General features: G+C 40.3%; 8 protein-coding genes across 16 annotated transcripts; 4 read left to right on the plus strand and 4 right to left on the minus strand.

Moving 5' to 3' along the window:
• Positions 1-2,996: 2,996 nt before the first annotated feature.
• Positions 2,997-69,517, plus strand: LOC134680087 (solute carrier family 52, riboflavin transporter, member 3). Of its 4 annotated transcripts, none has more exons than XM_063539154.1 (4): positions 2,998-3,596; positions 4,424-4,527; positions 15,334-16,411; positions 16,725-19,325. In XM_063539154.1, the coding sequence occupies exons 3-4, from the start codon at positions 15,389-15,391 to the stop codon at positions 16,929-16,931; spliced, it is 1,230 nt and encodes a 409-aa protein (XP_063395224.1). In that variant the 5' UTR covers positions 2,998-3,596; positions 4,424-4,527; positions 15,334-15,388; the 3' UTR covers positions 16,932-19,325. The 4 variants fall into 4 exon arrangements, with proteins under 4 accessions (XP_063395216.1, XP_063395224.1, XP_063395208.1 ...); XM_063539138.1 differs by lacking the exons at positions 2,998-3,596; positions 4,424-4,527 and adding exons at positions 6,805-6,919; positions 69,505-69,517 and having other exon boundaries at positions 16,725-16,944; XM_063539146.1 differs by lacking the exon at positions 4,424-4,527 and having other exon boundaries at positions 2,997-3,596.
• LOC134680113 (reticulon-3-B) lies at positions 20,926-48,564 on the minus strand. 6 transcript variants are annotated; one of them, XM_063539165.1, is made up of 7 exons: positions 47,633-48,564; positions 38,844-38,879; positions 27,940-28,147; positions 24,192-24,293; positions 22,771-22,877; positions 22,163-22,268; positions 20,926-21,181 (listed from the first exon to the last, which is right to left on the minus strand). In XM_063539165.1, exons 1-7 carry the CDS (start codon positions 48,282-48,284, stop codon positions 21,127-21,129), a joined length of 1,266 nt encoding a protein of 421 aa, XP_063395235.1. In that variant the 5' UTR covers positions 48,285-48,564; the 3' UTR covers positions 20,926-21,126. The 6 variants fall into 6 exon arrangements, with proteins under 6 accessions (XP_063395235.1, XP_063395264.1, XP_063395248.1 ...); XM_063539194.1 differs by lacking the exon at positions 47,633-48,564 and adding an exon at positions 45,981-46,130; XM_063539178.1 differs by lacking the exon at positions 47,633-48,564 and adding an exon at positions 38,956-39,109.
• On the plus strand, positions 49,407-66,103 carry LOC134680195 (serine palmitoyltransferase 2). The gene is made up of 9 exons (XM_063539280.1): positions 49,407-49,651; positions 54,578-54,760; positions 59,866-60,020; positions 60,576-60,768; positions 61,141-61,368; positions 62,615-62,846; positions 63,522-63,696; positions 64,329-64,499; positions 65,824-66,103. The coding sequence occupies exons 1-9, from the start codon at positions 49,496-49,498 to the stop codon at positions 65,939-65,941; spliced, it is 1,611 nt and encodes a 536-aa protein (XP_063395350.1). The 5' UTR covers positions 49,407-49,495; the 3' UTR covers positions 65,942-66,103.
• A 12,278-nt stretch (positions 69,518-81,795) lies between the features above and the next one.
• On the minus strand, positions 81,796-98,527 carry LOC134680074 (WD repeat-containing protein 26). The gene is made up of 13 exons (XM_063539102.1): positions 97,854-98,527; positions 95,435-95,603; positions 94,636-94,817; positions 93,468-93,594; positions 92,606-92,719; positions 91,775-91,908; positions 90,851-90,968; positions 90,482-90,610; positions 90,006-90,142; positions 88,766-88,866; positions 88,159-88,274; positions 87,392-87,548; positions 81,796-86,713 (listed from the first exon to the last, which is right to left on the minus strand). Exons 1-12 carry the CDS (start codon positions 98,003-98,005, stop codon positions 87,393-87,395), a joined length of 1,635 nt encoding a protein of 544 aa, XP_063395172.1. The 5' UTR covers positions 98,006-98,527; the 3' UTR covers positions 81,796-86,713; position 87,392.
• A 595-nt stretch (positions 98,528-99,122) lies between these two features.
• On the plus strand, positions 99,123-105,164 carry LOC134679952 (out at first protein). The gene is made up of 7 exons (XM_063538907.1): positions 99,123-99,262; positions 99,501-99,614; positions 100,104-100,238; positions 102,908-103,088; positions 103,335-103,465; positions 104,287-104,409; positions 104,972-105,164. The coding sequence occupies exons 1-7, from the start codon at positions 99,179-99,181 to the stop codon at positions 104,999-105,001; spliced, it is 798 nt and encodes a 265-aa protein (XP_063394977.1). The 5' UTR covers positions 99,123-99,178; the 3' UTR covers positions 105,002-105,164.
• Positions 105,165-105,294: 130 nt separating this feature from the next.
• LOC134679962 (small ribosomal subunit protein bS21m) lies at positions 105,295-105,967 on the minus strand. The gene is made up of 2 exons (XM_063538918.1): positions 105,721-105,967; positions 105,295-105,554 (listed from the first exon to the last, which is right to left on the minus strand). Exons 1-2 carry the CDS (start codon positions 105,892-105,894, stop codon positions 105,438-105,440), a joined length of 291 nt encoding a protein of 96 aa, XP_063394988.1. The 5' UTR covers positions 105,895-105,967; the 3' UTR covers positions 105,295-105,437.
• A 1,591-nt stretch (positions 105,968-107,558) lies between these two features.
• On the plus strand, positions 107,559-122,914 carry LOC134679972 (WD repeat-containing protein on Y chromosome-like). The gene is made up of 18 exons (XM_063538931.1): positions 107,559-107,958; positions 108,841-109,032; positions 109,515-109,626; positions 111,098-111,255; positions 111,473-111,649; positions 112,962-113,138; positions 113,459-113,692; positions 116,378-116,630; positions 116,917-117,053; positions 117,488-117,576; positions 117,652-117,846; positions 118,407-118,532; positions 119,389-119,549; positions 119,842-120,053; positions 120,692-120,873; positions 121,620-121,761; positions 122,154-122,351; positions 122,702-122,914. The coding sequence occupies exons 1-18, from the start codon at positions 107,707-107,709 to the stop codon at positions 122,885-122,887; spliced, it is 3,183 nt and encodes a 1,060-aa protein (XP_063395001.1). The 5' UTR covers positions 107,559-107,706; the 3' UTR covers positions 122,888-122,914.
• Positions 122,915-136,853: 13,939 nt separating this feature from the next.
• Positions 136,854-142,252, minus strand: LOC134680159 (ELAV-like protein 1). Its single transcript, XM_063539229.1, has one exon. The coding sequence runs from the start codon at positions 141,850-141,852 to the stop codon at positions 140,770-140,772; it is 1,083 nt and encodes a 360-aa protein (XP_063395299.1). The 5' UTR covers positions 141,853-142,252; the 3' UTR covers positions 136,854-140,769.
• Positions 142,253-144,179: the final 1,927 nt, after the last annotated feature.

Consider the following 144,179-nt stretch of genomic DNA (forward strand, 5'->3'; position numbering starts at 1 on the left):
AATTGACATTATGGTTTTTACTAATTTACTTAACTTTTATTATTTTGCATACTCTTAAGTTGCTTCCCGGTGTTTTTGCTTTATAAGTGGCAGTATGTACGATCTAGCTATCGTACAGCGTAGGTATAGCGTACACTGTAGCAATGCCTTTAGGCAAATATGCGCACACGCGCGACCTAGATTATTTATTCAATCTACTGTATTAGTATTAAGCACCAAAATCAGTGCATTAAAGACTATGGTTAACAACAAACGTGTGTGGGTTATTTACGCATTCCTGGAATTCTGACAGTACCGTCATCTGGCGTGTACAGCAAAGACAGTAGGTAATAAAAAAATAATATTAAGTAACAATATGATTTATTAGTTTTGGTTTCACAGGCAGCTTTTATCTTATCTAATGCATAACATCTATGTATTCAATGTCCGCTTGACTTTTGTTAATTTCGAAAATGTTTGAAGTCTATGAAGTAAATGATTTCACTGAGGTTACACTGATTCGGGCAAACCTGTCCACAATTTCACTTCACGGTTTGAATCATTACTAACGCTTAAAGTATTGTCTCTTCTGGTCAAGTAAGCCCTCGGAGTAAATATCTATGGAGTAGAGACGCGCACTAATTTCTATCTGAAAAATTCTGTCGTTTTTGGCGCGGGGGACGAGGTAACGCACACAAATAATGTTAACAGTAATGCATTTTTAGCATACGTCGCTACACACGCACACGACAAAATTATCAAACACTAGCAAAAACTATATTCACACAAGTACAAGAACAAACACAGACAACCCTGTCCGTGAACGAGATGACGTCAGTTCTAAGTAAACCTAGGTAGTGCGAGGGACGCGTCGATAATATTGTCGATAAAATTGACAATGAATTTTAATTTCTGCTTTTATCAATTATAATAATAATACAATATCAAGTCTTTGTACCAGCATTTTACTAACTTTAAATTTTTGTATTGTTTAGATGTTATTTCTAATAGTTTGTCAATTTGTTTAGGGCCAATCTTGCAAGCTGATATAGAATGATTTTTTATTATCAGTTCATTAGTTAATATTTTACATGTTGGTTTACTTCTGAAAGCAATGCAATATACTATCGAGCATGCAGATCTGCATGATGACAGAGATGGAACGCGGCCATAGGATGTAATTTAAGGGATATTGAGTAGGGGATAATTAGTATATATATCGGCGGTAGATCGTAAAATCGGGCATATCGAGATATTCCTAGGCATATCATGAAACGCCGCCATTTAATAATCTGCCTTTTGCATTTTTTGCCACTGCTAGTGCTGCATTCTATGTGACATTTGGAGCAGAATGCGTAGATACTAGGTAGGTACTAAAATCATACGCTACCCAAACACGTACTATAAGGAGGATGTCAAGCCATTTCAATGGTTATCATTTGCTAAAATTTAGGACATCCTACTTATTCGATATGCCTAAATGTTGAGGTTTGAACGGTATGGCTGGTGGTCACTAGTCAGATCATGACATGCCGGCGTTTCATGATCTGCTTAGGAATATCACACCTTGAAGTTAGCACGATATGGCTGGTGGTCACTAAGCAGATCATCATCTGCCTAGGAATGTCACACCTTGAGGTTTGTACCATCTGTATATTATTCATTATGTTTATATCGATTTTACCGATATTGGTTTTTATGGTGTCCCATCACTAATATTGGTACGGTGATACCAGAGTAATAAATTAAAAGTGCCTATTTATGGAAAGTGACAGCCGTAAATACCTTAAATTAATAATATATTTGACATGTTAAATAAAAATATATAGCTGGTCAAGCAAATCTTGTCAGTAAAAAAGGCGCGAAATTCTAATTTTCTATAGGACGATATCCCTTCCCGCCTACATTTTTCAAATTTGCCGCCTTTTTATACTGACAAGTTCTGCTTGACCAGCTATTAGCAAATAGGGCATATTACTGCAATGTTCTGCCGCCAGAGTGTAGCACTAAGCTAGCTAGTAAATTTTCTCTTTTCACTTTATCGCTCAAATATGCAATAGTGATAGAGAGGTTAGACAACGAAATTTAAATTTTCTTGTTCCGCGGCGGACCACCAGATTGTGATGGATTGTGGTAGTCGCGCCCCCTACGCAGAGTTTCGCATAATATTTCCTATTAGAAATTCTACTCGTACCTAATTAATATTTAGAAAGTCTTCTTTAGAATTACCCTAAATTAGATCTAATATCATATCACTGGTATCACTGTCAGATTGACAATGTTTTTTAGTTATTTGCAAAATTAATGCACTATTTGATAATATTTAGATGTAATAGTACTTAAATATGATAAGAAACGTGTTCTTTTTGTAGACTAGACGTTTCCGATCTCATTTTGCATGAGAAAACGCTGCAATTCGGCATTTTCGGCTCCTATCATTCCGCTTAGACTGACGTTTGCTGAATGGCGTATGACGTGTGGCAACTAGTTTTATATAACCTCCTTGACCGGCGGCCGCGATCTTTTTGCAGAGGGGAACGCCTGTTAATGGCCGCTCCATAGATATTTACTCCGAGTTATAAACATTATCGACCAGTCGCTCGCGATCGTAGAGATCGAATCGACACGGAGCGAATGTAATTTGGCTACGGGCCCTGTATTGCCACTTTTTAATTTCTACTCTTTTTTGCCAAGCTATATAATCGCCTTTATTGCCTTTGTTTGGTGAAAAAACTGGATTTTCGTCCCTTTCCATGTCTCGCCCAGTAACCAAAGAGAATACAACACTACTCGTACGTTCAGAGGTCCACATGGGCCCCATACATTTCACGACTCTTCTCTTTCCGAACAGACTTGTAACGCTTGTAACAAAATTGAATTTGCCGTACTGTAATTTCCATAGCTTTTCAACCAATATTAATTAATTAGATCATAATTCATAAATCATAATTCTTTTGATCTAGTAGAACTTAAGCCTGTAATGTCAATGTCAATACTTGACAGTTGACAGTTGAGTAGACATTGACAATCAGCTGATCCTTTTCCTTGACCCAAGTTTCGCGTTCGATGTAGCATATTCTCGAAATCGCTGTCCTTTTTTTATTTGTGCAACTTATATCTTTGTATCCTTTTTATCGACATCGCACTAGGAATATTACGTCAAATCATGATCGTCAGTCGCCACGTCTATCGCCTATCAGTAGTATCAGTTCATTCATACGTTCAGTTTGATACCTCACGTACAGAGTTGGACGGCTACGATAAGTTAAAATAATCTGGCGGTGTTAATGTTGGAATCCCAGCCATGACAAATATACAGACAAAGTTTACTTTGCGATATATTTTTTTGCAATTTACATAATTGCAAACTTATAAAACGCATGATGATGCAATAAAAGTTAGACTACAGAAATCAAGTTCAAAGTGCTAAAACAATTGGCGTCGAATCGATTTCTACAGCGAAGAGATTTAGGTTAATTGGGCAGAACATATTTGATTGTCGGGAAAATATTGTAATGTATTGTAAACTTGTGAAGTGATTTAAAACAACTGCTGGACAGTGCAGGATCAGCGAGCCTGTTGAAGCGGCCTACCATGACTGATACCAGTTCCGTCAGGTGAGGACCATATGTTACTAACCAAGAAATAAAATTATGTAAATGGGTTATAATTTTAGCACAAAGGAATTTAAAATACATATAGTTTGCCATACTATTAGCTTAGCACCTTTGTATACAAATATCTATGCAGCCTTACCTTTAAGCTGCAGCTTTTGAAATTCTTTACTGTGTTTGAGGTCAGCGGGAGAATAATCTGTCAATCTATATAATCCGCTTACATAGTTTTACTTCATCAGTACCAAAACCAAACCCAATCCAAATGACAGTTACCACAATATTATTACTAACCGAGTTGTGTCTGCATATGTCAAAAATGTTCATACCCTGTCATATGGGCATATTGTGGAGGCAGAATCATCGGACCAATGGGTAGTATTTTTCTAACCTCTTTCATTTTGGATCTGCCTCGTTTAAACTATCCAAACTTACATGAGCCATCAGATCTGGATTTACCATGATTTTCCATATTTTAAAATCTGTCTATAATCTGTAAATACTTACCTAGAAATAATCTCATTTTTTCCAATAAGAATTTTCATAAGAAGCTTGGGGAAAAATGATTTTTTAACATCTGTTTTTGAAATGTCTTGTATCTGCAAAGTGAATGAGTGCCCTACCCCATCCTCTAGAATTCCACATGATTTTGGCTCCACAATAATTTCTTTTTTGTAATATTTTCTTTCTATACTTTAATTCCATAACCAATATGTTACACATAAATATAACATATGGAATTCAATACAATTATAACAATTCAAATTTGATATATTACATGAACAAACACATTCCAGTCCCATTAGTTTTGATGTGTGTGTATATTGCAGGTACCTTCTCACTAAGTAGCTATCCTCTGCACTCTTCTGATGTTTGCTGTACCCCGCACCGTCTCACTGTTCTGACACACTAGCACCCTTCATTTGACTCCCTTGTAAGTTGCTGCTTCATAATTTATTTCTATAACACAGTTATCTGCTAATATAGCATAGTTTTCTTATGTTCTCATTTTGATAATTTCTCTTACAAGAAACAGATTCAATCTTAAATCATCACAATTGAAATTTTTACCACTCTTCCTAGTTATAGTAAAAGCTATTTAAAATCCACTTCAGTGCTCATCTGCCAATTAATGGCATTGTTGTCTTCTGTTAAACCTGACCGCTAATTAATTAAACTACCTTAGTTTTAGCAAGCGTGTCTGACTCCGCGATTTCGTTGCTTTGCTACAGGTAGCTAAAAGTGCATCCGTTCGACCCCAATTTTGGGGTTTGCCATAAGCCGCGCGTGGCGCTGTCGCCACCTAGCGGCCATATCTGTGCTGATCGTAGCAGACGCGTTTTGTTAGAGAGTGAGTCTTCTGTACCTAGTACTATTATTTATTCTGTGGTTTTAGTTGCAATTTTTCACCTGAATTAACTATCACCCTATAAATTGGTGGTACCTATCCCTTTAGTTCAACTAAACTGTCATATCATGAAAATATAATTATATTGGATTGATATAATTATATAGGGTAGACAATAAATCTATTGATGGATTGCGTCTGTTTCACATACATTTTCTATGCTTTTTAAACATACCTACCTACCATTGGCGGCGCGTCCATAAAAGCCGAATTCCACCGGCTTGCCTGTTTTTGGACGTTTGAGCAGAGTTGTAAAGGAAATATGTAAGCCAAATTAGCCCCGGCTTGCCTATGGACATATTTGACGCACCACCACTGCTACCTACATCATTTTCACAATCAACCTTCCACTACATCTTTACAAATAAATTTAGAAGCAAAAGAGGTCCACATGTAATGTGAATGTTTAACTAACTTTACTAAGTCTAACCAGATGTTTACATAGTTTGGCAACACTGCGTCGGCTTAAGTCGCAAATCTCGTAAGTCCATTTCAAGGAAATTAGTAATTGCTACCTTGGACAACAATACTTAAAGTCGTAAACCTCGTAACTGCCCCGAAGGAGTTACGAGGTTTGCGACTTAAACCGACGACTGATTACTTTGTCCCAGGGCATGCATTCAGTGAGACTAATTTGCTTATCAGATAACAAGCCGTGACAATACTAATCCTTAGACAAATGGTAAAAATGTCACTGACTGCCACTTGCTATTTCATAACAAGATGTGAAAAGTTTCTAAAAACCTGGTAGAGTTCTAGGAAATTTCAGGAAGACCTACACAGGAAACAAGAAAAAATTTCTTCATAAAATTAAATAAATTCGAGTCGAGCTTGCGAAATTTTCGAAACTTTCCGACGACGGCACATCAGTAATCCAGGTGGTGGTTTATACTATACAAAACCGGCACCTTGACCGGAAATTCCCAGTTCTAGTCATACAAATTCAGCATTGGGAACTTGGGAGCACTTGATGATAATTAACTCATATTCGTTAAGTAAGATTATGGAACATGGTACCTATTTAACTAAATATGTACCTACATATAAGATTACTAGTTATTTATTAAGTATCTTGATCAGGGGAAGTTACTTTACTAAGTAGAATATAAAAATAGACTAATTTCATTCATCATCATTAGGATAAGAGTGGACTTAATTAAATAATAACAATTTTAATACGTTTAAGACAGCTTAGAAAGTTAAATCTAAAGTGTAACATATAGGTAGAGAGAAAGTCAAAGCGTTTCTGACCCTTCCCTACATTTCAATGGGAAGAGCCGAGAGGTGAGTCTCACAAACCAGCGTCAAAAAACAAAAAGAAAGTGCTATTTATAGGGAATAGGGCATAGGTACTCATATATGTGGAAACCTGGAAACGGCGCATGCCGTACCGCATCTCCAACTTTAATTCATATGACCTAAATTAATTGCCCAACATCTTAGTGTGCTTAATGATAGTTAGATATGGTTTTTAACCGTCATACCTACGTCAGAACGTTACAGCGGCTCATTTGTACAGTTCGTTAATTAAAGTATTTGTCGTAATTAGTTACGCGTGAAAAGTTTTTTGTTCTCTACTCAACAGAAGGTCGATTGATCAAGTCTCGTTCAACCGCTCATTTTTTTTTTAAATAAGTTTTTAATGCGTCAATTAAGAGCTATTACTTGGAACTGACCGGTTCATTTGATAACACGCACATTTACATAATTCGTAAAGATTAAAAATTCCTGAACTGAATTTCTCATATAAATCAGTAATTTCAAACCAAGTTTTATTGTTTTTTGTATAAGTAGTGTGTGTAATGTTGTGTGTTATGGTGAGGGAAGGCCCCGAAGACGAGCGCGCAGGCGCGGACATCGAAGCGGCGCCGGCGTCGGTCGTAGAGCTGGGAGAAGCCCTTACGCATGCAGTAGATAGGTACGGTAACTTCCGATAGGCCTTTATAGAAGTTAGTCTAGAAATTGAAGTTATAAACCCATAGATTACATTGGTTCCAACTGGAACTTTTAGTAAAATTCTGTTACCCATGATATGTTGCGCTTGATTTTGTTGGTTAATTATTATTAGCAAAAATCACAACGTAATAAAAGACAGACATATTTTGAGGGATTTCTATTGCTTTGAGCCACGAGTTTATTAATTCCGTAACTAGAAATTGGTATATTTTTTGTAGAATCGAATGTTGGAATTGGAACAATTGCAGCGTCATCTGAGCTTAGCGTTGCGCATTTATCTTCACTTTCAATTTCCATTTCTATCGAATTAACTTGAGAAAATTAAAGAAATTATAGCTACACAAATGAGCCTGAAGTATTTGCAGACATGTGGCATTGTTAACCGCAAGGAGTACGTATCGCAGTTGAGTTGAGTAAACAATGTAATGTTTAAGGAACCAACATTCTCTTGTATAATAGTCATGTGGCATTATAGAAGCAACGTGGAAGCAACCTCTAACTAAACATCGGAACTATTCGGAACACAATAAAAGTGTTACCGATTGCTGCCGATATCTGATAGGTATTTGCGAATCGTTAAGCTGAGCTCTCAGCAGGTAGGTACTTTTGTTGTTATAGAAACTTAAATATTTTATTGCGTTAGAACCACTTGCACCATCCAGGGTTAGCCACTAACTTGGAGTTAACCGTTATATCATGGTTAAATTGTACTGGTAACTCCGGGTTTAACCGGTTAACCCCGAGTTAGTGGCTAACCCTGGATGGCGCATGTGGCCCTTAGTAGTGCTTCTTCTTTTAGTCTTTTCATTAGGTAACTGATGTGTGATTTATTTAACAATACCTACAATGTTGAATACAATAACGATTGTAATATTAGGTAGGTAAAACGTGCAACGATGCTTTTTAGAGAAAATTTCGAACATCAAGGACCCATCTTAGCTGGGGTTCTAAGGTCCACCACCTTGCATTTTGGAGACAAAGCAAATCGCTTGGAACAGGTGTTCCTGGGGATGATCTGAGCCGATTAAGCCCGGTTGCCAAGAGGTTCCACCCAGCAGGTGGGCAGGGGAGGGGGGGCAAAAGTGGCTCCGGCGCGCCTCACTCTAAGCTATATATCTGCATACATCTAGCAAGTATATCAAGTTTGGTGTCTTTTTCGTGTAATTCGAGGATGAACAATTCATTTCTGTGACTAAATTTTCACTCTTCCATACAAAAAAATCGAGAAATTAAAAATTCCAAAAAAATCTTTTCTCTTTTTTTTTTGAAAATCCTCTACAAAATTAAAACAATGAGGATTTGCTCTAGAAAAAAAATACCTGTGAATAGCCCAGTTATCCTACTATATAGAATAGTAAACTTGTTAAACATTTTTTTTTCATAATTCTGATAAAAAAAAATGTTTTGTGTCGCGCGGCGTACCTGCATTGTAAGAGCGGTATGCAGCGTTTAGGATTTTTAAGTATGTTTCGATGGTTTCTGATAAGTTGTTATTCTTCTGGTTGTAGAAAATTACTTCTGGATGTGATATATATACAAATATAAATTAAATGTATAAATATAGATGTTGGGAAAACTTTCGCCTTTCGCTTTAAATATAGATGTTGGGAAAAGAGTTATTATAAATGTGATAAAATTAACAAAGCAGATGTTTGATTAAAATGCGGGTTAAAATACGAGTAAGATATATAATGTTCGCAATTGCCACTATATGCCCATGGGTCCGTGCATTTTAGTTTTTTCTTAACGCAGTTGCACCTCCCTGCGCATTTTGTTTTGCAGCGGCAACGAATAAGCTCTAAACAAGCAGCAGCCGCCGCAGGTAGGCTTGTACATATGGGCTCCCAATAACCATTTTGTTTGGACCAGCTCCAGTCAGCAGGACATGGAAGCTGTTGCTGAGGGGCTATAATCTGTCCCCAAACATAGCCTCCTTGGTAAACTGCACGGAGAATATGTTTACGTAGGTAGCGCATCTTCCATTGGAGGCAGATTCTCTAACTGAAGATTATTTTTTGTAAAAAGTACTTTTCGGCACTCTTTTACACTTGTACTTGTACCTGATCCGAACACTGTAACACAATGCATAGTATCAAAATAATGTCTAAGGACCAATTCACATCTCGTAATTCAAATCTGTTCAGATTTAATATTGTAAGACTCTTACTTGTCATACAAGACAATAACATTTTTTTCCAAAATTGGCTGCTCAATGTTGTTTTGTTTACCGTATTTAAATCCCTCCGGAACATTACAAGGACCACTAAAACCAGGATTGTCAGATCCCTCATATTTCCCACTTTTCTGTATGCTGTATGTCTCACATGGACACTAAGGGCATCCGAAAAACAGAAAGTGAATGCACTAGAGATGTGGTGCTGGAGACGAATGCTGGGCATATCATGGACTGAGCATCAATTATTGAGGAGCTTGGCATTAAAGAGCGGTTGCTTTCTACGGGCAAAACTCGGTACTCAACTTCTTTCGACACGTGTCTCGTCGAGACGGAACATCTACAGAACGTCTAGTTGTGCAAGAAAGAATAGGAGGTGACAAGGCTAGGGGAAGATCTCTAATGAGATGTACTGACCAAACCAAATCAGTGTGTCGGTCACAGTAAGCGAATGCTTACGGAAAGCAGCTCTACGGGAGGAATGGCGACGTGTCGTTAAATGAGTCGCTCAAAAGTTTTCATAATGGCCACGACCACTCTATCAAGAGTGTAACGAAGAAGAAGGCCCTCCGTTACAGCAGGATATGCGCTTTAAGCTTGAAATACGCTTTTTTTCCCTTTCCACACACAAAAGAAACTGTGTTGTAACCTGAAAAGGCGTGGAAGAATGGCAAGACTACTATCCTTTCTGGTCCTGTAAAATAAATCATATATCTATGAGTTACAAATAAAATGATATATTTAAAGAAAGTTTGCAGCACGTGACCATTAGCCCAGTTGACCTGTCTCTTATTGCGGTGACATATTTATTTATTTTATTTACAATTAATGGAAGAACTACAAACGTTAGCTTAAGAAAATGCAATAGCATGGCACGAGAGGAACAGGTGATTCTTTCCTGTGCCAATCCTCCATTAATTGTAAATAAAATAAATATGTCCCCGCAGTATACGAGACAGCTCACCAGGGCAATTGGTCAAGTGCTGCAAACTTTCTTTAAATATATGATTTTATTTGTAACGCATAGATATATAATTTATTTTACAGGACCAGAAAGTTCAGAAGTCTTGTCATTCTTCCACACCTTTTCAGGTTGCGACACTGTTGCTTTTTTGTATGGACAGGGAAAAAAGCGTATTTCAAGCTTGGAGCGCATATCCTGCCGTAACGGAGGGGTTTAAATACGGCAAACAAGGCAATATTGAGCAGGCATTGCCAATATTGATAAAAATTGTTATTGTCTTGTATGGCAAGTAAGAGTCTTACAATAGTAAGTATGGACAGATTTGAATTACGAGGTGTGAATTGGCCCCCAGACGTTATTTTAACAAAATGCATAGTATTTTGTTACTGATTTTACGAGTACATCAGGTACAAGTACGAGTGCAAAAGAGTGCCGAAAAGTACTTTTTACAAAAAAAAATCTTCAGTTAGAGAATCTGCATCCAATGGATGATGCCCTACCCACGTAAACATATTTCTCCGTGCAGTTTACCAAGGAGGCTATGTTTGGGGACAGATTATAGCCCCTCAGCAACAGCTTCCATGTCCTGCTGACTGGAGCTGGTCCAAACAAAATGGTTATTGGGAGCCCATATGTACAAGCCTACCTGCGGCGGCTGCTGCTTGTTTAGAGCTTATTCGTTGCCGCTGCAAAACAAAATGCGCAGGGAGGTGCAACTGCGTTAAGAAAAAACTAAAATGCACGGACCCATGGGCATGTAGTGGCAATTGCGAACAATATATATCTTACTCGTATTTTAACCCGCATTTTAATCAAAGATCTGCTTTGTTAATTTCATCACATTTATAATAACTCTATTGGCGAAAGTTTTCCCAACATCTATATTTATACGTTTAATTTATATTTGTATATATATCACGTCCAGAAGTAATTTTCTACAACCAGAAGAATAACAACTTATCAGAAACCATCGAAACATACTTAAAAATCCTAAACGCTGCATACCGCTCTTACAATGCAGGTACGCCGCGCGACACAAAACATTTTTTTTATCAGAATTATGAAAAAAAAAATGTTTAACAAGTTTACTATTCTATATAGTAGGATAACTGGGCTATTCACAGGTATTTTTTTTCTAGAGCAAATCCTCATAGTTTTAATTTTGTAGAAGATTTTCGAAAAAAGAAGTGAAAAGATTTTTTTGGAATTTTTAATTTCTCGATTTTTTTGTATGGAAGAGTGAAAATTTAGTCACAGAAATGAATTCTTCATCCTCGAATTACACGAAAAAGACACCAAACTTGATATAGTTGCTAGATGTATGCAGATATATAGCTTAGAGTGAGGCGCGCCGGAGCCACTTTTGCCCCCCCTCCCCTGCCCACCTGCTGGGTGGAACCTCTTGGCAACCGGGCTTAATCGGCTCAGATCACCCCCAGAAACACCTGTTCCAAGCGGTTTGCTTTGTCTCCAAAATGCAAGGTCCCCTTAGAAAACAGGACCTTAGACCTTCTGCTATCTAGAAAAAGGCAGCAGACGCACATGTAAATAACTTTTATAAACATGGTGAAGTAGTCATTGTTCTGGCTACATTTTGCGGAAACTCTGAATGAAATGTTTGCATAACAGTAACATGATATTTTTCACCACACCAGCGGAGCTAGTAGGCTCTCTTGATTGTTCAAAAACTGCTAAGAAAGTTGCATTTTATCCACATACGAGGCAAAGTAATCAGATGCAAATTTCGAGTTGTTTCGAAACAAAACACCCTAAACATAGAAAAAAATAACAGACAGACAAAACGCAACACAAAAAGTGAACGCATAATATGATATACCCAATAATAGTTATCTACTTATTTGATTAATATTACGTTTGTTTATAACTCTGATCTCACTTCACTCTCGATGGATAAATAATGTCTCTACAGAGCACTTAAACATTGCGTTTGCTTCAGACTCTCATTTCCTTAGACAGAGCCTCTGGATGCGGACCGTGTTCTAATTAATACAATTTAATTTAATGTGCTTTCCTGTTCTTTAAATCATTTATTAGATTTATTACAACTTAGCATTTGTGCTGCATTTTACCTCGTGTTAATTGTTTGTTAATCACCAGTATGAGTGACGGGTATGTTCCATTTGCATATTATTTCATTGTTAGGTATTTCATTTCGCTTACGTTTACCTATTACGTGTAGTGTATTCCATAATTAACGACTTCAGACATTATCGAGCGCCGATATCGATTGGTAAAACCTTAAAAATCGACTAACTACATAATTGTTAGTCCAATCATCGTTAACTTCATTTTAAGTGGCCAAGGTCGAAAACACATTTAATTAAATGTATGAAGCTTCAAATGTAGGATTTTCTCATTTATGATTTTTATTATTTACATAACTAAACTTTTGGAAGTAGGTTGTCGAGCTTCGATTCGATCTGAAACTGACTAACATTCTCGCAAAATAAGTACAAACCTAAACCTATGATAATTTGTTTTTCACCATACCAGTTCGTAAAATACCTAAAGGCTCTCTTGATGCCTCAAAAAGACCTAAGAAAAGTTGCATTTTATCCACAAGAGCAAGTAGTAGCAAAGTAATAGGATGCAAATTTTGAGTCGTTTCTTCGTGTTGGCTGGCAAAATTGAGTTATACGTGATAATTTTGAACCATTTAAGTATTTGATTTAATTTGTACCTCATGTTTTACATAAAATTTTGTGTTTCACTTGGTAGCAAAGTTTGGCTAAGGTACCTCTTGATACAACTTTGCCCCGTAGTATCGCATGGCCATCTCGGTGCCCTTAGCGCTGAGCCATCGTGTATTAGAGGAGCCATAAAACAAATAACTATTCCACCACATCAGCTCGTAATGGCTCTCCTTATTCATCAAAAACGGATGGGAAAAATGCATTTTATCCACAACCACTGGCTCCGACTAGACCGACTTCATTGCTTCAAAAATAACTATTAGGTACCACTTGCCTAGCAGTAGGACACGACAGGCTCCAAATAATAATACTTAATATTGCTATCGCGTATATAAAAGGGATTATAATATTATTTATTGTATCATTTAATCATTTGTATCCTTTTTGTAGTCGGTTTTTTTTTATCAAAGGAGTTATCCGTCTTATTAAATTGATACTATTTTACGTAACATTTGCGTGCGCTTGATCCGTTCTCCCTACATCTATAGAGTTTTAAATCGATTTCAAAATAGAGGAGGATTTTCTATAGGGAAACCGTAGAGGAACTAATATAAAAGTAACTTTTTAGGGTTCCGTACCTCAAAAGGAAAAAACGGAACCCTTATAGGATTACTCGTGCGTCTGTCTGTCTGTCTGTCCGTCTGTCACAGCCGATTTTCTCCGGAACTACTGGACCAATTTGAAATTTGGTACACTTATGTAAGTTTGTGACCCAAATACGGACATGTAACGTAAACAAATGAATTTTAAACATGAGGGCCACTTTTGGGGGGTAAATGAAAAAATTAAAAAATAAAGTTTTTCAAACTATATCATGTTACATATCAAATGAAAGAGCTTATTGTAAGGATCTCAAATATATTTTATTTATAATTTTCGAATAAACAGTTTAGAAGTCATTCAAGAGAATAGGCAAAAATGACCATCCCCCCCCCCCTTTATCTCCGAAACTACTGGGCCTAAAATTTTGAAAAAAATACATCAAAAACCTATTAGAAATGTACAGTCAAGAGTGAATCGGACTTAATTACTTAGTTTTTTATCCGACCCCTACGGATTTTTTAAAGAGATTTCACTCACGTTTCACATAAAAAAATACATTTTTAAAAATTGTGTAATGAACCCTTGGAACGCGAGTCCTAATCGCACTTGGCCGGTTTTTTTTACTTGTTAAATTCACTTTTTCGTGAATAGATAAAGTGTGCGTGGCATATTTTGGTCTCTAGTTGATAATAAGCACCTACTTCGTAATACTTCGTATCGTAAGTCGGTTCGGTAGGTAGGTACGGTACCTACACTTATATCTATTATCTTCATATTAGTTGCTAGGACGCAAAGCGTATTTGATATCTAGGATTGCAAAGCGTCCTATTGATTGATGCTGCTGATATAACCAACCACGTTATAATATACCTACCAACGACGTATTCGTATTTAGTTTGTTTTTTTTAGCATTAGAAAGAATTTGAAAGAAGGTAAGCGATCTTGACATGTCTTTTAATTGAAAAACGCTTTTTAAAAATCTGTAACTATTATTTAAGAAAGCAGAAATATATAAATGACCGTATTAGATTCATAATTAATTGTTACATATTTGCCGTAACTTATTTTTAAAATGTGTCTTGTTTGTAACTTATTTTTAAAAGACACATCAAGATTGTATACCTTATTTCTAAAGCTAAAAAATCGAACATAGGTACTATGTCGTTTGTTAACGCTTTTTACAGTCAGCGTTAAAGAAATAGTGACGAATTTGGCCACTTTGGCCGTCTTGATGCTGACAACAACGACAAATTGACCGTAGTTATGCAGAAAATGACCAACTCAATTTTTTTATCAATACAGAAAGCGACCAAAGCCACTGAGTTAGGGTGTAAGTCACTTTGACAAAAATAAAAAGTTGGTCGCTTTCTACAGAACTACGGTCAATTTATATTTACACCCACCACATGATTGCCCTTGATCGTAATTGCTGGCTGTTTAATGATTTGAAAATTCGTTTGCCAGACAGTCAACGATCGATTGATCTTATCTATATAGGTACCTATAAGAACGTTGTCGATAGATCCTTTGCTTACCTATAGACTAAAAACTCGTTCGCTTTGAAGTCTGAACCAGTTGGAACACAAAATTTGTGTTGATAAAAATATGATGCAAATATGAATTAATCCGACTTATATACTGTACAGGCAGTAGTTACCTACTGTTAAAATTATCAGGTAATAAGTATTTACATCACAATCGTTATCTTAATCAATGACTATTAAATGGACAACCGTTTTACTACACCTGCCGCAACATTCGCACAGTCTGAGATCAACCGCGGTCGCTTGACTTGGTGTTCTCCGCTGTGGCTTCCTCGCTTTAAGACATTTTGATATCCACACTCTTAATCGCCGGTAGTTCCAAGTGATTAATTGATTATAAAATGAGAAAACGTACAAAAGTTTAAGCTTTAATTTAAGCCTTTTCAAGTAATTCTGCATCTGTTTAACAAGTCTCATTCTGAAACTCTGTGTTTACAGGTTGAACGAGGACCGAGAGCGCATTCCGTGCCTGAGCTCAGACTGCGACCGCACGATGTGGGGAGCACAGCGCCGCGTCCTCCTGGACGTCCTGCTGGCCTGCTGGGGCGTCGGCACGTGGCTGGGCGTCAACGGGCTCTACGTCCAGCTGCCGCTGCTCGTGGAGCGGCTGCCCGAAGGCTGGGCGCTGCCTTCGTCCATGGTCTTAGCTGTACAACTTGCCAACTTGGGATTAGTGGCTTACGCGCTGTTGCGCCGACTCCGACCGCGAGCTTCCGACTCTCCCTACATCTACGGCTTGCTAGTTGTAGGAACCCTCGCACTTGCACTGAATGCCTTCCTCTACGAGGAGACAATCGCAAACCGCTCCATCGCTTTCCTATTCCTAACTTTCTTCGCGGCGCTCGTAGGATGTACAAGTTCTGTTTTGTTCTATCCGTACTTGAGGCACTTCCGCGACGTGTATCTCGCGACGTATTTAGTCGGCGAAGGGTTGAGCGGATTCATCCCGGCTATTTTAGCTTTGATTCAGGGTATCGGCGGCGAGCCCGCGTGCATACTCAACGATGAAGGTACAGGGCTGGTACCGGTCTATCCGCCGCCGCGATTCGACACAACTGTGTTCCTAGTGCTGTTGTCAGGCTTGTCAGCGATGAGTTTGGTCAGCTTCGTAATAGTAGATCGATACAGCGGGTTCGCATCGGAGCGTGTGGAACCCGCCGCCGCCGCTAAGGATGATGAAGCGACATCGGAGCCGGTAGCGCTTCATCGCGGGCGATGGCTCTTCGTGTTGGTTCTCATGGGAGTCCTTAACGCGCTTTCAAACGGTGTTCTTCCGTCCGTGCAGTCGTACTCGTGCATGCCGTACGGGAACCTGGCGTACCACCTGGCGGTGACGCTGGGCGCGATGGCGAACCCGGCGGCGTGCCTGGCGGGCGTGTGGCTGGCGCCGCTGCCGGGCCGCGTGCTGGCGGCGCTGCTGGCAGCCGCGGCGGTGCCGCTCGCCTACATTCTGGCCACGGCGCTGCTCAGCCCCGAGCCGCCGCTCTACCACCACGCTGGCGGAGCTGTTTTAGTGGTGAGTTTACATTATCTAGATATTCGAAGAAAAGAGATCAATGAAAGCATAATGACATTGCAGTCAATTAGAGCCCCCAATCCTTTTAAAGTTTCAATGTCTCAACATTAACCGCACATGTGCAAGGGAGACTGACCGTAATCCTTCTCTTTTACCGTTTTCGGATCGATAAAAGCGGTCTTGATAAATTAAAGCATGTCAGTCTCATTCTAGTGGCTTCCCACCAACTATACCTACCTAGATGTACATGGTACCTATTTGAACTTCCGTCATGAACTTGAACCGTCAGCAGTTCACTTTTTCCTAATTGCAGGTGGTGTCGTGGACGCTGGTGAGCGGGGTGGTGTCGTACGCGCGCATGTGGGTGTACGGCTGGGCGCGGCGCGGCGGCGCGCGCGGCATGCGCGCCACGGGCGTGGCCACGCAGGCGGGCTCCTCGGTGGGCTCGGCGCTGCTCTACCTGCTTGTCAATCACACCGGTATCTTCACGCAGCCGCCCGCCTGCCCGCCGCTCAGCTAGTATCTCGACTAACGTTGACGACCACAAATCCGTACACGGCGAGAAGAAGTTGATAACTCTCGGGAAAAAACAGAAGAAATTTGAACCTTATGCAGTTTTATTTTAAGTTCAAATTTCTTCAACAAAATTTCTCGAGATACCAACTTCTTCCCGCCGTGTACCGAAATTATGTGTGTTTGGGTGCTTGATTTAAACTTGTAGTTAGAGAAAGCTTACGACGCTGGATGTCAATGAAGGCTACTGAATTATGTGTGTTCTTAGATTTACTATAAGTATTTTTAACAGTGATATCAAAAATGACTGGTCTGTGACGGTTGGAAAACTAGTTTGATTCAAGAGGCTAGGTTTAGTTTCAATTTGTGTAGGGTAATTTTCATATGACCTAAATAGTTCGCATCTATGTATAACAAAACTGACAGGTACATATATGTGATTTACTGATTTAATATAAATTAATTAAAATGATACAAGTACTTACCAGCTGAAATACTTACCGGCTGATGGCTGACCGTAGAAGTGAGTTTTATAGGTGATCTAAGTAGCTATGTAGGTATAATAGAATAATTATGTTTGACAATTTGCAGGAAAAGTACCTGCTCCACATTTGTTCCTTTGATTCTTGCTAAATGAGTTTCATACATATGATACATACTTGTTCGTAGTATCGGGTCTATGAAACTATTGTTTCGTGAAAGTAAAGATTTTAAATGTAGTTTTAATTGACAGCTTATTAGGTATATTGGCTTCACTTAACCCTTAAATGCATGTTTTTTTCTTTTTGCCAATTATAGGAAAAAAAGTAAAAAAATATATAACTTCGATTTTCACTGCGAAATCAGTGTTAGTAGTTGAATTGGCTAAATCATATTTATGTAAATATGTAATTTTCAGTATTATATAAATGATTTTTTTTACTACCATTAGAAAGGTACACTATTTGTGATATACCTATGATAAAGTTTTTAAATATAAAATAATTACATACCCTGAAAAAACCGTTCAAAATCACATACTAGAAATTATCAACTTGTGGATTTTTCCAAGTTTGCCGACTTTTCGTCTTAAAACGAATGTAATTTTTATAAATTAAAAATATTGCGTAAATTTACCCTTAAATCATCACCCTATTACTTGACGTTTGGTATAAAGGTGCGTTCAAGAACGTAAGCCTTTTTATTTTAAAACTGTGAGCTGTCTGATGGTTTGTAGACATTTGGTAACACTATGCATTTAAGGGTTACCAGGGCTTAGTATAAGTAATGCACTTTATTAAAGCCAAGTATTTAAGTAAGTATATGAAATAATAGACAATATGTAGCTAGGTAATGTAAATACATATGTATTTATAAAATTAAAAAACGAGAAAAATGTTTCAATCGCCTCGCTGCGTTGGATACAGTATTGGCTAAATGGCATTTCGAATCATGTGAGCGCAGTCTGATGAGTTGCGCTTTTGGTGTTGGCTGTAACCAGGCGTGGCTCACTCCGCGATTTCGTCGCTTTGCTACAGGTAGCTAAACCGTTCGACCCCAATTTTGGGGTTTGCCATAAGCCGCGCGTGGCACTGTCGCCACCTAGCGGCCATATCTGTGCTGATCATGACAAACGCGTTTTGTTAGAGAGTGAGTCTTCTGTACCTAGTACTATTATTTATTCTGTGCTGTAACAGGCAAATGTACGGAGCTACGGGGAATCGTATATTGTGGACTTTTCATGGGTCATTCCGTAGTGAATCTCGTCAGACATTGATAGACACTATACTTAACAGACTGTGTATGTGTGTGTGTAGCTAGAACGGCATCTTATCATTGATCCAGTGCAATGAACCCGCTGTTATCTACTACACAATATAAGTTGACATTTAGCTGCAAGTGTACTGTGTCCAGAGTTAAAAGAGTAAACTACCGTTTATAAGGTTCTCTTGTGAACTTTTATTTACGTGAGTCCGTGCATTTTAAATAAAAAAAGAATCATAAATCTTGTTACTAACAGCTGTTTTTACTTTAATTTATTTCAAAATAAGTTCCAGTACACTTATGCTGAATTAATTATATAGTATATATGTACTTATTGCTACCTTATTACTTTTTATTATTATCCTACCAACCAAATTATATTTATTTTAATAGTTGCACTAAAATGTTATACGTACTTAAATAAAAATTTTGTTTAGGTTTTTTTTAATTTGGGTTGTTTCGTAGTACTTAGGTATAGTTACTAAAGTTTTATAGATGGTTTATAATTATGGTCAATAATACGTACTTACCTAATTTTTATTTATTTGCAGAGTTACCTAAATTATGATATTATACCTTGTTATGGACATTTTCGTTAATAGATTGTTCTATCACGTTATAATTACCCTATGATCCGTTGTACTGATGAAGTTTTAAATATCAACAATTATACAATGATGACAATAATGTTGTTGTTTAATTTCTAACATTCTCATACATATTTTCTACGAACAATACCCTCGTGACGCCCACCATACAATAGTATAGTCAAGGAACTTAGAATCTTGTCGTATTTTCAAGTAGGTCGAATTTCATTTGATCGAAAATTTTACGAGATAGGGGCTGTCCATAAATTACGTCATCGATTTTTGACCCCCCCCCTAAAATCATGCTTCGAATGACCCCGTTTCCTCCTACGTCATGCTACCATCATCCGACGTCCAGTCCAGAGCCCCCCCCCCCCCCCAATTTGAAATGACGTAATTTATGAATGGGGCTATTATTAATTATTATTTATAAACGAAATGTTACCTACTTCGTTTTTAATTAAGGTAGATATTCCATCGAAACTTTGTACATCCTAATGTACATTGGGCGGCACGAGGATAAACCATACGCGAACTCTTTTTTTTATTTTAGTCCAAGTTGTCTATATATAGTGCCTCCACACTACAGGATGCTACAGGTAAGCAAAATAAACACACTTTCCACACTTGCATTGAAATGTACTATTCTAAAACCATTGTTGATTGAAATTTGACTGCCACTTTTTCTTGTATGGTGGGCCGTTAGACATTTAGAGAATAGTACATTATTGCAGAGGCCGGGAAAGGGCAATTCGTGGATGAGTTTCGATTTTGTCGGACGACGCGAAGCGGAGTCCGACAAAGAAGACGAATCCACGAATTGCTATTCCTGCCGAGGCATATATAGTGCTTTTCTCCAAACATGCGAGGAAATAAGCTAAAGTAATTATTATTTAAGCATCAAGCATCACTCAAATCAAACCTTCACATCCAAAATGTCAAAAACAATTTCCCTCTTTAATTAATTTTTAAAAGTTAAAAGCACAAACTTATTCTGCCATTCAGTACCATTCAATATTCGTTCATTCAATATAATTGCGCAATATAGTTTGTCAAACCAACTTTGCAGTCAGTAAGAACCAGGAAAACTACACCCATCCTTTTCTTTTGGGTGCTAGTACTAGTGTAAGACAAAGATAGTATGATTCTCTTTGTCTATGTTTGAAATGAGAAAGTCCTTTGACAAACTATGTAAGCTTTATGAACACGGATGAGATTTAAAAAAAATATAAAAATAATCTTTGATTTTATTAAGCAGTATTCGCACGATCATACACGTGAAATGATAGCTGATCGGGTCGTGTAGAAGCGGCTCGCGGCAATAATAATTGGCTTTTTGCGTTTATTATTATTAAAAAGTAAAAAACACTACAGTAATAAGTTATTACTGTAGTGTTTTTTTACTTCCCGTCCGCTAGAACAGGACAGCGATAGTTTGATGTTTTTTAGTTAGAGTTTGACATTAACGAAGAACTTCCCGTACTATTTTTGCTACAGTAAGGTGAACATTTCCGAGCATATTGGAGAAAAGGTTATTGGTCTTGATATGTTTTCAGACTCCGAGAAAAGACTAGGAAATAACAATTTGTACTTAAACCTTCCGGATCCGCCATCTTTTGTCAGCGCTTTTGCAAATAGTACTATAATAACTAACAAATAAAAACACCCGACTGGTTCGACAGTTATTTTAATTTAAAATTTCAAAAAGCAAATACAATCTCCGCATGACTCGTCATAAAGCTTTACACGTAAAGTATTATCTTTAATAGTACAATAAATATAACAAAGAGTGAAGTACTCCGGCGCTAATAAAAGATCTGCCTGCGCGCGCTCTCGCTCGCTCCCGCGTCGCCCCCAATCTTCCGTCCCGCTTTACTTGTCCTTCTCGCTCTCGGACTTCCTGCCGAGTGGGACTGCTGCTCGCACTCTGGAAATACGAAAACGTAGAATTAGCATTGCTTGTGACAACCCTATATTATAATGTAATTGCATGCGATTTTTTTTTTAATTTTCCTTTTTTGCATGTTCTTCAAAATCCTAATCCTAATTATCAACCTATACTGTGACGTCACTTTTCCGTTGAGAAAATCTTGAAAATAATGTGCAAGGACGCGAAAGCATCACTACACTGAGAGAAAAGGACAACAAAAATACACTTAGGCCCACTTGCACCATTCTATTAACCTGGGGTTAACCGGTTAAACCTGGAGTTACCATGGTTAACAGTACAATTTGACACTTGGTTGACGGTTAAACCGCTTAACCCCGGATTAGTGTGATGGTGCAAGTGGCGCTTAGAATTACAAAAATAAACTTAATCCGGGGACAAGGAGAGTTAACTAATAGGAACAAATTGACTTTTGCAATTTCTATTATCTGTTTGTTGAAATTATATTTGTTATTACTGAGCTGTTTGTAGAAATAAATAAACTTTACAGAAATAGTGAAACGTCCATAATTATTACTAAAACTTCATTTTTTCCCCCAGTACAGAACTGTTTTTTTTCCTTTGAATTCCTGGTGATGATTTTTCTCTCAGTATATTGCCGTGTCGCAAACTATAATGATGAGTGTGATGATAGATGACGTAGTCTATCAAGCCATTTCCGTCAGTAGAAAAAAGCGGAAAATTTTAAAAATATAGAAGCGTAGGATTATCCCATAGAAAATTTGAATTTCGCGCCTTTATCTACTGACAAAGTTGTTTGACAGACTATATCTTATTATTAGATGAGGTGTATCCCTATTTGTCCCCGTCGGACACAGATGGAAGTAGGTACAGGTTAATACACCTCCCATATAAATTATAAATCTATCCCATTTGTCCCCCCCTTGTCTTATGGCCTGTATGGCGGCAGTCACATGGGACGGGGACAAATCGGAATACATCATATAAGATGATACTTACTTGGCGGAGATCTCGTTAATCTTGGCGCGCGCCAGCTCGAGGTTGGCGTCGACCTGCGCCTTGTTCATCTCGTAAGCCTTTGGCAGCGTGAACAGCGCTATCCAGCCTGCAATACAACACATACATTCATGTTAAACATTGTTTTCCTTCTGTTTTTAAGGCAAGGACGTTTAGTGAAAAGGATCCATCCCCAAAAATTTGGCATTGAAACGAAAATGAACTATGTATGTTTTTGATAGAAAGTTAAAACTATGTTTTTGACAGAAAGTCGTGTTTTGGGGGCCTAGCCAAGATGACACCAATCGAAACTTAAATAGCCGGGTCCACACAGAGCGAACGCGAGCAAGTTCCTCGCGCACAAAACGGCCAAGGTCGCGCGCGCGAGGCACGTCTACACGTGAGGACCCGGCTAATTATGTACGGAAATAATCACGTGACATTTCGTAGCATCTGCCATCCCGATACATTTTTTTTCTGATCTGATGAGCGTCATGCCGTTAAAGCAGGCGCCCACGTACGTGAGGCACCACAGCAGCACGCCGAACTTCAGCGAGTCCACCAGGTCCTCCACCAGGAACAGTCTGGAACGTTACAAAGGTAATACTGACCCAGGATGATGAGCGTCATGCCGTTAAAGCAGGCGCCCACGTACGTGAGGCACCACAGCAGCACGCCGAACTTCAGCGAGTCCACCAGGTCCTCCACCAGGAACAGTCTGGAACGTTATAAAGAGCACTTAAAAAACACATCCAAATGTACTTAATGTCCAGGGAACAAACTATTGACGTAGTGCGTGGTGGAAGAAATACAAGCGACAATAACGCACGGCAACAATTTAAACTTTCATAGGAAAACATTAAGACATCATCATACCTACTGTTTAAAACAATGTCAATAAACGCTAGTATACCGTCATGCACAGTGCAAATCCAACGGTGATCCTATCGTGTTCCCATGGAAAGAAGGGAAACAGCGGGAGAAGTGCCCCCTGGTCGATAATTTTGATGCAAGTAGGGGGCTATTCATAAATGGGATGATTTATATTCGAAGCATGATTTTAGAGGGGGGGGGGGGTCAAAATTCGTCAAAAATCGATGAAGAAATTTATGGCCAGCCTCTAGCGTATAATTTCAAAAAAGGTAAGCGGAAAGTTTCGGCAAAATTTCATAGGAAATTAAGGAAACGGAAAATTTCGAGTCGCATACAAATTTCGCCATTTAGCAAATTCCGATGGCACATCTGACCGGCGACGTTAAAACGAGACGCTCTTTCTTGGTGAGTGTTTAGTCTAAAAAAACATTTTCACCGGCATTCACCATAATTCGTTGGGTGACAAGCAAAAGTCACTAAGTACCACCACCACCACCACAAATTCATAGCCATAGTGAAGTGGGTGTTATCTATGTATATAAGTATGTATTTATCTATATAAGTATGTATATCGTCGCCTAGCACCCATAGTACAAGCTTTGCTTAGTTTTGGGGCTAGGTTGATCTGTGTAAGATGTCCTCAATATTTATTTATTTTATTTATTTATTTATAACCATATTAGTACTTTAGTAGTTATTTAGAAGATCGATTAAGAGCCCTTCACCGTGCACACTAGCGCCACAGCTAAATAATCGTGATTAATTTTAAATTTAAATAATAACGATTATTTAGCTGTGGCGCTAGCTAGTGTGCACGTTGAAGGGCTCTTAACGTTTAATTTTTTTTTGTAATTAGTGACTTTTGCTTGTCACCCGATGTATGTGACCAGTCACCGATCAACGAATATCATCTCTTTTGTCTAATAGGATCTACATCTACCGCAAAACATTATTCGTCTGCTACTCCATTTCTGGCCGCCTGTCAGACGGCTACCTTAGCCATAGCTGTGTCAGTGATTTAAAACAGAATAGGTATATACGAGTAACGCAAAAACGGGACATTTAAAAGTGTTTGCTGCCAGAATCTTTTGGTATCCACGACGGCAGTGATAGCTAGCTAAAGTAAACAGTATTATTTGAATAGGAACCAAGTGTTTACCTGCGAAGTTCGCTGACTGCAGCATTGAGGTGCGCCGTGGCGGAGGCGGCCAGCGACTGCACGCGCTCAGCTGGCACGCTGATATCTTTCTCCAAAAGGAATCTGGAACGGAAAAGATTAACTTTGAGAGAACTTCACGTATTTGGAGCATTCCACAAGCCAGCTTACAAACTAATGTTTTTATAATTTTATATCTATGATTATTGTTATGACCATTTTTTGAGTACTCTGCCACAGAAAAATAGTGGAATGCTATATAGACGTGCACAAGAAGCGTCGCTAAGCGTATATATAAAAGAAACCTCGATAAGGCGAAATCCTCGTTTACAAACTACCAGTGTACTGATGAGAACGTTAAACATGTCGTATACTCTAGCAACGAGACATAAATCTAGAAAATACGTATTCCATCTATCGGCTACAACATTTTCCTACATCTCGTCGAAAAACCGTTTAGTAACCTGACCTTTCGGCTCGGCTTTCCCGGTCGGCGACAATTTTAGACCCTCGACCGGGGTTATTTATACCTTTTTCCGATAGAGTAGCTTTCTATCTTTGGATTTCCCAAATGCCAGGTCATCTAAACGAGGCAATACAAGAATACTTTTTTAATAGAATTTAGAAATAAAAATAACATTAAACACAAAAGAACTACCTTCGGTCAGAATCTGACTAAATGATCATGATCAACAAACTATTCATATCCGTTCAAATATATATATTTCTACTTTCACTACTTCTAGATTTCTAATTTCTGTAGCTACAAGCATCTTATATTATACAACTTTCTATTTCGAAAAATTGCAACAGAAGGTGAGCACTTCGTGTACTTAGTTTTGAAAGCTTAGCTGTCTAGAAATTTGAATACTTCTAAGAAACAGAATACTTCTCCAGTCTGGAGAAGTATTCAACTTTATAGTCCGTTTTTTTAGCATTAGAAAGAACTTCGCAGAAGTAAACTTGTGGTTCCAAATCCGGCACTTTTAGCGTTATTAATTTGAAGTAAATTATATGTATTGACCATGCTACATTAGATAATTCAATAATTATTAACAAATAACGAGCCTGATAAAAACTGCACGCTTGCTTCTGTGGAGTTCTTTCTAATGCTAAAAAAAACGAACTATAAATATTGACAATATCACGACCATGTCACAAGATTAGCGATGCTATTTTCTGTCGAAACGAAGTCTAGTTGGTGACAACGACAACGATTATGACGTACCCTGGCGCTTATCGCGCGCGATATCCTCGCTACTGCCAAGGCCTTTAGTCAAAGCTCCGTAACTCTCCATTCTTAGAAACTTCGTTAACAAATTTGAAACCACTCTTGTATGTTTAGTCTAACATCGCCCACGAACGAGTGTCTAGTTGGTGACAACGATGACGATTATGACGTACCTACCCTGGCGTTTATCGCGCGACGGTCAAAGTCAAGGTCCCCAGAACTCCACAGTCTTAGAAACTTAACAAATTCGAAACTACTTTTGTATGTTTAGTCTAACCTCGCCCATGAACGAGTGTTTAGTTAATGACAACGATGACGATTATGACGCACCCTGGCGCTTATCGCGCGACGGTCAAGGCCTAAGGCCTGGAACTCTCCACAGTCTCAATTTAAAAAAATGTTGAGTCTAATATCGCCCACGAACGACTGTCTAGTCTAGTTGATGACAACGATGGCGATTATGATGACGTAATGGCTCTTATCGCGCGCAATAGCCTCGCCACGGCCAAGACCAAGGTCCGAAACTCTCCACAAATTCATAAACTACCTTTATATATTTCTCCTTGTCTGTATTTCCGCTTTAGTTAGTCTAATTATTAGGTGTTTTGTATAAGAAATTTAATGATTTCTTTACCCTATGAAAGGCACTCAACTGGTTGCTACGTGACTATTATCTTGCTCTTTATTACTATTAATATGCAAGTATGGTAACAGGAGTAAAGTGAGTTTATCGTTATGATTTATGATACCTAGTATTTCCTTATTTAAGCAGTAACTGTATAGTAATTTTATGAATTTAATAACTATACAGTCTATTAATCTATTTCAGAAAGATGAAATTCATTAGGTGCTTAGGTACAAATGGTACAATTATTTATGGAAAAGCTCAAAAAAGTAAGTGTGCGCGATAAATTAACACAAAAATTCGGTGAACAAAGACCGCGTGAAGGCTGTTCAAATACAAGTGTTCGTCACTGTTCAAGTGTTCAATCTAAGACTAAGGTACTGTTAATTTAATGAATAATGTAGGAAGAATGGATAGCAAGCTCGATTGTTTAAATGTATGTATTAACCGGCTTAACCAACTGACAAAAGTTTTAAATTAGGCAAAAGTTAAAAAACTATGACATCTAATAGTCTTCTATTTACAACGTGATTTGGACCATCCCTGTCATAATACAGACCACAGGAAATATTTTTTTATATGAACTCGAGGTAATTACTATTACTATCAGGTGATGATGGCACAGAATCACGGTGATTTCCTAGTAAAAGGTACCTGGCTAGTTAGGAGCAAAATCTACTTACTTACTTAGTTACTAACTTATCAACTTTTACTGAGCATTGCACACGTCCAAACCAAACCTTAAATCAACCGTAGTCAACAACCTTGTGTTAAGAAGGTATTCAGACCTATATTTATAACCTCGTAAGACCCAGCATACAAAGTTATCATATTTTTAATTTGAACCTTATTCTATAAGTAAATTGCAAAGAATTTCGTTTGTTTTAAAAAGCAATGAAACAAAAGATGCTACTTTATTTGGTTCATAAAAGGTTCAAATTAGATTGCACGATTATGTACATTGCAATATACATTTAGGCCCACTTGCACCATCCCATTAACCCGGAGTTAAGCGGTTAAACCGTTTACTTAGTGTCAAATTGTACTGGTAACCATGGCAACTCCAGCTAACCGGTTAATCCCGGGTTAGTGGGATGGTGCAAGTGGCCCTTAGTCTCAGGAGGATAAAGCCGGTTTTTTCCTTGTTTCTCAAAGAAAGAGATGATATAAATATTTTGCAAGTTCCCGCGGCGGTCACCGTCACAGATAAAAGAGATGTTTGACTGAAAATGTATTACATGACATACATAATATATATGAATGTGTCGAGAGGTCCCCCCCTATCGAGTTTCTTTTTCACGCTTGCGCGGCTGACGCGAATGGATGCGCAACTCGGCTCTATCACTGTTGCATATAGGTCCCTGTATTTACATACCTACATTGTATCATTTGTTTGTTACAATAACTTTTGGAGTTTTGGCACGCGAATTATTGTTTTTGACAGAAGAATAGAAATCAACAGACAGTAGTCCCGAAATTACACAGATAAAGTATCTGTGTATCCAGAAATCTGGTCAGAGTAAAAGAAAATAAAATGGACAGTTTGTACGGACTTTCTATGCTATTGACCTTCAATGTAAACAAAGTTTGACAAATGTAAACATACAATTCTCGATATCACGCAGTACAAACTTAAGCAGTGATTAAGTTGCTAAGGCATTTATGGATTATGGACCTACTGTAAATAAATATTTTCCAACTGTTCAGTTACTTAAAGCTTCTTGGAGGACATTCTGGAGTTCTGCTAATGTTATAAATTGTATACAGTCAGCTGCAGAGAAAAATACTATCTCCTCCCTCTCTGTTTATCTGCTTGAAAATTCCTACGCAATTCTAATGCACGCGGCATGATACGACACTTTTTCGCTATACTTTGATAAGAGGCGGGCACTCACTTGAAGGGATGTCCCTCATTGGTCTTCTGCACGGCTTGGAGCACATTCTTGTAGATGCGGAAGGCGACGGCCGCAGACAGCGCCAGCAACGATACGTAGGCCGCCACCGACACCACGGAGCAGCACGCCAGCGCCAGCAGCAGCGCCAGGCCCGCGCCCAGCGCGGCACCAGAGCGCGCTGCGCTACGCCAGTATATTAGCGCCTCAACTGAAATACACGAATGAATTGTTACTATCGTATTGAAGGAAGCACCGCTTACGATGCCGGTCGCTAGTGCCAATACTGCCAATCTTGTTAGTCCGCTCGTATATGTTTAGCACGGCCTGGCTATGACGCGTTTGACTGTTTGAACTCTGGCGGACCTTTTGTGAATACAACAACTGACAACAGTGTCAACTCTTGACATTCTCTGGAAAGAGAGATTGGCACTAGCATTGGAATCGTCTAAACTAAGCATAATGACAAGTTCAACCGAGAGAAGACTAGTCGCGTCAACAATGCAAAATCAGAAGCTCCGTTGAGAAAAACAACATAATGATAAAGCTAAGGATGTCGTGATACTTCTCAAAATATACTATGATAATTTGTGATATAACCAGTCTGATATTTCATGATACAAAGTGTGGCAAAGTTTGTCGAGTCGTCTCTCGGTCCAGCACGCATTTTGCATGTTAATAAGACTAGCGTGGGTGGGTGTCGATCGAAGCAGTGAGGAAAATTTCAACTCAAACTAACAATGTGACGGGTGCATCATTTTCGGATTTGCCATTTCAGCCGAAGCCAAAAATTGTGCAACTTTGTTTGTTGAATAATCAAGTAATCTTGCTAGTAATTCCTGGAACTTGAAGAAACTGATACATTATGTCCAATTATACCTAAACTATATGTCTAAATAATTTTGACAGGTCCATGGAATGCATCGGAGATAATCCAAGAATTTCAGTACAAATTTAGTAAGTAAATACAAAGTTGCGCAAAGGCACCCCGCCTACTGGGTCATCTGCTGAGTAAGCTCGCGGGATGCGGTGAATAACCCCGGACCGGTCCCGTGCACACTGCGGTCCATTGAGCCTGTCTCCTTCTAACCGATCAAACAAAACAACTAAGTACAAGAAACTAAACGAAACAGCAAAACAGGAAGACACTACAACGGGGAAAACAAAACCGCACCTTATGGATCACTAGCAACACTTAACTACGAAGCACCTGGAACTACGAATACAACTGTGAAGTAAGCATAAAATTAATTAAACTACATACACAAACACGTACACTCTCAAGTGCATCTTAACAATGATAAGATAAGTATTTCGTGGCAGTTTCGGAAAAGACAGTATGTTATGATCCCGACACGTCGACAGAAAGTCCGCGGCGCTCGCCGACCCAGACAAATTTATGTTCTTGTGCTCTGTGTGAGGGTTCGGGGGTCGGTATGACGGGTAATTTTAGTGATGATAATGTGGTGTACCTGGACCGCGGGGCGGGAGGTCCTGGTATTGAGCGGCGTGCCGGGGCGACTGCTTGGAACGCACCATGGCGGCGGAGTGAGCGAGCGCACGTGTGAGCGGCCGCGCCGCGCCGCGCGCGCAGCCACGAGGGCACACGTCACCGCGCAACTACTGACACCATGACAACCCCGGCTCCGTAGCCTTATCGCGGCGCCTTTCTTTTATTTCGGAACGATAAAACTCGCGGCACAGATTCACATTTATACATAAACGTGTGTCAAACCTGTTACAGTTAAAATTAATTCGTGGAAAGGTTTAGGAGACAAAACCAATTTTCACTAACAGGGGCATGATTAAGTTCTATGTTTAAGCTGGTAAGTAGATTACGGAAAATTTCAGTCTCGTTAGCTGCAATAATATTTCAATTGCTTTGAAGTATCGATAAAATACCGGCGTCTGTTCGGTTCGATTATAGAAAACGGTGACTCACTATAACTAAATCGGTCTCGAATCTCGAGCCTCGGTCAACGACTTCGATACGATTGAATTAAGTTAATGGGGCTATTCATTTTGAGATAAGTACTTACATGTCTAAGTGAATGCATTAGTATCTAAAGTGGGCTGATCGAATATTTGCAAAGTAGAGCAGCTGTATGCAGTTCTACTTTGCAAATTAAAATGTAGGTATTTTATAAGTAAATTAAAATACTTATGAAAGTACCAATTGGTCTACCAGAGAACAAGATAACAGGAATATTTTATCCACAATTATTGTCTCATGTTTTTCATGGCCACTCTACACATAAAGCATACTTAGTGAAAAATTTACTTTCATTCCAACACGTATTTGCGTGATCGGTCCGTAAATCCCGTGCCTATACTTCATAAACTTGACATGAGACTGACACGAAGTATCATTCGGGGGTAGGGAGTGTTACAAATATGAAAGTAAAAGTATTAGAGAATAGAGAGTAACAATGGTTTCGGCAAAGAGTGAAAGGCGCAGCCTCCCACATCTGTCTGAGCCCCTAGGGTATATGTTACTTCTTCCCAGCTTTTTACATACTGTTTCAAACTAGCGTTAGTGACCTCGACTTCTGTAAAAGTAATGTGTAATCGGAGACCACACTCATATTAGTTAGGTAGTCCTGAGTCTAGTTCACTGAACACCATTTGAACAACAACTTTGGGTTGAAGTTGCACTACAATATATCTCCGCGTCTGAATATTTATGAGGAAGAGCAATTCTCTAGTGGAAAACAGCTTGCTTATTTACTTATTCAAGCATTCCACACTCTAATTACTTATTTGCCTCGTCAATTAATTACTGCAAACAATACGACAGTTAGCAAAACCATTTGTGTGCGTGTAGGCATCTAATTATCTATTACGCGTATCGAGTATATCAACATATTGTTATAGCATTAAAGTGGCAATAGTGGCATTAAGATAAAGTTTCTCCGTTCGAATATAACTAAAATTTACTACCTACCATTAAATAAGTAGGTCTATCTATCTTTTATATACACAAAATATGAAAGGGCAAGATTTCACAACAGAATATTTCCGCGATAATAATAAAGGCTAATTAATTTTTAATTCTGTAGGTATTAACAGTGGAGTTGGAAAATTTTACGTCATATTTGAAACAGTACTGCAGATCACAAATAACAGTAGACATAATAAAGTGGCTTAATTCAGTACGGCCAGGTAAAACGCTTACTATTCGGGGTATATTTATATTCGATTTAGCCATTCAAAATAAAATTGAAAGATTAATTTATGGTTCTGAATGGCGCAATGGTAATTAACGAGCAAACTTCAAGAGCAATTGTCTGCGCCGCGAGCATTGCCAAAAGCAACACACAGGCGTCGCGTGCGCACTGCGATGGCATGAGCGATCAAACGTATACTTAGTTATGCGTTTTCATATTGTAGATACATACTAAAATGACAGTTAGATGGATTCATTTACATTTCTAGCAAATATAATAATCCCGCTCTGGTACCAATTTTGTACTAAGATCGGTTACACAAGTTGGGGCAATTTATAGCTATAATCTACACTTTGAGTAAATAAGTAGGCACCTTAACATATTACAAATAGGTTTAGAAAAAAGGAGGCCAATTTAGCACTGGCTTGCCTACTCATCTCTCCGGCCTTGCCTACTCAAGTTTGTTACCCCGTCACTGTGTCCTGCTCTATCTTTAAGCACATCTTCCGGTTTATGGTATCGTGTACTCACAACCTGCACTCATCAAATTGACCATATCGTTTTTAGGCCGAGCTCGTCAGCAACCGGGATTAATTCTAAGATGTGATGTATGTCATGTGTGGGTTCCTCCTAGATCCCGATCCCTACTTGATCTTATGGAATCAAATTAAGGAATTAAGGGCTCGGAAAACCCATCTACCAATGGAATAGAACCAATTGGACCCTCTTTCTTTTGACCTTAATTAGAGATTTAAATAGATTAATTAGATAATTAAATAGGCACAAAATTCAGTGAAATAGACTAACTATGCGCAGACATTTAGCTACACATAGAAATAGCGTTCCCATCACCACAAAACCACACATTCTGACTGTCATCAATGCTCCTAGGCGTCGTAATTTCGTCCTTGCAGCCTGAGTATTAAGGTGCGTTTTGAGAACTTCATAACTATTTAATAATGAGAATCATTGTCTCATTAATTTAGGTTTAAACAGCACCTAACGGACCTTTGGAAAACAATAGCAGGCTGTGCTTTTGTCTCGTCCAGACGCCATTGAAACTAGGATTCGTTTCGTTCTGATTATTATCCAGTTACCGGTGGTGTTTTATATCTTGGTGTAAATAAGAAAAATACGAATTTAAATTTTGCAATTTCAAAACAAAAACATGTGCTCTGATAAAATGGTTTCCCTCTAAAGAAAGCCTTGTTCCTCAAAAACCAACTTTAATCAACGTTTATCTATCACTTAGTCATTAAATCAACAGCGGATGACCAAACATTCGGAGACCATTATTCAAAGCAATTAGGTCTACTAAGTAAGTTAAGTACCTACTAATGGTCTGTTAATTGTATCTGTTTATACAGACGTGACGCGAGGTACATACATTTACGCAGTGCGGAGACCCACCCAGCCTACATACATAGTAGGTACCTAGGTACATATTTGATTACCTTACATTACGCGAGTAAATCAGTAAACAAACTACCTACGTACCTAAGCTATACCATCTCAAACCTTTCTTATGTTTTCTACTTTGTTTGTTTTTCTAGTGTACGTTATTGTAGGTTCGCAAATTTTCGACCTTCTCTGCAGCGTAGTTTGTGTGGAAAAGTTTGCGCAAAAAATATGAATTTTTTTCCCAAAAAATAAAGGAATTTTTTTCGTTCCACAAACTAAATTGGGAGAAGTTTTCGAGATCTTTGGTAAATTTCCGTCGGCTGGAAATTTAAAGTGTCATTAAGTGTTGTTTAGACGTTCAAGACGTTTTACAATGTCATTACTGGTTAAAAAAAAGACGATTTATATTTGCATCTTATTGACAACCGACAAGTTAACCAAAGACCCGGACCCGGACCCGGGTATGTCCTTAAACTACGTCCAAGACCACCGGAGGACGGGCAGCAGCGTCCCTCAAATTCGGTGTACTCGACTGCGATCGGCAACCCGCCTGCCAAGCGTGGCGATTATGGCATTCACCCCCCATAACCAGGGGGAGGCCTATGTTCAGCAGTGGACGTCTTATGGCTGAGATGATGATGATGATGATGAAGTTAACCAAAGTAGTAGTAACAATACAATTACCGATTGTTTTAAGACAGGTTCATACTAAAGTCCTTGGAAATGACTAAGCCTTATTGGAAAGACGTTTTTTATCCGCATCACGCTGCAGAACCAGTCCGGTCGTCCTGAGGCACTGACCTGGCCCAAGAAAACTGGCCTGTTTTCATCACTTACAGGGCGCTGGCGAGTTTGCCTCACTATGACCAGATTTAATCAGATCTCGGAATACGCAGCTGTTACGGATCTTGAAATCAGTTTTATACTGGTTAGCTTACGGCGAATTTGGTTGTGAATCTCGTGATATGTAAAAAAATTAATAACAACCTTTGTTAGTACAAAATTATACACGAAGCGGGTATATGTTTTTAGCACACAAACCCAAAGGTTTTCTTTATTTCTCAAAAACTGACAAGAACCTTGTATTTTGTCCACAAGAATACAACGTAACAAAAGTAATTTCAAGCAGATTTTTAGTTTTTTCCTCATGTTTTTCCTCTGGTAGAATTGTTTTTTTAAGTGATGATTTGTGTTAATAAATATTTAACGGCGTTCATTTGGATTTGATTTATAATGTTTAACAATTAGTAGGTATTTTCCTTAAAATGTTGCGTTTCACTCGGTGCAAAGTTAGTTCAACCCTCTTACTCTCTATTAACTTTGCACCCTTGTCAAACAAATAACTATTATAGCCTACAATTGCATGCCCTAGCCCTACATCAACAATATGTACAGACTCATTGGTCACATTTGCTAGAAAAAGTCTAATCTAATATATCGCCAATATCGCCATTAGTCGCTAGTGGTACTTTAAGTATTGGAACCACAGAAATAAGAATAACCTTTTTAATATGTTTTGTGATTGGAACCGACATCATAATTATGTTAAAAAAGCAATTCTAGTCAATACATAACGTGTGTATGTAAGTATGTGGTTTTCAATCAACATAACATTGTAACAACACTACGAACACAGTAACTCGTGTAATGGTTAAACAGCATACTTTCCTTTGTTTTTTGCTGTGTCCAGATAATTTTATCGCTTACCGAGCGCACGAGAGCTAAATGTAATCGGAGTTTACCAGTACAAAAGAGTTCTCTGATTATAAATAAATTATGTTTTTTTAGCCCTGATCCTAAAATGACAGGTTGGTAAATAAAGCTCAGGAATAATTTGGCTCGCTGCATCAGGAAAATTAGACCGATTATCTTAGAAACTATCGACTTTTTCGCACGAGATGTAATGTTCTTTTTGATCTGTAAATAACACCTATTCTACCTAACCCCCAAACACTTTTAGCGATAAGGAGTAAGTACCTAGGTACACAACAAAATATTCATAAATGCCAAAAACCGACAATAGAAAATGACATAAGTAGAAAACTTTGGGATATACATAGACATAGTTGTCATTTACAGTGGTCCTATGAGTGTTAAACTCTCCTGCTTCGTAATCGGTCTGCGCACGAGTGGAGTTGCGTCCACGCAACTGTTGCGCATAATCGACGTAACGAAAGTGAATCGCAGTTACAATGTAATTGCATAGACGGGAGTTTACATCTACTCTATTTCATTGGCTTACAGGATGACACCGTAAGCTATCTAGTATAAACATGATTTTCTAAGCATTCCAAGCCCAAGTTTTTCCTCTGTATTGGAAGGTCAGATAGCAGTCCCTTTCGGAAAATTTAGTACCAGCGCCAATTATCTCATCAGGAAATTCCTGAGATGAGGTGTTGTATAAAATCTTAGGGAACAAAGCTACTAAGATGACAGTAAGATTGAAAATATTTTGTAAATGAATTTGGTGGTAAGACGTTATTCGGTTCGGTTATTCGGTACAAACTGAATTATTATTAAGTGAACCTGTCCAACTAAATGTATTTCTACAAAAGTTGTCAATTACTGATAGGTAACGATATGTTTGAAGTTAATTATTAAATAAAACTCGATATTATTATGTCAACTTGACGGTTTCAAGTTACAACTGAGGGTAAGCTTAGAACAATGGAGAAATTAATAACTGTAGTTTATTTGAACTCTATGCGAAATTGACTAAATAAAAATTTAGAAATTTAGAGATATGCCATTCGATGAGATGATTTAATCATTCCAATGGTATGGAAGTAGTAAATGGAAAGCCCATGTAACCCACGTCTGTTGGTGATTCTACAGATGCAATTTAAAACAGATCCCTATAGCCAAAATTGTATGTGTAACATTTTGTTTTCGAACCCACATTGTGACGCGGCAGGTGCACATTGATATCATCGGTTAGTCGGTCACCAGCCAACAACCAACCAACAGTTTAAAACTAAATACAATGGCGCCGCCCTTGTCGCTAAATATACCGGCCACTTCCGCGCAGTGAGGGACGACTCCTTCAGAAAGTGTGCGAATTTTCCCACCTATTCAGTTTAAATAATCCGAAATTTGACGGTGTGTGACATGCAGAAACTTTCCACTAACTTACAAGTCAAACATTACGCGGAAACCCGATAAACAATTTAATTATCACATCATATTCGCGATCATAAAGATAAACGGACGTCGAAAAATTGCACTGGCAAGGCGAAACGTTATCGTAACGATGAAAATTCGGCTTGAACTAATTATCTTGTAACAAGTCCAAAACAATCAATTAAATCTTAAGGAAAAAACAATAGTTAGACACAAGGTCTTTAACAAGTGTACATTAGTTAGCGAACAAAAACACGGCCTCAATTTAAATGAACGTCGTCATAAACTGCAATCAGTGGAGCTAAAATTAGAAAATGATAGTGCAGTGAGCAGTCACGTCCTTCCACGAAAGTGTCAAATTGACGTAAACAATGACGAAACCGTCTGCATTTTTACCTACATATCAAGTAACATACCTCTACTTCTGAGGATATAATTTCTCTTGAATCATTAATATCATGATGATTACCAAACGAGCATATGTTCACATTTAAGAAAAAATACGCACTTAATCAAGGCGATCACGTCAAGTCAACCCATTTATCAGACTGTTTGTTAGTCTGAGAGCGCTGATAAATCTTGTTGACATGGAGGAAAGTAATAAGTGTAATAACGTATGAATACTATGAATGTCGATACTTGTCTTAATTGTAAGCTCAATTATTAAAATAATTGCTCATTTGTTGTTTTTGCTGAAATTATGTATAATTTTGATTTTGATAGGAATATGTATAAGAAAGCGTTTGTGTAAATATTAAATAAGTATTGTATTGTTCATTATTCGTAGTGTATTTATTCGTAAGTCCTTTGGGTCAAACCATGGATCACGGTCATATCTATATGTAAATTAGTTTGGATATTATTGAAAAAGGTATTTTAATGATTTTCATTTGACTTTCCATTGTAATTAAATTTTATGACGTTCGCGTTTATTTTACTAGTAAGTAGTTCAATTTGACTTGCTCGAGTAGTAGCAAGTACTAGTCAAATTCTTCTGGTTTTATCATATTCTTTGTTGAATCTTATTGGAATCAGACCCACAAAGAATTGCCATTGCTACAAACCGTTTCAATCTGCGACATGGTGTTGTTTCCAAATAGATGTATATTTCGACACATCGGGGCTATCGGGTCCCACGGGACATGAATCACGATAAAAACGTTTCGCCACACGTATCAACAACACGTGTTATCGGCGTGTCCTGGCGGTAGATATAGATAGCTATTGTACCGATAGCCGACGGACGCGGGAAGCGACTCATCTGGCCTTTAGCTACCTATCTTGATGTTATGTTGACGCCTGGTTTGTCAAACCTTTACAGTATTTTGTAGGAAGTGTAGGAACTGATTTTTTTCGATGACGACTTTCTCATAAAGAGGCGATTGGAGTGGGTTTTAAATATGTAGGTAAGAAATTAATGCTTGTATGACAACTTTTTCCTAAACATCCTGGAAGGCAGGATTGAAAAGATAAGAGAAGAAAGGAGACCTAGAAATACTTATCTCAGCCAAATAAAAAATAATGCGTCGTATGAGGAAATTAAGACTGGCACAAGAAAGAAATGATTGGCGATTACTCCAACGACAAGACCAACGCTCTTAAGTTATGATGATGATGTAAAATGTTGACCGTCATATCTTAATATTGACTCTAAACCTCAATAACGCCACAAAACATATTATGTAGAGATCTTAAGAATCCTAAGAGTTATTAAGCTTGCTTTGAGTGCGTAATAAATGGCCAATATATTCAAATACGAAGCTCTGTCTGACTGACTAGTTTTAAAGAAGTTCGAGGGTCACTTTAGCTAAGTAATTTCCACGAAATCTGAGATTGGAGTTGCTGATCACCGAAGTGTGTAAAGTTTTCAAGGAATGGCCGATACGAACTGATTATTAACAAGAGATGGAGTACCGCGGCCTCCGGGGCCGGATCGTGTTTCGTGGTGCAACAGTAGTCATCAGGTACACGCGGAAACAATGAGGGAACAGCATCGCAATCGCAACCCTATACGGACGAGATAGCCTACATGTTTGCTTGCTCGCCCTCGTCTGGCCTACATGACATCAGAGCACATTCGCTTCTAATTTAATTAGACCCAGCGTATCGTAGACGGGGTCGGGTATTAAAGAGAATCGCATTAGTCAATACAATAGCTTAAACCCGAGCTGTATTGGCAACTGACTAGGTACTGTCTTTCGCGAGACTTTTAAGGCTCAAACAGTTATACCACCACATTATAAGTACAATAAGTACATTACTACATTATAAGAACAAATTAACATGCAAATCATGCAAACTACACAATACACATTCAACAATCACAGACAGAAGCAAACGCCGTTGTCCTGTATACAACGGACCGCGCATCACGGCCCGACCTGATTCTTTCCGAGCCCTCCTGCCCTCACCAATTGCTAGCTTATTCTATAATTGAGCACTATGTATCTGCAAGCGACGGGTCAATCGCGATAGTTTGTATTGTTTAGGCGTCAATGTCAGTTCGAAATTAGTCTAATTTGATCTTGGCAGAGCTGAAGTTCGAGATGAGAGCGCGCTTGCGCGAACTACATTGGGCGATAATTTCGAGTCAAAAACTATTGAAGGAATTTGTGAATTGTTTGAGGATGAGACACACGGCCAAACTCGGTTCCGCATTGCGGGGACAGTGGCGTCCTTCGCACGTTTTGGCATTAGGACAGATATTAATAAATATACACGGAGGCAACAACCTCAACGAGGAATACCGGATAGTAAAATTTTTGAGCGCCAATATAATTTGGCAGATACTAGCCAAAGTTTAATGATCCCCATACTGAACTAGGCTATGGAATTAGAAGCGGACATGTGGTTTACGTCTGTATTGAGTTTAACAGTGTAATTTTCGATGTACCTATCACCGTGACAAACAGAGCGCTGAATGATAATCGCAAGTGTTTGAATGAGGTCGGGCACGTCGGAGTGACACGCGAGGTTATATATCGGTCTGCGACAGCGCGAAACGTGTGTCATGTGTGATGGATAGGGCTTCATGAGAGGAACCGGGGGCTTCAGGGGACACTGTGCACTGTCAACACTGTGCTCACAACACCGGCGCCGTCGGTCACTGGGTCACAGTCACAGTGCAGGGGGCGCGACGAGCGCTCCCGGGCGGCGGCCCACTTGGCGGCGCGCCGACCTAAGCGATTCTCCTATTTCTGCCCTCCGCCCTGGACTCACCTTCGGGATGCAGCCTCTGCGGGTCGAACCAAGCATCTGCAAGAGAAGGCTGCGAGTTAGCGGGTTAGTCGCGACAGAGGCAAGCGAGCGAAGCGGGCCGTCAGGCACTTACGGGGGTTGAGCACAGAGCATAGGGTAGGCCCGGAGTCCGCCATGGCCGCGTTTTACGTAACGCGTGCTCTACAGTACGGCGAGTGCGGGTAACACGCGCGGCGCGCCAGACTCTCGCGTCGATACTGGCACCACTGGCGCGCCGCCGCGCCCCGCCCGCGCATGCGTTCCGCGCACCCTCGCCCTGCCCAGCACCACCACCCGCCGGTGCATGCGCTTGCATTAACAGGTGTTAGTTGCGAAATCGGTTAGTTGGGAAGCGTGCATACAATACATTTGTGAAATCCCCCAGCCATAGCATAGGTATTTACAGGTACAGGGGCCATCAGACTTATTGGAGCGGCCAAGGTGCTTAAAAAAGTCTGAACGAGCAGTTTAGCGTCGTGGTCACAGATGCTTGGTTCAGATATTTGTGAACACCTTGGCCGGTTTAATATATCTGATGGCGCCTGTACATCCCTAGCATACAATAGCACCCGAAGCCTTAGATGCAGCGTCTAGCGAGTCGAGTCGTAGACAAATCGTCAAGCGGCACTGCTGTCAAGGGTCAGCCATCAGCAGATAAACAATCTAGGGTCCTGACCGATTAATGCCTAGGGCCGCAATAATGGCTAGTGCTGGCCGCTCTCCCATTCCCTGTCGCAGACAGTTTGCGAGACATCATCGCAGCGACCTTGCCCTGTTGTCAGCCGGTGACTCACCCGGCCATGATTCTGCGTTATGTAGCTTTACTTAATCACTTAATGCGCGTCGACACATTCCTTATCAGAGATTACCGCATAACATCTAACTGAGCTTACTAGCTAGCTTCATACGTAACATGTAGTAGGTAGTCAGGTAAAAATATCATCGAATTCACAGTCAGGTATAATAACTTCATAGATTTTTCGTTTAGCTTCTCGCTAGTTTAGGAACGTAGTTCACTAAAACAATCAGTCGCGAATTTGAATTCCTATAACCTTACATGAACGTTACTCAGGAGAGAAAAGGTCAGGAAAGAGTCAAGTGCATTAGCAATGTTATATGAACATCGGAGACGTAAATTACTATACACACAACACAACACATGTAACCGAGACAATACAATGCAACCTTTGTAGGAAGCACGTGCTTCGTCCACTGCCTGTTGATATAAATAAATAAATAAATAAATATTACAGGACATTTTTACACAAATTGACTGAGCCCCACGGTAAGCTCAAGAAAGCTTGTATTGTGGGTACTCAGACAACGATATATATAATATATATAAATACTTAAATACATAGAAAACAACCATGACTCAGGAACAAATATCTGTATCATCATACAAATAAATGCCCTTACCAGGATTCGAACCCGGGACCATCGGCTTCATAGGCAGGGTCATGGGTTATGGGTTTTATCTATTAGTACTTGAAATTAATATCAATACCTACCTAAACCTATACCTAATGTAATACTTCATTAACAATTAATTTAATTTACTTTATTTAATGCAAATAAAGAATTTACTTTTACTTTTTACTTTTACAGTATTCTGATGTAAAGCGCCTAAATAAGTTATTTATCTCATATATCATAATATGTACTTTGGGAGCGATCAATACACAGATGAGCAAATTGCGGAAATTTTCTTAAGTTGAGAAGGATCTCAGAATTTTATAGAAAATTTCAGCGGAATTTATATTTTAGTAACTTCAATTTCCACACCATTGAGAAACTTATCGAACATTTTCTCTGGTAGAAATTACGAAATTTTGCAAACTTTCGGCATATCAGAACACAGATGCCACATTGTATTGTATATGCAGCGATGAAAAGACCCATAAACAACTTCAACATCATGCCGAAACACAACCAAAGTTGATTGTGTTTCAGCATCGTACAAAACATACTATAAGAGTATGAACTGTATGAAGAATGAACATACACTGAGAAATATTAGTGATTTGATTACGATGACACAGGAATTGAGGAATAATTCGAAATAGAAGTTTTATAATTAGTGAATCATGGAAGAGTGCCAAACTTGTTTCCTGTTAATAAAGATCATGCAAAAAATAAGATCGTGAAGAAACGTATACACTTCGAGGAGTCTGACCAGCAACCGGTAGGAACCAACCACATTTTCTATAACGAAACATTATACTGATACACAATTGTAAAAAAATACGATTTTTACATACGAGTAACACGTAGGATAAAGGATAAACACTAGTGTCCGACCGAAGGTTCGGTTTCGGTTTCGGTTTCGGCCAGTTTCGGTCAAAAAATCATGTTTCGGCTGTAGTTTCGGTTTCGGCCAAAAAACGGCCGAAAGTTTCGGCCGGGCCGAAACTAACGAAATGGTACTTCGGAATAAGACCAAAAGTTGGGGAATAAGTAGGACAACAATATTAATACCTACATATTATACTGATTCATGTATAGGTACAGAAATTAATTGGTTTAGTATAAAACACAATTCCACTAATGAGGGCGCCACTGGCCGGTCGACGCATCCTTAAGAGGCTGGCAATACCTACAACGCACACACTGTCTAATTGTTTCGGAGTGAATCAGTGGTTTTACCTCAATTTACTATTGGTTTGTGTTCCCCATGTCCTCTACTTTCAGCTTAGCCTTTGGCCTCGCCGCGCCATGCTCGGCCTGCGGGGACATTGGTTGGAGTCTGTGCTCAACTACTTATCCTGAAGCCTGAAGCACGGCTTTGACTTCGCATGAAAGTTCGCCTCAATGGGGCACTTCGGACTTTTAGGCCCAGGTGAAGATTGGTACCCGGCCTTGCGATATTGTCAACAAAAAATTTCGCGCTCGCGTTTTTGGTTGACCCTGTATCTACATGTTAACTTGACTGGTGAATGAATAGAGTTAGACCAAGAAAATTCTGCAATGATTTTGATAGCATACGCAGTGCAACTAGTGCAAATGTTATTTATACATCATAATTTCATAGAAGTTTTGACGTTTAAAATAACACTTGCACTGTGTGTGTTATCAAAATCGTTGCAGAATTATCTTGGTCTAACTCTAGTAACTTTCTTAAAAAACTGCTTAAGTGACATCAATTTCAAGGATATTGGGTGTTGACAGCCCTATAATATGTGTATAAAAGGGGTTTAATGTCATCGTTTCAACGACTTTAACAAGTCTACAAAAGTTTCGGTTTCGGTTTCGGCCGAAACTAGAGCCAAAGCCGAACATTCGGTTTCGGTTTCGGCAAAAAAACATGTTTCGGTCGGACACTAATAAACACTATGAACAGTAAAGAAAACTCCGAAGATTTAAGTTCAAGCATAATTCCTGTTTGTTCTTCCTCGTTTGAAATTAAGAATTGAACAAATAGGAGTGGCCGTAATGGGCGGCAATGATGCCTCACGAGACTTGTAAAAACATTTCCTGTTAAAGTTAGATTGAAGGAAAATAACATGTTTATCAGGATGTTTAGTATGTTCAGGGTATGATCTATGAAACAAAGTAACAACCACAGAAATCAATGTTATAGAATTTGTGAACAGTACGACCCAGGCTACCAATAAATAATAGCAATACAGAGGACAATTCAGGAAGCTACATGTACATAAATATGTAGTACAGGGAGACCATTATTTATATATCCGATTTTTGCTAACACACTGTCATTAGAAATATTGGTGTCCAATTAATATAAAGCCAACAAGTGAGTCAGACACTATTACACTGTCGCGGGTCAAGGGCTGTTGGATGTTTCACCCTCGCATGATACTACACCCCCATGATTCATGCCAGTTACAATAATTAGGTGCTTTGATTCGGGGAAGTTATAAAATTTGTATAAATATATCTAGATGGGGGAAGTTTTCGCATTTTACGACCTAACATTTCCATCAGCTTCTTTCAACATTAAATCACCGAGTTTGTAAAACGAACGGTTGAGGACAATAAGTCCCAAGACGAACTTTGTTGCCTGGTGACAAAGTACTTACGTCGTCAGCCGTCAAAACTTTGAATGTCATGCGACACATTTCAAGCAAATGCAATTCAAGATTGATCTAGTTGGCTAGCCGTTATTGGAGAAGAAAAAAAGAAGTTTCAATCACATGGGGCTTTAGCATCGCAATGGGAAGATTTCATAATTGCTACATGTATTAATTTCAGAAGAGCATCTAACTCCGCAAAAATCATTTTTGTACACGGCCTGCGTTGCCGTGTCAACGAAGTAAAGTTCATTCTTGAAGAACATATCGAAGACATTGACTCTATTGTACACTGATTGTACACTTAGTTATGTACAGAAATCATAGTTATATATACAGGAACCAGTCAAAAATATTTCCCATTTCTTTCACTACTTGATTTGACTTGTCAATGTTCTAAATGACAATGACAAAATGCGAACGGAACGCAAACAGAGGGGCATTTCTACTTCCGCATACATAATAGGCTCAATATCGTTAATAACTGTACATCACCGGCTCCCGTCGAGTCCATACCATCCTGTCGCGACACGGCAGGTACGGCAGACCAAATAAATATAGAAGTGACGTCACCGCACCTGCACCACGCGACGAATACCCATTTGTCTGTCAAGATTTCGACCAGGTCGTGTATTGCAAATGCTCCAAGCGCACTCGAGTACTCGGAAGAACTGTAGCTGAGATCCCTAACAGCTATGCCTAATCGGAAGGCACACTTATACTGGGACTTGCATGCACAATGCCGTCCGTATTCATAAGTTTGAAGTATTAGTCATTAAGAAAATGACATTTGGTCGTTAGCACAGTATTGATAGAATCCAATAGTCTATCAAAATAGAGGTAGCCCTATCGGAGTATTTGGAGTTCTAAATGAAGGAAGATGCATTATTTATAGAGCCATTTGGAAATAATGTTAACTGCATTTCAATGGGATAGCGACCGCTAGTTTGTTTACTTTCAGATAAGGAAACCACAAACTTATACCTACAGAAATAGCTGACCTCACCACTTAGGAAACAATGTACCCTTTTTTTAATTTTATAACATTGACCATCAGGTTAGAAATATTTACAATTATAAAGTACGAATGAGCAGGTAAGGTTACCAATATACAAACTCTTATCGGGTGCATATAGTATTATAAGTATACGTAGACACAATACTCAAACCCCGACACCGCGAGTAAGTACTTCCATAAATTTACATAGAATAATAGATTGGTGTGAGTCATTCTTAACTAATGGGTACTTTGTTAACTCATGCGGGACTGTGGGAGATGTCATCGCTAATTATGTCTCAATCAATAAATAAGTGACGCATTTTCATATTTTAACAAATTTTCTTTCAGCACTTATTTTATTCAGCAAGTCGCCGAGATTACAGCTAAGAGAAATTTACTATCTTTAGTGAGTAAAAGAACAGGAAAATCTTTGACTAGTCAAGATCGAGGAAACGATCTGCTCGATCTATATTATACGTTCAGAATGTCGGTGCCAGATAATTACTATGATCTTCAGTTACGATAATGGATGACAGAACAGGTACAAACAGACATATTAAACATAAATAACGCACGCGGCAACATCTCATGAGATAAGTAGAATACTGGTCGAAGTGACCCGCGGGGTTCATTCGCCTTATCGATTGTTGTCTATTAACTGGGACACGAAACATCCTATACCTACACCTACATCCTACATGTATTATATCGTAAACCTTTTCAAACGAAACTCCTCATCCGAGAGCTAACAAAACACAAGATGCCCGATACCGATAGAACAACTGCAATAAAATAGACCTAGTACTTTCCAAACAATTGACCTACTTAATCTTTACAAAAGGACAACATCTTTCAAACGACACGGTTGCTTAGTCAGTCAGAATGCTGCCGAAATTAACTTTCTCCCCACAATGCACGCGGGCGCGAAGAATGACCATTGTTCGAAAAACTGAACTAAAGGGGTGACAATGTCGTTGAGTCGTCGCACGCCGCAGCGAAATGCTTGCATTGTTGACTCACTTTCGAACTTAGACTCATACTTTTTATTCAGTTTCAGTGGTGAATGTATCTAAGTGCTCGTCAGTAAACGAAGTTCGAGACGGTAGGTATGCGTCGGCCGCACGGTATCGATCCAGGCTCCACCGCGCGACCCCTCGCCCCGTTCCAACCCGTCTAGGCTTTCCGGAAAACCCAACTATGGTGCACTGCAACTTAATAATTTACGTAGTGTCTATCAACTCGAGCTTATTGATCCCGGAGGAACATAGCCATGAATATACGTTTGCATAGTAAAAGTAGTTTTCAGTTTTGAAATGCGGGTGTTGAAATGTTACAAAAGTCTGAACTAGTTTTGCAAACGTCTAGAAATCACAATTCCAAGGCAATTATCATTTAGCTGTGTGCTAACGAAAATACCACTTAGCGTCTGTTGTTTTTCCGCCGGCTAGCGATGAATAAGAAACGATTACAGCTCCTGAACATCTGAAGTGCCACCCTTTGTTTGTGTCTGCTTAACGCGAGGGGAGGCGAGAGGGCGGCTACTGCCTACTACGTCGCATTTTTGAAGGGCCGGAATTAGGTCAGCAGTGTTTAGAGATCTGCTGACGTTTCATCGTCATATCTACAAAACTATACGACGCGCGGAATTTTTATTCGCGTACATTGCATATAATGCGGGACATAAATAGCACGACGACTTTAAACACGCCAGTTGTAGTGGATGCGCCTTAGAGACGCCCATGGCACTTGATCAATGACAGATAATTGCAGATAATGGTGCACAGGCCTGCCAAAATCAAGTACTAGACACAGGTGTGGAGATAACGGAAAACAAGGAAAGGTTATGTATTACACAAAGTCCTTCAGGGGCACAGGATAAATTTTAGCTTCGCCCAGTGGCAAGGCAAAACTTATGAAATTCAAGTAATGTACAGACTCGATTATTTTTCTACACTTCTATAAAAACAGAACTAAAATTCCAAAAATCCTCAAACGCGGCTGATCATCTGTTACACTCGTGAACGCCGGAAAAAATAGCAACGCCACCCAAAACTAGAACATTTGGAAGGAAGTAAACTCGATACTCACGAGTGATGTCATCGGATCCCATTTTGATTAGATCACAACAAACACACAAAAGGTAATGGTCCTTTAATGAGTCACTTAGGCACGGTGTTCGCGAGGCTGCATGGATCGCAGGTGCGGGCGACGTGAGCGCGGCGGCAGGTCGCGCGCTTGTGAGCTGCTCGCGGTTCGCGACTGCTGCTAAAAATAGCGATGGTGGCACCCGCCCATCCCGCACCACCAGACTATACCCTATCTATGGAACGCCAATGATCATGCAATACATCAACGCTTCAATGTTATTGCTAGCTCTATAACTGCTGACGTAGATAAGTGTATTATTTAATAGAAGTCTGGTGGTTTTCTTCTGTAGCAATACTATCTAAATTGGTCAGATGCGTGGTCGTGTGGCAATATAATTATGAGTTGCACGCGACATTATGAATTGGTCCGAATTGCGAATATTCGCGGGACTTTCACATTGTTGGCTCTCTGCCGATTTCATGAGATAAGGATGATAAGATAGTGCTATCGTCCTCTCCCGACAAATTGTTGATAATGGGTATACAGCGAATGTTTGCGATGCACATAATTCCAGTTTTAGGGTACCCAGTGTCCTGATTACAGCTACGATCTCTATTGATTATAATATAGATTATCGTGGTTTAAAAGTCACAAGATTCAATTTATAAAAGTCTGAGCATTACCCTGACGTTCATACATATTCGGACTTTTCCGTTTATTCTTCATTAGAGATTGCGTAAATGGTAAACAACATAATTAAAGCGTATCAACTTTTTTTTTTACCTACTTCCAGGCGCTATTAGTTATATTCGGTGCCAGCAAACGCTCAACTCAAACTACCCAACTTTTAATAGCCCACAGAAAAATTCAATCAATTTCGGGAGGAAATCGATAAAAAGTGTACATATGGTAGCTTTGGTAACCAGCAAATGTGTCCGTGAGTCACCACGTCCGCTTTGGGCCGTGGATAACATGCATCGATTTTTGCGCCGACTGCGACACGTATGCTACGCCGGGGTATGGCACGGCTACGATACGCGAGCATGGGTACAGGGACTCGAGGGACCTTAATGCAGTTTGGATATACCATTAAAGATGCAATACACAACCTTATTACAATGCCATAAGACCCACTTAGGTATTAAGTTTGTACAGCTTCCGGGGTGCTCTCATTGTTGGCGGACGTCCTTTCTTTCCGCCTGCAACGTGGGTTGTTGCGCCGTTAGTGCAGCGGTCAATGCTCTTGCCGCTCCGCCACCTCTCAGACCCCCGCGACCCCGCACCCCGCGCGCAGCCCAATCTTAATACCTACGTACTGAAGTCTTCGTCGTGAAAAAACCTGATGACCCATGATTCATCGCCGTCACGCGCGTACCATTTTTTGCTCGGGCTTTTTAGGCCTTGAACGGCCATCGTTGCTTAAAATCCAGCGCGTGCAGCGCCAGTTCGGGCCGAAACTGGACAATGAAATCATGAGATGCAAATAGCATTCACTTCAAAATATTAAACACGCTACTGTAACTTTGCAATCACAAAACATTTCCCAGACTTGTGACTAATCAAGAGAACAAAAGTCGTTTGAAGGTCCTGTAAATAGAATTTCTGATGAGTCTGGCAAAAAGACAATTACAAAGTACAAGAATATGTCTTACCAAGTCCCATCTGGCAGAAGATGACTTCAGCTTCGATGACGTGAGCGACCGGCGTGCGGCCGGGCTCGGGCGCGGGTTTGGGCGGTTCCGGGGCCGGCTTGGGCGCCGCCACCACTGGCGCGGGCGCTGGGGCGGGTGCGGGCTTGGGCGCGGGCGCGGGCTCGACCGGCTTCGGCGGCTCGGGCCGCGGCAGCTCCGCCGGCGGCGCGGGGGCCGGGGCCGGTGCCGGTGCCGGTGCGGGCGCGGGCGCGAGCACGGGCGCGGGGCCGGGGGCCGGAGCCAGTACGGGCGTGGGGTCGGCCGCCGGGGCCGACACCGGCGCGACCGGCGCGGGCCGGTGCAGGGGGGACTCGCCGGCCGTGTCCGCGTCCGACTCGCTGTCGGTGAACTTGTCGGCCAGCTGGTCGGCCAGCTTGTCCGCGGCGGAGGGCGCGCGCGGCGGGTCCGCGAACACGTCCCGTTCCATGTCGAGGAAGTTCTGCGTGGCGAGGCGCGCGGGTCCGTGCCGCGGCGATTCGCTGTCGTCGCGACCCTCGCGGCCCAGGTGCTCGAAGTCGTCCGTCGAGTCCTGCTCGCGCTTCATCGGAGGCAGGGGTGCCGCCGCCGGCGTCTGGTCGCCGAACCCTCCTAGAAGATCGTCCGTGCCGTCCATTCTAGTGTAGTGGTGGAAGAGTGTGATCGGAAGATGGGCGCGTCCCTAGGGCGCGGTGGAAAATCGTTAGTGCGCAGTTGAGGCGGTTGCCGTGTCGTAGGGGCGCCGGGCGCCGGAGGACTGAGGCTCGAGAGCGAGCGGCCGTGTGGGGTGCTGTGCGACGTCACTCTGCACGACGAGCGGTATTACTCATCGCCGGCCCGCCAGTGCGAGGAGCCCGCCCTTGACTTGACTACGTGAGCGCGCTTAAAAAAAATATTGCTAATGTAATACAAAGTATACAAACTAAAATGTATGTATAATAAAGTTCCACAGATTTTTTTTACTAGATTTTTACACGGACTATACGAATCTTTAGCGTTAGCGAACTCAATGCAGGAAAATGCAAAATTATCGACTTCCAGTTCCAGAGCTTCTGCTTTACCGACGGAGCTTTTTTGACAATTCGAAAATTGATTAGAGTGCGGTCAGAATGCAACATTCGTTTTAAATTTGTGTTGTACTGAGATTGATATCAAAATGTCAGGTTTTGATAACAAAGTATTGTTTATTAGTTTATTACGCCAGAAAATTATTTATATAAATATTTTCTACTTATGATAAGTCAAAAGTTAGTTGCCCAATTGGGTATCTGAACGCCGCTTCTAAGACGTTTTTCAGATTTGATTAACCATAAAATATTCCTGATAAAATTATTGAATCAAATTTCCTCATTTTGCGAGTTTCGCTTTAATAGGAATTGTAAAAGAAATAATACCTTTTACAAGATTTCATTTCATTATATTTCTTTTGGCCTCTTCACTCCTGATAATCGCATGCGATTTGCAATATATTGCGGCATTTGATTGATAATTAAATTCGTTGCTCTGTTTAGCCACCAAGAAAGAATATAATACTCACGGCAATAGATCCCACGCCATTTGGTGCAAGATAATAGAAGCCTTTTATTGAAACCACTTGGCTGTGGCGTATGGTAACTATGGTAGCTTTCACTGTCAACGTCAGCTGTCATGTGTCTTTGACAGATGAGAGGCACGCCCAGTCGATAAAGCAGACAGGCAGGCAGTATTTTCTGGTAAAGCGCTAAAAGCGCTTGTACTGCAAGATAACTAAAGCAAAATTCTACACCTTGATCAGACAGCAGAAACACCGCTGCAAAATATTGTAGTTCAATCTGAAGTTTGTACACTGTGCATGCACAGTGCACAAGGATGGCGGCGACGGCTGCGAACGGTAGTGTCGGCTCGAGTAAGGCGGGACCGTTGAAGAAACCACAGCAATGTAACGGAAAGGAATCTAGTGCTAATGGCAAGATAAACAATCATAAAAACGGATACACGAAGTCTACTCAGCACAGTAGTCATGACGTGAGTAATTACGATAATTTCCGTGTTTAACCTCGTGCATATAACGTTTGAGGGAAAGTTTTCCTAGTTCCTGAGGCGGCATATCAGCCCCAAGACGCTGAGCTGGTGTTTATGTCATGGCAATGAATGTGTGGCTTGTGTACCTAAAAAATGTGAAAGTTAAGAGATCTCGTGTCCGGTGTCCCGAGCGTGGTCACAGGCGGGACTGTCCCACTGTGACAGCCACTGGACCATGAAACATTCCAATAGCTACTGTGATCATCAGACATCGTACATTTTATAGAATTTTTGGTGCAGCGGAGTGGAGTTAACGGAATTGATATAGAAAATTCCATCTGAAATGGTAAATTAAGGTTAATATTAACTAAATTAACGGTAATTAATCATTAAGGTTGAAATTGTTTTTACCAATTCCATTAACACCACTCCGCTGCACTGAAAATGCTATAAAGTATAAAGTTTATGATGTCTGGTGATCATGACTCAGTGTGTTTTAATTTTATTTGATAGTTCAGTTTGATAGCAGTAAATGAGTATATGATTTATATTTACCTGCATTCAAAAGTGGTTATTGTATGCCCTTTCATTCATGTTTTATTTCATAACATTGTTGCGCTTTCCAAAGCTGACATGTGTTTGATTTTTGATTGACAAATAGTTACCTAGCAACAAAATACATAAGGTATTAATTCATCTGGTTAAGATCTCGCACATATAATATTTGGTAAGGGCAATGACGATAAATTTTGTAAAAATAAATACATATAACCATTACACAGAAAAAAACACTGAAGGTATGTCTAAATTATTTAATACATAGTGCATTGACTTATGAGTTTTTGGAAATACACTAGCCAAAACAAAAAATAACATACAAGACGAAATAAACAAAAAAGTTAAAAACTTAAACTTAAAGTTTTATAATGCCACAACCAGCAAGTATAATGTGAGATAAGCTAGTTGTTGAATGCATTGGAATCATGAACAAGTAAAATGTTGCCAAACCGGCCAATGGCAAGTCGGACTTGCACATGAAGGGTTCCATACCATTACACAAAAATTGTTGTATGGGAGCCCCACATAAATTACCTGAGGAACTTGGTGCACTGAGATTGCAACGAGTAAAAAAAATACATTGTTGGACTGTTGGTTTAGGTGAACAACTAAGCCCTAATTTCTAATAAGATTTAGACCATCTATTGCCACAATTCCGAGTAGTGGTGTGAAAAATGTATTTAGGATGTTTTAACAACAACAATTTAACTAATAAATTATTTTACACTTATGTTGGATATATTCTATACTGACCATACAGTTGTCATAGAGCCAACTACGTAACTAACTGTACTCTATGATACTTTAAATGCACGCGCACGCTCCATCGGCGGAGAACAATCGCGCTATAATACGCAGGTGCGAATGGCGATGAATGTCTGATTTATGAGTACACTTTGATCAATTTTAATGTATGTTATTGTGAGACTATATCCATGGTACTACTTATAAATAAGTATAGGATTTAAACCTTCGCTTTTATACCACTTCAGGACCTAAGAAGCTTACAGCCCTGTTTATAATAAGTTTTACCATTTTTACTATACCATACCTCCCTCATATAACTTACCATATATATGTATAACTTATTACATACTACTAAGTAAGACAATTCTTGTAAACACACTAAGCACTAAGCTTCCTTACAAGACTGAATTTTTATTCTCACTGGATTATTTATAATTTATTTATTTATTTATTTTATTTAGATATTTAATTCAGGCAACAAGGCCCATATTACAAATACCTTACAGACTAACATACATATGTATTTTATAAACTTAAAACTAAACACTATTTAGACGACAAAACGGCGTGGCTCCGTTGTGTCGGCTGCTCTTGTGTCGGATTCGGCAGTTTGCCCCGGAACCTCCGAAACACGACACCTTTCGGCCAGAAGTCGGCGCACTCGATGGTCCCCTGCAGCGGTCGCGGCACGCGCACCACAAAAGAGTTGAAGTGCACGTAGTGGCGCGATCGAAGTTGGAACACCCTCAGCGTGTAATAAAACATACAACGCGTATAATACATAAGTGAATTAATTGGTGACATTGTCTATATAATATATAGCCTCTGAACTTATATTATTGGCCAGTAAGTAACTAATATTAAACGAAATACGGATTGGGAAAGCTTGACTGTAAATAGCAATTCTTGTTACCAAGCCAAAGCCATTAATAAAAAATGTGGCGTGGCCCGATTTCTTCAATGAATTTAGTATCAGATAGTAGCCGCAGCGCGTCGGCAATCGAGGCAGTCGCTCGACCAAACTATTCTGTGACAATTAATTCACTTATGTCATCTATATAAGGTTTAAAATAGCCATCAATGAGTGTCAACGTTACTGTAATACTCAAGTGCCCATTAATTTATCTGCCTTACCGCAACCTTGCGTAGACCGACTTTGATTTGACTCTGTCCTTGTCCAGGCCGTGCAGGTTTGTTTCACTTGAGCAGTCAAGATTAAACATTGCTTTCCAGTTTTTATAATAAATAATAGATTGAAATGAAGCTAAAAGGAAGCTCATGCTCATTTCCTTGATACTTTTCATGCTTTTCACACCAAAACAAGCAGGTTTCCCGTCACCGGGCAGGGATGACGAGGGATTTGAAATGAGATGCAGTCACTTGGTATACGTCGTATAATAGATGGCTTTGCACGTTTTACATAATAAAGTATTTAATGTAACTAAAGATTACAGAGCGGCGTGTACGCCGGTGCTAGCTAGATTCGACAAGATGGCGTGTAGGAGGTGGTGTTGCCAGGCTTAGGTAAGCTGTTTAAGCTAGGTGTTAACACGCCACACCACCCCCCCACGGAGAAAGATAACAAACAATGACATTAGTAAAATTACAATTTAAAAATAACAGTATTCGTCGCTGTCCTTAAACCTAACGTTACGACCTGACCGTGTGGTGTACGGTCGTGAATTGCTTGTGGTATCCGCAGGTATAGTAATAGGAGGAGCGGGCTCAGCCGGCTGCGCCTGAGGTACGTCCTGAGGCTGCAGAGCCGCTGGAGCAGGTGTATCAGAACTATGGGTCTCATCTGAGTCCACGAAATCTGGTTTGACACGATCGACGCTCACTACAACCTCTTTGTTCTTAATGTCCAGGGTCAGGGTTTTCCCGTCCGTGGAACGCCTCACTACGGCAAAAGGACCTGTATAAGGAGGTTGCAATGGGCGTCGTACGGTGTCGTCACGTAGGAACACGTGTGTTGCTGTAGGCAAATTTTTAGAGATAAAGATGGGACGAGTCGAGTGGCGAGAAACTGGAGCTGGGCGAAAAGACGACATTTTGCGTCGCAGCTGGACGACGAAATCAGCGGGATCGTCGAGTCTGCTTTCGTCCGGCGCGGAGACTAACATCTCACCGGGTAGGCGGAGAGATTCGCCATATACCATCTCAGCAGCTGTGGCCTTCAAGTCTTCCTTGTAGGCGGTACGCATGCCGAGTAGGACGAGTGGTAGAGCGCGCGTCCAGGAGCCAGAGTGGCACATAAGTGCGGCCTTGAGCTGGCGGTGCACGCGCTCGATCATTCCGTTTGCGCAGGGATGGTACGCGGTTGTACGAATGCGCTTGGTGGCGCAGGTCTGCATTAACCGTCTGAAAAGATCAGACTCAAACTGGGTGCCCTGGTCAGTAGTTATTGTAGTAGGGACACCAAAGCGAGATATCCATCCCTGGACGAAAGTATCGGCCACCTCATCGGCAGTAATGGAACGCATCGGCCACACCTCTGGCCACCTGGAAACCCTGTCGATGGCTGTGAGACAATAACGATAGTCATCACAAACAGGAAGGGGACCAACGATATCGATGTGGACATGCATAAAACGTCCAGATGGTTGCTCGAACGTACCTAGAGGTGACGAGGTATGCCTTGAAACCTTACTGCGCTGACACGCAAGGCAAGACTGGGCCCATCTACGACAATCCTTCCGCATTGAAGGCCATACATAGCGACTTACCAAAAGTCGAGTGGTGGCTCTGACGCCGGGGTGACTCAAGTTGTGCAACTTGTTAAACACCGCACGACGAAAAGAAGGGGTCAGATAAGGGCGAGGCTTACCAGTGGAGACGTCGCAAAAGATGTAGACTTGGCGGGAGTTATTATGGGCTGGAAGGTGTTCGATCACGCTGCTCATCTTGGCGGTGCTCTGTTTGGAATGGCGTGGTGCCAATGGGGCCACAATCACGTCGGGGTCACCAATTTCCCGTCACCGGGCAGGGATGACGAGGGATTTGAAATGAGATGCAGTCACTTGGTATACGTCGTATAATAGATGGCTTTGCACGTTTTACATAATAAAGTATTTAATGTAACTAAAGATTACAGAGCGGCGTGTACGCCGGTGCTAGCTGGATTCGACAAGATGGCGTGTAGGAGGTGGTGTTGCCAGGCTTAGGTAAGCTGTTTAAGCTAGGTGTTAACACGCCACACAGGCAACACAGTGAAATGCTTCCGTTGCGTTGGGATTGTGACACAGGGTTCTTCAAAAAGTGAATGCTCAGCGTAATCGGTGGTCAGCAACGTATAAGTGGCTATTTTATATATTTTAATGTCATCATCATGGGCTACGAAAACAACTTTCCATCAGGCGGGTCTTTCGGTTGTTTGGTGGCGGGATTCCACCAATGTGCGGCACAACTGCCACAAGCCTTTTTATACTAAATATGCTTGTGTCACGCTGTGGAATCCCGCCTTTACGCGGTCATTATTCGAAGTAGATCCGCACGCCGCTTCGGTGTGTGAACGAGAAGCGTTATCCACGTATATTATTGGCACGGCATGCCGACCCGCACTTCATACATTACGATTAAAAGATGGTATTCATGAAGTTCTAAATAAAATTGTTATTTTCGCAGGAAAAGGCGCCACCCATACCGCCCCTGGACTGGAAGACATTCGGCGGCACCGAGGAGTCCTTCGAGCGCTGTTCACTCATCACTGCAGCTCTCACGCAGTTCAGCTTCTTTCTCCTCATCTTCTTGAGCTACATTAATCAGTTGCTCTTCCCACCCAAGGTCGCTACGGAGAGGAAAAGAGAGGTAAGGCCTAATTGTTCATTCAGCCTTTGAGCGCTGCTCACTATCACTGCAGCTCTGACACAGCTCAGCTTCTTACTTCTCACCTTATCGAGCTACATAAACTAGTTGCCTCTTCCCATCCAAGGTTGTACGGAAAGAAATAGGAAGGTATGTAGTAACTGCACATTCAAGCATAAAGCAGCTCAGTTTTTTACCTTCTCTTCTTGCACTACATGAAACAGCTGTTATTTTCCCCCAAGTTCGCCACAAAGAGTAGAGGTTTGTCCTATCTGGAGCATATCGACGGCGAAGTACCATGAACTCCTCACTAACATTTTTAGTAATATACATTTTCATTCATTTAGTAATAATAGTTAGGAGTTCATGGTTCTTCGCCGTCGATATTAGACATCGAGGAGTAGGAATTTCGAGCGCTGCTTACTCCTTATTGTAGGCCTGAAAATTGTATTTGAAACTTTACATAGGACAACTCGAGCATTGCGATTTATTGTACCTACGTTTGAGGAAAGAGTCAGCAGGCAAATAAGTATTGGCGTTATCAGGACATTCAGTAGGCGATAACTCCAGAAACATGTTTATATTCTTAACCTCATTACTTCATGTCATGTTACCTTGCATAATACGGCGTACCTATACGTATTCTTAATTGTGAACACAGTCGCAACAGAATAGAAATAATCAGGTCAGGTCAGTGTTGTCCGGTCGATGAAAATACTTTAAAATGAATAATTTGTATCGCTTTGATAGTTTATAATATCAGACAATGTTATATTATAGGCTATGTGCGAATGGCTTCGTTGTGGAAATAAAATGGGAGAAAACTTATTCTGAAATAGATTGGTTCAGTTGATTTAGTTACAGTGGCAAAAAAACACCACTAGGTGCAAATTATGCAAAAGAAAACACAAGTATAGGTAGTGTTGTTGAATGGCTGAATATGAATATGCAAACATGGCAGATTAGGCAACTCGTAAAAGGCGGCAATGATCGTTAACAGACATGGCTTAAACCAGAGATGAAACAATTTAAAGTAAACATTTGGAATATGGACCTTAATGTTAGGCTAGAAAGTTTAAATTGCAACTAATATGTATCAATTTGTAAATGATTGGCCATCTCAAATAATTACAAGTACCTATAGAGGTGAGTATTGTCAGTTTCTGTAGACAAACTGACAATACTTTATTACTTTTTGTACTGTGATAAGATGTGACAAGTCGTAGTTTTCGTAACACTGATAAAAGCCCTTAAATGCATATTCTAATCAAAGTAAAAATTCTCTTAGTTATTATAAAATATTTAGCAACAGAAAATTGAGCATAGTCGACATAATATTGTATAATGGATCATATGGATTCATCATAAGGTTAAATTTGGCCTGTACGTGACTGTTAACGTATTCTTAAAAATCATTGAAAACTATAGTTCGTTTTTTTTAGCATTAGAAAGAACTTGCAAGAAGGTAAGCGATCTTGACATGTCTTTTAATTGAAAAACGCTTTTTAAAAATCAAAAACGATTACTTATGAAAGCAGAACAATATAAATGATCGTGATTGCAATAGCTTTCAGAGCGCAGGTGTCTTTGGGTAAAGTTTGCTGGAGTGCTCTACAACAGAACAGTGCATCCGCGTATTTGTGCTCTGGTAATTGATCTAAACGAGCCCGCGAATTCCATTAGCGGCCGCTAACAACGCCTACCCTTGTCCTGCTTACACGATCGCTTGCGCAACTAACAGGAGCAAGCTATATACGCTCCAGAGCAATGAAAACGAGTCACTTTGAATGGTTATTTGACCGATAGGTATTACACTCACAATCATTCTCTTTAGATCCAGTCTGGATCCAAAATGTATCTAGTGACAAGTTCTGATTCTGAAAACCTAATTGTATATCACACGCGGCCGGTTTACGGGTCCATAAGTCTGAATTCCGCATCCCTACCCTTCGGTACTACCACTTACTACTTGCACCAGTTAAACCTACCTAAAACCTCAACAATCGCTACATCGTTTTATGACATGCGAGAATTCCCGTATCGATTTCATATTTAAGTATGTGCGTGGGAATAGACATACGACCATTGCTTTACTTTTTTTAATCAAGGGTAACATTAGGTACTGTTTTTCGTTGGCATCATAATATTTCTAATAAAAGATGAAAGTTTAAAAGAAATGTCACTCCAGATTTTTCTCGTATTTAGTTTTTTTTTTGAAGTAGTTTAAAACGTAACGCGTGAATTTAAATCTCAAACATCTACTCTAAACATCCTTTATAGAATAATTATTACACAAACATTTAATTTTTTGCGGAACTTCTTAGCTAGTCTAGGTTATTCTATTGATGTGCACAACTGCTGCTATGCTGTGCGGTACGTATCTGCCAGAGTAGCCAGAGAGGGTTATTTGTTTTATATCGACCGATGGTCATTGTGTTATTCCAAAAGCTTCACGACTATGTGAGCGACTCGGCGGATAAGTATAAATGCTGAACTAAACAATAAGGTTTTGCAGCAATAAGGCTACACACGAACTTTGAGGTATATCAAGCTGGTTCGACCGAGAAACTTCGCCTGCGCTCGTGTAACTAATACGAATAGTTGCCAGGTTTCACACAGGAAAGTAGGTTACAGACTACCGCAGTGACGTCACTCTACAGGCCTGTCCACGTCGCACCTTCCCGAGACATGACACCGGACAGTCTAGTCTCATGTTACTTAGATATCTAAATAAATTTTGCCCAATATGCTGGGGAGTCAACATTTGTTGTTGCCTGGAGTTGAGCATGCAAAGTTTTGTTTATCTATTTGTAAAAACTGTAAGATATTCCAGGCCTTGCTTAAAATTTTTAAATTGTAAGAATTTGGAATTTCACCACTGGGAATTAATTATTTCTACTAACTTTTCCATGTCATTATTTTACAATAGGTACCTACGTATTTCTTAAACTAGAACATTGACTTGGTATTCAGCTGAGTAGCATGTTTTTCCTTGTAGGTAGAGGTTTTGTTATCGCGTTTTATTTTTTATATTTTTCCACAATTCACCTCGTTGGATTATTTTTATAGCATATTCTAGAAATCAATAACATGTTTCAATACTCCCAATAACAAAACATTTTGTTTACTACTAAAACAAAATGTTAGTAGTAGTTAGTAGATGTATGTTAGTATTAAACAAAACATTTTGTTTACTACTAAAACAAAATGTTTTGATTACTACTAAAACAATCAGCCATACCCTTTCACCCTCGGGGTATCGCCCCCTGATGTACCATCACATTAATTGATTTATTTATTTAACCTTTATTGCACAACATAAGAGTACATAAGTACAGTATCTAAAAGTACCCATTGAAATGTTATCAAGTAGGTACCTAATATTCGTGATTCATGGAACAATATCAGTTGTGAGCGGGAATGCAATATTTTAGCGCATTAAAAACAATCCATATCTGCTTCCATTGACAGTGCTCCTTCGTATTTAGTCTAGGAAAAAAAAGTTAACTAAACTTGGTAACGATACAATTTTTTGTGTGTAGCGCAGTCAAGGAGTCTTCTATTAATTGGAACGACTGGACGTTGTTATCAATCTAATCGATCAGATTGACGACAACCTATGATTGGCTTGCAGCTCGGTGCGGTACCTCGTACGTTAAATGTTCCTCAGACCCGTCCGTTTGTGTGCAGTCGTGCAAAAATTACGTCTAATGTGCTATTTTAAAGTATTAACTAATGTATCTACCGTGAAATGTGCCCACTTTGCTCCAAAATTCGGAACAATTTTTATAATTATTACATTGTGTCAAGTATGTTGATTGATATATAAGTATGCCGATTTAAAATAGAGATTTAGTTTGTATACTTAAAGACTGTTGAAGCACAATTACCCAACGGGGAGAAAATGAGGCATATTTTGCATACACATACATTTTTAGGATGTAGATGTAGTAGTAGGATCTAGATAACGATACAATACTAGAGTATTCAAGTACAGTGGATCGATCACTATCGCCGCTGATAAGATAAGCACCTGAGTCACGCAGAGGCACGGCATGCGTTACACTGACTGACAAAGTACTTATGTACTTACTGATAGTAATTGACAAGGAATTCTTGATTTTTACCGTATGTCGAGTCTTCTACCTAAATATTTTAAATTTTGTTTACGTCACTCCTGGCTTGCTGCTTGGTATGTTGTAATGCAGCGGTCGGCAACCTTTTAGCCCCCAAGAGCCAAATAGTAGTTACCGAAGTTAACGCGGGCCGCACTTTCACGAAGTCACAAAGTGCACAATTTTTTTGGCATCATGAGATGACACTACCTAATAATTGTGACCATACTTTGAAGTCTTAACCAACAGTAGATTTCTTGTACACATGAACACGCTGCACAGTTGTAGTGAAAATCCTTTACCATTGTATTTTCTCGGAAACTTTCGTATTTGTTATGCTATTATTCAATACTTTGACTTTACTTAGTAAAGGATTATTCACTACACCTGCAACTATGTAGATACTGTATATATTGCCCATATCATTTAAGAAAGTTTGCTAGCCCAAAATAGGGCCTGTAGTTGCATCGATAGCAAACATAGCAAATGACTTTTTTTTTATACCACATCGGTGGCAAACAAGCATACGGCCCGCCTGATGGTAAGCAGTCACCGTAGCCTATGGACGCCTGCAACTCCAGTGGTGTTACATGCGCGTTGCCGACCTTTTAAAAACCTGTACACTCCTTTTTTGAAGAACCCCATACTGTAGACCCTCGGGAAACCCTCGGAAGGGAGCTCATTCCACAGCCGGAGTGTCCGCGGGAGGAAATTCCTCTTAAATCGCACAGTACGCGACTATTTAGGTTCTAGGGTGTGAGGATGAACATCCTGCCGGCGGCGAGCGGTGCGGTGATAGAAAGCGGCCGTTGGCATCATGTCAAATAATTCCTCAGAGCACAGCCCATTGTACAAGCGGTAGAAGACACACAAGGAGGCAAAGTCTCTCCTTAGACTTAAAGGCTCAATACCATCATCATTATCATATCATCATCATCATTTATTTTACTGATGATATATGATTTGATTATATGATATGATTTGTCTTCGCAGGGCTACGCACCGCTATACAACCCGTTCGATCAGTTCTACTCGCGCTATGTGTACAGACGAGTGCGACACTGCTTCAATCGGCCAGTTTGCTCCACACCTGAAGCGGAGATCACGCTGAAAGAACGCACCACCGACGACTACAACTGGACCTTCAGGTAACCCTTGTCGGAATTCAAAATTCCTTGCCACATGACGTTACATAAATTATTTATTTGGAGCCTGGCGTGTTGCACTGCTGGGCAAAGGCCTGCCCCCAATTTCTCCACTGATCTTTATCCAGTGCTGTGTCCGGCCACTTATTTAAGGAGTCCAGTACATCCCGCCATTGCTGGCGGTCTGCCAGATCCTCGATTTGAATTTTCAGACTCCCATTCCGTAGTTATCCTGCCCCACAACTCATTCGGCAGACGTGACCAACTCAGTCTCATTTTAGCTTGGCCGCCTTCCGAGCTACATCGACGATTTTGGGTCATCGGGAGACATAGGCCACCCGCGTGGATCCTTTCAATCAACCTTTCTGCCGGTTCGTAGACAGAGTTCGTCTCTCTTATTGAATGTCAATATTGTCAATGGGTTGTTTTGCCTGCACTCGTGTTCGGGGACCGCTCACTATAGTATCCCGACAAACGCATTTCGAATTTGCGTTTGCGTTACTCTGATTTTATTCTTAGCATAAATAAATGTGTTAAATATCCCTATTATGATTTCAGGTTCACGGGCCGCGAGCTGAAATGCGTGAACTTAGGCTCGTACAACTACCTGGGCTACCGCGGCGGCAACGCCGATGTGGAGGCGGCCACGCGCCGCTACGGGCTTGCCCTGGGCTCATCGCGGGCGGAATTAGGCTCCTGCCCGTTGCATGCTCAGCTCGAGTCTGAGCTTGCTGAGTTTTTGGGTGTTGAGGTAAGATAGAAACTGCCCGACTTAACTATCCTCCAAAAATCTACGGATACCTATAATTATCATAGGAGTTACTCTTCTAGTAGTAGATATTTAACTTCTGAAGCCTGTTCGAGTATTAAGGAAACATCATTTTCTCAAGAACTCATGATGAGATTTCTTGCAGGTTGAGACTTTAAAAAAGATCGCCAGTTAAAAATGCTCATGTTACTATCATTGTCAGGCCTGCTGGTAAGCCACATTAGAATAGAACACTTGAAAATGCAACTCGCGACATTTCTAACAGATTGAATTTTTAATAGTTCATATTCATTGTAAGATTTATTTGTTCCTTGTCCTTTACTTGTCTTTGAATGTTTAAATCTTTGTCTCCAGGCAGCAGTGGTGGTCGGGATGGGCTTCGCCACCAACTCCCTCATGCTGCCCGGGCTGCTGGCGCCGGGCGCGCTGGTGCTGAGCGACGAGAACAACCACGCGAGCCTGATCCTGGGGCTGCGGCTGGCGGGCGTCACCGTGCGGGTGTTCCGCCACAACGACATGCGGCACCTCGAGCAGCTCGCGAGGAAGGCGAGGGCGGAGGGGAAGTGGGACAAGATTGTTATTGTAAGTCTTTAGTTTGTTACTCCCCTCATGCTGCCCGGGCTGCTGGTGCTGAGCGACGAGAACAACCACGCGAGCCTGATCCTGGGGCTGCGGCTGGCGGGCGTCACCGTGCGGGTGTTCCGCCACAACGACATGCGGCACCTCGAGCAGCTCGCGAGGAAGGCGAGGGCGGAGGGGAAGTGGGACAAGATTGTTATTGTAAGTCTTTAGTTTGTTACTCCCCTCAAGCTGCCCGGGCTGCTGGTGCTGAGCGACGAGAACAACCACGCGAGCCTGATCCTGGGGCTGCGGCTGGCGGGGGTCACCGTGCGGGTGTTCCGCCACAACGACATGCGGCACCTCGAGCAGCTCGCGAGGAAGGCGAGGGCGGAGGGGAAGTGGGACAAGATTGTTATTGTAAGTCTTTAGTTTGTTACTCCCCTCAAGCTGCCCGGGCTGCTGGTGCTGAGCGACGAGAACAACCACGCGAGCCTGATCCTGGGGCTGCGGCTGGCGGGGGTCACCGTGCGGGTGTTCCGCCACAACGACATGCGGCACCTCGAGCAGCTCGCGAGGAAGGCGAGGGCGGAGGGGAAGTGGGACAAGATTGTTATTGTAAGTCTTTTGTTACCCCCTTAAGCTAGGTGCCCTTAATTCTGGCTTGGAAACCGGACTAATCTCTATAGTTCATTTTTTTTGCATTAGAAAGAAGGCAAGCGATCATGACATGTATTTTTATTAAAAATCACCATTGAAAAATAAGTCACAACAAATAAAAAGACACGTCAAGATTGTTTACCATCTTTTTATACTGCAAAACGTAATTCAAGACCAAAAAAAGTGAGACAATGTTGCCATTGCAATAATTTGTTTCTAAAATTGTAAATTCCTTTTGATAAATAATCACGCTAAGATAATTTATTCATTAGTAATTTTACTCCTACTATTTAAAAAAGTACTTTTATTTATTTATTTGTACATAAATACAAGACGCACTAGTAAAAAAGTGGCAACATTTCTTACTTTTTTTGGTCTTTAATTACGTTTTGCAGTATAATGCTAAAAAAACGAACCATAAATACGGTCTAATTTGCTTTCCGGGTTGAAAGTTCAGATAAATATCACTTTCGTTGAAACCAGTACTACTCGTATAGCTAATTAAATAAAGTAACTAACAAATATGAGGAAGACGAAAAGTCTTTGCGCTGGAAAGTTTTGAAGCCTTCATTCTAACAATAAAAAAAAAAGTTCTAATTCCTTTTTGCAGGTAGTAGAAGGCGTGTACAGCATGGAGGGGTCCGTGGCGGCGCTGCCGGCCGTGGTGGCGCTGAAGAAGCGGCTCGGGCTGCAGCTGTACCTGGACGAGGCGCACAGCATCGGCGCCCTGGGCCCGCGCGGCCGCGGCGCCAGCGACGCGTGCGGCGTGCGGCCCGGCGACGTCGACGTGCTCATGGGCACCTTCACCAAGAGCTTCCGGGCCGCGGGCGGGTACATCGCGGGTACGTACATATTTAGGGCATACTGAAAATTCCTGGACTACCTGGCCACTTACAAAAAATAAGCCGTCTATATATCAGAATCCAGAAATTTTCAGTATGGCCCGCGTATTTATGTATTTTAGGTTGTATAGTAGAAACAATTTCTTCATAAGTTAGAAACGCGCATGTGGCACCCGACATCCATAGACTACGAAATCCGCTTAGCGTTGCTTGTTAGTCTCCATAGGCTACGGTGGCCAAAATCGAGAAAAAAACCTGTCTTAATATTGAATTTAGCGCGGAGCAAGTACCAGGGCCCCATGAGTTACAAGGAGGTGTCGTTGACCAACCCGCCGGGCCGCGGTACGATTATGAAGATTGAAGGTATCGCAGCTGCTCGAGTATCTTAGCTGTTTACTTTTGGTATGTTTACCTATATGATTACTAGTTTAAAGCATAATTGTTCTTGACTCGTAGAAAAAGTACTTATTGTATACATTAGTGATATAATCTAGCTTTTCAATCTCGTACCTCACTTAGGCAACTCAGCAAACTCTATTATATCAGGATTGTATGCGAAACTAATCAGGGGCTATTGGCTAACAAGTACTTAGATGAAGCGCACATCATAGGAGATACCTAGAGACTAGTGAGCCGGCTTTTTATAACCTCTAACGTCCGCCTCGATATCTGCAGGTTCCCGGCGCCTCGTGAACTGGGTGCGCGCACACGGGCACGCGCACGCGTACGCGCACAGCATGGCGCCGCCCGTCGCCGCGCAAATACTTAGCGCGCTCAGGGATCTGCGCGCTGAATCTGGCCAGGCGCGTGTCGCCGCACTTAGGGATAACACGAGATACTTCCGCGAACGGTCAGTATTGCTAGTAGCTGCCATCAGGTTTAGGCGCAGTACTGAGCTCGCTTTGTCTAACTCTAGTCACGTTTCGGCTAGAGCATGGCACCACTCGTCGTCGCGTAAGTTAAGTGCGCTTAAAGATTTACAAGCGGAGTCAGGGCATGAATATTGCGCCAGGCGCGGAATTGTCGCGCTTGGGGATAATATGAGATACTTCAGCGAACGGTGATACTACTATGTCTCTCTCATTGGCAGTGGTAGTCTTACGGTTTACGCGTAGGTAATACCGTCAGCCGTCGTCAAGCACGCGCGCGCGTCATGCATCATGCGTTTAGGCCGTTTAGGGTAGTATTCCCCCTGTCCAATTTCTTTGTTCAATGGATATTTTTTCTCACATCACAAAAGAGTGAGACACAATGACATTGGATCAAAATAGATAAATTGAAGTAAAAAAAGTGAATTGTTGCCATGTTTAGCATTTTACGTCAAAAATGTGACAGTGACGTAGGAAGTGGCGCCCTCAATAATTTTCTACAATTTCTTGTCAGACTATACTTGTTATTTTATCTTCTGAAATATTCCCGCCGGATTTATTTTAAAACGGGCAATTGTGAGCAATAGTAATCTTACTCTTTCTTTTATTCCAGACTACGCGCGATGGGAGTAGTCACGTACGGTCACCCCCAGTCGCCCGTGGTGCCCATGATGGTGTACTCGTTCAGCAAGATGGCCGCCTGCGTGGAGCGGCTCACGGCGGCCGGCGTGGCGGCCGTCGGCGTCGGCTTCCCCGCCACGCCGCTGCACCAGGCCCGGATACGGTGAGTTGCGAACTGAATGTTCAGAGATACACGCGATGGGAGTAGTCACGTACAGTCAGCAGCAGAAGTTGCTAAGCGGGCGAGGTGTTCAAAATGATCTTGACGCGACTTTATTATTAAGAGAATAAGAGCGTGTCCAGGTAATTTTGAACACCTCGCCCGCTTAGCAACTTCTGCTGCTGACTGTACGGGCACCCCCAGTCCTCCGTGGTCCCCATGATGGTGTACTCGTTCAGCAAGATGGCCGCCTGCGTGGAGCGGCTCACGGCGGCCGGCGTGGCGGCCGTCGGCGTCGGCTTCCCCGCCACGCCGCTGCACCAGGCCCGGATACGGTGAGTTGCGAACTGAATGTTCAGAGAAGAGATACACGCGATGGGAGTAGTCACGTACAGTCAGCAGCAGAAGTTGCTAAGCGGGCGAGGTGTTCAAAATGATCTTGACGCGACTTTATTATTAAGAGAATAAGAGCGTGTCCAGGTAATTTTGAACACCTCGCCCGCTTAGCAACTTCTGCTGCTGACTGTACGGGCACCCCCAGTCCTCCGTGGTCCCCATGATGGTGTACTCGTTCAGCAAGATGGCCGCCTGCGTGGAGCGGCTCACGGCGGCCGGCGTGGCGGCCGTCGGCGTCGGCTTCCCCGCCACGCCGCTGCACCAGGCACGGATACGGTGAGTTGCGAACTAACCCTCTTATTCATAAACGTTTACTAATGTTGACAAGCCGATAATAATCGTTTGTCCCTTTCCATTATACCAATACGTCAGAAAGGGACAAACGATATTATCGGCTTCTCAACTTAGTAAACGTTTATGAATAAGGAGGTAAATATTCAGAGATACAGAGGCCCGTCGTAAGTCCGCGCCACGCCTTCCAATCTTCAGCAGCACTTTTAGAGCCATTTACGAAACCGGGGTTAACCGGTTGAACCCGGAGTTACCGTGGTTACCAGTAGAATTTGACACTGGATTAACGGTTTAACCGGTTAAACCCGGGTTAGTGGGATGGTGCAAGAGGGCCTTAGTTTCCCACTAAAGCAGCAGCTGTCGCAGTTCGCCTTTGTCCTTTCTAATTTATGATTTAATTTTTAACTAGCAGAAACGATGCTATGAAACTACAAATAATTTTAAAGTTGGAAAAATTACTGTCTTGGGTGAGACTTGAACTCACGGCTTCTGGAATTTATGATTGTCCCAACGGTGTGGGGCTTAAACGGATCCCCACTATTTTTGTCAAACCTTGTATAAATCTTCCGGTTTCGGCCTTGGTCACTTTTTCTTTAGTATACGACATATCAGTTTATAGTAATACTTGTCTCGTTCACAGGTTCTGCCTATCAGCGGCGCACACACGAGAGCAACTCGACAAAGCGCTCGCGGCCATCGAGGCGGCGGCCGACGAGCTCGGGCTGCGATACTCGCGCCTCCCGCGCGTGACGCACTAGCTTTACGTTACTCTTACTTTACGCGGTTATCATGTTGGTGGGAGCGAGACAACGTATGTGCGCTGTCCCGTTCGCACACTGGAGCGGCGATCCGCATCCAATGTGAAGACTGCTATAGCGTACGAGTGTATGCGAGATTACTCAATAAATTATTTTATGTTGCTGGGTGTGTCATTTACCAAAAGAGGGAATATATTTCCCACATCCTTTTGAACTTTGTTGGATTAAATTTTGCATAATTTCTGACACCCTTATGCCTTATTTAGGGCTAAAAGTTTGTTTCGCGAATGAAATCAATAGAAACTTATTTTCTTGGGAATGTCTAAGTACAATTTACTTAAATGTTTTCGATCGTTAACAAAAGTCAAATAATACACAACTTTAATACAAATAAGTACAGTCAAAGAAAATTGTACAGTAGGTTGTTCATATAATTGTTTAACAAGAAGAAAATAATGTTTGCCTTCTTAGCTAACAACTAATAAGAATGCTTTTACGCAAATGAGGTTGTCAAACATAAGGTGAAGGCACACTATTAGGGTATGTTATTGTTAAGGAGGTTTTGACTGTGAGAAATAATTCTAAAAAGGTAAGTAACTTAAACTTTTTTAGTGATGATATTTGAATGCAGACTGGTTTTACAAAACTCGCTTGTTTTGCTTAGTGCACATATAATATAAGAGCGTAAATCTTAACAAATAGTGCGTTTTCGTAAATGAAAATGGATGTAATAATGATTTTTTAAGCGTAAATGAAATAAAGTTAACCGATTTAGGTACATGCAGCATCTTATAACTTAACAAAGAGGGATATGTATCTACTTTACTATGTAAAATAATTAGTAACATTCTTTTGAATGCCAACTATAAAGATTTATCCCAATTTAGGAAAGTATTTTAGAGTGGCAGATACTTTAGGCTCGTTGTTTCATACTCTACTTTTGGTGATGACTGTACCTACTATAACCCCATAATGTACCTTTACCTTAATTACTAAAATGATAAATAGTATGTCTAAGAACTACCACTTCCTCCAGGAAGTACTAGTTACTTATAAGTAATGCTTATTCGGCTCCTCAAACAAGATAGAACACCCGCGCCAAGTGAAATAAAATGAATAAAAACAAGAATAGACCAGTAGAGTGCCTTCTTGAGAATTACATTGAAAAGGAAATCCTAGACGCCAATTGGCCATTATTTTTTTTCCAATCTCTGCTTTTCATGCCCCCGTTTTATGTAACTAACGGTTATGTAACGCCAGTTGACAAACAGTATTATATAAAAATACTTCTTGGCATTTGCTTACACATCGCAGCCAGGGTTTACTACTACTTAACTCTACACCAATCATTCGTTCAAGTATCCATGAATCCGTTAGTTATCTACCTGGCAATGGCTAATTCTGTTACATACTGCATTGCAATAATCGTAACATACTTCGTTAATGTAATACAGAGTCATAATGAATGAATGAATGAAAACATTTATTTTCAGGCAACTATTGGCCCATAGATAAATACCTTAAAACTAGCATACATATTAATACAAAATATATCTTAAAACTAAAAACACAATTATGGTTAAAAACATAATTAGTACAGCGGCCAGGGGGCCTCCAACACTAATCGATGTGACTGGACAGTATACTACTGACAAGTGGTATGGTTGTGTTCGGTAGAGTGTACTGAGTACGAAATAAGGACTTGTCACTTTCTAAGACTGTGGGGGGGTTAACTGTGATGTCACAAAGATGGCGGTCCCGGGTTTCAAATTTTAGATAATTACTCGGCAAGTTATTATCAGATTTTCAAAAATGAGGTGTCCTGTGAAAGCTGATGAAATGTAGAATAAAACATGCCATGTAACTAAAAGTGTAATTTAATTAATTATTTTTTTATTTACAAAAATCTGAAAACATAACGTTGGTCTTTTTTTTGTAGCCCAAAAAACACAATGACAACGGCCACTTAGATAAAAAATATATTATATAAATAATTTAGGTAGATGATTAAGCTACACGTTACTTCTTAAATTATGTGAATCCGATAATAAATAAGTAAACTACGATGATTATACCGCGGGCGCGGCGCAGCGAACCGCGCGCGCTCGGTTACTTGGAGGTGCGGGCGCGACTGAGAATGCTGTACTGTATATAGGGTTGCCAGATCGAATGGCGCTATTATCGGGAAAAAATATCAATTTTTCGGGATTTCGGGACTTGAGTCGGGAAAAAATACTTTCAAATTAAAGTAATTGTATTAAAAACAACGATATTTTACATTATTGGCACTACGTTAGCTACGCGCTCGACGCCGGTCGCTCGCTCGCTCGACGACAGTTCGGAACATGAAATTATTGTTTTATAACGTGAAGCTGTTTTTCGGGACAATTTTCACTTCGTCGGGAATCGGGAACACGTGCTAAAAATCGGGAGAATCCCGCCAAATCCCGACCATCTGGCAACCCTAACTGTATATCAAAAACTACCTAACATTTTTAAACGAGTGATATATCAAATGAAAGATATTTAAATAACCAATAAAACGTGGTTATAAACTGGTGCTTGTCATCTAATAATAAGTATATAGAAATAAGCAAACAAAAAACCCAAAAAGTAGTCACTTCAGTGTCGATTGGACTCATTGTATTATATGATTTATATGCCAAGCATGAAAAGGTAATCTAATAAATGTGACTAAAAACAGTTTACGGCGTTTTGAGGTAAAAAGTTACTTGATTTATCATCACAAGATATATTTGAGTACATTATTGTCAAGGCTCGAAGTCGAAAGTAGCCTTCCAGTTGAGATTAGAGATTAAACAATTAGTCCAAAAAGAGGGTTCGTTCCCACAAGGGTGGTGTCTGTCCCCCCTGATGTGGTGCCTACTACTAGACTCAATGGTGAAAGAGTTCAACAGGGGGGTATGTACATGCAGGCTTACTCTGAGGACGGAGTGTTACTAGTGAGAGGGACGGTTTTTAAGGTCGTAAGAGATATAATGATGCGTGTATAGAGAGAGGACTGGATCTCAATCCGTCGAAAACAAAGCTAGTGTTATTCACTAATAGAAGAATAAAAGAGATAAAACCCATAAAAATGCAAGGTATAGAACTAGAAATGGTGAATGAGCTGAAATATCTGGAAGTTACTCTAGACAGTACGCTCAGATCAGATACAAACTCACATCAAGGAGCAGACGACAAAAGCCATAAGAACACTATGTCAATACAAAAGGGCACTATGTCAATGCTCGGAATCTGACCTGAGGGACGCGACAGTCAGGGCTGTCAGCACCGCTGCTTTCTGGGCATCCACTGTTTAGAGTTTTAGAGGACCCTCGACACGAGAGAAGTAGAAATCCGCTGGATCAGGGTGCTATATGGGGATATGAGAACGACCCCGACACATGCAATTGGAGGTAATGCTAATAGGTTTGAAGCTTGGAATGGGGTGGAGAAGAGCTACTGAACAGTGCTATAGAATGAAAGCATGTAAGGAAAGGAGAAGCTACGTGGACAAGAGGCACGCGCTGATACAAAGAGAGGCACCATCAAAATTTGAGATGTTGATGGCCAATACCCTAATAGCATTTTCTTGTAGGGATTTTGTTGGGCCTTTGTTTACGTATTAGTTGGGCAACCGTTATATTTGGCCGTACGATTTGCTGGAGGGCCCTCGACAAAAGCCCTCCCGAAGATTCCCAACAGAGGGCCATAAGAGTATTTTTTTCGTTGGGCCTATTTAAATAAATCATACAATTATTCAACGATGGTGGTTTTGGTTGGGCCGTGGTTGGGCCTATACACATTTGTTTGATGGTTGGTTAATTGTTACATTTGGCCGTACGATTTGCTGGAGGGCCTTCGACAAAGGCCCTCCCGAAGATTCCCAACAGAGGGCCATTAGAGTAATTTTTTCGTTGGGCCTATTTAAATAAATCATACAATTATTCAACGGTGGTGGTTTTTTGTTGGGTCGTGGTTGGGCCTATACACATTTGTTTGATGGTTGGTTAATTGTTACATTTGGCCGTATGGCTTGCTGTAGGGCCAACTGCAAAAAAATAAAAAAGGGCAATTTTTTCGTTGTGCTTCTGTTTGCAAATTCAACAATTACCCAACGGCAAGTCAGGTAGGTCGGTAGGTAGTCGTGCACCAGGTTGAAGGACCAACACAGCTTGTCCCACAAAGGGCCAATATTGTAACTTTAACGTTGGGCCTTGTGTTCTAAAGGATTCTTACAATACTACCGCAGGTAAATAGTTGTGTAATTTATAGTGTTCCTACAGTCTAATTATGTAATGGGCTTTTGTTTACGAGTCCTACAGTTACCCTACGTTAAGTAAGTGGTTGTGTAATACGACGTTGGGCCTTTGCTGATAAATATTACAATTACACTACGGTAGGCATTGGTTGTATCCACATGAAGGCCCTAGGCAGCAGTTGTTGTTAATCTTCTCTGTGTCGTTCCAATTTTAGTATATGTACTGCCGAAGCAAGTACACTTACTATACACTCTAATTTGTATATATACTAACCGCACTTCGAAACTTCGTAAGCGAGATTTATGTTTCATGAGATTTAAATTGAGAAAATGTTGGTAAAATACAATTTTTTAAATTTATGTATAAATTTTATAGTTATAGCTATTAGATTTATAAGTTACTTTAAAAAAATATTATGATTATATCCGGAATAATCGAGAATATAACTATAACTTCGATGTTTGGAGACAGTAACGCCATCTAGTGACGCCACAAGCAAACTGAACTGGTATTGTTGGGCATCAGTACCACAGCCAATGTTGGTAAATGCGATATTTGTGCTCACTGGGCCAACGAATGTTATCGTTGTTTAGCCATCGGTACCAAAATACACAAAGGCCCATTGTTAGGCGTCAGTGCCACAGCCAATGTTGGTAAATACGATATTTGTCATCATTGGGCCATCGGATGATATCTTTGACTAGCCAACGTTACCAAAATACACAAAGGCCCATTGTTGGGCATCCGTGCCACAGCCAATGTTGGTAAATGCGGTATTCGTCACCATTGGGCCAACGAATGTTATCGTTGTTTAGCGAACGGTAGCAAAATACACAAAGGCCCATTGTTGGGCCTCAATGCTACAGCCAATGTTGGTAAATGCGATATTTGTCGTCATTGGGCCATCGGATGATATCGTTGATTAGCCAACGTTACCAAAATACACAAAGGCCCATTGTTGGGCATCAATGCTACAGCCAATGTTGGTAAATGCGATATTTGTCGTCATTGGGCCATCGGATGATATCGTCGATTAGCCAACGTTGCCAAAATAAACAAAGGCCCATTGTTGGGCATCAGTGCCGCAGCCAATGTTGGTAAATGCGATATTTGTCATCGTTGGGCCATCGGATGATATCGTTGACTAGCCAACGTTACCAAAATACACAGAGGCCCATTGTTGGGCATCCGTGCCACAGCCAATGTTGGTAAATGCGGTATTCGTCACCATTGGGCCAACGAATGTTATGGTTGTTTAGCGAACGGTAGCAAAATACACAAAGGCCCATTGTTGGGCATCACTGCCACTGCCAATGTTGGTAAATGCGATATATGTCATCATTGGGCCAACGAATATTATCGTTGTTTAGCCAACGGTACCAAAATACACAAAGGCCCATTGTTGGGCATCTGTGCCACAGCGAATGTTGGTAAATGCGATGGTGGGCCAATACAAAATTAATGTTGGCTACGGAACGAACCTCATCCCAACGTTTTCCCTACCGTTGGCACCGTGGGCCCCAACGAAAATGCTACTAGGGTACCGACCTAATAAAAAGGCAGGAGATAATTGATAAGAAATACAGGGTACAATATAGGAGAGAGAGACAACTGGAAGGTGGAAGTCAGACACCCGACGACCATCTGCTTTACGAATGGCTCAAGAAAAGATGCTCAACGAAACTAGCATAGTGATCCCTAAACTGGGAGAGCAAGTATCAATATCACTGTGCAGATATGCGTATTCCAAGCAGAGGTATGTGCAATAGCCCGCTGTGCACGTATAGTTAAAGAGAGTGCCAAGAAGGCGCTATTGTAATATATACAGATAGCCAGTAGGCAGCACTAAAGTCACTAAAGAAAATATCGAACACCTCCTCTCTCGTAAGAGAATGTCGAGAGGAGCTTAACTCGATAGGCAAATAAAGAAGTGTCGCGGTGGCATGGATACCTAGGACACTAGGGAGTGACGGGAAATGAGACGGCGCACGAACTGGCGAGGATTTTTTTTAAATTTATTTATCATGAAGTACACAACATTTTTGTCACGAATTATATTCCTCGCCAAACTGCGGTTGCAGTTTGTTGGCGAGGATGGAGGCGGAGACGGAATATAATGGGTCCGGAACCGGCTCTGTCTATGTCAGCGAATGTTACGAAAGGAGTCATAGAAAAGGTAAATGGATGGAGATGGAAGCACAGTCGAAGATGATGACTAAAGGTATAGATCACAGGAGAACCAGGTATCATTTGAAACTAGGTAAGAGCAGTCTGAGACTACTGACGGGTATCATTACTGGTCATAACACCCTCAACAGACCTCTTAAGATAATGGAAATTAGTAGAGACACCTCCTGTCCACACTGTGGTAAGGGGGAGACTAGCTTACACTTACTTTACTACCTTACTAGCAGAATGTACTATGTATGTGGCATCGCGATTAATACATTCGGTAGAGACACACTGAAAGAAAACGAACTAAAGGACGTCGAACTTAAAGATGACATCTGTTCTGTAGGAAAACAAAAAGGTTTGAGGAGAATGGTGTGGAAATGCCGCCGGGACAGTAACCTGCAGCTCCAACCTCAGGGAATTGGGCTGAATGGACGCTACACGTGATTAGGTAGTAGCCCGTCTGCTTCCGGCCGGGCGTCCGTACACTACATCTACAACATTAAATTTTTCCGTTAATAAAATCTATAACAACACACTTACCCTTAAATATTAGGAAAAGCACCAGCAAAAATGTATTTAAGTCTAAATTAAAAAAAAAAACTCATGTTGAAACAATATGAAGCTAGGATAAACTTAAGTTAAAGAATGTCATGTTATATTGAACTTATATTTGTAACTTGTACCAGTGTCTAAAATAGTTGAAATACCTAAATAAGTAAAATAGCCTAAAACAGTATGTAAAGAGAGGAGCCTATTTCTACCAACAAACTGTTATACAGTTTGGCGGAGGTTTAGGTACAACCTTTATTAAATGCTGTTTCCGTGAATAAATGGTTTATTTATTTTATCTTATTTTTATTTGCTGAGGTATAGAGATATCGCTTGCCAGGATACTTATGCTTAATAACATGAATTTGGTTCATAATGATAATTATTTTCGATAATTCTCACTAATAATCGTAATTTTTTAAATATAAAAGTAAAGTGTATATTTCTATGGATTTTTATTTTATGTTTATTTCTATATACTTATGTATAAGATAACAAGCTCCAGTTTATAACCACGTTTTATTGGTTATTTAAATATATTTTATTTGATATAGCATTTGTTTAAAAATGTTAGGTACTTTTTGATATACAGTGCAGGCTGCGTAGCCAAGATGCCGATCGCTTACGCTCCGTAGCGATCGAAACGCAACTGTCACTGTCGCACTAATATGGAAGTGTGATAGAGAGACATAATGGTTTTCGTTGTCGAAGCGATAGCGATTGTGACCTTGGCTAGGCCGCCTGCATTCTCAGTTGCGCCCGCACCTCCAAGTAACCGAGCGCGCGCGGTTCGCTGCGCCGCGCCCGCGGTATAATCATCGTAGTTTACTTATTTATTATCGGATTCACATAATTTAAGAAGTAACGTGTAGCTTAATCATCTACCTAAATTATTTATATAACATATTTTTATCTAAGTGGCCGTTGTCATTGTGTTTTTTGGGCTACAAAAAAAAGACCAATGTTATGTTTTCAGATTTTTGTAAATAAAAAAATAATTAATTAAATTACACTTTTAGTTCGTGGCATGTTTTATTCTACATTTCATCAGCTTTCACAGGACACCTCATTTTTGAAAATCCGATAATAACTTGCCGAGTAATTATCTAAAATTTGAAACCCGGGACCGCCATCTTTGTGACGTCACAGTTAACCCCCCCACAGTCTTAGAAAGTGACAAGTCCTTATTTCGTACTCAGTACACTCTACTGAACACAACCATACCACTTGTCAGTAGTATACTGTCCAGTCACATCGATTAGTGTTGGAGGCCCCCTGGCCGCTGTACTAAATACTCTGCAAGTCATGTTGAAGTTACGCCAAGCGTTGTTTACTATCAATTTGGAAAAACAAGAAATTTTAGTGGATTACAAAATCTGGAATTTCATTTCCATCATAGGTGTTATATTGTTAAATTTATTTGTTAGCATATGTCATATTGCAAAGGACAAGGCATATTTTTTTTCAAGAATGACCCATTTAGTTTATGATCTTCATCTAGTTTGTCTTTGCCGAACCGTTTCATTCGGAGCTAGTCTACTAGCGTTATGGAATCGCAAGATGGTGATATATACGAATAAAATGGTAACGGCAACAGGGAAAAAAGAGATGCAATTGATGTTTAATGCATATATGCATATCATCGAGGCAGTGGGCCTCTGCAAAAAAATCTATCAATTTACGGTATGTCGTTACAGATTATAATTATTTATTTTCAGATATCGTGGGCTGTTCCTAGGCATAGCTGGCAGTTTCCTGCGGGCTTCGATGTTGCCAATAATTTTGATGATAGTGGCGTTGCTGTTTGGCTTGAATGTGGCCCTTAAATGTGGATTATTATGTACTACATTTTTGGATAAACCTCGTCGTCATGATTTCCTTTTCAGGTATTGTATCAGTTAATGGCTTTCTTTAACCACGCTTTGTACAGTGTGGAGCTGGAGATTGCAAAATTGAAAATGGATTCACATGTGAGCTACGAGTGTTATTTATTTTCTACTACTACTACTACGTAGGTACTAGATACATTGAGTACCTATGATTGTTTTGGTTATAATTATAAGATTCAACTTTTTTTATTAATTAATTTATTTATCACATAGAGTAATTACAAGAACGAATTCATCATTCTACGACAGTCTGTGGCATTTGTGTGGACATTGAAAAGCATCGTTCTTCTGGTCAGCGTGAGTGCGGTCTGTGAGCGGTTCTATAAAAACAAACGTGTCGCCGACATGGTCTGCGCACAGGTTACGAATTACGATGTTTTGACGGAAGAGGATGCAGGTACGATATGTTTACAGTTATTTTATATACACCACTATTATTATTTAAATACCTACATCTAATTTGGCACCAATAGATGGTCTCTCTACAGTACCAATTTCATTTTAATAGGTATTTTTGTGCTGTAAGATCATGTAGTTTGGCTAATCACTGAATCAGATTATTTTTCCCATTTAATTTGCCATTATATACTACTGATAAAACTGGCCCTATGTAATATAGTTGCCATTACGTGCACCAGCTCGCTCGTGGTGCGCGTGCCGCGGCCGCTGCTTGAAACCATCGGAAGCGTGAACGTGAATTTCTGGCAAAGAGATATATTTCAGCAGCGCGGATGTTTTAAGATTATTATGATTGTATGTAATATGTAAATTATGTATGTATGCCATTATGGGCCTTATTTGCCTGAAAATAAATGACATTTATATATATATTTGATTTGTAACAGAAACGCGAAGGATTTGCAAGAACGTCGTACGCTACAACCGGGCTGTATTCACGCGGCTGACCGTGTATGACGCTTTCCAGATTGACGCGACGACACCGCTCCGGCTATTACTCTGCGTCGGCACCCATACCGTGGTTTTGCTGCAATTTGCTCTGTAAATGATCTTACAAGCTGACCAAGCTGTCATTATTACACATTTTTATACTCAGTTTAAGCTAACTTTGGACCGACTTGACAATGAGAAAGTGTGACAGCTTCTATAAGCGTCATATTTTCGTAGGAATATAGTAAACACCTCTATATACCGTGTCATCTTTTTAAGCGGTAAAAATTTTACATGTATCAGTGGAATAATATTAAAAATACTTCAAGTTTTCTCTGAAACGTCTCATGATCAGGGGCGTATTTACCCTAGGGCCAAGGGGGCCATGGCCCGGGGCGGCAGGCCGCGGGGGGGCGGCAAAGTCGCCCCCTAGCAGCTTTTTCTGGGCGCCTTTTATAATCTAACTTAGCTATATAAATGGTTATCTGTCTATCTATCTATCTATCTATATTTTAATTGACATTTAAATAAATAAATAAACGAACGCTTCAAACCCCACCAATTGCTTAAAATATCTACCAACAAGTGCTTAATTTAGTTAAGCAACATTTTCGTTCAAGAAGTATTAGTACGGCGTAGTGCCGGATTTACCACTAGGCTGAGTAGGCTGAAGCCTAGGGCGGCAGATTTTATGGGGCGGCAAATTTGGGTCAAAAAAATATTTTATATTTTATTCAGTTCAGATAGGGTCGACCAGAATTTTGTCGCTCCCCTATTTATTTGTAAAATTTTAATAACAAACATTATTTGTCGATTTTGCCGCCCTCTGTCATGTCAAGACCATATTGAGACAGACAGACGGCTGGACGGAAAACAAAGTGATCCTATATGGGTTCCGTTTTTTCCTTTTGAAGTACGGAACCCTAAAAATGTACCTACTATTTTCTCGAAAAAATTTCGCGCTCGCTGCGCTCGCGTTTTCACTTATCTACCTACATTATTTGTGACCCATCTGACTATATTGGGTGGTTCCTGTGTCTTCGTGGTGTTGAATCTCACTAAATTGTTCCGATCCCATGCCGAAACTCAGTATAAATAGAGTGCTCTAGCTTGATATCAGATACAAATACAATACTTTTCATGACTTTCTAGCACCACAGAAAGAGGGATAATGGCACGGCCTGTGTAATACGCATCCCTACTACTGTCGTCTGCATAGCAATGATTATCATTGATATGCAGCAATGACAGCACAGAACCTAGTGGAACGCCAGCGGTAATGTCCACACTATCGGAGCAGCTTCCGTCTACTATACGGCTCATATGCGTCTACCGGAAAAAAACCTAGCGATCCATTTGTATAGCATAGTCCCTCGAGCAGACTCGATGCCAGACCCGACCGAACTCCTTAGCTATATCCAGCCTGACTGTCAATGCCTCACCTTGATTCTCAATGGCCAAAACCCAGCAGTACCCACCGGTCACCGATCAGATCAGGCAAATATAACGAGATCGCATCCTCAAGATCTCTCGCACTCGTCAGGAGTGCTGGTGGCCTAGCGGTAAGAGCGTGCGACTTTCAATCCGGAGGTCGCGGGTTCAAACCCTGGCTCGTACCAATGAGTTTTTCGGAACTTATATACGAAATATTATTTATTATTTGCCAGTCGCTTTTCGGTGAAGGAAAACATCGTGACAAAACCGGATTAATCCCAATAAGGCCTAGTTTCCCCTCTGGGTTGGAAGGTCAGATGGCCGTCGCATTCGTAAAAACTAATGCCTACGTCAAATCGTGGGATTAGTTGTCAAGCGGACCCCAGGCTCTCATGAGCCGTGGCAAAATGCCGAGATAACGCGAGGAAGAAGACCTTTCTGCACTGAAAAGAATTATAAATTATCTACGTTCCACTATCAGCGAAGAGCGCCTGAATAGCTTAGCTCTTCTTAATATAGAAGCTGAGCTGAGAAACGTTTTAAATTACGACAGCGTCTTTGATGATTTTGTCAAGCGGTCCCCAGGCTCCCATGAGCCGTGGCAGAATGCCGGGATAACGCGAGGAAGAAGAAGTCTTTGATGATTTTGTCAACCAATTCGTACATAGGAAAACAATGTAAATGCCTATGTGAGTAAATGGTAAATGTTTATTTTTTTTATTTCACACCTCAAAGGTAGGTTGTTTTAGGTTTTTTTTTCTTAAATAAAATACTTTATCGGCACTGATGAAGGGGGGCGGCAAATCAAAATGGCCCGGGGCGCCAAATTTGTAAATACGCCTCTGCTCATGATTGGTGCCGTTAATATATGACGTTTATGGTGGATCTGCCGCTAGCTTACCACTAAGTACCGGGTCAGTTCCGCGTTAGCTTGGACGAGCTCTAATTAGACTTTATATCCCCGGTACTAAAATGACAATGCAATAGGCCAATTTAAGACTTTATAAGGCAGAGGGAATATATTTCCCTCATGATTTTGAACTTTGTTTCAAAGTGACGGTTATATTTTAGTCTTTTAATCAGCTTATGTATTAAAATGACAGGTCGATTGGACAAATTCAGGCAACTGAACTGTCATTTTGGTATCTAGGATATAAAAACAAGGTTTACTTCACTCATATAGCCATTAATCCTTTACCAGGCTGACATTTCAAAAATGACAATCGAATGTCAGTCTTACTCATCGAAAATAGAACACATGTTTGAAGTGCCGTATGTGGGAAATATATATCCCTCAGCCTGATGAAGGGTTAACCGATTTTCGCGATCGTAGTCCTGGATAGGTGTATCGCTGCGTTGATTCTTTTTTCGATTAATCTATTTTAGACCAGTCAAATCTTACAAAAAAATCTCCTAAAAAAACAATGCGTGATGTAGTTCTATATTTTTTTTTATATTGTTTGGAGTCCTTGGAGGAATGTGAAACCATGTTTTGCAAGCAAAAAAAAGTTGTGCTCCCTGCGTAATTTGCAAAAAACTGCTAAAATTTCGGAGTTTTTTCAGTTTTTGCACTTTTATTAAAAAGCTATGGGTTTTTGGTCAAACCTTGCTATGTAACGCTAAAAGAACATTAAATTTGGAACAATTTGAGCCCATGTATAGCGCCGCACGTTAAATAGTTCATGAGATATGGAACTTTTAAAAAAGGGTATTTTTTTCCTTAGAATGAAATTTTTAGTTTTTCCTATATTTCAGGACAAATATCGGCACAACCGCTCATGCTATCAGATATATTGCGATAAATAAAGTTGTAGCATATTTAATTACCTTTCATTTAAGTGCAAGAAAGGGTCAGTAAGTTCTACAGTTCTCTAGTTATCGAAAAAAAATGAAATTGCTATAATGAGGAAGGCAACTAATGTATTGTTTTAAGGCATTGTCCAAATCCGTACAAAAGGCAGTACTATCGTCGAGAATGCCATCTACGATTAACTTTTACCGGCCTTCTCGGATAGCAGCAGAGCGATGTTAGAGATCAACCATTTTTAAAATGCACTCCATTTTAAGCACTTCATTCATTCAGTAATGAAATCAAGATACAAACTGTAGATTGACTTGCTTTTAGGCTCCACTTTTTGGTCTTAGCCATTGATCGTAGTCCACGATACCGATTCTTATTTAAGAATTATTTCTGGTTTTGATCTTGTTTTTATACGACCTTGACGATAGTTCACGGTGATTGGCGTGGTGTTGACGAAACGCACCGGAATCACGGATAGTCGTGTCAATAGATATCTAGCTGTCGCTTTTTAGTGCTCTTGGCTGTACTGTGAGTCGTGTTAATACAAGATCACGATAATATCCTGTATCGAATATAACCACAACAAATGGATACATCAGAATCGGCTACCATTACCGTAACCGTTGTAACTATAAATAACTATTTCAGTGTTTACTGTACAAATGAATTTATTGTCTGGACCAATTAAAAATAAAAATAATTGGACTAATTTGTTAATAGAAAATACGGCAAATACATATGGAAGTTTTTGAGTTACAAATTGGATATTTAAGTAGGTACCTATATGTGTAATTCGTAACCAAATATATCTCAATGTTAACATGATTAACTAATTATGCTAAAAGAATATCTCATTGCTAGAAAGTAACAAATGTATGCAATCTACCCGGCTTGGCAGATCATGCATCATGTTAACACACACTTATCTACACCTTACTGAATAAAAATTAGTACATACTCCGTGTTTCGTTTAGTTCTTCTTCTATTCCCGATTTGGTTTGTCAATCTATACACCTTTGTATGTAGTTAAGACTCTTAATAATAGGATATTACTGGTTAAAATCCGTAGATTATAACACAAACGTATACCTAGAGTAGGTAATGGTAGCCGATTCTGATGTATCCATTTGTTGTGGTTATATTCGATACAGGATATTATCGTGATCTTGTATTAACACGACTCACAGTACAGCCAAGAGCACTAAAAAGCGACAGCTAGATATCTATTGACACGACTATCCGTGATTCCGGTGCGTTTCGTCAACACCACGCCAATCACCGTGAACTATCGTCAAGGTCGTGTCAAAACAAGATCAAAACCAGAACTAATTCTTAAATAAGAATCGGCATCGTGGACTACAATCAATGGCTAAGACCAAAAAGTGGAGCCTAAAAACAAGCCAAACTACAGTTTGTATCTTGATTTCATTACCTACTGAATGAATGAAGTGCTTAAGAGGGGAGTGCATTTTAAAAATGGTTGATCTCTAACATCGCTCTGCTGCTATCCGAGAAGGCCGGTAAAACTTAATCGTAGATGGCATTCTCGACGATGGTACTGCCTTTTGTACGGATTTTGACAATGCCTTAAAAACAATACATTAGTTGCCTTCCTCATTATAGCAATTTCATTTTTTTACGATAACTAGAGAACTGTAGAACTTATTGACCCTTTCTTGCACTTAAATGAAAGGTAATTAAATTTGCTACAACTTTATTTATCGCAATATATCTCATAGCATGAGCGGTTGTGCCGATATTTGGCCTAAAATATAGGAAAAACTAAAAATTTCATTCTAAGGAAAAAAATACCCTTTTTTTAAAGTTCCATATCTCATGAACTATTTAACATGCGGCGCTGTACATGGGCTTAAATTGTTCCAAATTTAATGTTCTTTTAAAGTTACATAGCAAGTTTTGACCAAAAACCCATAGCTTTTTAATAAAAGTGCAAAAACTGAAAAAACTCCGAAATTTTAGCAGTTTTTTGCAAATTACGCAGGGAGCACAACTTTTTTTTGCTTGCAAAACATAGTCTCACATTCCTCCAATGACTATAAACAATATATAAAAAATACAGAACTACATCACGCAATGTTTTTTTATTGTAAGATTTGACCGCTCTATTTTGTCAAATTATTGTAATGAATAATGATTATGATGTTGTATTTACAGAGCGAAGGAATAACTTGCATTAGCTTTAGCTACAACCAGTAGTGTTGCTGCAAATCACAGACACTTAAATATGTAGAATTAAAAATAAGGTCGCCCTGCTGCGAAGTATGCTACCACATAAAACCACAACAAGTTGATATTTGTACAGGTGTCCCAGAATTCGACGTCAAGCCGTAAACGGATGATAGACCAAGTCATAACAGTTATCATAAAAATACAAAAAAAAATTCAACTCATGTTCTTTAAAAATTATGGTCACTTTAAAAATTCACTAAAAATCCACACCCTGTAATTATTCAAGATTACACAATAATAAAAAAATTAGAATAAATTATGGAATTTGTAGTAACAAGAGTTAAAGAACCATTACAGGGGGTGGATTTTTTTGTGAATTTTTAAAGTGACCATAATTTTTAAAAAACATGAGTTGGATTTTTTTTTGTATTTTTATGATAACTGATATGACTTGGTCTATCATCCGTTTACGGCTTGACGTCGTATTCTGGGACACCCTGTATAAATGTAATAGGACTGCAGAGTAGTGTGACACTAGTGTCGCATTTTTTATTTTTGTCTTGAATGTCGTGTGTAATATTTGAAAGGCCACTTTTGTAGTTTATGAACAATTAGTATGTATGAAGAATATCAGATGTACAAACACTGTAATAAAACACAAAATACTTTACAATAAAAAATTTATTGATATAATAATTATTTATTTATAACAATCGAAAGGGGCGCGGGCCCTCAGCTATTCTACCGTGACCTTACTCCTTTGTACTTCCTACGACACACATTATTGCCAGTCCCGGAGCCCTAACTTTATATTAATTATAAATGTAAATTATTCGAAATAAAAGCACTTAAAAATGTTCACACATAATTTTGAAAGCGGAGGCCGCCGGGACGATCCTAGCATTATCATTACCGATACAATTTAGAATGTAGAATATCCTCACATTAGATATATTTACAAGGCTAAGGATACCTGCTTTATTAAGCTACTCTGAAATGCTCATATATCTCACATTTAGTAAGTATTAAGGAAAATAATTGAAGTGTATATTAATAAAAGAAACGAAACTAATCCGGTTAAGATGGTGTTAAAATCTGAAGTGCCGCAAAGAGATAGATTGGCAATAATTGTACATTAGTGCAAAAATCTTGCATTAAAGATTCCTCGAGCAGCTTGATAAAACAGGCTCCCGGCCTAACATGCGTGCTATCACTGCAATATGATGGGCGCGGAAATTCATTTTTCTACCCCCACCCCGGGGCCTGCGCGTAGTTCATATTATGAGTAACGAATTGGGTACGGTACTGTCAGTAAGTCACACGCTATTACGTGTACAATAAATAGACTAAATAGCAGTTAAACACATCGCATGAAAGGCCGACATGATGTATTGGACAAGCGAAACTCCTAGTATAAACTTGGAGGTTGTGGTCGGTACAAAAATAGAGCGGATAGCTGGCTACGAATATCTTAGCTCGCTACCATACTTATGTCTTGCCCGCCACTTCATTTAAAACCATAACCGCACAATAAGGTCGCTTTTTGTAAAGCTTGCGGGTCCTACGCTAAACCATCCTTAATTTTACTGATATAACATTTTAAGTTCACTTTCAATTGAAATACGCACTAAAATAAATATAAGGCAGGTTCCAATCATTACATATCTCATCCTAAAGACGCAGTTAAATGTTAAAATAAGTGAAACTAAAACAATTACACAGTGGGGATATTCTTAACCTCTCATTTTACGATATAGCTGCGTCTCTCTCAACAAGTTATGTAAGTATGAGACCGCTTTTGAAACCAAGTCTTCGGTTAGTTCATGATTTTTAGTTCATAACTCATTATTTTAACAAAACTCAGAATTTGAACGCGTATATTCATATTTCTTACAAAGGTCAATAAATAAACAATATACCTAAGTCTGTTTTTGTTGAAATAACGCATGAATATCGTGAAAATATAATAAGTCGCCCGTTTAAAGTAAATGTACGTTAGTACACGCCTTACAAGTAAGATAGCTAATTACTCTCGATTTAGTTAAAACTAATTATAAAGAAACCAACTCGCCGCCATCGACCCTAGTCGATAAACTATCAGTCGCGTGGTTCCTACGCCTACGTCACAAACATACCTGGAGACCCTACGCGAATGAGGACCGCGACCATCACACAACAACATCTAGATAAGATTGCATTGAGCATGGTCATAACATAACCTTGTAAGACCCAGCATATAAAGTTTTCATATTTTTAATTTGAAACTTTTTCTATAAGTAAATTGGAACCAATTTCGTTTGTTTTAAAAAGCAATGAAACAAAAGAAATGGTACTTTGTTTGGTTAATGAAATGTTTCAATTAGATTGCACGATTGCACATTTAGTCTCAGGAGGTTCAGACGATAATGGACGGCCGCTTCTCCGTATAAACATGGTCGCCATCTTCCTCTCTGGTTACCTATTGACATTATGGTATGGTATGGTAAATATTTATACACTATTGTATATTAATATTAGCTATAGCTATGCCTCTTTTTGGCATTTTATATGTCTTTTCCATATCTCGGGACCATGGGGTCCGGGACCTTTGGGAGGCGTACGTGGGGCCGAAGCCAACAGCGCAGAGGCCCTTTAAGACACTTTAATCTAAAAGCAAGGGATACACGTGGCGGATACCATCCCCGAACGCACATTTTATTATTATTGAAAGAGTTACGAGCGAAAAACAACTTTCAAAATCGCGCCGTAATAAAAAAATCGTCAAAAATATAAACAGGACTTAGCACTGGTTAGTATACATACATCAAATAGCGTAATAACATTTTCTTTAACGATAATATACAGAGAGGAAAAAGAGGACTATGTTTGTATAGAAAAGTCGTCACGTATGATGAGGACCGGTATTAAGTTATATCTAGCTGTTATAAAAGTATTTTTTCCCGTAAGATTTTAATCGAGAGAACGGTGTGCCTTTGCTTTTGTCTTTTTTAATATACCACGTCGGTGGCAAACAAGTGTAAGGCCCACCTGATGATAAGCAATCACCGAAGCCTATGAGCGCCTGCAATCCAGGCACGTTGCCGACCATATAAAAATCTGCACACTTCCTTTTTGAAGAACGTCATACTGTAGCCCCTCGAGAAAACCTCAGCAGGGAGCTCATTCCACAGTCGGAGCGTCCGCGAGAGGAAATTCCTCTTTAACCGGAGAACCGCAGTGTTTTTACCTATTGTTTTAGTTTATCTAGATATTTGTTAACACTTTCGGTGCCGGCCGCCCCGTTTCCAGATCAAAATGAACACACATACGTGTTCTTGGCAGTGAATGTGTTAAAGAGTATTAGACATCTGTATTGCCTTATGATTTATGGTACACGGTCCTCGTCTAACCCTAGTTAACCTACGAATCTGACCACTCATAATCTCAACCTCAAACTCCTGTTATCCAGTTGCAGAAGTACACAAATATCTTTACGAGCCAACGTTCCATAAACATAGTTACACGCTAAAACTCTCGCGTTTTGTACACATATTCAATTACACAAACGGGTCTACCGCGATATAATTTCATTGTTTTTACCTTTAATTCCGACGTTTCAGCTGAGTTGCATCAGCTGAAACGTCGGAATTAAAGGTAAAAACAATGAAATTATATCGCGGTAGACCCGTTTGTGTAATTGAATATAGTTACACGCCTCTAAGACACTGACTACTTAGGGCATACTGAAAATTCCTGGAACTGGCCACTTAGAAAAAATAAGTCGTCTCATATATCAGAATCCAGAAACTTTCAGTATGGCCCACGTATAAGGTCGTGTACATATATTTTTGGAAGGTTGTCTTGTAAGGATATTAGTGAACACGACCGTACTATGAAACTATCTTTTTTTTTATAGATCTCACAATTTAGTTCTTATGAATTCTCCTGCAACTAGGAATGTCGGAAGTGTCGAGTTTCATTTTACCACGATACAACTCCAAAGAAATAGTTAAAGATTTATACATAGCTATGTTTCATAACATGTTTTAAATTTAATTAGAAGAGCGTTCGAATATCACTTATACGTAGCGAAAGCTGAGTTACAGTGAAGGTTTATGTAATTATTATCGTAAGTACAAATTACAATTTATACAATCCGAACACTCTTTACAAGCCAGCAATTGTGTTTCCCGCCGAATACACCTTTATTTATACATTATAATATTGCACTGTAAATGGCACGCATATTGCACATGATTCTTTATAAAGTTAATGTATCAGAACCGAAATTCATATTGTATTGCCAAGTACGGAGCATTATTTCAATTTGATTTTTTTTTTACGCGAGTTGTATAGGTACCTACTGTAGTGTTAGGCGAACCTGTAAGCTCCTGCTGCTAGTTTTAAAATTGGCAAACTAATTGTTACAAAAACCAAGAAATTGTCTCTAATTAGTCGGTATTTCAATGAATTCGACGGGACACCTCACAAGCCATTTTAAACAGGTTTCAATTATACGATCGACAATTAAATGATACCTAATATTTGGCAGCCGTAATACGTCATATTAAATCGAGCGCTTCGCCCGCCGACTTGAACGATTAGTTTACACAAAATTAAAGGCTAAATAATATACGGGTCTTCAATAAACATGTTGAATGTGGTATCACATATTGGTTTAATTTTTTCCCTTTGGGCACATATTTAAAAGCCATAATTATAATTCGGTACCTTACAACACCCGTCATGGTATCTTCTTTAACCCTTTACCAGGCTGACATTTCAAAAATGACAATCGAATGTCAGTCTGACTCATCGAAAATACAACACATGTTTGAAGTCCCGTATGTGGGAAATATATATCCCTTAGCCTGGTAAAGGTTTAATTAAAAGTAAGTTGATTACGAGCAGTACGTGTAATTTGTCATGATGCGTTGATAACTGTTGGATTTGTGATTGAGAAGACGCGATCACGAACAAAATATAAAAGTTCCTACCATGTTTATTCATAATCATTTTTTAAATTAAATTCGCAAACAGAATAGAATTAAACATTCTGGTTTTATCGGACGGAAGATCTGTTAGACACTAAAGGTCAAAAATTCAGTTTCGAATATAAATATGTGAAAACAAAATACATATTGATATAGTAACGACTCAGTTACTTTACAATGTAGTATATAATTACTTGTTTGCGTTCTGTTATCATGTACAAAAATGTAACAAGAAATAGCAGACTTGAGAATCACGATTCACCGCATTTTCGGGTTTCCTCCACTATTCATTTGGTTTTGTTTAAGTTTTTATTGTCCCTAGTTAGGATTAGATATAGTACATGGCCAGCGTCTATTTGTAAGGTTTCGTATCGATTATATACTAGGATGCGCGTCCTTAAAATCTTTGTGGTACTATTGAATTATGTCTTTTGTTACAACCTTATTTTTGAGGTACTTTAAATCATAGTTTTTCATTGAGGCAATACGATGAACGAATAAAAGTCGATAGAATTATCTGTAGGTTGGTGTCAGTCTTGCCCTAGGATGTCGATGCTTTGTTGTGTAGTTGTCGGTAGATGCGAGTCGTTCCCGGGCGGGCGCGCTTTCTGTAAACAGATACTACATTAGCATGACGGTGTTTCATCGATTTTAAAAATGAGGATAATGTATTTCTATACTATTCGACTCGTTTTATGTCAGAAATAATTATAATAAATATCTAATTCAATAAATATCTATAGATGGATGTTGTCTATGTGTATGTGGGTGGGTGAATAGACCTTTTTTGTTGTAATTTTGTTCCATCAGCTAGGCAACAAGAATAGCATAGTTTGTTAGAAGAAATGCGATACTACGTTCTACTAATATGTTAAGTAGATGACCCATTATGGAAAGGGCTTAGAACTAGTTAGAACTGTCATAAAATTAATGTTTGAAAAATCAGGGGTTTAAGAGTGACGCAGGCGACCGTAAATATAGCAACGAATGACTAGAAAAAGTTTATTCACCAAGATACGCCCAGTTGGAATTAGGCATGTTGTCGATCGCCTTTGATGTTCCCTGGGGTTAGATCCGGGGGTCACTGTCTCGACTACATTCCCACAGTATTGTCCTATCAGAGTATAATGTGGTCACGGAGTAAGGGCTGATTTAGACAGCGAACTCCCATGCGATTTTAGTTACATTGCGGACTGTTGGTTACGTCCTATTCAACCGATCGATTAAAAACCGCAATGTAATGAAACTTCTAAGGGTGTGGTCACGGAGTAAGGGTGTGGACTCACACTAGCAGCGCGGGCCCCACAGCCGCAGCGAGTAGTCGTCGGAGGCGGAGGCGAGCACGTCGTGGTGCACGGGGTTCCACGCCACGGCGTTCACGCAGCGCGAGTGCCCCGCCACCACGGCCACGGGCTCCTCGCCGGAGATGTGCCAGATGTACACCTACAAAACACTAAATATTAAAAAAAATCGGCCAAGAACATCTCGGACCCAAAATACAGTCTGCTGCGTTAGAATTTTTATGACCCGGGGGCAAAGCTCATGGGCCCCACAGTATACCAGTTCGCCGGACGATATCAGCCTGTCAGTTGTTAGGAGCTGTCAAATTTTGCGTTTAACTGACAGACTGATATTGTCTGGCGAACTGGTAATTTGTAGGATTCCGTACCCAAAGGGTAAAAACGGGACCCTATTACTAAGACTCCACTGTTTGTTTGTCTGTCACCAGGCTGTATCTCATGAACCGTTGTAACATGGCAAATTAAAATAATAATTACAGAATTGTGCTATTCCGACATTTCCAAAGGATAAATTTACGAAGAAAAAACAAAAGACGGCGAAACCCTTAGTTTTTTTATTTCCAACCGGGTAGTGCGCGCAGTGGCTGTACATGGTGATATATTCCTGTTGCCGCTGGAACAACTAATACTACAAAGTACGGAACCCTTGGTTGGCGCTTGCAAGGCTTTTTCAAAGCTTGCAAGGTCCCGAGTCCCGCGTGACGAACGTCAGTATCTGGGCAAAAGAGAAGTGTTGAGTGTATAGAAGTGACCTTGTTGTCCTCGCTGCCGCTGGCCACGAAGTCCTGGCGAGCGCCGCCGAAGCACGCGTGGATGGTGAAGTGTCCCTGCGACAGCCCGCGGAAGCGCCGCACCAGCGCGCGGGCGCCTAAAACAAACAGTTTTTGTATCAATTCATTGGTGTTTTCAATAAGTGATCATGACTGAGAATTGAGTGTGGTCATCAGTCAATCTCTAGAATCTTCCATTTTGTCAAATTTTGTTTACTATGACTATCACCCTCGAATCGCATACAAGATTAGACAGGTTGTTGGTAATATCGCATGCATTGCTCTCAATTAGCAGCCGCCGAGTATATCTCTAAATAAAAAAATAATAATCAACGTATATGCTCGTCCCGATGAGTAATTCAGCCGGCCTAGCCAAGGTTACAATCGCCATCGCTTCGACAACGAAAAGCATAATGTCTCTCTATCACTCTTCCATATTAGTGCGAAAGTGACAGTTGCGTTTCGATCGCTACGGAGCGTAAGCGATTAGCATCCTGGCTACGCGGCCTGATGAGTTAGGGCGCTGTTAGGGATCCAGATGTAGAACACGGACTACCATAGGAAGACAACCAGAATAACCGACACTCACGAATGTCCCAGAGATGCACCCCCTGGTTGGCCACGTTGAGCAGAAGCAGCGAGTCCGCCGCGTCCACACACATCGCCATCACCGCGTGCTCCTCTTGAATTCTGTACAAATATACAAAACTGATTATACCTCTATTTTATTTCGTTACTAGCGCGGGTGCACGAGTTAACAAATTATACACCTAAACTTTCCTCAAGAATCACTCTATTGATAGATGGAACCCGCATGAAAATCCGTCCAGTAGTTTATGAGTTTATCGAGAACATACAAACACACAGACACGGCGGGGGACTTTGTTTTATAAGTGGTAGTGATTATCTGTTTTATACCGCCTGGAAAACTACGAGTGATATAACTTCATCGTTCGTTCGACGAATCACTCTTATAAGAATTACCAATCGTCGGGTGATCAGTTCAAGGATTGAGGATATTATTTATACAATTACACATTGTATATTAAACATTTATTTATTATTTATCCCAGGGGGGAGGCCTTTGCCCAGCAGTGGGACACAGTAAGCTCTGAATAAATAACACCAAACAGAGACGAGTGGAAGAAGAGGGCTTCTTCCACTCGTCTCTGTTTGGTGCTATATTTCACCAGCCTCTCAAGAAGGAGTCCAGGTTATCCCGCCATCGCCGACGAGGCCTGCCGGCTCCCCGGTTAGACTCGTGGGGCTCCCACTCTGTGGTTAACTTGGCCCACAAGTCGTCCGGCATTCGGCAGACATGACCAGCCCAGTCCCATTTTGACTTAGCCGCTTTCCTAGCTACGTCAATTATTCGAGTCTTAGAGCACAGCGTGGTGTTGAAAATTTGCAAATGACAGACATACAGACGCACGAGTGATCCTATAAGGGTTCCGTTTTTTCCTTTTGAGGTACGGAACCCTAAAAAACGAACTATAGGCCCTATGTGTCCCAGGTTGACGGGCCGTATATCTAGTTGGGGCGTGGGACGACGAGCTACCACGGAAACCCGTGATTTCCATCTTGTATAGTTCGTTTTTTTTAGCATTAGAAAGAACTTCACAGAAGCAAGCGTGCAGATTTTGTCAGGCTCTTTAATTGTTAATAATTATTGAATTATCTAATGTAGCATGGTCAATACATGTAATTTACTTCAAATTATTACCGCTCTAAGTGCCGGATTTGGAACCACAAGCTTACTTCTGCGAAGTTCTTTCTAATGCTAAAAAAAACGGACTATAGTGCAGGATGCGGCGCTGGTATATACTCACAGGTTGCAGTCGGTGAGGTCGGTGAAGTCGTAGTGGCGCACGCGGTGGTGCGTGTCGGCCGCCAGCACGCCGCGGCCGTCGCCGCGCGTCGCCAGCGCGTTCACGCGCACGCCGTCCCAGCTATTCAGGAGCTGGCCCTACAAATCATCACACATTTTACATCTATTCATAGGAGTCGTTTTCTAGGTTTTTGGGGACAGAAATTACAAACAACTGGTACATTTTATGAGCTTTTGGTAATAGACTAAGTAAATATTAAGATCTCTCATACCGTTCTACTGTGTATGGGCATTTTCACCTCAACTATACCATTAAAGGCCGGTTAGCAACCGTCACAAAGCTGACGTCAAATCTCATACAAATTGTCGGGATTGGGACGGTTAGACGTTGCTGAAACACGACTTAAGCGTTTTATAGTACAAGAAAACGCCGATAATTGTCCTGGCTATGAAGCCACTCTAACAGAACGGACTCACCTCCTTGCTGCAGTGGTAGAACTGTCCCCGGGCGCCACCGCACACGAACTTGTCGGAGCCCGCGTGCCACGCCACGGCGGTCAGCGAGTCCTCCTGTGAGTGCGACATTTTGGTCGCTAGGGTCTCCGTCTGTAAACACACAAATCTGAAATAAATAAAATCAAAGTAACATTCATGGCTACGAGCTGATTTAGACGGCGCGCGAACTCGTATGCGATTTTAGTTACATTGAGGACTATTGGTTACGTCCAATTCAGCCGACCAATCAAATACCGCAATGTAATGAAACCGCATGCGAGTTCTCGCACCGTCTAAATGAGCCTTAAGAGACATGGTGGAGATGGTGGGATTAAATCTGAACGTTCTCACCTCCATATTCCATATCCACAGGTCTGGACAGTCCTCCGGGCCGGCCGCGATGAGCCAGCGCCCGTCCGGGCTCCAGGCCAGGTACGACACGCCGTACGAGTGCCCTTCCAACGACTTTCTGCAATCACATTATATTTTGATTACCGATCACGTGGCTTGAGTGGGTGTAGAACTACGGTCGGTGGCGCCGGTGATCACCAAACACCGTTATCAATGTTAAAACGTTCTCAACTTGAACAAATATCACTCTAAACTGAAATAATATACAATATAGTAGTGTTTCTACTTGAAATAAAAACAAATTAAAATATTTTCTGAAAATAATTTAGTTGTTCTAATACTTCTAGTAGTATTGTAAATATCACCGTACCAATCTGTGCCCCCATCACAAAACCCTGCATCTTGTGCGCAAGATGGACTATGGGGCTGTTTGTAATTGCATTTATTTTGACGACCGGGCTGGCTTAGTGGGTAGTGCCTTGCCTACCTTGCCTATGAAGTCGATGGTCCCGGGTTTCTAATACCGGTACGGGCATTTATTTGTTTGATGACACAAATATTTGTTCTTGAGTCATGGTTGTTTTCTATGTACCCACAACACAAGCCTTCTTGAGCTTACCGTGGGGCTTAGTCAATTTGAGTAAAAATGTCCTATAATATTTATTATTTATATCGTAAAAGGCACTGTAAGTAATTTTTTATTCTTTGTAGTCGAGCCCGACATTCGATATCTCGTCGAGATAATTAACGTGACCAAGGTCTTGTTAAAGGTGTGAGAAAAAGTGGCCATCATTAATTGACAGATAATTGTTCGATTGTGTTAAAGGCATTGTATTTTTTTAGCGGTAAATGGCATTCAAATCTGATGTTTCAACAATTTTGGTTTGGCAAAGTACTTGATTGTAGTTGTAACAGTAGGTATACCTGAAGGCAAGGCGGCGCGCCTGCGGGTCGTAGTCCCAGATCATGACGGTGTTGTCTTTGGAGCCCGAGGCGAGCTTACTGCCGTCGGGGGACCACTTGCAGTACCATACTTCGTCGCAGTGCTCGTTTAGAACCTGTGTACAAATATAATTTGTTATTATTTGAAACGGTTTTATAATTAAGCGTTATCAAATCAAAGTTTTAATGCAAGATCTGATTAGTTACAGACAATCGGCGGAATAAAGGCAGTAGTTAAAAAAAAAATAGGCGTAACAACAAATGCTTATTTTCTTATATTTGTATTTAGGTACTTTTTATGTCTGGTTATTTTCCATGTCGTTGGCGTATGTGTCGCCACTTAATTCATAGCTTATAAGTCATGTCCTCACTGAAAATCAGTGACACAGATTGCCACGGCAATAGCGGCAGCGGCCACCTAACCTGCAGGGCCTAGGTTCACCTAAGGTATACGAAAATACGAAGCATAAGGGTCTCCCCAGATATATCGACGCGCATTCGGGAAAAGCCGATAGGGAAAAGGCTGTATGTTCGCGTAATAAGAGCGATAAAACCGTCGACGCGTCGGTAGGCGCCGGCGATGCAAACCGAGCCGTTCGACGACTTTTTCGCTCTTTCCTATCGGATTTTGCCGAATCCGCGTCAACATATCGCTGGCCCAATATTACAGGATTCTATGTTTCACTTTTATCGAACTGAAATTTGAACATTGTCATAGTGACATTAAGTCGAATTTCAACTATCTTGAAAATGTGACATAGAACCCTGTAATATTGGGCCAGCGATATGTAGGGGTACCCTAAGGTACTGTACCTGCAGCGGGTGTATGGGGAAGGTGTCGGGCGAGCAGTGGTGGTCCTGCAGCAGACTGAAGGGGATGCAGTCGGGCGGCGGCCGCGGCGCTGCGTGGAAGCGGCAACGGGACACCTGGCCAACAGAAAGTAACACTCGTGAAAGCCATAAGAGTCCCCAGCAAGCCCACCCGCTTTTCACCTCCACATACAAACGGAGTTTCGTTCTCATTTTAAAACTACGTGTTGGATTGTAATGAAACTTTTGCACATACAATGACATGAGGTATATCTAGTTCTGTAATTAGTTTATATTGCTCCAGTTCATAAAATAAACGAACTAGAGTAAAAACAAGTTTTGTTTGAAAAACTTAAATTCGCTGTATTTATTAACTATGGTATCTAAAGCAGAAAAACTAATTACAGCATAGATATACCTTATCCTATTGTAAGTACAAACTTTCAGAGAAATCTAGCTACTTATTTTAAAATGAGAGCGTAACTACGTTTGTATGGAGAACCGAGCTTGCTGGGGACTCTTAAGTAAGCCACTCTCGTTCAGTGAGTATGGCGTCTACCGAGAATGCAGAAGAGGCTGGCGCTGGTACGATTTCAATACCGACCAGTGGCGGAGCGTCCATAGAACGCGATTCCCATCGGCTTGTCTGATATTCAGGCTCTTGGGCCATTTTGTTTAAACTTACTAAGAACAGGAAGGGCAAGTCAGCTACGGCTTGCCTACGAAGAATATACACGCGCCACTGATACTGACCCTGGGCACTGGAGGCCTTGGTCACTTTATCTTTCGTGCCAAGTCACTTATTGAGTTAATCGTGGGTGGTGAGTTAAAATTACATTTGTCCGAAGGCAAGGCATGTACGCACCTGTGCCTGAGCGGCCTGCGCGAGCAGCGCGCGCAGCCGGTGCGGCGGCATCATCAGCGCCGGCGGCAGCACCGCCTGCACGCGCTGCAGCACGCGCGCTCTGCTGTCCGCGCCGGCGCCCGGCCATCTACAAACGAAACAACGCTCAGTAAAGATCGGTTGCACCAAAATGTTCGTATCGTTAAAGAGTTCGCTATTTTTTATGTATGAAAAGTTTCATAGTAAAGCGCTGGGGCGCGCCGACTGACGGTGATCAGTCTGTCAAATGTGGTTGGTGCAACATGCCCTAAATGTTTCAACTACATCTTTTGATACGTTACTTGAGATACTTCTATATCGGTTCGGTTTAAATTAATATTCACTTATTGATATCGAGGCCAATTCCGCGTAGATACTCAGCTAACTAATGTTTGACTAACGCCAATTTCAAGAACTCAAATAGACGGTGCCACCAAGCTGAAACGACACAGGACGAGAAAACACGTACAGTCGCACACCAGCTCCTTCCAACTTTTAAAGCGTAAAGTATACAGTTGTCTTAGGGCCTAGAATTCATCTGGCGAGGTTGCGGAAGAGTACTTCGGCGTTCCTGGGACCTCGCCGTATAGCAGCGAGGCGGCAACAGAGGGGTTTTAGTGGGTAAACCTGGGGTCACATGAGCCAACAACAGGGAGTCCCACATAACCATCCCGGCCCGTCCCCGCGCCGGGGTGGTATGCGTAAAGCATTTCCCCTCTTAAAAAAAAAAGGCCTAGAATTCATGTTTGACTGTTACAAAAAATAAGAAAAACAATAAGCATGGATCCAAAAGACGTTAGGAAACCAAGTCTGCAGTTACTTCCACTTTTAATACATATATTGTAATTAGAAAAATAATAATTAGAGTTCATAATCTAGTGTCACAATAAATAATAGAAAGGAAACTTCTTACAAAACCGAAGTTTGACAGTGGTTCAGGGTCGAATCATGCTGTCTCTTTCTAATGTATGGCACTGCACTATCCCTGTCGGCTATTTAGGGTTGTCAAAATTCAAGTCATTTTCTTATTTGTAATCGTGCATGCAAAGGGACTTCAAGTTGTGTCAACCCTAATAACTGCTCGGAGCAATGCTGAGCCGAGAATGCCCGAAGGCAGGAGTGTCTCCCCACTGCCCGAGGTCACACACACCTGGCTCGCGCGTGTAGCTCCGCGGGGTCCGCGCACATCATGAGCGCGGACAGGCGGTGCACGCGCGCCGTGTCGTGCCCGAGCGGCGTGAGCTCGTTCCGGAGCACGTGCAGCGCGTCGAGCGCGCGCCCGGCTTCCAGGTGCTCGAGGTACTTCTGCTCCAGGACCACGAACTTCATCTCCTGGAGACAACACATTATTTTCAACAAGGAGGAGATTTGGCCGAAAGATTTCTGAGCTCTCTGATACTGCGGGGTTGCGTAATCCATCGCAACCATTATGTGATTTGTTAGTTTTAGTTTTAAAATATAATTTTCTAATATGTATGCTAGTTTTAATGTTGCCAGAGATAAAAAAAATTATTTCATTATTTTATGAAATAATTTTACTGCTTACACACTTTACATAAAGATAAAGACAGATCAAAGTTATATCTTGTGGCCATCATTCGTCATTTTAACCTGAAATGCAATGAATTCAGAAGTACACAACATGGAGCGGCACATTTATTCAGGGTTTATCAGATTTCTCATTACGATTATATAACAAGTCAAACAATAAACACAGTGGCAAGAGCAAAGAGTATAATACTCACTAAGCAAGAGTTAGTAACATGTACAGTTAATTATTAGTTATATTATCATTTCATTTCATTAATTAGCAGCCCGGCAGCTTCCATCACACTAGTGGCCGTGGCAGAAAACTGCATGTTGAATAGTACAGCCCCGAATCCTTCATCACCAGCACGGCTTGTGTCTGATGTTCTCGCAAATAAGACAGTAACTCGCACACTACATACTGCAAGTGAGTGCGGGTCGAGCTGCTCGCCCTGCAGCAGCGCGTGCAGCGCGCGCAGCTCGTGGTCGGCCTTGCCCCAGTCGCCGGCCAGCACGTGCGCCCGGAACGTGGCGGCCGCCGGGTGCTCCAGGTGCAACCCGGACTCCTCCATCACCAGGGCGGCGCTGCGTCTGCATAATTTGTACTTATTAATAGTTGTAAATAATCTACTTAGCATGTTCGAAGGTGACTGTAAGCAGGGGAAGTAAACCAGAGCACAAGTACTTGTGCAAGACGGAAAATTACTAGATTTAAATAGTTATCAGCTGCAGCCTTAACCACTGTGTAACTCCAGGCGGTAGATCTTTGCGAGGCCCATATAATGTGCTTGGGTGCTTGCACTAAACTAGTAGTCAACTGACCTGATCACTACCCCTAAAGCCGCCACTGATAGTTAAAAACAGAATAATGGATCCCACCAAAAACATTTCATATAAAATTGGCAGTCAAAACTCACTAGCTTTTACTATAAAAATGTTATCAGATCTCAGTAAAAGTCAAGCCCTGACTTTAGTAACACCTTTGTTTAAAAACTATGGCATTGCCGTCATAGATGGCAGGCAAATAGCCTTAATAACCAAAGGGGTCAGGGGACCAAGTGCACTCCCTGATAGCTATCAAAAAGCAGTAAAAATGGGTACTTTGATCTCTTGAATTGTATATATATCCATATACAATCTGGAAACATCTATTGTCTCATTTGACTCGCTCCTTGTCATGATCTTGATGAATCAACCTCTACAGTTTTATGACTTTTTGTGTGTCAGCATTAAACATAAATGTGGTACTTTATTGTGTTAATATAGAACTAGTGCCACAATGGCTGGACTTATCATCTGGTTACATAACATTATGTTAATTAACACACAGTAATAAGACAAAAGAAAATGTATCCAATATAATTAGGAATTACATCACATGTCATTTTAATAATAACGGCTTCCTCCAATCTCAGTTGTGATAAAAATGGAAACATTTGGGAAGTCCAAGCTTTAAGCTTCAAAATTCAAAGGCCGAAGTTACAAAACGAACTGATGTTGAATATTGTTAAGACAGGCCCAAGAATTAATACCTAATTATGTACTGTCGCACACAATATTCTTTTCTAAGACAGCAGGAAATACCTAAAATTATAATTTAAATTAATGTAAATAATTGTTTGTAGATAGCCTAGAAGTCAGAATTAATAAAACCAATTAATTAATTAATTTTGTATGCATATTCCTAAGAACACTGCGCCGAAACCCCATGCTGCTTCTTACGAAGTTGATTTCAATCTCACTGGCAGTCATTTAATCTACAGATAAGAATGCTGGAGTAGAAGAAGTAATTATGGTAAAGTGTTGTAATTCCTTATACCTAACTTTATTAGCTTTAAAATAAAATATAAAATGATGAAAGTCATACATTGCAAACTTTACCCGAAATACCTATTTAAAAAAAAAACAGAAATAGAAAAAGACAAGGATATGACAAAATACAAAAACATAATTATTATTTAAAGAAAACTAAAGTCTATGCCTTGGCCAAATATGATTTTAGATCAGCAAACAAAAAGATCAGTGACCTGGCAGCCATTAGGTTAATGACATCAAATCTAACAAATGTGAATATCTTGCAAGATGCATATTATAGGTTATTTAAAAGCATAATTACCATGTACCTAGTTTTTATGCTAAACTTTTCCTTCTAATAATATTATTAGGATCACATTAGAATAGTGAGTAGTGAGCAACTTTCTAAACAAAAAACATTTGTGTGGTAGGCATAATTAACATATCTACCTAACAGGAAACTGTCTAGCAAAATAAATAGGCATGTTGTTTTGATGCTATGCTCAAGGCTATGCAAAATAGAAACATCATTACATCTTATCAGATATCAAAGCCATGACTTGCACAAATAAATCATTATAAATAACATTTATTGGTTGTCAGTCTCATGTCTCAACATGTTACATTCAAATTCAAGCAACTAAACTTTCAGAAACAAAGAATTTTCAAGACAATGACATCCAAATATCTGGCATCTATTTTTACTGCATGGATTTGCAAGCTGAAATCTTTACTGTTGTCAGGCAAATTTGTTGACACAGAAGTTAAGTGACAATGACTAGATAATGTATTGCATTATCAAGTTTATTGGTCAAGGATATTCAGTTCCTGGCATTACCTAAATATCCCACACATGTTGACTTTATTGTTTTATTGCATAGAAAGGATTCATGATGTTTTAAGTTTTAACAAAGCGGTCCACTAGTTTAATCAGAGATTTTCCCAGCAACTTGAATAAGCATATTTACTTTGCATATTGTGTTAAGATTGATTGGTCTGCAGAAGAGTATAAATATAGTTAAATAACATGAGATGGTCAGTACTCACTCGAGGCCAATAGAGAGCAGGTGCTGGCCTATGAGGCGAACAATCTCTTGATCAGTCTGGGCCATGTGCGGGCCAGGCGCTGGCGGGGCGCCGTTGCGGTCAGCGTCGCCGTTGACGTGGGCCGCTTGGCCGTTGGCCTGGGGCTGCTGCATGGCGGGCGCTGGCGGCGACAGCCTGCGGGACCGCTTGCGCGGCGGCCGGTGCCCGGCGCCCTCGTCGCCCGAGTCAGTGGAGGCCAGGCTGGCGGAGCGAGAGCGCCGCGCTGCCCCGAGCGCCGAGCTCAGTCCCGCGCGCGCCGCATCGGCCCGTGCTGGCGCTGCTGACCGCCCGACGCCCCGGCGACGCTCGCGCTCTGACGTCACGACAGTCCACTACGCACCACCCGCGCTCAATGGACCATCTCCCTTTGTTCGTCACGGTGAGCTGTGCTTCTCGATTGTTCCCTTTTTATGCCCTTTGCCTGCGATGTGAAATCGGAGTAGCGATCTGAAAACTCTTTCTCGTTATGAAACTCTTGAAACGCGAGTGCAGTTCGAAGCGTACACAAAAATCAGCTGAAAATGAAGCGACAGCTGTCTTTCTTCGCTGAGTACAACATCGCCCTTCTCTCCGTTTCGAACGACGTTCGTGTCTCACCAAGGCGTTCGGACGCGCATCGGGCGCAATCGTGTCGTAATGTAATGACCTCAAAAATAAAATTATCATGTCATAGAAAAATGGCGCAAGCTAAGGACTATTTTCTAGTTGCACATGCAAAAAGTCTTATTTAAATTCAAAAAGAGACTCATTATTTTTAGCATTATTTTAATCCAAACAATATCAAAAATAAACGATAAAAAATTTAAAACTTGCATATTAAAAGTAACAAATTTTGTGATTTAATTTTAAATACTAAACAAAAAATATCTCAAGAGCGTGTTTTTATAATTGACTTTTTAAAGGTTTATTTAAAAGTAATATAATTATTATATTTTGGTCTCGTTTATTTATTGAAAAATATTTTTGTTTTAACTTATTATGCGTAGAACGGAATGGCCTTGTAGGCATTTACGAAGCATGGTAATAGTAAAGTTATGCGCATGTTTCACCATCAAAGAATATAATTTTTAGGCCAAGATATGCCAAAAAAATATTGCTTAATTTCGTAGTATAAACTAAAAGTAAAATGTATATATACATTAGTTAATAATTTTGTCCTGGTTATCTATTAAAATACACTTTATTTGAAAGAGGCTAATACTGTAGCGTTCTCCTTGAACACTATAAATACCGAGAAAATGTCAAAACTGTCAAAATAAATGTATAAAAAATCTTGTAAATAGAAAATGCAGTTATTTATTTTAACTTTTCTACTCTATTTCCTTATTTCCCCTTCTAATTTGCAACTTCTTATCAATGTTAGAAATCAGGTAATAATATAAGTTTATCCGTACAAGATTTGTACACTCATTAATTCGGTGAATCGCAGGAAATAACTTCGATGATCTTTACAACTTCCTTGTAATAATATCGTACCTAGTGTTTTCTTTAGGGTAATTTAGTATGAGACCATGTACTGTGACAGTTATTATCTTTACGTTGAAAACTGAGATATTGAGTTGTTGGTGTGTGGGCGGACGTATCGACATAACCGGGAGTATGTTGCAGGGCGGCGATGTGGTGCAGGAGAGCATCACGGCGAACGTGTCGGAGGACACGGTGACGCTGGAGTTCCTGCGGATGGACGGCGTCTTCGTCTCGCAGATCGTCGATTTCGCTAATGTAAGCTCATTTTTAATTACCATGGCTTCCTAGCAAGCATCTGAATAAAAGTCATTGTTTTATTTATTTTTCATTCACTGCTAAGCAAGAACATGCTATATGTGTTCATTTTGTATCAGGAATGGGGCGCTTGGCACTGAAAGTGTTATGCCATAATAAAATCACTAGTCCTATCTGTAAATGTCAAAATTGGTATTACAAGTTTTAAAAGAAGGAACAATAATTTTTGACTCTGTCCACCACCACATTATATTAACATCTGTTGCGTAATTTAGATTAAGCATACAGACAGAGCAACTCATACAATGTACAGATATCTATGTTATTCTACTGAGTAACTGCACTTAGTATTTCTGTCATATATTGACATTGTTCTCCATAACTTAACGCATTCACTGCCAGGGGGCATTGCCTAGGAACAAACTTGTATGACGGTGAACGCACATGTGTGTCGGGGGCAGTGAATGTGTTAAATAAATACTGTTCTAGGAAGTGGAGGCCATGAAGGTAGTGATCCCAGCAGAAGAGGAGCTGGGGCAGACTGGTGTGCAGACCTTGTGCTTCCTGACACATGCAGCGCAGGCTGACTTTATTGCACCTGATGCCATGGCCAAGCTGAGACAGGTATTTTTTATACTAATTTTATGGTTTAAGACAGCGGTCTGCAACCTTTTAGCTGCCAAGGGCCACATAGTAGTTAACTAAGTTGATGCAGGCCGTACTTTGTTAATATTTATGAGTTATGACTTTATCAGATATTGTTGTTTGTCCATTTTACATACAAAATTACCCTTTTGAGTCCGCCGGGTCAACTTGGAATCATTTCAAAACCATGGCCCTCGAAACAGCTAAACTAGCTGAAGCTGCCCACAAAACAACACAACCTAAAGCCGACTGGATGAGCACCGAAACCTGGGATAAAATCAACGAAAGGAAAGTTTGCAAAGAAAATGGCCTGCACTCCGATCAGGATAGATCCAGATACTCGGAACTCCATAGTGAGATCCAGAGGCTTTGTAGGAAAGACAGGAATAACTACATCAATAGGATATGCACCGATCTAGAAAAAGCATCACAGACAGCGCACACGCGGGACTTGTTCCAGAAGGTTAAACTACTCGCTAGCGAATTCAAACCGAAACAATGGACAATTGAAGACGAGAATGGTGCCACACTAATGGACAAAAGTGCAGTTCTAGAAAGATGGAGGCAATACTGTCAGCAGCTGTATAGTGATACCATTGAGGAAGACACAAATCCAAGGGATTACGTAGAAAAGGAACCAGACATTCTTCTAAGTGAGGTCGAATCAGCTATTCAGATGCTGAAGCTCAATGCTTGCGGTAGCGATGGCATAACGGCACAGATGCTGAAAAGTATAGGTGTCGAAGGGCGGAAAATCATGCACAAGATCTGCGAGAAGGTCTGGAGAACAGGCGTATGGCCCGAGGACTGGACCGAATCCACAGTAGTACCCCTGCACAAGAAAGGTTCTACGCGCAAATGTGAAAATTACCGCACCATATCGCTCATATCACATGCCAGCAAAGTCTTCTTGCGAATCCTGAACAAGCGGCTAGAGAACTATATTGCCAGGCAAATACCCAGGGAGCAGGCAGGATTTGTAAGGGGTAGAGGTACTCGGGAGCAAATACTCAACGTGAGGCAATTGATTGAGAAATGCAGAGGGCACGACGTCTTTATGGCTATGTGCTTCATTGACTACGCAAAGGCTTTTGATTGTGTCAACTGGGGTAAAATGTTCAGAGTAATGGGCGAAATGGGGATACCGCAGCACCTAATCTTTCTTGTGCAAAACCTATACTTGAGCAGCGAGTCTAGAGTGCGGATAGAGGACACTGTGTCACAACCCTTTAGAGCTGAACGAGGAGTGCGGCAAGGTTGTATCCTGTCACCGCAGCTGTTCAATCTCATCGGTGAACACATAATGAGAAGGGTATTGGAAGGCTGGGAGGGGGGTATCCAGGTTGGTGGCCAAAAAATCAGTAACTTCCGTTTTGCAGATGACACGACTATAATAGGTGCCTCTGAAAACGAACTTGCACTGTTGCTGCGAAGGATTGAGCTCGTCAGCAATGAGTATGGTCTTAAAATCAACAGAAGTAAGACGAAGTTGATGTTTATTGACCGCCCTGGTAAAGCGCAGAGAACATACGAGTTGCACGATCTGGAGGTGGTTCACAAGTTTGTGTACCTGGGATCTCAAATAAGTGACGATGGGGAATGCGGCTCAGAGGTAGTTAGAAGAGCACAGATGGCCAAAGCTGCGGTGAAAAGACTCGAGAAAATATGGGATAACAGAAGCATAAACCGCAAAACAAAGATCAGACTAATGCGGACCCTTGTTTTCTCGATCTTCTTATACGCGTCCGAGACCTGGACCATCAAAACCGAAACCCGTCGCAGGATAGATGCGTTCGAGATGTGGTGCTGGCGGAGAATGCTCCGGATCTCATGGACTGAACGCCGGACAAATGCATCAATTCTCGACGAACTTAACATTACAACGAGGCTCTCCACTGTTTGCTCCCAACGTGTACTTGGTTTCTTCGGCCATCTGAGCAGGGCAGGGCCAGATAGCCTGGAAAAGCTCCTTATTACTGGCCGTATGGCAAGGAAGCGTAGGGGTGGACGTATGGCCACGCGTTGGGCGGACAGAATAACGTCAGAGACAAACGCCACATTGCAGGCTAGCATGCACTGGGCCCAAGACAGAGTGGCTTGGAGAGCGCTGGTGAAAAGTGTCCACATTCGTCACGTCCCTCAGCCATGAGGATACGACAAGGAAGAAGAAGAAGACATACAAAATAGCCAGGGAGGCTCACGGGCCGCTTGTTGCGGACTGCTGGTTTAAGAGTTAGTAATGTAGGAGTAGCAGGAAGTTTCTTAATGAGAGTCCCCAGTTTCATGTATAATGCCCCATGGTATGCTTATGCTGCTCTGTGGGTGACCTGATGCACTTGTTAACTGAACGGCAAACAGGTTATTATGAGTCACAATGATTTTAAGTTTGAGGTGTATTTTTTTACGGTTGTTTTATATTTTGGACTGGAAAAAAGAAAGAAGTGCTAGAATGTTTTATATATTAATAGAATCTTAAAAAAAAAATCTTTATTGCATCTTTGAGAATTTCAATTGCTTATTCTGGTAAATATTATTCAGATACAACATGTCCTTACTTTCTTTTTTTGTATTTAACAGTCACAGAAATCATGATCAGTTATATTTATATAATCATGATGAGTTAATATTAAAAAACTGTTGGTTCAAAGAAAAACCCAGGTACGGTCCGGGTAGCAGAGGAAGTCCGTGGTTGGAGACAAACCACAGCCACGGCATCAGGCGCACGCGCAGTTGCGTTGCTGTCCGCACCTGCTGCTCGGCACTGCGCACAAGCTAGGGACAAGGTGTACTTGCGCCAGGCTGATCTGGCGCGCTGGGCGCCTAGACCAGGTGAGTCACAACTAAAATTGTTGTTGATGCTCTTGTTAGGGCTGGCTAGCTGTATACTAAAAGAATGTTCAGCCAACTGGCTAATATGTAACGGTTTGCTTAAAACCTCGTTACAAATATTTTATTTTTATAAAGTCTGATTTTTATAGTTTTCCAAAATCATATTTTACAATGTGACACTGTGTGTAGTTAAAGTAACTACAACGTTAACCAGAGACCAGCAGCTAACATGATGTTTATTTACAGGCCTAGATCAATCGTCGTACGGCAGTCTAGTGACACCGTTCCCAGCGCGCGCCCTGGACGCGGACGGCGCCGCGCTGCCGCCTTGTGTGAGCGAGACCGACCGGGGGAAAGAGTGCATCTGTCACATGGAGGTAACATGATGCTTACAGGCTTAGATCAGTTGTACGGTAGTCTAGTAACACTATTTCAGAAGCGCGGCCTGGACGCTGATGGCGCCGCGCTGCTGCCTTGTGTGAGCGAGACCGACCGGGAGAAAGAGTGCAGCTCCTGTTTGCCCACCTCTTCCTTCAAGCATCTCCTTTAACATATTCCATCGCTGTTGATATACAGTGAGAATATTGAGATACTAATGAGTGACAAGCTACTAATGAGTGGAACGAAGCATGTTGAACATAAAAAAGATACAAAAGATAAGACATAGTAAAATAAAAGCAACAATAAAAGCAATAGATGCCCTAGAACACGCTAGAAAGCTAAAATGGAGATGGGCTGGACATGTGGCTCGCCTTAAAGACCACAGATGGACAGCCATAGTCACGAACTGGAAAGGCCCAGACGGTAAGCGCCGAAAAGGCAAACCAAACATGCGCTGGGAGGAAGACATGAAAAGAATTGCTGGTCCAAATTGGAAAAGAATAGCACAAGACCGTGAAAAAATGGATATCTTTGGAAGAGGCCTTCACCTAACGGGTTCCTACAAATTAAATCAACAAAAATATATTAACAAACTTATGTATAACAAAAGGAAATAAAAGGCTTTTTATTTTATTTTTATTTTTATTTATTATTTAATGAGTGACACCGCCCATTGACACCCGCAACACCAGAAGGGTTACAAGCGCATTGCAGGCCTTACGTAAATCTACGAAAATCTGTCTCAGTCTAGACATAGTTGACGCGACTATTTTGTTCCTGCTTCCATCAGCAAAAATAACACATTTATTATTTTTAGGTCTGTGTAAACTGGTACCCTTGTGGTCTTAAGTACTGCAAAGGCAAGCCACAAGGAGGTTTAAGTTACCGCTGCGGCATCAAGACCTGCCACCGCTGTTACCGCTACCATTTCTATGTACAGGTATGTGTGGCTCACCAATGTATATATAACACAGGTATGTATGTAGATGTATGTATAACACAGGTATAACCGCTAATTTTGAAAATAATAGAACCTTGACCCTAGTTTTGATTTTAACCCTTTATAAGGCATAAGGGTGTCAGAAATTATACAAAATTGAACCCTATCACTTTGGAACAAAGTTCAAAATCATGTGTAAATTATATTCCCTCTGCCTTATAAAGGATTTGGATCCTTCCAGGATTTCAAATTTGCCAGTTAATTCTAGGCTTCAAGTTTATAAAATTGCATAATTATTTTTCTCTTTGCCAAATGCTGAAGCAGTGGTAAGCAAGAGGTTAAGATAATAAACCTGCAGGCGTAGTATGGATGGCTTTATCCTCGTGATAAAATAAATGTCACTTTAACACCACAGTAACCACATGATTGAAAGAGACATACACTGTCTATTGTCTATATCATACTGTCATGTAGAATATCCATACTATGTTGAATGCATTCCAATAATGATGTCTTCAATATTTCAAGGAATGTTTTGCCTAACTGACATTGCTTGTTTCAGTTCCGTCACAACTGCTACAACTACACGTGACCCCACGCCCCGCCTCTGCACCAAACGTTTCTAGTCGCTTCTACCATTATTCTTAGCTCTATTTTTATAACCTCAGTTTTGTAATGTGACAATATTTACTTGTAAATATTTTGCTAAGACTCAGTATTTTTTGTGATAAGCAAAAATGAATGACTGTCTTTTTGATGAGTGTTTTATTTACATTATTCTAATTGCTAAATATTATTAGATTTCACTATCAACAACAAATGCAATCATAAAGATATAAAAGTAGTTTAATGCATCATTACTTCAAAAAACGGGGCAGAACTTGTATACATAGTGAACAAAGTCTAATGTAAACTACTCTTAGATCCGCCAGCTATGTATTGTGGTGGCTGATATTATTAGAGTTTACCCTTTTCATGGACATACGACTGCATTTGTTGTGATTAGAAAACATAAAATTCATAGTTCATCAGTGGCATCCAGGGAAGGGTTCATGTCTGTTCTTGCGGAGCACAAATTGAATTTTCCTCTCCATATCTTCATTGTAGATTGCTTTGCACTTTTCATGGTTGATCCGTCGTCTCGTCTAGAACAAAATATAGCTTGAAGATAAAGAAAGATGGAATACCACCCTTATATAAATACCTAAAAATTGTTCGACCAAAAAAAACAAATTGGGCGTTTTGCAAATCTTCGGAAATGGGAATATAACGTGACATTTAAAATAAGAGGAATTGCGAACTAAACTATACCTGGAAGGGTTTCTCATAGTATCTGGTTAGCCTGAACTGCTCCAAGATGCCTTCTTTGCCCAAGATTCTATTGACCAGCCTGCAAGCATCGTCTACGTTGTTGTTCTTCACAAATACCGTCCTGGCAATGAAGGACGGATGTCTGTTAGCCAACAGCCTTAATGTTAATTGCATTTTGAAAATTTAAATTGAATAATTCCAATATTGAATAGGATTTAGAGGTTATGTTATCACAATCACTTTGACATTGACAGCTTTTAGACGTTTTACGATATTTTTTTTACGCAATGTAAGTTTGCCCAAGGCCCCTACGTTTTCTGTTCTCTTTGACGGCGCAGCAACTAGTATCATTTCTCTCTCCTCGCTCTTTTAAAATGCCATTTGTCAAAAAAGGACAACCATACTGTTGACAAGGTGAACTTCAAATCAAGTGTTGCCTTTTTCGATGCATCCAGGCTGTGTATGTGTGCGTAAAAACGTGTATGTGTGCTCTTTTAGGGATGTGAAAAGTCGATTTTAATCATGTTATATATCGATAAACGCTACACAGCGGAACGAAATACCTATTAATTGAAGCTTCAATATCTTCGTTAAACATATACATAATTGAAATGCTAATGAATAATAAATATGTTAGAATATAATAAAATATTTCAATTATTGCGGAACACATATCTAAGTAGGTATTTATGTATTTTAATTAAATATCTGAACTTTCCCTTGGTTCCCTGCTGGGGCGTGACGATAAAATTATGATCTGATAACCACAATAAAGAATAAAAGCGTTTTTGTTCATTTTAGATATCGTCAAACCTTTGAAGTAAAATTAAAATTGTAAGAAATGTCGCTAGTTTATCAGTATGACTTTATCGACATGGCTACAGCAAGGTGGTGTTAAATTGTTAATCGTACACTAAACAAAAGTGGCAACAGTGACAGCTCGCTGAGACCCCGTCTCTATATATTATAAGTCTATGAGTTTGCCATAGATGATAGAATCCTATAGACGTGCTATACGCGCAGGGCTGCCAGATCGTATAATAGGCTACGAAATTCGTATAATTAAATTATTTTCGTATACATGTCGTATAGTTGGTCAATCGGTATAATTGGATACAAAAAAAACACCGATGTCAAACTACTGTCAATGCTTCAAAAACCAGTGTGCCAATCAGAGGGCCTACCGCGAACCACGTTCGACGTCTTGCCTCTCTGTCGCACTTGTAAATACGTACGTAAGTGTGACAAGGAGGCAACACGTTGAACGTGGTTCGCAGTAGACTAACTAGTAGACTAACGTGGGTTACGTGGGCAATAACCGCGAAAATCCAAGTTCGCAAATTGCGGGCATCTTTCTCTGTCACTCTTATTACGCTGTCATTGGAGTAAAAGAGAAAGATCCCCGCAATTTGGGGGCTTACCGTGAAAACCGAAATTCACCAGTTATTAAAAAATCGATTTAAAATAATAGTTTTTTTTTTGTACTCGTATAATGCAATCGAATTTCGTATAATTGCGGGCACAGGATCGTATAATCAAGATTTATGTACTGGCAGCCCTGTATACGCGTGCGTCCGTGAGGGATAGAACCAAGATAGAACATACGCAATGCGACAATGTGACTGGTCGGGTAATTGTTATATATAAAATAATTACGGTGGGGTATAAAAAAAATATGAGACTGACAATTATAAACAGTAATAGCGCTTTCTCTGCTACTCCTACTGAAAGATATATAAGACTATCCCGTTCCGTCCGTTCCCCCCACCACTCATGCCTAATCCATACTAATACTACATTTATGAAGTTTGCAAAGCTTTGTGGAGGTGAGCGTACGATTTCCCGGATTTCCTTTTCCATTCCAAGTGCGCGAAGCTTAAACGTCGCTCACAGTTGACAGTGACTGACACTGCTTTGTCAACATTAAAAACAAACAGCTTTGTGATATTTATTTTGTACTATAGATTATTATTTTTATTCAGTACCATGGCAAATGAGAGCGTGGGCATATCGACCTCTTCAAGGATGTCGGACGGGTCTCCGTCGCTAACAGTGCGTCAGCGGTGGCGCAACGTACCCTTGCACGAGCGCTGTTCCATGGCCGATATGATAGTACTGAAGAACGCTTTCCAAGAGGCCTTCATGCACAAATTGCTACCGAATCAATTCAGGGAGCTTTTGAGGACCCAGTTTAATTTAGAATACGATGATGATGAGTTCAATATATTGTTTCTGAAGGTACCTCACTGTATTTTTATTTTTCACACAACCTATTCGGAAAAGAGCTTTTTCTTCCCTGCTAGGAGGGATCAAAGTGGTACTTTTCCTCCCTGCTAGGAGTCAAAGTAACACTTTTGTGTTCTAGTGCACTATTTTTTTATTTTTTTTGTACATTATTTTTTTAGCTTAAATAATCTGTTTTAGCATCAGATTGTGTCAACACTAAGATTTTTTTATTTTCCTCATATATGAAAATGTGTCACACGGTATCAAAATTATTTCGTCTTGGGCCTTAACACTTGAATCCCTCATTACGCTCAGGATTCTACTTTAGAATCCATCGCTTCAGGATTCAATGTACGCCCTTGACGGAAACATATCATTTTGAATATTTTGATCCCTTGTAACACAAACTACTATTTTTTACTACGGTCATCTACCTACCAGAAAAGTAGACTTCAACGACGCTATGTCGCGCACCAAGTTTTATGCCGTTACCATACATATAGTTCGTTTTTTTTAGCATTAGAAAGAACTCCACAGAAGTAAGCGCACAGTTTTTATCAGGCTCTTTAATTGTTAATAATTATTGAATCATCTAATGTAGCATGGTCAATACATATACTTTACTTCAAATTATTACCGCTAAAGGTGCCGGATTTGGAACCACAAGCTTACTTCTGCGAAGTTCTTTCTAATGCTAAAAAAAACGAACTATAGTTAATTAGTCTAATCACTCAGTAACAAATGTACCAAATTGGTAGGTACACCGCATATATACCGCAAAGTTAGCATTAGGGGACCATTTTTGTTATTTTTGCTGTTATGCTTTTGACCGCTTTCGTGAAGCCCAGATCGCCAGGCCGCATGAACTATATTTATTTCCTATACCCGATCCAGATAAACACGAACCGTGACGGCGAGATGGAATGGGACGAGCTGGTGTCGCACCTGCTGCTCGGTTACTTCACCAACGACCCGGAGAACCAGCGCGCGTCGCTGCAGCTCGCTATCATGGGGCGACCCACCATCATGCGCTCACAGCACCGCCATCCTATATCCAAGATATGCTTCTGTCCTGATGTTGAAAAGGTTACCAATAATATATTCTGAGCTGACAAATTGTACTTATAGGAGTACTGTCGGTCGATTTAACTCTACATCAGATGCTGCAAATTGTGAAACTGCTATGATAAGTGCCGCTGCTGAAGGAATAAAAGTATCTATCTATCACTTTTTTGCGGTCTTCTTGAATCGTAAACTCTTCTTAATGTTTAATGCTAAGCCGAACTGAAGTAAATGCTAAATATAGGGACGCTAAGAAGGAAGAATTCCGTACATTGACCGCCTGTTCCTATCTCTATCGCACGCGCACAAATTGATTCAGCTTGCACATTGGCATTGAGGAACAGGTGGATCAATAGGTTTACGAAATTCTTCCTGTGTAGCGTCCTTACTTTATCATATAATTAACTATTAACTTAATATACTATAAGTAGGTAAATAGGCATGATTATATGTATGTATGTATGTAAGTAGGTAAGTACTATATTTTTTGATAATGATGTGTGCAGGATCGCAGCACGACTTCAATGCAGGGCGAGTACATCACCGCCAGCCGCGACGGGCAACTCAACTGGTGGACGCTGGACATGAAGATGCTTCGTACCGCTTATTCATCCAGCCGTCAGTGGAATATTCCTGTCATATGTCACACATTCATTCCTTTAGAGCAGGGGTCTCTAAACTCCGCCAATCACAATCACACAAACAATCACAGGGGTTCAGCATTCATTGAGAGAGGAACTGTTCCTAATAGCAGCAACCAGACACCTTCTCCCGGCGCAAAAACCGACGGTGGCCCGCGCAAAAGTTTCTGAGGCGCAATTTGGCCCTCAGGTAAAAAAGTTAGGAGACCCCTAGCTGCTTTAGAGCAAAGGCGCATTTTAACAGGATCGACTAAATCGAATAAATAAGGGGTCATCCATTAATTACATCACACGTTTAGGGGGAGGGAGGGGGTCAAGAAAATGTGACATATTGTGACATGGGGGAGGGGGGAGACACAAACTTTGTGACGTCACTTTAACTTCATCAGTAACCGAAAATTTATTTAAATTATTTTATTCGCTGTACATTTAAATAACAAGTTTTTAAAACGATGTTCGTTTTTATTCGTTTAATTTTCTTTCCTAAGCAGTTTTGGGTTATAAAATTACTAATATTTATATCGTCAAAAATATTTTAATAAAATATTAATAATATTTAGGTACTTACTTAATTCGATTTGGCGATTTCGTAGAAAAAATGTGACGTCACACTAGGGGGGGAGGGGTTTGCCAAATGTGACCAAGTGTGACAAGGAGGGGGGAGGCGTGTGACGTAATTAATGGATGACCCCTAAGCATCGGCTATTGGTGATTATGGGCGAGTGATTGACGTGATCCCAAATGTCAAAAATGGATGGTCATAGGTACTGAACAAGGTTTCCCATGACACAGTTTCGTCTACTTCAGGCCCTCATGTCATGATGTCCATTAGATTTTATTTTCGCAATGTTATGATGATTAGTCCCTTTGTTTAGCATGACCATCTTAACACATTTTTGTGATGCAAAATCACGACCCCAAAATCTCCCAGTAGGTACCTATCGTATATAGGTAGGCATGTATATCTAACGTATTCTGAATGTAGGAACCTAAATCGCGACAAAATAGTGAAATGGATAATTGATTATTTCTGTGTCTGATTTGTTATTATGCCGTAGATAATCAACTATCAATTATAGAACTCCAATTCAGTTTCAGCATCTCCTAGAGACAGAATTCCAAGACATCTCTATAAAGGTAGACGTTCACAGGGCCGCACCGGGCCATCGCACGCAACGGATTTTAGTATTCTCTGTATAGAAAGTCGCACAAGTGCGTCCACTGATCCGCACGCATCGGACACATCGCATGCAACGGATTTTAGTATTCTTTGTATAAAATTTCACATACCTAAAGTGTGCGTCCACTGATCAGTTGCGTGCGATGTGGTCATGTGGACGTCTACCTTTATCCGAGCATTTGTAAGCATTGTCTTTTGTAACATCGTATTTTAGCCTGTAGGTACTGTAAAAATATTCCTGTTCTCATAAAGCCGATATATCTTCCAGCTTTCCTGAAAGTGCGCACTACATGGGTGACGGACTGCGTGTGTCTTCCCGACGTGAACATGCTGGTGACTAGCTCCACGGAGCGTGATCTGCGCTTCTACGACATCACGGCCAAGACCTTCACGCTCAAGATCGTCATCACCAGCTGGGAGTACATGGCTAGTATCTAACAGGATTATATATTTCCCTGTATATATACGAACCCGATGAATGTCAGACTGAGCGAATCCTCACCAAAACATTGAATATTCTGGGCTTAATGTCGTTGTTAAATGTTTATACGAAGAGCTCGTATATATCTTCCTTTTAAAAATAGCGATGTCTTTCCGCTTCACGTAGTTTTAGTTTAAATAAATTAGCACTTTCCTTTTATAGATATGCACAATGTACTACTACTTCCAAAAGGACATAAACGAGAAGTGTATCCTGATTCTCGGAGACGCTGGAGGATACGTGCGAGTGCTGCAGTTCTCTCCAATCGAGCGTGGACCATTCCGGAACGAAGCTGGGAAACCGTTGCAGACCGTGCGACATATTGATCTACAACGCAGGGTATGCTAAAAAAATATAGGGCAATGGTTGTTTTATTATCACATGTACATAGATACATAGCTGCCTAGCTAAAGCTCGAAGTTAAGAGTACCTACGAGAGTAGGTACCGATGCCTATCGGTACTCTCGTAGGTAGTAGGTACTCTTAACTCCGATGTTAAAAGGCAATCATAAAAGCCTATACCCATAGATTTATAAGGCATAGACAGATAGTCCCCATACGGTGAACCTGCCAAAAGTGAAGCCGAAACACGATGGATGTGTGCGTGCGACGCTCGTGTTTTACGCTCAGCAAACACACACATGTATACAAAATATGTTGCCAGTATTCATTTACATCTCTCAAAGTAGGGGATTTTTAACAACATCCACACTTGGTTATTAATAATTTGGAAGTGTGTAGATTCGATTTTGTAGCAAAAGCTTTTTGTTTATTTTGTGATTTATTGCATTTCTGTACTTTGTGAAATAAGGTTTAAATAAATAGCTGATAAGTTTTTACTATTTTATGTTTATTCAACAAAATAAAAGTGCATAAAATAATAAGAATACATTTAAATATGACAGAGCATATTCGACTGTGTTTAGTCGGTTTCCAATGTTTCCATAATGCGTCATTCCGATTTAGTCAAATTTTTTCCTTCCATCTCGCAGACAGCAGATCAGTCAGAAAACTGAAACAAACATTACACATAATAAAAATAAGAAAAAAAACTAAATACCTAAATAATTTACTTACTTATAATTTTCTACAATTATACAATGAAATTCAATTGAGCGTATTTATTTTAGAATGTAGACGTCATGTCCCATTTGGAGGAATAAATATTCACTACACTGGCAACATTTAGAAGAAATGGCAGCTGACGAAAATTTGGATTTTTGTATTTACGATTATGTAAAAATATCACCTTAAACTCGGTACTTACGCGTGAAATGTAATATCGGGTGGTTTGTTTTTATTTTATGATGTGTTGTGACACCCATTCACTGTACAAACAACCATCTTTCCTGTAGTTTTTGATTTTTAAACGGGAGGCGTACACACACCGATTTGACTTTGAGTACTGCGACGGCCGTTCGAATACGACGATACGAGTGTGACGTGACGTCGCACTTGAAATGGCTTCACTGGGGGTGTACGGACTAGGAATCTATGCGTTATTAGTTTAAGCCTATACCATAATAGATGGGTTCAGCTTCAGAATCTGAATACTGAATAATGTTTCAAACTGACAGTTAGCGGGATATTGAGAAACCACACTACAGTTGTACGGACAAAAGCCAATAAATCTTATGTTTGTTTGTTTCAGCGCGTGCTACCAGAGTTACGCCTGATTGAAAAAGCTCGGGTCCATACAGATTGGGTTCGACAAGTTGCATACTACTCGCCGCTGCACTGTCTCGTGTCCTGTGCCACGTGCCCTGACGCACTGCTCATGTGTGACCTGCAGGGCTCAAAGACACACAACATGTTCCGTGTCGATAAGGTAAATCCGTAGGCTGATTGAAGCTTTTAAAAATGTACACGCATCTCAATATGCTGAATCGATTTTACCATAAATTACCGAGCCTGTTCTTTAATTGCTACCTTTCACGACTACAAAAGAGCACGCCTCGTAGATCTTGGACTCAAGCGTCTGCTTCGAAAATCTCGGCCCAAGCTTCCAGTACGAGTTTTAAACTAGTTTTGCTAGTCAGGCGGAGCCCATGCATGAAAGGATTTATTGACTAGGTACGTAATTGTCCAGCTGTCGCCGTTAGTGGAGACTTACTGAAAGGAAGGACATCATCGTACTTTAATTTTTAGGGTATCCTATGCTTCGCGTTTGACGAGGAAGCCCATGTACTAGTGACAGGCGGGCCAGACTGCACGGTGCGCGTGTGGAGCCCCTTCGTTCCTGCCGCACCTAACTTGGTTCTCCAGGGTCACCACGCGGGCATCGTTGCCCTCGTGCTACAGAACGACGGGCAGACCATCTATTCGCTGTCGAGAGACAGGGTTATCAAGGTGTGGGATGTTCAAGGGCAAAATTGTGTTCAGGTAACATACCGCACACCGCACCCACCTACGTACAGTCAACTGTAAAAATATGGGTGTACAAATCATCTCGAAAGTATGTCCCATAACTCTTATGTCAGGGAATTAACCTTTTGGCCGCCGGACCTAGTCCGCAAAGACGCTCACTCACACGCCAGAGCAAATTTTAAGTAAACAACTAATAAAAAGTTTAGGGATTGCAAATAGTGATATCGATATTTAAAATATTATGGTAAAAATCTTTTTAATTTAGCTTTGTTCTTATCCTGTTTTAATTTCATTCCAAATTGCCAAAATTAAACATATGTTTTACACCCGAAAATGTTTAAAATATAGGGATTTAACATAAAAAACAACCACTAAACAATGTCGATTCAAGACGTGATATCGCCGCACTAGGCTGTACGAGAAGTCTTTTATACAAGACAACGGCGCCCATGGACTGCCCGCAATGCAGACCGACAAGGACTGTTTCCGCGCGGATCAAGTAATAATAGTCTCTAGGTCAACGGCGTAAGCGCTTGTCGGTACGTAAACTTTATTGGCGTAACGTTAAAGCTGCGCATCATGTGTCGATAAAGTCAATATACCGGAACTGTTTTAGTGAAAATTACACGTGGGTTGAATTTTTAATGAGTGAAGATATTATTCCGGAATTAGAATCTATCATTATAATTTCAGTTTGGTTTACATTAATCTGTAGGTAAACTCTTATCAAAAAAACGTTCAACGACTTGTTACAAAAAAATTACACATTAACTTCAATGTTATAACAATAAAAGCTAGTAAAGTCTGATAAACAGGTATGTCCCTGTACCACACTTGTGCGAAGCGGTCGCTGCGGTGTATCCCTTCCCACTAAGCTATAAAATAACATCAATTATTTTTTTTATTTATCTCTTCTGCAATTAAATAGTCCACAATCTACAATGGCAAATTTACTTGTCTGACTCTACTTTATAGAGCTAAAGAAGCTACCTGAACTTTAAATATAGTTATGCCTATCTGACTCTCGTTCTACGTATTCTAGTAAGTAGTTACCTACTATTCGTTAAAAAAAATTGGCGATTAACAAGTGTTCAAATACTTAGATAAAAACATATTTCTGACTTTATATTTACTTTAAAAATTCCCATATCGAGTTAACATTCCCATCCCTAGCTGTCTTTTATACAAGACAACGGCGACGAGGAAATGAAAAATGTTGAAAATTGGAGCAATTTTTTTAAATGCCTTATTATAAAAGAAGGGATTTATATAGCGGCTTAAAAAGCAAATAAATGAAAAAACAAAGACCTTAAATATGAACACGAGTGTAAATGAAATTGCAATTGTTATTATTTTCACATTAACTCAGTGGTTGAATTTGTGTCTTGTATACAAGACGACGGCGCCAGCGTATCGTTCTATCGTTGTCTTCTATACCGGACAACGGCGGTCAAAGGGTTAAGATCTATGGGACATATTTTTGAGTAAGTTGTCTACACCCATATTTTTACAGTTGATTGTACAGGGGCGTTCAAAAGTGCATGGATAGATGTCGACCGTACCGTAATACCTTAATATTTCGGTTGAAACATCTCCAAGCACTTTTGAACGCCAGTGTACATCCTAAAGGGATGCAAAATGTCGCTATTAGTTCTGGAACTAAGTATCTAGTCTACTTTGGAGTTGGTTTCTTAAGCAGTTCTACAATTATTTTTATTTATTAAACTTTACACATAAATTAACAGTATGACACCAAAGCACTTATGTGGTATATTACATTATAATATTAAAATTCTAAAAATATTTATACAACAACAAATAAACTTATAACAATGAGATCCGGGACGCATTTTTACATTATATTATTTTCTATGCACCTTATCAGATTCCTGTAAAATACACCAGCACTATCAGCAAATATATCTACATCATCTGACTCCAGTATGATGCGATTAAGAGCAGTTCGGGCCCGAGCGGTGGGAGCGTTGGCGCCGCGCTGCGTGCGCGCGCCGTGGCCCGCGAACAGGCGCCGCCGCCGCCGCGCCGGCACCGCGCCGCCCGCGCCGCCGCACCCGTCCGGCACGCCTGTTGCGACGTTCGCCCGCGGCACTTGCAGTCCCATTCTCTCAAGCACGGATGCGCCATCTACTTTATTGTGAAGTAGTTGTCGATAGTGCATTATGTGTAGAAGCTTTCGTCTAGTCATTAGTGTTTGAAGGCCGACCATTCCTGTTACGAATAAAGTCGGATACATGTAGGGGTAATATCCATACAGACGTTTGTAGACATGTCTCGAGAATTTCTTTTGCACTCTTTCCAACATCGTGGTATATTTAGTTTCATAGGGATCCCATACTACAGCACCAAATTCAAGGCGACAATATGGTTAATTAATTACTTATAACTTTTAGTAGGTACCAGTAACGTAAAGATTTGAACATAAACAATTTGATATGATCCGTTGTGATTTGATATGATAATTTGTCCGTTTTGTCAAACTAAACCTGGACGTTAAACTCCCTTTGCTTACTGGGCGAGTAGAAATCTCTGGTGCACCACAGTGTAACTGTGATTTCGAGAACACTAATAAAGTTTGAGTTATCAGTTATCATTGACCGCACATGTAATGGCTCGCCGAGTCTTTGACCCGCAGCCTGCGATCGATAAGCGCTTAGAATACATCTGCGTACACATTCACAGACATATATAGAAGTACCGTCTGAAATCGGCGAGCGCACCCCGATCTCAGCCATCTACAATCCAGCTACGCGAGAGTTTATTCTGGCAGCCATCAAGATTGCAGTTCTGGTGTTGGATGAACAACTAAACACCAACCATACGGATGGCTTTACCCATACGAGAGCTATTGCGAAGGTGCTCTACAACCCGCTCTTTAAAGTGATAATCACTTGTGGGTTGGACAGCATCATCATGAACTGGAACCCGCTAACTGGTTAGAATTTGTATTTAGCTTTAGCCTCTAAATTGCCATTACCCCCTATGAATCGTATATTTTATTCTTTTATCGCGAGAAATACAACCATTTATGCAATTCACCTTAGTATAGATACAGTTAACCACCACCATGGAACACTGGTGTTTTAAATAAGATTACGAGAAATTGTTAGTTAAGTCTTTGAATTTCGATTTCTACTTCATTGAATTTTATGCGTATCGACCTTATCGTTTATCATGGCATTCATGGCACTTATAAAGTTAAAGTTATAGTTAATGTAAAGGGAAACGCAACGTGATGGTGAGGGATGCACATACCCGGCAACTTCATGGCGAGCAGATCCCTGTGGAGATCACTGCCGCCTGCTTCGACCCCGGTTACCAGCTGCTGTGTACCGGCGCTAGAGATGGTTCGATTAAGGTTAGAGATTCTATTTTTACGTACACAGACGTACTGTTCAACGAACCCGATGTCTTTATATTGTGATATCATTTTTTCAAATCTGGGGGCTTAGCGAAGATCACGAAGATGCCAATCTTTGCGCCGTAGTGAACGAAACGCTAGTGTCTCTCTGTCACTCTTATAGGGAAGAGTTATAGAGAGACATTATCGTTTCGTTCGCTACGGCGCAAACGATTGGCATCTTAACTAAGCCCTCTGTTCTGCAGCCTATACAAGACCTAAAATTAAGAAGACGTAGCCTATTGGGATTTGGGATTTATTGTGATATTTACGATGCGATTAGCGACAGCTCCTTTTTTCCTCCAAGTTCTTGATTTTGAAGAAGTCTGAGCTTCTCGTCCTAAACTATCTCGTCCTAAGCAGCACCTCGTATTTTTATTCTAATTTTACAGGTTTGGAATTTCAACACGGGATTGTGTCTGAAAACCTTGTCGATTGAGTACATGTGCGAAGTTACCGGCGTGTTCTGGGTTGAAGGACGGTAAGTAAAGCACTCTACTGCCATAAAATGTTCCATCTGGCGATTATCAATAGATGAAAAATGTTTTGCTTGCAGCATTATGGCAATTGGGTGGAATCGACACGTGACAGAGTTCGAGGATACTGGCACAGCCACAAAGGGCAAGTCATGGGAGACTCGGCACAGCGAGGATGTCCTGGCCGCGGCGGCGCGTATGCCATTATCACTTGCTACCAGCTCTTATAACTCCGAGATGATACTATGGAAGTTGGAGACTGGTCAGCCCTACAGGTGAGAGGAAGGGGCATATGGGAAGGACATCAGCGTGGCCATGGGGATTGACGTGGTCGTGGCTTGGCTCGATAGTCAACCAACAGTAAATGAGAACAACAGTTTTTAATTAGGAAAACTATCCATGGACGAAAGCAACTCACTAGACAATAAAACACGGCCGTAGAGTGTGAAGAGGATGTCCATTAGGTAATCTATTTCTTTATAATGAAGCAAGACACGCATCATGCATCACACCAGGCACGCATCACCACATCAGGCTGTCAAGGAGAAGGCAGAGGACCGCCAAACATGGACCGCCACCGACAAGGATCTTAAATATATGATGATGAATGAAACAAGACATGGATACAAATTTAGTTGACATAGGTGAAACCGGTTCCTGGTGCCTCGGTTGGCTACCTACTACCTAGTTAAAGTTGAAAGGCGGACGCCCACACCTTAAAGTAAATGACATTCATGAGTCAATTGTTACCTTTGCATGCCGCTGTGGGTGTGAGGGTGGAATAAGTATTAGTAACTTGTTATAATTATATTTGCCAGCTACGTTTTTTTTACAGAATGTTCTCGTGTACGGAGCCCATGCTGCGCATCAAGATGCAATTCAACAAGCGCGACTTAAACCGCGGTGCTAGTCCCAGCGCCACGGGTGCAAAACGGCATTCATCTTCCGCGCACAGGCCCAGGTATAATAAGGGATACCAGGTATCCAGGTTCAGGTAGATATCATAATTATATGAGACAGCAGACTGGTGGAGGTCTTGGGTCTCTATTGTTTCCCAAATAATTTTAAGTCATAATGTATTGTTTGTCCGAATTTTCGTTAGTCATAATTGGTTTTTCTCAGAAACGCGTAACTTTTCAGGATTGCCATAAAACAAACCTAACCTAACCTAACCTATCTATAGAATAACCTTAGGAAAATCCTGAAAAGTTAACGGTTTCAGTTTTATGACTAACGATAATATGACAAACAATACATTATGACTTAAAACTTTATGGGAAACAAAGGGACCCCCTTGGGATTATTTGCCCTGAACGTCATAATATTCACCTATTCAACGGACTTCAAAAATCTTCACTAAATTGTTGTTCCGTCTGCACAGCTTCAGTTCATAGGGAACGAAGGTAAAATACAATCAGAAAATAGCAGGATCATGCCCCGAGCATAACTTGTTAACTGTATTACGTGTATGGATGAATTTAACTACATAGATAAAGATCTGCCTATTCTAAAACTATCTCATTCATTTACTATGGCGGAATTCTACTTGAAACTGCATAATGAGAACCATAACGTTGGTCCATTGTATAACAATTGCTTTACGAGCTCTGCTCTTCAGTCAGCGTGTGGTGGCAAAAAAGGATGCCGATTATCTTTTGCTGTCACTACTCATATTATTTACGCCTAAAAGAATGACCGTCTCAAGATGGAGTATTCTTTACCTTTACACCATTGTAGTATACTTACGTCTCGCCAACTATCTGCGTTGAGCACTTAACCTGTGGTTACGGGTAATACGGGTTGTTTTGGTAATGCAGCATTATGACTGGACGCACCGTGGACACGGCAGCAGCGGTGCAGAAGGCGCGCGCACGCCGCGTGTCTACCGTCTCGCTACCGCAGCGGGCGCAGGCTATGCGCCATCTCGCCGTGCACGCCATGATCTTCCTCGAGACCCGGCCTATGCACATGCGCGTTGGTTAGCAAAAAATAACTACCTCTGTACAACTACAATCATGTCTCGCTAGTGTCCATTGCCATACGATGCTCGGTAGACCACTCTGGTAAACCGTACCGTTTAAGTATTCGCCATCATATCTAACTGTCTGTGGTAAAACAGCGTCGTATTACCATCGTATCATTAAGTACGACGCACGTAAATCTTTCGCGAGAGAAACAGCCCTCGAACACATCACATCATGTATGTTTCTCGGGTCCTCATAAAGTTCTTTGCTATTTTTTATCGAAATACTACAATCCTTGTTTTCCAGCATCACTGATATTGTCTGTCGAAAACGGTATGGTGCAAGCGTGGTCAGACCACTCAGCCGGCGGTTTCCAGGGCTCTTTCCAAGCCGTGCACACAGCTGGTGACTACGTCTCTGCGTTGGCCACTGACGTGCAAAACGAATACCTCTTCACTGGCACTACTGCGGGATACATCAAGACTTGGCTTATGTCGAATTATCTTGTCAATATGGAGGTCAGTAGAGTAATGCTGGACAAGAACAAAACAGCTATTGCCCAAAAGTTTATTCATCAGACAGTCTGGTTTTCTGGCTTACCTAATACGAATCGCAAAAATACCTTTCAGGGGATGTTACTTACATTCTTAGGAGATCCGTATAGGGATACTTAATTCAAAGGATCTCTCGGTGATGTCCATAGAGTGGGCTCCTTCATTGCTCAGAGGTCGAGGCTGGCGGTGCAGAGGGGTAGGTGTAAATCCGCTAGAATTGTGGGCTATCCACTCACATGCTTTTGGTAACTGTAGATACAAGCTGTCACCCTTATTTTATTATAATAATAGAGGTCACTGAAAAATATCAAGCATGTGAGTGGCTATACCAAGAGCAGGGTTTTTTTTTATATATAATATAGGTATTTGTTATGCTCTTTTCTAGAGGTCATAGAAGTTTAGTTTGTTTGTATATTTTAACTGGTGCTTTGCTTAATAAATAGAGAGTAGATAATGTCGAATGGAGCTATAAGGAACTTACGTCATGTGATTACGTCCCCAGTTTGTGTACTAGAGGCATAAGCCATATCACAGGCCACGCTACGCAACGCAAGACTTGTTGGAGATTATTAAGCTAGTAACGGATAATTGATTTTTCCCAGGTACACGTCAACATGCCAGCTCTCCGCCTCCAGTTCCCGTTCCTGTGGCGTGACCGCATCGAGGGTCGCGCAAAGCGTTGTGTGCGCGATCAACCTCTGCCCTTGCTGCTGAACAGTTACAGAGCCCACACGCGTTGCATCACTACCCTCGCCTATATCGACGAGTACAAGTTATTGCTCAGGTAGGTACAGTCACCACACGGGATTGTTATGCCATTTAGGGTTCTTGCTAAATTGGAAATTCTATAGCGTAAGTATTGAACAACCAATTTAGCTAGAACCCTAAATGGCGCAACAATCGCAGAGCGTGATGGTACTACGCGCTCAACGAAGACCATAGCATGTTGTTATAGGTACTTACATATGTGAGTAGAGGTCTGTTGGTCAGGAACTACCGGTTACGAGGGTTGTGTCAAGTGTTGTGTAGGTATAATCTGCTCAAGTACTACAGTGTTAAGTTCGTTCGCGTACCTACTGTGTCCCATGGTGCTGAACAACTATAGACTCTATAGAGGATAGCTGCATTGGATATTGGATCATCACGAGACATCGTAACTTTTACAGCATTTTTGGTGCAGGGGAGTGTTGTTAACGGAATCGGTATAAACAATTTCAACCCTTATGATTAATTAGCATTAATTACGTTAATATTAACCTTAATTTACCATTTTAGTTGGAATTATCATCACACATCAACGACATGATTGATACCTACGAGTACATTAAACGACAATAAACTGGTGCTCTGTACTACCTGGCCCAAGACTCCCATCATGAAGGTCATGTTAAGCGCTGCAGTGACCAGCTGCTGCTCATTATACTCACTTGAATCGACGACAGTACAATGTACTATCTACAATATTAATTCCTAGTGTGACTCTCTCAATCAACCGACCCATTTAAATGTACCGGTAATCTTTTCACGCAGTGGTAGTTCAGACTACAGCGTTCGAGTCTGGCGTCTTTCCGGCGAGTACCTGCATACCCTGGGCTCCTACAGGCCGTGGAACCTGGAAGAGACCTCCGTGCCACCTGATGTCAAGAAAGTTGCCAGCTTTACCACTATGAAGGTGAGCTTTCTTGTCTACAATTGATAAAGCTGAACACTGACTCACGAATTTTTCACAAAAGCCGGCGCATTAGAAAGGTTTAGTACATTTGAGGGCTGGTGTCGAGTAATTTAAAGGATTCAGAAGAACAGTAATATTTTTTTCATCAAATTCAATTTATGTCGTTCTTACTTAGTCCATTATTCATTTTAATTTCTCTAGGCTTAGCTCGTCCTCCCAAAAACACCGGTGGTCTATCTCGCGGGTTGCGGCTTGCGGAGTACCTACTCGTGCTAACCCTAATGAAAACTTAAAATTTGAATCACTTCAATTTTCTTTTGCTTCATTTTTAGAACTGACACCTATAAGTATTTGAAATAAGAATCCATCAGCCATAACCTTATCGTATGCAGGTCTTCCGCGGAGGATACGTGTCGCGCTACGTGCCCGGCCAGATTGAGATCGACAAGCTACGCGACATCACAGAGCGCGAGCTGCGCACGGGCACGTTCGGCGCGCCGTGCGAAGAGCCGCTGCTCGGGCACCACTTCAAGCTGCCGCGCCGCCCGGAGGCGCAGGCGCGGATTGTGCTCGATGATTCTCTGCCGACGGTTAGTTATAAGACCGAGGACCCAGAGGAGGGCTTATTGCCTCTTCAGTGTCATGTCATGCCTGGTAAATTGCGAGCGATAGGTGCCGCTTGTAGCACTTAAAGATGCTGTGCCGCTTGACACGAGGACTCTGCTAACCAGTTACATTGATGTTTCTATCCTTCATATACTTGGTGCCGTGTACTCTCTACTAACAATACGAATAAGTGACCGGATTCATATGAGCGGACCAAAGGATAAAAGGACGCTTCATGTCGTCGAGCTCGCTGAATCGCAGATACAGTTAATAGAGCAGGATACGGCAGCCCGACAAGTTCTAATTTAACCGAAAACCACTTGTTATTTTCCAGATCCCACTATACGCGCATCTGCGCATGGCATCCACTAACCCGATACGTCGGCCGCCCACGCCGGAGCTGGTGCGCGCCACGCGCCTGCGCCGCGCTGCGTCCGCCTGCATGAAGAAGGCGCATTTCGGCTCCACTTCTATGGAGGGGCCCCTGCGGTTGAGCTCGGAAAAACGCCCGGAAACATGAGAAGGCTTTATTAGAGCCTTGCTCGGGACACTTTCGGTCACTAAGAGCGACAGGGACATAAAATATAAGTAGGTAACTTTGCTTTGCCCCTGTCAGAAAAAAGTGTAACTCTAACAATATTGCATTAATAATGTTTTAGATTGATATGTTGTGGATTTATTAACATGTTATTTATAGATTAATCATGTGATTCTTTTCAGTATATTTTTATTATAATTGATACACTGCCATTTGTTTTATTAACATCTCAATCCCTAACATAGGCCACCAAATGAAGACCAAAAACAGCCACACAGGGGAAATAATTCGTGTATGAGCGAATTTTGGCATAGTTGTAGGTCAAGGTGCCTTACACAACATACTGAAAGTACTGGTGGATGGGGGGTGTGCTAACGGGTAGGGGGAGGTTTAAAGGTCCCTTTTTTTAGTTTTTCATATATAACTCGTAAACGGTGGCTCATACCAAAAAATGTTCTTATACATAAGTAATCTACATAAATTTTTCTACAAAAAAGATTCCGTACACTTTTTCGCTAGGATCAATAGTAAAAAAGATATTAAAGCCGGTAAGTTAGTTATAATCAATTTTATGCTCCCTTTTTTTAGTTTTTCGTAAATAACTCGTAAACGGTGGCCCATAACAAAAAAATATTCATGAACATAAATAATCTATATAAAATTTTATACAAAAAAGATTATATACACTCTGGAACCAACCCATCGTTCTGCCAAGCCAACTGAGCTACCGAGACTTACCCGAAGACAACGAAAATTTCTACTACTACATCTTTCATATCAGCCTTAAGGTACCGTTTGGATTCAGACTACGCCAGCATTACTGCTACAGTATTCCACCGGGACATTACTGCCAACCGCATTACTGTCGCAAATAACGAAAATCGCGCAGCATCATTGATTTTGACATTTGCGCTGTAATAGTGTTACAGTCGACTGCACTAGTTCAGGAAAAGTCGAAAAGGTAATTTTTCGGGCAGTAATGCAGTAGTATTGCAGTGCGACATTACTGTCGACTGCATTACTGTCGCAAATATCTACTCAGCAACATTGATTTTGACAATTGCGGCAGTAATGCAGTCGGCATTCATGTCGCGTTGCAATAATGCTACTGTCGACTTCACTAGTGCAGGAAACGTCAAAAGGGTAATTTTATCGATTCATTTATATTATATTGGACGTTTCAGGCAGTTATGCAGTCGGCTGCAGCAGTTTTGGAGTGCGACATTACTGCCGACTACATTATTGTCGCAAATGGCAAATATCCACTCAGCAACATTGATTTTGACAATTGCGGCAGTAATGTAGTCGGCAGTAATGTCGCGTTGCAATACTGCTACTGTCGACTTCACTACTACAGGAAACGTCAAAAGGGTGACAACCAACGACCCAGTGGCACCTGACTCCATTCTCAACACCATATTTTGCCGATGCACGACCGGGTGTGGGGCGCGATGCAGCTGCCGGAAAGCAGAAATTTTGTGCTCCAGTGTCTGCGGTGTATGCTCTGGCTCATGCACTAACGGAGCCCCCATCGAAATCACCGTCAGCAATGATGATGATGATGATTTTGTAGTTTTAGAAGATAATTAGAAATTTTATTTATAGAACTATACGTCCGAATCTTAAAAATAAAGTTACTATTATGTGTAGAATTGATTATAATTAAATTTCTCTCTTTAGTATCTTTTTAAATATTGATCCTAGCGAAAAAGTGTACTAGATCTTTCTTGTAGGAAATTTTATGTTAATTTGTTATGTATCAGAACAATTCCTGCTATGGGCCGCCGTTTACAAGTTATTTACGAAAAACTAAAAAACAAACCGGCAAATTGACTAAAATTAAATTTCCCCCTTTAATATCTCATGAAATATTGATCCTAGCGAAAAAGTATAAATAATATTTTTTGTAGAGAATTTTATCACGATTATTTAAGTACAACGTTTTTTTTTTGCAATGGGTAACCATTTACGAGTAATTTATGAAAAAGCAAAAAAAGGGACCTGCGAAGTGATTGCAATTGACATTCCCCCTTTAATATTTTTAAAAATATTAGTCCCAGAGAAAAATATTTTGTATACTTTTTATAGGAAATTTTATGTAGATTATTTATGTACGAGAAGATTTTTTGATATGGGCTACCGTTTACCAGTTGTTTATGAAAAACTAAAAACAAACTTTAAAATTGATTATTATTAACTTTCTCGCTTAGTAACTTTTTGAATATTGAGCCTAGTGAAAAGTATTCAATATATTTTTTGTAGCAAATTGTATGTACATTATTTAAACTGCAAAAACAATATTAATTACACTTGAGCGCGCTCAGCGTGCTGTTCTCAAAGTTATGACGTTCAAACCCTTTAGATATCCGACACAGTCCATTTATAATGATACGAAGGTTTTAACTATAAGACAATCTTTTATAAAGGGTCTAATCCTAGCTCAACATAAAAACCTACCAGATCAACCTACTTCACGCCGTAGACTTGACATTGTTTATAATATCCCCGAATCTAGGACTGCGTTTTCACGAAAGTTTCAAAAATATCTAGGTCCCAAACTATACAATACAATAAGTAAACACATCCAATTGCGTGACCGAAGTTTATATGAGTGTAAAAGATTATTAGACACGTTTCTGAATACCCTTAGCTACGAAGACACTGAAAAATTATTAAAATAAATGGCAAAAACACACATACCTAACTAACCATACACACGAACACACATGCATACACACACACACACACACACATGCATACACACACACACACACACACACATATACATACGTACACATACACAGTACATTCTCAACTTTTAATATTATTTTTATTAAGTAAATAAATATCCAATTATAATTAAGGAATGCATCTGTATTGTTTGCATACTCTACTTGTTTACGTTTAAGTTAACGCTTAGCAACATGCCGATGCCGCATGCTAGAAAGAATGCAAGTTACCGTCAGCTGTTTTTGTTTGTTCGTCTCATAAATGTACACGATTCAAATCTAATTTTCTCAGACTTTGGTAATGTAATGATTACTGTTAACATAAATTCTATGCAAGTTTATTATGTTTGCGGGTGACGAATCTTACTTCACCGTGATACAGTTTTAACTAGTACGGGGAGTAAAGGACTCATTCTTCTCATAATATAATGTATAACTTTGCAACTAAATTAATCTTTATGTAGGTACCTAAATCAGACTGATGTATGTACCTCGCTGCCTTAAATGTATCTTTAACTTGTTGTTATCTTAGTTGTTATGTTATTGAAATAAAGAAATTTATTATTATCTCCGTTTTAAAACTCTCGGGTCTTTCGAGCCCGGTCATTTATAAGGCGTGCGTGGGGATATGGATCCAACACGTGTTTATTATTATTTATATCTCCTTTTTTTGGAATCACGGGCCTGTAAATCCCGGTCTTTTGATAGGCTTGCGTGGGGATATAGATCCAACACGTAGAGGCCCTTTGGAGAGCTTTAATGTCATGTAGAACGCCTGCTGGAACCCGTTCCCAGGTGCAACAATAGACACCCATGAACCGGTGTCAGCAGGCATTGGGACTATTGTAGAAAAAGAGAACAGTATACCGGGTCTATGGATTGAAGTTTAGGTGGACTATGAGACTGGGCTATTGTAAAGAGGTCCGGACACCTGCCATAACAATGTTAACACCGTCATCGAGGCAGGCGGTGACTTGCCGCTGACTAGATGGGCCCCTGAAACTGCCGTCGTAAAGACGACCAGGAGCAACATCGGTGTGAGCGGCTCAGGGGTGTCGAGAGGTGTGCGCCGCTTTCTACCCAGTGGCTGTTACCAGCCACTGTGCCAACTCGCGTCTTATGCATCTTTCACTTCCACCCCTGGAGCATATAGCTCTAACGACTCCTCTCTGGACAGCCAATGAAGGCAAGCCAGAGCTGAGAGTCCTGCGGGTCCCCTTGGGGTTCCACTCCGACCGACGAAGACACGCCGGAGACGGAGACCCTGACCGACTCTCGGGAGCACTCGGGTCCGTGGGGTCGTTACTCCCCAACAGCTCGCCACAAGCTGCCCTGCGGCTATTATTATTATTATTATATTATGTTGTAGAACATTTTGTGCTATGAGCTACCGTTTACGAGTTATTTACGAACAACTAAAAATAAATGAATCTTAGAACTGATTATAAATAACATTCCTTCTTTAGTAACTTTTTAAATATTGATCCTTGCGAAATGTGTACTGTATTATTTTGTAGGAAATTTTGTGTAGATTATTTACGTTTCAGAACATTTTTTGCTATTGGCCACTCTTTACGAGTTATATACGAAAATATATGAAAACAGACCACAAAATTGATTTTAATTAACGTTCCCGTGTTGATATCTTCTTGAATATTGATCCTAGCAAAAAAGTGTACGGAATCTTTCTTGTAGGCAATTTTATATAGATTACTTGTGTATAAGAACATTTTTTGCTATGAGCCTCCGTTTACGAGTTATTTACGAAAACCTAAAAAACGGAACCTTTAAACCCCCCCTACCTGTTAGCACACCCCCCATCCACCAGTACTTTCAGTATGTTGTGTAAGGCACCTTGACCTACAACTATGCCAAAATTCGCTCATACACGAATTATTTCCCCTGTTTTTCCTTCATATTCATATTCATATTCATATTTATTTATAATATCATTAATATTACATGTCAATTTACATATTATTAGGTACAGTATCATATTATATTTATCCACGTACCTAGTACGTGATTTATTCAACATATTATAATATACTATGTATAGGTAGTATATTATATCTTTACATTTAAAAATTCATTAAAACTATAAAATGTGTGCCCGAGAAGCCATGCTTTTAGTTTGGTTTTAAAACATTGCAAGGATGGGGCGGAGGTGACCTCTGCAGGTAATTTATTGTATACGGTCGGACCCATCACGTGAGTGACCTTCTCGGACTTCGCCAGTCGTCGCTTCACAGGGAGAAGCATATTTGGGTGCCGCAAACAGCGCGCCGAATCTGAGCGTTTTTTGTATTCGCTTAAATTGACATATGTATAAATTGCTATCTGATAGATTACTATCGACGGCAGAGTTAATATTCCCAGCTCTTTGAAATATGGTCTTACTGAGGTTTCCTGTGCTACCTGGACCACAGATCTTACGGCTCTTTTTTGTAATCGGAACGCGCGCTCCCATTCTGCGGCGCGTCCCCACATTTCAGCACCGTATTGCAACAGGGAGTGGACGGTCGCGTAGTAGCTTGTCCGCACGGTATGCTTCGGCACGACACGGGCCAGGCGGCGCAGAGCGAAGCAGGCGCCACCTAGCTTACCACACAGCTGGTCAATATGGGTTGCCCAAGTCAGTTTCTGGTCTATTTTGAAACCTAAAAAGGTAGTGGCCTCCACTTGTTCCAAGCTAACTTCGTCGGCCTTAATTGTCAGCGGTCTGGGTTCGCGGCCACCGAGGTGGAAATGGAGAAAGTGTGTTTTGGTTAGATTTAGTGCTAAACCATTAAGGCAGAACCACCGGGACAACTGATTTGCAGCATCGTTCAACCCGATCTCCAGGCTGTCAACACTTGGGGCGGATATAATGCCAGCGACATCATCTGCATACATTAATATGTCAGCAGCTGATATCGCTTCGGGTAGATCGTTTAACAGCAAGGAGAACAGAATGTTAGACACTGACGATCCCTGTGCTACGCCCATTGATGTTGTTAGCGGGTCCGATTTGGCTTGCCCCCCGTCTCCCACCACGATTTGGGATCTGCCATGCAATAAGTCTGTAAGGAGGCCGTGCGCAGAGCCACGTATACCGTAATGTAGAAGTTTGGTGGCTATTACGTTGTGGTCAGCGACGTCGAAGGCTTTGGAGAGGTCACAGCAAATCATTGCAACCTGTTGCTTCCTCTCCAGCGCGTCTGTAATTCTGCGCACGACCTCACGCACTAGATCCGCAGTGCAGCGCCCGGCTCTGTACGCATACTGTCGTTCAGACAATGCACAAGTCGAGGTTAGGAACGTCGTTAGTCGTTGACAAAGCCCGTTCTCCAACACCTTAGCGATACAGGGTATTATAGATACGGGCCTGTAATTGTCGATATTTTCCCTCTTTCCTTTGCCTTTGTATAAGGGCGAAATCTTACTTACTTTCAATGGCGCAGGATACGATTTGTCCCTAAGGCAAGTGTTGAATAGGTAAGCTAGCACAGGTGATATGGTGTAACCTATCGTGTTTAGTAAGTCCATGGAAACTCCGTAAACGTCTTTGGTGGTTTTATGTGGAATACGGGTTGAAATTATAGTATGGACTTCGTTAGCAGTGAAAGGGGTGAGCCTCATAGAACAGTCTGCGGGCGCGCGGTTCCCGCTCAGCTGGGCGCGCACTAGGTCAAGGTCAGCGCGCGGTGCCCCGCACGCTAGCGCAGCACCCACAAACCTTCCATTCATGGCATCGACTGCGTCCCTTTTTGAGCTATATTTTACACCATCCGTGTATTCAATTACCTCTGTGAAGTCAACGGGAGGTTGGGAAGTTTTCCCTCTTTCCTTGTTAACCACATTCCACATAGCCCTACATGTATTTTGCGCATTGGTCATCTGTTTTACATAAAAGTCCCTTTTACATTGTTGCATTGCATAGTTGTATTTATTATTTAAACTTTTGATGCGACTTTTTAGTTCCTCATTTAATGGAAACTTCCGTTCTAATTGAATACAGTCAAACAGTAAAGATTTAATGTTTAAAATGTCATAAGTAACCCAGGTATCCGTTTTTTTTGCACGTGATTTCTTTTTTAATGGAAAACATATATTAATCTTCTCTGATAGAATTAGGGTTGCCACCTTTTTACTAAGCAAATAGAGTAGTTCTCATCTTAATTCAAAAAATAAAAAGTACACACCATAAAAATAAAGTATTTTATTTTATTTTTTTAAATACATACTTTTTGTTCGACTTGGCGCTGTCTAACAATTTTTTATCAGTTTTAAAAATATTTATTGCGTCTAAACAGGGTAAACAGAGGTTTAGGTACACTAATAATTCGTTTCGAATCAGCTTCATTGAAGCTTTGTTTCTGTCGTCCCGCCACTTCGCATTCATTACGGAAAACACCCTTTCTGTAAATGCTGAAGTGGCGGGAACGGACAGTAAACGTGAGATCACTTTAAATATATTGGGAAACAAGGTTTCCTGGGAAAATATTGATTCCCATTTTTTAGCTGTGCAGGATTCTTTAAAACTGCTGTTGTATATCTTTTCCCTCACATCATTTAGAAGGTTTACTTCTGTGTAAATCTATATCCAATTTAGATTGCATATTCAACATTTCAGTAATTTTTAAGATCTCTTGAAATGATAATGCAGAATTTAAGTCAAAATGACTTATAATAGCTAGCCAGTTATCAGGTTTAAAGTTGAACCATTTTTCTAGGTAACTTACAGCTTTTTCTATAAATAGATCGAAGTTTTTTAAAATTTTATTTTTTAGGCCCTGTGAAGATTGCTCAAGTAATTCTATTTTCTGCATTGTTATAAACCCATAAAATTTATCTTCTTTTCTTTTCAGTAAATCTTTTTTTATATTTGTCATTATGTTAAAAACATCCAATACTGTGATAGAATCACCCTCTAAGCTCTTCACAGTTTTACAAAATACATTTAATACATGGCTACAGAAATTTAAATACACTTCTATTAAATCTTTATCTTCATTCAATAATAATAAATTTTGCATTATTATTGGGCAATCTTCACCTAGACTAATAAAATAATTCCTTATTGGTGCCCAGTTTTTTAGAACTGTATCCACACAAGGCAAGAGTGAAAGCCAGCGTGTTCCTACATGGCGTTTCAGTTCGTGGAAATTACCATCAGCAGCTTCAACAAATTTTTTTAAGTCTTCTCTCCTAACTGCTGAATGAGCAAAGTGACTGTAGATTTTTAAAATCACGTTTTCTATATCATAAGACAGGAAATCCATGGCACGCTTTACACAGTTGTGAATAATATGTGCATGGCAATTGCCTTTTAATACATCAGGGACCTCCTCTCTAATATTAGTAAATAAAGAATGTCGAGCACCAAAGTTTGCATTTGTGTTATCAGCACTAAATCCAGAAACATTCTCAAAAGTCAAATCCAGGTTTTCTAATGACTCCTTTATAGAACTAAACATGCCATCTGCACTTTCATTACTATTTTCATAGAAATCCAGCAACTTAGTTTGAAGACCATTCTTTGCAGAAAAATATTGCACAACAAGTGGAAAAAGCTTAATATTTTTTTTATTAGAGGCATCTGTTTGAAGGCTGAAGTACTGGTCTTCATTTTTTAAATCATCCACAACACCCTGAAGAGAATATGGCCCCAACACCTCAGTCACTAAAGCTTCCATTTTTGTTCGGCCTAACCGTATGCTGGTGGCTGTGCTTGAGTCAACGTAGATAATTTTATTTAATTTCACTAGACAATCCATACTGTTGTATGAAAGATTATGTTTTATAGCATGATATGTCAAGGCAAGCTCAGCCGCTGAAACATTCTCAGTGTTATTGTTGAGACATGCAGTGTTAGATGTAGATGGAGTTGTCAGGAATTTACTTAAGAGCCCAGATGTTTTTTTAATTTCCATTCTTTTTTTGTGTGTATTAGTATTCTCATGTTGCTTTATCTGGAAATAAAAAAAAACAAACTATGTTACCTCCACCTTCACCCTTCACCAGTCCACCCTCTCAGGCCCTCAATAAAACAAGACAAGTATGTATGATACAAGTACATATTTATGTACTACATTATTCTTACTAACACAAAATTGAACAGAGTCACAGACACACCATGGCAGTAAGTTAGTTTAGTAATTTTAGTATGCACAAAAACACTCAAACAATACAGTATAGTTAGTTAAGTTAAGACTGTTAGAGTTAAAACATGCACCAGTAACTTGACCAAACAACTAACCGTGAATGAAACTGTATATTAATCGGAATTTTATACCTGTCTTTGAAGTGTGTGTAGGTACTAGGTACGGTCAGACGGTCACATCTATAAATATATAAACAGTCATAAATATGGTTACACCCTTATTACATTGACAATAAGGTGTAACTGTTTACATATTTATGTTCCATCTGTACCTATATTTATGGAGCCGACTGTACTACATAAATTATATAATATGTTAATATGTAGTATGAAAAATATTATTTTTGGCACATGGCTTAAAAATTAATGTATTCAAATTCTTCAATAAAAAACCAGTTAAAAGGCTTCATTTCATTAATCCAAATAGGTAAACTAGGTAATCTATGTAGTGTAGCCAGTGAAGGGTAATAGAATAGGTACCAAAAAAAAATAATGCTCACCTGACCTACGCCACCTGTTCCGATAACAATAACAACACCACACGCTGTGCATTTTGCATTAAAATCGTTAGTTTCATCCTTCTTTAGCCAAGGGAAATCGGCTTCCCATTGAAATTTATATTTTTGTGCACGTTTTTCTACTTTACGTTTTTTTACCACGCGAACAGTCCCATCTTCGTATTCTTCGTCACTTAAGTCACTTTCCATTTTAAATTTAAGGAATCTAACAGTCAAAACACCTTTTAACACTGTTTTAAAACTTATTCTCAACAAAAGTTTAGCGCAGAATCACACACAACACAAGAGACAAGACAGAAAAACGACAGATATTGGGGAATGGGGATACCGCGAAAATTTTATTGACACTATTGACAGTGGCAGTGGCAGCTGTCAAGCCTGTCAATGTCAATTTCAAAATGCCAAGCGGTAATGGGGCCCACAAACTCATGTCCAACCAACGTCGGTAAATGAAAAGGACGCAGCGATGCGTTCATATATCTGCGTCCCTTATGTTTGCCAACGTTCGCGTTGATCATGCATGTGTGTAGGTCGGCCCCATAAAATGCGAAATGTAATAAAATTTCGTTCAGAAACATACTCTAAAGTATTTTACTGTTCAATTTAAGTATGAAAATTTATAAAATATGTGTGTTTTACTTAAAAAAATACTAATCACTGATGAATGTTGTAAATAAAGTATTTTGGCGTACTTTATGTGTTTCGTAAAAAATAACGTACACACGGCTAAAATAGAGTACAATACTTTATATTAAAGTACGGGTGGCAACCCTAGATAGAATGTTACATAACTTGGTTGATAATATGTGAGCCGCACTTGTGTCCGAAACAAATTTCATCCAATCTATGCTATCAATCATTAATTTAAAATTAGCCCGGTTCATACAAGAATATTCCCGGGTTGCGCGTGTTTGAGTGAAAGGTGGTCTGCGCTGTCCCGCCAATTCAATGCGCACAGCGTGGTGGTCTCCGAGGTTGGTTACCATGGGCGAAGCCGTTACCGAACCTGTATTTACATTACAATACGCGTGATCGAGTCCCGTGGAGGTATTTGTGCTGACCCGGGTCGGAAAATTAACTTCATTTTTACAACTATGGGACATTAAAATATCCTCGAGATTTTTTAAGTCCGATGTTTTCTCACCTAAGCAATTAATATTCATGTCACCTACTACGATGAAATTTGACTGAGTTCGTTAGCTTTTTCGAGCACACATTCAAGATGGGTCAAGAAATCCTTAACACTAGTTAAATTTGATCGGTATAAACAAATAACGAACAAATTAAAGTCTATTAAATGTATAACCAATATTTCACAAACCAGTTCTTTCGATAGATCAGTCAGTTCGGGTACGTTCACTGCTTTGATATTGTCTTTAACGTATAGGCATGACCCGCCATGAATTGATATTTTACGGCTATACGATGACACCAGAAGGTATTTATCTATGCTAATACATTTTAAATTTGCGTCTGAGAGCCAGTGCTCGGTAATTACTAACACATCGCATTTTAAATCTGTTCTTAATAACACCTCCAACTTATCTGTCTTGTTGTTTAGTGATTGCACGTTCTGGTGGCATACAATAATCGGAGCACTGTTGTGGTTAGTTTGAGCGTGTGCAGTCGTCGCATGCGCTGCCGCGCATCTACTGAGTCGCTGCCGCGAGTGCCGCGGGCCGGTCGGTGGTGGGGCCCCGCTGCTCGCGGGGTCTGACGCGAAACCAGTCTGTGAAGCGTATTCCTTGTGGCCACGAAGTTGGCGATTTTAACCGCTCGCTAATACTTTCCGGGAATCCAATTACGAATGCCGCGTGCCGGTTGGTTTTTATTATTCTTTTCTCCACGGAATAGTCTTTTGTAGTTTGTATATTATTTAAAAAGTTTCTAATCTGGTCAGTGGTGGTGTCGGGTTGGAAATTCCAGGCCTGTATATACTTAAAGCGTTCTGCAGATTGCAGGCTGTTGTCCTCGTTGCCCACTCCAATCACTACTGCAGATTTAATTTTTTTATTTTTACGGCGGGGTTGTTGCCATTGGCCGGCATTGTCATCTTCACTCTCAGCTGACTCGAGTATGCTTAGTGGCCCTTCATTTATTACGTTTGGTTGTGAGCCTTGTGATATCTGTGGAGTCGGTACATTGTTGCTCTCGCTACCCGTATGCTCAAGCTTGTTTAGTGGCCCAACATCTACTTCGGCTAGTTCGGCCGTCATCGTCGTCAGCGGCGATTGCTTAGGGGCAGTCTGTTTGTGCGTGGATGCAGTGACTGGTGTTGTTATCTTTTTCGCACTTACCGCTACACTTGGTTTTTGTCGGGGTTGGTTTATACTCGTTGAAGCTGTCGTCTTGCTCGCACGCTCAGCTGCTCGTCGGCCGCGATCGGTGATATTCGCAGCGGTTGGTGTTGTGCTCTTTCTTCTCGCGGTGGTGGCTGATGTTTCTTTACTATTCTTGTCCACCGGTTGCACTGTCGCACACAAAGAGATATCTGGTGTATCGATACTCGATAAGAAATCTTCAAGTACCTTCTTTTGAGCCTCTATGAGTTTTTGTTGCGCCAAAATTTTCTCATTTTGAGCCTTAATTAGCGCTGATTGTTCTCCAATTTTCTCAGAGAGCGAAGTCAAATTACTTGTCACATTATTTATGAAGTTTTTTATATCGTGTATGGCCATTTTAAAGGTGTAACCAATAAAAATCACCAAGAGCTACACACAACACGTCTATCTTATAATCCGCACACACACACACCTTCGTTTGGTGGCCTAACAGTCCGCGTAGCCAACATGCCAATCGCTTACGCTCCGTAGCGATCGAATCGCAACTGTCACTCTCGCACTAATATGGAAGTGATAGAGATTTCGTCATCGTAGCGATAGCGATTGTCATCTTGTGTAGGCCGGTTGACAACCCAACTAACCCAAGTCACAGAATAAATAATAGTACTAAGTACAGAAGACTCACTCTCTAACAAAACGCGTCTGTTACGATCAGCACAGATATGGCCGCTAGGTGGCGACGGCGCCACGCGCGCTTATGGCAAACCCCAAAATTGGGGCCGAACGGATGCACTTTTAGCTACCTTTAGCAAAGCGACGAAACCGCGGAGTGAGACACGCCTGCCCAAGTAGTCAGTCGACAAGGCGAACTCAGCTGGCTATACCTTCACGAACGCGCTCCACGGGGATTTTTCTCTGTCACTACAAGGTAGGTGTGTGAGCTATATCCTACTCCGCAGTCCTGCGAGCCGGACTACAGTGTAGGAGTGTGAATGGGGGGCTTAGTACACTTCGTTATAACCATGATGATAAAAAATAGAGCCAAGTTCAAAATGAGTAAAAATAAATTCGACTTAATATTAAGGAAAAAGGTTTTTCTAAGTAATGTTACTATGAATTGAGTATAAAAACGCAAAAATGTACTACGTTAAAGCTACAAAATTAATAAGTGGTAATGACGTAGCGTAGCTGCCTCAACGTAGGGTTGATAGGTCAACGAACGCCAAGGGCAGGGTAGCTTTCCGGCATTCAGTGATTCTGGTAATTAACTTAGGGATTTCCCTTAAATTGAATTAATACACCGTTATTATTATTAGCTAGTTTTGTCGGAGGTGCACATTGCACAAATAGGCTTTGTACTATAGGTACCTATCATTTTGGGATTTTTTGTAGTTTATGTATGTACCAGTGGCGGCGCGTCCATAAAAGCCAATTCCCACCGGCTTGCCTGTTTTTGGACGTTTAAGCAGAATTGTAAAGGAAATATGTAAGTAAGCCAAATTAGCCCCGGCTTGCCTATGGATATATTTCACGCGCCGCCACTGGTATGTACCCACCCCCTTCTTATTTATGTCTTTTAGTAATTTATGTAATTTAATATTTCTTATAATGTTGTACAAACAATAAACTCTTAACCTAACTAGTGTTTTTCTCTGAATATCAGTTATTTCATTTATTTATTGTAACATTATACATTCAGAAGATGTGATTATATTGACTAATTAACTACTAATTATTCGAGTCGTCGATAAATATTTTTTTTCATAATTCAGTTCAAGATCTAACCAATAGATACAAAACATAAGACCAAGGGCCGTACAAAAGGGCAATTCATAATTCAGACGCTCGATCACACACAGTCCGCAAAAAATCATATCGATTTCCTTGTCCCTTGTTATGATGCAGTTAATTGCAGTTCATAAATAAGTTGGCGTGCGCTGGAACTAATATTGCCAAGGCAACATGAGGGGAACGCCACTGCGACTGCGCCGGCGGAACTCGGGGGTGCAATGAACTCTAGGGGTGACATCGTTTCACCCTCCTAGCAAATCTGGTGGCTTAAAACTGGGTGTTCCAATTTTGTTTAAACAGAGCCCTTGCCTGCTACTGATTCGTTTCAACGCGAGGGTTATTGTTCACTCACCTAGATTTAAAACAAGTTGGGAGCTTTTTAAATCCTTTATGCTAAATAAAATCAATACTGGATATTATTTGCCATGGTATACATGCTTCTTACGATTTTATATCAAAATTGGTGCGGGTAAAAATAAAACATTTTTTATATTATTGCTAATGTCAATATTTTAATGTCTATATATTACCTACATCAGATTACATTCGTTGACATTATTCCAAAATTAAATGTAAGCAAGTCCACATGTTTGTATTTCCTCATACATTTATCGGCGATTTGTACTTTGTCTTAAATAACTCTAGAACTACATCCTAGGCCAAAACCTTACGATACCCAAACCTGCCCGAGGTAGGGCCGCCGAGACTGCCGCGCCCGAGGCCCCGCAGTCTCGGCAGCTCTCAGAACAAAAATAATAATAAACAAAATTGTTAAAGTGGTTAAATATACATAAGACGCCTAAAACAAACGAAATGTTAGTTGTTAAATTAAATTAATCTAAACACAAACAAAAAACTAAAACACAAAATATGAATGGAGAACAAAACTATAAATGGGTCAGGTGTAATGGCAGCGGTATGAATTTAGTGAAGTTATGATTGGAGGATTCCGTACCAGTTACTTAGGAGTAGCAAAAGCTCAGTTCGAGAGTCATTTACTGGAAAAGTTGAAAGGCCAGCCAAGGGTCTAGCCTAGCCGAAGCCAACAGCTTAGATGGTCATAAACTTGTTAAGAACGCGAAATTTGTCCCCAAACTTCTTGATAAAGCATGGGACAACCCAAAAGTCATTTCATTACTATTGTAATTGAAAACTGTAAAGCGAAATTCGTATAGCCGCGATGATTATGGCGACGCGAATTAAGCTCATTAGAGTCTTTAAGGTACGGAACCCTATTATTATGAGCAATGTTCTTATAATAATCCGTTTGCTCCTTCATCCAAGCCAGGGACGACACAATATACATTAAATTACAATTAAGTAATAAATGAATGCCCTAACTATTAAAACGCGTGACAATTTTAAATTATCCAGCTGCCCAGTCGAGAACAAAATTGTTTAGTGTTATCGTAACGTTATCTTAACTAAGTAGCCTATTTCAGTGCCAGCCGGAAAAGGCAACTTATTTTGTTTTCGACAGTACTACTTGGACAACTTGAAACAATTAAAAACTATGAAATCAACGTGTGAAACATTGAATATTTTACCACTGCAAAGAAATGAAGAGGTACATTTTAACCTGACTAGTTCCAAACACATTTGCATTTCGCTGTGTTATATGCATTTACGGATCAGCCCGCTGGCTTCCACGAGGACCAAAGACGGCACGGGTAATCCGCTCGCGCGTCGGTGGTCCGGCGCGCAAGTTGCCGGGCTTGGCCCGTGTTATAATAAACTTACGTTAACCAAACACCACACCAACATAATTTGAACTCAAAATCCTAAGCAACTACATTTAAGTTTAAATTAGAGAACACAGTTTTATTTAAACACTAAATATAATAATTTATGTTGCGCAAAATTATAGCTGACTAGTTCCGTGTAGTTAAGTACTTTAAATAAATAATTATATATCTTAATGAAACATTTATACTTACGTGAATAAGAAATTAAAGAAAATACTTATTCCAAATGCATTCATTATCCTTTCTAGACGATTTATTTAAGAAATTCTCACCTCTTTAGTTCTTCCATTTACGTTACCTGATATGCATTTATGTTATCTATGAGTAATTAACTATGACGTTACGGAATCTACTAGACACGAATGGGAACGACACAAATCTTGCGGTAGGTAGGTACATCTTTACTCATTTTACAGAAAACTTACTTACACTAAGTAATATTCAATACATTAATATTATAACATCAAATGAAATCTATTACATGTCTATTATGATTACGATAATAAATTATGTTTATAATGAAATATAAAATTACTTAATTAAATGTAATAATAAATAGTATGTATTAATGATTATTTAATTAAATGAATTAGAGAGACAATATCATATTTCATGTTAATGCCTGAATTTTGTGCGAGTTTAAAGGGGTAGCAAATGGGTACATCCTTGGAGTATTGCTTAAATATTCACTAAACCTAATATGTAGGTCTCGGCAGGAGCTGGCGCCCTGCCGTCCCATCTGCCCCTTCCAACTGCAGCTTGAGCCAGGCATTGCCTCTAGCGTATCAGAGAAGAGTTTGTCATTATTTCAAACAGACATTCACTACAAATATGTGCGCACAAGTCTGATACATATATTAGACACATACAAAATTTAGTTCAATAAAATGTTGATCAATAATTACACAGTTATGTCATGGTCCTTCAACTTCATAATTTCGATTGAGATTACTTTTTAAGGTAGTCAATAATAACCCAAATCAAATCTTAAATAATATCTATCCACAAAACACCTAAATGGAATTTTATCAAGAGTTATATGTATGAATATACTGTAAGAGGGTATAATAAATTAATAAATATATGATTGAATAATAATATCAGTAGTAACACTATTTTTCATTGATTTTGTGCATTTGAGTCTAGCTCAAAATCAAACAATCAAACATCATCATAATAATAAATAACTTTGCATTCTTGTCAATGAGATGAGGGTTCTTATTTGTAAAACTTTCGGAAACATGTACATATTTAATGGAAGAAGTAGAATGCTATTATACACTTTTTTACTGTGAATTCACTTACTTCAAAGATGTGTACATTACTTTATCAGTCATAGTTGAATGTAATTATTAATAAACTTTGACATCTTTGGTAGTCCACAAAATAAACCGTATTAAAGATTAAAACAGTATTATTTTTATTGCAGTTTTGAGTTTTTATAGACATTTGTATGTAAGTAAATATAATTGCACCTGGCATTTTCATATATAAATAATAAACTTTAATTTACTTTTACTTATAGTAAAAAGTTTCATATTGCACTGTCAATCCGTAAAATATTATTGCAAGAATCGAGAAAATTCTGCTAGCATAATTGGTTCCAGTATCATGTAAATAATATCACCAGAACTTGTCTAATGTAATACACTCAAGTTTATAAAACATCTAGTGCATGCACTTGTTTAGCCTGGTTTGCAACTTGGCTTAGCACTCCTCTGTGCATGTTTCACCATAACTAATGTATATGCAAATCGGGCTTAGAGCAGATGTAAAAAATCCGTTATTACAGTTTAGGTAGGTAACATTCATATCTATGAATATGATTTTATCAGAGCCACCAATTACACTCGGCACGAAATTCTACTTAAGGGCCAAATATAGTGACCTTTGAATGTATAAGTATTGCATGGTAACATGAGGCTCCAAAATTTCTATTTCTATTGGTGTTCCATCCTTGTTGGGCAAAGAAGGCAAGTAGTTGATTGGGGACTTATCTTAAGCTTACCCATGAAGTTTATACACATACAGGATTACAAAATTTCCTGATCATTCCAGCAGACTCTACATACCACTTGGACATCATGATGACAGCGTTACACCTAGCACTGCCTAGCTTACATTAAAAAGTTTACATATGAATTTTAGTGATACATTTAACATTAAAATTGCTTGAGATAGAGCCATATGTCTATATCAGTTGCCTGATTGAATCAAGAGTAATGACCAGTGACAGTTCGTCAGCAGAAATAACATCAATATAAAAAAGATATCTTATTAGGAAGATGAAATAAATATGGGATCAATAATACAGTCTCACTGTTTTATGGGATATGAAACTATAAGTACATATAAAAAAGTGATGTTGTGTATTAAACCTTCCATGAATGGGAGATTGTGAATATTCTACTTCTCACAGCAATAGACATTCCGTCAAAAACTTGTCTATTTTAGTACTGTTAAGCCACAAGAAGCTAGTCCATTTCAGGGAAGGTTCATATTTTGTACTTGTTATTCACACTGACTTAAAAAAATTCTCATGTCACTCTGTTACCTATGTCATACTAAAATTAATCAATCTTTTGTGATGTCCATGACAGTAATGATCAACATTTTTGTATTAGCTACAATTTATTGACTAGACTTTGCAGAGCTTAAGATTTACTCTTATTCGTTTTGAAGCTGACCTGGAGCACCTGGCCATTCAATGAGTAGCCATTGAGCGACTGGATGGCCACCACTGCCTCATCATAGTTGGTCATGGTCACAAATCCATAACCTTTGCACTTGTTGGTAGTGGGATCTCTTATAATTTTAACACTCTGGACGGCACCGAACGGGCCAAAGAGCTGCCACAGGATGCTTTCCTCTGTGTCAGCCCCAATATTGTACACAAAAATGCACCAACCTGAGCCTCCTAGAGCATTACCTTGAATCAGGGGGTCGGCTAGGGGAGAGAATCTCTGCAAACCTTTGTTGATGGCCAGGAGAGCCTTGCCTGCAGGTCCCACGAAGCGGCGTGTGGACGTCGGTGCCAGATATGCGGCCAGTGGTGCGAGAGCTTTGTTCTGGTTGCTGGGATTGTTAGCGCACTTGACAGTCATAGGCCCTGTCCCGCCGGGCGGCACGGTGCCGTTGAGCTCGCGGATGGCGGCTTCGGCCTCACAGCGCTGGTCGTAACGGATGAAGGCGACACCGCGCGAGGGCCCCTGGATGGTCTCGCTGTCGCCGCCGCCCTGCAGCAGGTGGCCCACGTTCACGTTCTCGTGCAGGATGCGCGAGCTGATGATGGAGCCGTAAGGCCCGAACAGCTTTTCTAGCTCCTGCTGCGTCATGTGCTTGGGCAGGCCGGACACATACAGGTTAGCGCCTTTGATAGCGTCGGAGCTCGGCCGCGCGTACGATACTTTGATGATCTTATTCTGTAATCTCAAGCCGTTCAGAGTGTTGACCGCTTTCTCTGCGTCCTCCGCCTTGTGGTAGTTGACGAAGGCGTATCCGAGACTTTGTCCGTTCAGGATGTGGTCGGGGAATACGGTCACTTTGTCTCTTATCAACTTGCAACTTTCTACTTCGCCGACGCTCGAGAACAGTGACCTGATCTCCTCCTGTGTCATCGTCTGTGGCAAGTAGTTCACTATAAGGTTGGTCTTCGACTCATTATTGCTCGGCTGCACCTTGCTTCCATTTTGCGTGGGTTGATTCGCGTTAACGGTGTCAAGTGAATTTGCCATCATTTTTACTAATTTATTTTTACAGATTTCCGGGGATACGGTCCAGTCGCTGGACTAAAAGTTAATTAAATATGAACTAGATCATAGATTCTTCACTAGTTTTGTTAACACCACTTCGCGTTGGTTGAAAGCGTATGCAAGGAAAGAAAATCAATAAGATGCTGTCCACATTCGTACTTATCTTGCGTTCGGTGTTACGGCACCGACTCCGTTGAATCAAAATATAACCAGAAACACAAATTAACGTTAGTTTATTAGATCTTACGGAGAATACGAAAGCAAAGTGAAAAGGAAATCAACCAAAAATCTATGCGACGTGCGACCTATTCTCGTAAATTCATTTCTTTCACTTCACTTTCTTTTTAAAAGGTTGCCACATTAACATTTATCTTTCCACCATCCACTACATGTTTCGATCCGTGAGTATGCACTGAAAGAGGGAGCCACTGTCTACGAACAATTCTTATTAGCTTCCAACAAGTAACATTTTCTTTCGATATTGTTGTATTTTTTTTAATAATATTCAATAATAGTATTGTGAAAATACTTACATTGTGAATTTGTCAGTCTAGCAAAAAACTTCGCCACTTTTTCGGTCTTCAGGTTAATTCACATAGCACTTGGAGCTTTATAATTTCTTAATTTATTTTTGTGAATTTATCATACCATCTACATAAGAATCGTTATAAATGATAAAGATAACGCGTGCACTTATGAATGAGTTAAATAATTTACCATTTAATGGGAAAATGAATTACCCCATAATTTTGTCCGCTGGCAGCATTATCCATTGCCAACGTAACATAGAATAGATCAAGGTGACAACATACAGAAGTAATTCGATAGCGTTTACAAAGATTGCTAAGTGAATAACACTTTTACACAAGAGTCGCACAAGAGGCATTATTTTTACCCGACTACGGCAACGTAAAAGGAGGGTTATGATTTTTCTATAAATATAATAGTTTTTAGGGTTCCGTACCCAAAGTGTAAAACGGGACCCTATTACTAAGACTCTGCTGTCCGTCCGTCCGTCCGTCTGTCACTAGGCTGTATCTCACGAACCGTGAGAGCTAGACAGTTGAAATTTTCACAGACGATGTCTTTCTGTTGCCGCTATAACAACAAATACTAAAAACAGAATAAAATAAAGATTTAAGTGGGGCTCCCATACAACAAACGTGATTTTTGACCGAAGTTAAGAAACGTCGGGCGGAGTCAGTACTTGGATGGGTGACCGTTTTTTTTTGCCTTTTTGTGCATTATGGTACGGAACCCTTGTGCGCGAGTCCGACTCGCACTTGCCCGGTTTTTTTTTTCACCGAAAATACTACAGAACTTGGAACGCATTTCAAGCGCCATCTATAGTGAGCAATTGGCAATTTTTAAATATGTTTGTAGCGCCTACAAGTGTAAAATAGTGTTCTGATCTATCAAAGCTTTTGCTCCGTTATATTTTGCAAGTCAACCAATGGGCCAGGAACTCTATTCTATAGAACTCGATTTTCACCTACTTGCCTATTTTAAAATCGTGTCTTTATTTTTTTATAACTTGGCCATCACAAAGCGACATAATCAATTAGATTCGCACCAAACAAAGTCTGCAGCGGATTTGATAGCCCACGCAGTGTAAGGGCCAGTTGCACCGACCACATTTGACAGACTGATCAACGTCAGCCGGCGCGCCCCGGCGCTTTACTATGAAGCTTTCCATACATAAAAATTTAGCGAACTCTTTAACGATACGAACAGTTTGGTGCAACCGACCCTAAGGGCCAGTTGCACCAACCACATTTGACAGACTGATCAACGTCAGCCGGCGCGCCCCGGCGCTTTACTATGAAACTTTCCATACATAAAAATTTAGCGAACTCTTTAACGATACGAACAGTTTGGTGCAACCGGCCCTAAGTGTTATGTATCATACGTCATAATTTCATAGAACTTTGACGTTTAAAATGACACTTGCACTGCGTGGGCTATCAAAATCGCTGCAGACTTTTTACAGTCTGACTATAATCGCATAAGAATAATATGTGAATAATCGTTACAAACAAACAAACAATTTAACACACAGTTAACTATATATATGTATACAGTGTGTAAACTCAATGGGATATACCTATAATAATATATCATCATCATCATCATCATCAGAGAACTGGTAATGTGGGGCTTCCCTTAAATCACCAAACAGCCAATTAAAATCGAAGATTTCGGAATACCAATTTTGTGTCGTGTTAAATAAAAGAAAATATTGTAGGTAATGCAGCTCTGCGTATATATAATTTAGTTTTATAATAGGTCTAACGCCAAGCGCGCACCACGAT

The sequence above is a fragment of the Cydia fagiglandana genome, chromosome 1 (assembly GCF_963556715.1).
Source record: "Cydia fagiglandana chromosome 1, ilCydFagi1.1, whole genome shotgun sequence".
NCBI classification, from domain to species: Eukaryota; Metazoa; Arthropoda; class Insecta; order Lepidoptera; family Tortricidae; genus Cydia; species Cydia fagiglandana.

Excerpts from the sequence above, each read along its gene's own strand:
- LOC134680087 (XM_063539138.1), top strand. The coding sequence starts at position 6,816 with ATGGTGAGGGAAGGCCCCGAAGACGAGCGCGCAGGCGCGGACATCGAA. Across the intron at positions 6,920-15,333 it reads CTTACGCATGCAGTAGATAG|GTTGAACGAGGACCGAGAGC; the intron begins GTACGGTAACTT and ends CTGTGTTTACAG. Across the intron at positions 16,412-16,724 it reads CTGGCGGAGCTGTTTTAGTG|GTGGTGTCGTGGACGCTGGT; the intron begins GTGAGTTTACAT and ends TCCTAATTGCAG.
- LOC134680113 (XM_063539165.1), bottom strand. The coding sequence starts at position 48,284 with ATGGACGGCACGGACGATCTTCTAGGAGGGTTCGGCGACCAGACGCCG. Across the intron at positions 22,878-24,191 it reads GCAGTCAGCGAACTTCGCAG|ACTGTTCCTGGTGGAGGACC; the intron begins GTAAACACTTGG and ends ATAACGTTCCAG. Across the intron at positions 21,182-22,162 it reads ATTAACGAGATCTCCGCCAA|AGTGCGAGCAGCAGTCCCAC; the intron begins GTAAGTATCATC and ends TCGTATTTCCAG.
- LOC134680195 (XM_063539280.1), top strand. The coding sequence starts at position 49,496 with ATGGCGGCGACGGCTGCGAACGGTAGTGTCGGCTCGAGTAAGGCGGGA. Across the intron at positions 62,847-63,521 it reads CGCGGGCGGGTACATCGCGG|GTTCCCGGCGCCTCGTGAAC; the intron begins GTACGTACATAT and ends CGATATCTGCAG. Across the intron at positions 63,697-64,328 it reads ACGAGATACTTCCGCGAACG|ACTACGCGCGATGGGAGTAG; the intron begins GTCAGTATTGCT and ends CTTTTATTCCAG.
- LOC134680074 (XM_063539102.1), bottom strand. The coding sequence starts at position 98,005 with ATGCAGCAGCCCCAGGCCAACGGCCAAGCGGCCCACGTCAACGGCGAC. Across the intron at positions 92,720-93,467 it reads CGCAGGCCGCTCAGGCACAG|GTGTCCCGTTGCCGCTTCCA; the intron begins GTGCGTACATGC and ends TCTGTTGGCCAG. Across the intron at positions 90,969-91,774 it reads GCGCGCCGCCTTGCCTTCAG|AAAGTCGTTGGAAGGGCACT; the intron begins GTATACCTACTG and ends ATGTGATTGCAG.
- LOC134679952 (XM_063538907.1), top strand. The coding sequence starts at position 99,179 with ATGCAGTTATTTATTTTAACTTTTCTACTCTATTTCCTTATTTCCCCT. Across the intron at positions 99,263-99,500 it reads TTATCAATGTTAGAAATCAG|GGCGGCGATGTGGTGCAGGA; the intron begins GTAATAATATAA and ends AGTATGTTGCAG. Across the intron at positions 103,466-104,286 it reads AGTGCATCTGTCACATGGAG|GTCTGTGTAAACTGGTACCC; the intron begins GTAACATGATGC and ends TATTATTTTTAG.
- LOC134679962 (XM_063538918.1), bottom strand. The coding sequence starts at position 105,894 with ATGCAATTAACATTAAGGCTGTTGGCTAACAGACATCCGTCCTTCATT. Across the intron at positions 105,555-105,720 it reads ACTATGAGAAACCCTTCCAG|ACGAGACGACGGATCAACCA; the intron begins GTATAGTTTAGT and ends ATTTTGTTCTAG.
- LOC134679972 (XM_063538931.1), top strand. The coding sequence starts at position 107,707 with ATGGCAAATGAGAGCGTGGGCATATCGACCTCTTCAAGGATGTCGGAC. Across the intron at positions 113,693-116,377 it reads AAGGGCAAAATTGTGTTCAG|ACATATATAGAAGTACCGTC; the intron begins GTAACATACCGC and ends ACACATTCACAG. Across the intron at positions 119,550-119,841 it reads GCCTATGCACATGCGCGTTG|CATCACTGATATTGTCTGTC; the intron begins GTTAGCAAAAAA and ends CTTGTTTTCCAG.
- LOC134680159 (XM_063539229.1), bottom strand. The coding sequence starts at position 141,852 with ATGATGGCAAATTCACTTGACACCGTTAACGCGAATCAACCCACGCAA.